General features: G+C 41.4%; 2 protein-coding genes across 4 annotated transcripts; one reads left to right on the plus strand and one right to left on the minus strand.

Annotated features, from left to right (window-relative positions):
• The first annotated feature begins 35,754 nt into the window (after window positions 1–35,754).
• LOC147415450 (kelch domain-containing protein 10-like) lies at window positions 35,755–42,582 on the plus strand. Its single transcript, XM_086466049.1, has 7 exons — window positions 35,755–35,917; window positions 36,700–36,779; window positions 37,579–37,657; window positions 39,380–39,426; window positions 40,346–40,466; window positions 41,367–41,553; window positions 41,892–42,582. Exons 1-7 carry the CDS (start codon window positions 35,755–35,757, stop codon window positions 42,580–42,582), a joined length of 1,368 nt encoding a protein of 455 aa, XP_086322175.1.
• Window positions 42,583–51,818: 9,236 nt separating this feature from the next.
• On the minus strand, window positions 51,819–114,303 carry EPB41L5 (erythrocyte membrane protein band 4.1 like 5). Of its 3 annotated transcripts, none has more exons than XM_086465220.1 (25): window positions 114,124–114,303; window positions 103,572–103,676; window positions 98,162–98,204; window positions 96,981–97,059; window positions 94,439–94,483; window positions 94,065–94,117; window positions 91,215–91,335; window positions 90,719–90,806; window positions 89,999–90,087; window positions 88,435–88,504; window positions 87,576–87,745; window positions 86,311–86,417; window positions 85,607–85,634; window positions 74,855–74,894; window positions 73,615–73,730; window positions 63,027–63,193; window positions 62,392–62,486; window positions 57,131–57,259; window positions 56,513–56,574; window positions 55,756–55,866; window positions 55,108–55,201; window positions 54,120–54,197; window positions 53,238–53,279; window positions 52,689–52,822; window positions 51,819–51,876 (listed from the first exon to the last, which is right to left on the minus strand). In XM_086465220.1, the coding sequence occupies exons 1-25, from the start codon at window positions 114,301–114,303 to the stop codon at window positions 51,819–51,821; spliced, it is 2,304 nt and encodes a 767-aa protein (XP_086321346.1). The 3 variants fall into 3 exon arrangements, with proteins under 3 accessions (XP_086321346.1, XP_086321345.1, XP_086321347.1); XM_086465219.1 differs by having other exon boundaries at window positions 74,855–74,897; XM_086465221.1 differs by lacking the exon at window positions 55,756–55,866 and having other exon boundaries at window positions 74,855–74,897.
• Window positions 114,304–121,896: the final 7,593 nt, after the last annotated feature.

Here is a 121,896-nt window from a genome sequence, read left to right on the forward strand (position 1 = left end):
GTAGCTTGTGACCCCATTTAAAAGTGTTGTGACCTCACTGATTATAATAGTGCCTGGCTTGGGAACCACTGCTTTACTGTTAAATAGCAGATGTGCATTTCTGAGTTATACTATCAGCCTATAGCACAAGGCAGCACAGAGTCAGCGTGTCCTGAGGAGCAGACTAAGGTTATTTAATGTTTGCATAGTCTAAGACAATGGGCATGACTGGCCTCCTCTCCCCTTCAGTCTTCTTTGTATCAAGAGCTATGACCATATTCCGTCACAGTGACTTCAGCACCAAATCTGGATTTACACGGAGATGACAGAGTTGAATTTGACTGCTATTCAAGGCAAAGCTAATTTGTATTGTAAAATTACTTCTTGTTTCCTTCTTGATCCTCACTAATTTGCATAAAGTTAGACATGTGTGATGCCTTAAAGGTGCATAAAGACAAACGCCCCTTCCTTGCGGAGATTACAACAATAAGAAATAAAAACACAATATGAAGAACTACTGCCAGGAGGCAATAGATTTTTTTCCATGGATGAAGCTTTTCTATGGGACGTGCATGCCCTTAATAACTCTTAATCTACAATCAGTCCAGGTTAAGTACTTTGTTTCTTTTAACGATGTAAATAGCAACGCCTAGTGGATTAGCATAGAAACACTTGATGGAAGAAATGCATCTTAGGAAGGATTTGAATGAAGATAGCATTGTGATTTCTTCCAAAAGACTTATCAGAAAAGAATTTACAGCCGAGAAGTATAGCTCCTGCCTTTTCATCACAGTTACTTTCTGAAAAACAAGTACTGAAGAGAGATAAGGAAACTTTTTTGTAGACTGTTCCTATTATCAAACAGCAACTTCACTCCACCCTTCCCTTGTATTTGGCTTCTTACAGAGCGCCTGGAGCTGCAGTTTTGTTCCAAGACTACCCTCAGAAAAATCCCCTGCCATTATCAGACATGCTAACAAAAGAAAGAAATGTATGCTTCTTCCAAAGAGGAAAAATGTAATTAACTGTCATCTATCAAAATCAGGAGAGGTACCCCTTTACCTTGACTGAAAGTTAATGTGGCTTTTCCCTATACTGGAACTGTCTGCATATACTGAAACCATGGACACATCCATTAGCACTCTTCTTCGAGCAGAAGTTTCAACTGAGATTTATATCCATATCAATTACTTAGAGAGTCTCTCTGAAGATAAAGTAATTGTTTCAATTTGTAAAGTGAGAGGTCTCAGTTTTGGTAATTTATACTTAGATTATGTTAAAATTAAGATGATACTGTAATTCTTTCCAATGGCTTTTAATCTTTGTATTAGCTCAGAATGGTGCCTGTTCCCACTAGTGAAAAAGCTTTGCTATTGACTCCAAGGACAGCAATTTCTTTCCAGTCCTCATCATCACTTACTCGAAGAAGACAGGACCCAGAACCTGCTGAATGTATTCACTTGAATAAAAAGCCTGCAAGATTAACCCATAGGTCCTGTATCCTTGTATGCATATAGAATTCACATTTATTGAAATTATTTCCATAATGAAAAGAAACTCCTAATTCCGGCAGTTGTGCAGGGAAATTGAGTCATGGATCCAAAGAAGAGAGACACACAAATACTATACAAAGAATACAAAGAAATGTATTGTCATGCATTCCTTCTAGGTGAGTTATACCTACAGCAACATGAAGTGTATTAGTAGGATAGTCAAGCCCCAGGGGCTGCATGAGTCAGATTACAGTTTAAGGACAGGCCATTGAGAAGACAATCAATAGCAGCTCAGGATTTTGTTTTCATACCTCCCACCATTCACACATTCATAGTTGGACAGTGAAGCAGGCTTGGTGGGGGGAGCCTGAGTGGAGCAATAGACTGCAGGGGAACACAACTGTCCCTGCTCCCTACTACACCACCACCAACCCCCCACCAAACAAGCAGCAAATGAGAGTGGCATCGGTGGAGGAGTGCTGCTGTTCTTACCTGCCCAACAAGGAGATAAGGCAGCTGGCTATACAGGAATGTTTTCTTTCACACATCCAAGCACTCACAAACTCATTCAGACAGAAGGACAGCAACAAGTCATCCCTATCAGGGTGCTGTTCTTGCCCGCCTCTCAGAAGCATGGGCAAGAAGCATTCTCTCCATTCCTCTCTTTGGGTTGGAATTTCCATAGAAAAGGTGGTTCAGGCCAGACAGCAGATGCTGCAGACCAGATTTGGCCAGTGGGCTTCATGTTGAACCATGCTGGTGAAGACTTTTCAAAAGTAATCAGTGTCAGCCTGACTACATCCACTGACTGTGCTGTGACTTTGGCTAATGCTAAGAGCTTTTGTAAATCACCATCTATATCTGAACATAAGGACTCTTACTCTATTCTCAGTCTTTGTGTAAAGGTTCTCTCTGCTCATAGCAGGCCTACACAACCCTATCTCTATAATCTCAGACACTGGGCAGCATTATAAAGGAAACTGTCATCACCCAAGAACTTAACGCACAGCTTATGGCTTTTGGAGTCATCAGTCCTTACTAGAAACAAACAGAGACCAGTATGAACAAGCTGAAGAATTACACTGAACTCAGAATCCTGACAACTGTAACCAGTTTTATTTTTCCTTGGTTACCTCATTTGTTGTCATGACTCTACATTGTAGAACAAAAATTCAGTGGACAAAGCGTGGGATTAGGAATTTAGTAATTTAACTGCAGCCATAACACTAGTTCCTACGTACTGTGGCAATGTAGAAATGGTTGCACAGTATTATGAAGAGCAGAGTTCTGCATCACAGTGCTGAGGTGGGAAAAGTACTGCTTCTGATTGTGAGTGATCCTGTGTTGCTGTAGTGTAGTTTTAGTAAGAAAAATGATGTAAGCTAAATGTTTCTGTTGGTTGGGAATACACCTTGTTTGACTAGAGTAGAAGGAATGTCTATCACTTAAGTTTAAAAGGAACCTTTTGAGTAAAAACAGGGTCTTGGCTGACTGAGACAACCAGGACTGAAGGAGGCTTGCATTTAGATCATAGTGGCAGCAAAACCAGATGACAAAGCAGAGCTTTAAAAAGTCTGTCCGATGGAAAGGTTTAGGCCGGAAAGGAAGTGAGAGGAATGGAGGGTGCTGCTTACTAAGGGGAGGAGATAGGAAACTATGATGCTATTGTGGCAGCAGAGCTGATGAAGGTCAGAGGAGATAAGCTCTAATTTGTATGCTCAAAAGTTGGTGATTTTTTAGTGAGATATTACGGCCAAGGGACATTGTGTCCAGGAAGTTTGCTGTATTTGTATGAATTGCAATCTAAGAGCTTAGTTTTTCAAGTGAAAAAGAACTTTATGCAAAGCATATCTGCTTTGCATTAGACTTGCCATATGTCTTCTGAAGAATCAGCTATAAACTTTAAGACCTGCACTTTACAGGAAGCTCTGGGAGGGGTCTGTCCAAGCTGAGGTATCTGGAGAAGTCACTGCTGGACATGGAACAGGCAGCAAGGCTGTCAGGTCTGACTCTATCCAAGAGATACTAAGCAGAGCATTTCCACCTTGAATACACGCTTTTGTGACCCCCAGTTGAAGAACTGTGTCCAGTCATTAACCAGACACGAGAGACAAGAGTCCCAAGGGCATGGGACCACAGCTGGGTCTTGTGAAATTAGTGGGGGGAGCCCTGCAGGAGGAACCACATCGAATTTCTTTTACAGAAGTGGCTTATACAAACCTATCTCCTAGGAAACTGTATTTGTCTACATTAACATTCTTTACCTAGTACTAGATATATGGAACCTGGGTTCACTGCTGTTTAGATTTCCCCTCCTTTAGCATTCTTACAGCTTGCCAGAATGTCTGCTTCTGCAGAAACAAACGTTAATTAAACACATCCGCCCATTAGAGCAAGGAGCGAACATTACAATCTGGCCCACAGCTACCTTCTTCAGCTGTCAGCACTGAAAGACACTTGGAACCACAAATTAGTCCTCAAGCAAAACTAGTTTCAGCAGAAACTGCTCGTATTATTGAACAGAGAAGTCCTTCCCCATATTTACAGCTGCAGCTTATACTTGCCTTGCTGTACCTAGTTCCAGCAAGAAACATTCTAATGGTATTTTGCAAGTTGCATGATCCAAGATTCTTGGATCTTTACAATGCCATGATTAACACATAAGAAGGAATGTTGGAAAAAGCGTACCTTACCTGCATTGCTAACTCCACCTTTTATAATTAATATAATTTAAGATAAGTGATATTGGATTTTTTGGTTACTTGTGGCATTCCTCAGCTTTGTACCTTTCACTGTGCTTGCATAAAGTAACTAAACTGCCCAACTCCCTCATTATGTATTTCTTGTCACTTTCTTTTCTGTTTCATTTTCTGGCTCTGATGTATCAGCACCATATTACCACAAATGCTTTCTCAATTCTGTGAATCAAATCTACATAATAATACATTCATTATATCAAATCTTCAGAGTAGCGCTATGGCTGTACCTCAGTTTCCCTTTCACTGTCATATGGGGAATGAAGGCAGACAGCATATACCTTTCACAAACATGTACTGGCACCACGCCTATAATCCCCTCTGCTTGAAGAATTGGCATTCCTAAAATGTTTTCTTTGTGCTGAATCAACAGAACAAGGCTGCAACAGACCTATTAAAAAGCATGACTAGCAATGCGACTACTAAGGTAGGCAGGACACATTGAGGTTTTTGCTGAAAGTAGGATCTTAAATACAGTGAATTATGTAAAATAGCATGATGTTCACTTAATCATAAAGGCTGGCTTGTTTTCTAGTCTCCTCAGCAATAGATGAAGCATGTATAACTCTCTACATCCAAAATTCAAGGCCCATATTTTGTCAGAGCTCTTCTCAAGCGCGATACTGTATTATGCATCCTCCATTCTCATTCAGATTACCCACAAGCAATTTCTGATTTTCTCAAACTGACTCATTCTTCATACCTATTAGCTGAATCATTGATGAAAAGGATTCTCTGCCCATGAACTGTCTGTGCATGTATTTCTTTTTTACTGTTTTGGTTAGTTTTGATCAGACATACTGACCGCAAAGTCTTCTTTCTATTCCCAATCTGGAAGAGAACACCTAGGCACATTACAACTTCAAATGCTGTTTTTCGCAAATATTATCTGAAGTTTGAATAAAATTTTCAGCTTCTCAAACATTACTACCATTACATTTGATGGGTTAACAATAGGAACTATGGAAAAAAGGAGACATGAGTGAAGAGCCACAGAAATATTTTCAATTATTTGCTTTCTTGCATTTGGTTTCAAAGTCTGTGAAAGTAATCTTTGTCCACTTTGTACTGGAAAACTCCTGCCTGGTTTTCAAAAACTCCTTTGAAAGACAGCATCTCTAGCCCTGATAGATGGGCGCAGACGGTGTTGGCTTGCAAACTGCTCATCACTTGGCATCAGGCCATTTTCTGAAGTCTGTGAGAAAAACACCTTAGTCTCTAACAGAAACTGCAAGTGAAGTTGGAGCAGTCCCCTGACCAATATTGGACAGTTGTCACTGATGACACAGCCCTAGTGGCAAAGTGTAAAATACGCTCATAGTTAACATTTTAAAGAGAAGGTAAACCCAAAAGGAAAACAACGTGGTGAATTAGAAGTATGGGCCCCAGGGAGGAAACAGAATGGCCTTCTTGGAACTTCTCTCCTTGGCTTGTTACCTGGAGCCTTCTGTCTAGCCCCCAATTCAGACTCCCTTCTTTACAAGTAAAACATATTAAATTACTTCAGAGTTGTTTCCGTAAATACATCATGCCGATGCTTACTGACTGATTTTACCACCTAGGAGCTTTATTTGCATTCAGCAATGAAGCAGTCAAATTTTTAAGGTGTTTTGTTGTTAAATTGCAATTAAGTTGGAAGGGTGCTTGCACAGCAAAGCCCTATTCATTACATATGGTAAAAGTCTTTATAGAAGTTTTGGAGCTGACCACAGCCTTGTGCTGCTTGTCCCACACACACACAAAATACTGTGTCATACAAAGCATCGTGTAAGGCTGCATAATGGGCAGCTGTGTCTATATCCAGGTTTAACAGGGAGCAAGCTGTGGTAATATTATTTCTTCATTCCCTCTCCTGAGCTTCTTTCAGACTTATGCCTAAGTGCATATTTTTCTGGGCCATTTATTCTTTCCTATACTGAAGAATGCTATCAAACAGGTAAGATAGCGAGGATTAGAAAAATCTATATATGTCCTATCAGCATAAACACATATGCGGACTATACTCAGAAAAGCTGTAAAGCTGCTGGAGCGTACTATTAGCCTGAACACAGGTACAATTCATTTAAACGTGTTTTCAAGGATCACACCTCTTTATGTACCAGTTTAGTCAGAGATGACACAGCATATAGTTCAGAACTGCACTTCTAAGCAGATATTTCTCAAGATGCAATTGCTCTTCTGTGCTCCAGGCTACATTTTCATTTAGTCATGACAGCATAACCAGCAGTCTATCTTCTGCTTTCTGTGGGGCAATAATTTTACTATGCTTCATTAATTAAAGCTATGGGTATTATTAAGTGGAACGGCTTTGAGAGTTTGAAAAAGAGCATTGCTACATTGACAGCAAAAAGATTGCCATGAGTTTTAAGTGTTTGCCTTATTTTTTTGTGGATATCTGCTCAAGTGTATTTTTGAAGTTCAGGATTACTGTAGACAAAACATATTCAGCTGATACCTGAAGAATACTGAAGATACAAGAAAGACTAAAAAAGTCCTAAGCAAGGAAAACTTTTGCAAGTATTTCAGCTGCTTAGGTGATTAAAACGTAATACTCCAACATGAAATTGAGAACAATTATTTTAATTATTTATGGAGTTCATTCAACTTTGGAGTTAAGTCTGGTTTGATGATTAAAATAGAGGGCAAGGAACCAGAAGACATAAACTCTATTTTCAGCGTTACCACTGACTCAGTGTGTGATATTAAGCAAGTCAATTTAACTGTCTCACTCTCTGTCTCACCTGTAAAATGAGAGAACCTACCTCACAAGTTCTTTGTGAGATTAATTAATTAAACATTTGCTGCACACCTAACATTTCTTGGATGTAAGGTGGTGGAAAATTTATTATTAAACATATATATAAACAGGACACAAGAGCAGAGCTGGGTGGTTTCTATAAAGGAAACTCTCATCTCTTTCATCTTTGAATTTTTCAAGCATGACAACAAAATAATTAACTACAGGACCTGTTAGTCACCAACGCAAGTGAGCTAATTGGTGACGTCAAGATTGGAGGCAGCCTGGGCTGCAGTGATCATGCACTGGTGGAGTTTGCAGTCCTGAGGGATATGGGTCAGGATAAGAATAAAGACAGGACCCTGAATTTTAGGAAAGAAATTTCCAGCTCTTCAAGGAGTTAGTCAATAGGACCCCCTGGGAACCTGTCCTCAGGGACAAGGGCATAGAACAGAGCTGGCAGATTTTTAAGGATGCTTTCCATAGAAAGCAAGAGCTCTTGATCCTCAGGTGTAAGAAATCAGGAAAGGAAGGCAAAAGACTGGCATGGATGAGTCATGCTGGTCAAACTACAAGGCAAGAAGGAAATGCACAGGCAGTAGAAGCAGAGACAGGTATCCTGGGGAGAGTCTAGGGATGCTGCCCAGTTGGGTAGGGATGGTGTCAGGAAGGCAAAGGCATGGCTAGAGCTGAACTTGGCAAGGGATGCAAACAATAATAATAAGGGTTTCTGTGGGTATGTCAACCAGAAAAGGAAGGTCAAAGAAAGTGTACCTCCCCTCCCCGATGAGCAAGACTGGCAAACTGATAACAACAGATGAGGAGAAGGCTGAGGTACTCAATGACTTTTTTGCATCATTCTTCACTGGCAGCCTTTCTTCCCACACCTCTCGAGTGGATGGACCACAAGATGGGGACTAGGGGAGCAAAGTCCCTCCCAATGTAAGAGAAGATCAGGACCATGACCACCTGGGAAACCTGATGAGACGCAACCCAAAGTCCTGAGGGAATTGGCTGATGTAGTTGCCAAGCCACTCTCCATGATACTTGAAAAGTCACAGCAGTCAGGTGAAGTCCCTGGTGAGTGGAAAAAGGGAAACATTGCAGTCACTTTTAAAAAGGGTAGAAAGGAGGACCCTGGGAACTACTGACCCGTCAGCCTCACCTCTGTGCCTGGAAAGATCATGAAACAGATCCTCCTAGAAGCTATGCTAAGGCACATGGAGGACAGAGAAGTGATTCGAGACAGCCAGCATGGCTTCACCAAGGGCAAGTCCTGCCTGAGCAACCTAGTGGCCTTCTATGATGGAGCGACTACATCAGTGGACAAGGGAAGAGCTACGGGTGTTGTCTATCTGGACTTCTTTAAGGCCTTTGACACGGTCCCCCACAACATCCTTCTCTCTAAATTGGAGAGATGTTGATTTGATGGATGGACTGTTCAGTGAGTGAGGAATTGGTGGGATGGTCGCTCCAGAGGGTAGTGGTCAACAGCTTGATGTCCAGATGGAGATTGGTGACAAGAGGCATTCCTCAGGGATCTGTACTGGGACCAGTGCTGTTTAATATCTTCAACAATGGCACAGGCAGTGGGATTGAGTGCACCCTCAGCAAGTTTACAAATGACACCAAGCTGAGTGGTGTGGCTGACACTCCTGAGGGATAGGATGACATCCAGAAAAGCATCTGGACAAGCTTGGGAAGTGGGCCCCTGTGAACCTCATGAAGTTCAACAAGGCCAAGTGCAAGGTCCTGCACCTGGGTCAGGTCAACCCTGGTATCAATACAGGCTGGGGGATGAAAGGTTTGAGAGCAGCCCTGCCCAGAAGGATTTGGGGATACTGGTGGATGAAAAACTGGACCTGAGCCAGCAATTCTGCCCCTCTACTCCACTCTGGTGAGACCCCACCTGTAGTACTGCATTTAGCTCTGGGGTCCTCAGCACAAGAAAGACACGGACCTGCTGGAGCAAGTCCAGAGGAGGGCCACAAAAATGACCAGGGGGCTGGAGCACCTCCTCTGTGAGGACAGGCTGAGAGAGTTGGGGTTGTTCAGCCTGGAGAAGAGAAGGTTCTGAGGAGACCTTACAGGGGCCTTTCAGTACTTAAAGGGGGCCTATAAAAAAAGAGTGAGACAGACGTTTTAGCAGAGCCTGTTGTGATACAACAAGGAGTAATGGTTTTATATCTAGTCTAAATCTACCCCCCTTTCATTTACGTAAGAAATCTTTTACAATGAGGGTGGTGAAACACTGGCACAGGCTGCCCTGAGAGGTGGTAGAAGCCCCATCCCTGGAAACGTTCAAGGTCAGGCTGGACGGGGCTCTGAGCAACCTGATCTAGTTGAAGATGTGCCTGCTCACTGCAGGAGAGTTGGACTAGATGACCTTTAAATGTCCCTTCCAAACCAAACTATTCTATGAATCTATGATTCTAAAACTGTGGGTGAAGCCCTTGAAATGAGTTCATAAATTGACAAAAGCATAGCCACAAACTAAACAGACGAAACTATAACTGAGAATAAAATTACATCATCATTCTTCAGTAGAGTGCACAATTAAAAGACTAAGGTGAGTTTTTCTCTCCTATGAGATATAAGCAAATTTATATCTAATGGAAGTGAAAGGCAGCAGATTTAAATCCAGAGAAAGGATTTCTTAAAAAAACCACACTTTTTACTGAACTTATTGCCACACAACATTGTTGGAATAAAGATTTCAGTGAATTCAAGAAACAAACCTTTATATGGAAATGTGAATATCCACTGTGATATTTCATTAAATGAAAGAGTTAAAAACCCCTCATGTTGCACAGTCAACTAATAGCTGATAGGCATTTTAAGAAATCTCCTATGAAGCCTGTTTGACAGCTGATCACTCTGGACTTACTTGCAACTGCATCAGAAGCACCTAGTACAGGTCACTGTCGGAGGCAGAACCCTGGAGGAGGTGGACTAATGGTTGCCTCTAGTACAGGAATCTTGATGCCACTGAGGCTAGACTGAGCACCACATAAGCACATCTTTAGCATCCTTCTACTCTTGTAACTACGTTGTAGAAAATGGCAGGTTTGTTCTGTCATAAAATTAACTACATCAGCAACAGAAGAGGGTCCAGCAACTTTTAACTGAAGAGGAGTTTTTACCTTGCAATGCAGTTTAGCAGATAACAAAAAGTAATGGTTTTCACTAACACTGTGCTCTGACCCTATGAATGAGCTGATCAAAACCACAGCGAACAAAGACAACGTCTTTGCATGTTTCTGAAGCCAGTTATTGTTGTCTTCTATATTCATAAAAATATCACTACTGCTTTCCATTCAAAGCCAAGCGAGGCCTTCATGTAAAGCATGGTCATAAGTCTTTTACGGCTTTGGAATGAAGTTGGTGTTTGGTACTCTACCAGGGCAACATGCACAGGAAAACTAAGATGTTCTATCCTTTTAAAAGCAACTTTCTCAGTTAATAAGTAACTTCTACAATATCATTTGGTAGCTATGAATGCAAGCTGATTATTTACTTTCATTGTAACATTTTTTTACGCTGTGAATTCTGGATCATACTAAGTTATTAATACACTATAAATATAGCTATAAATATATTATTGATAGAGTTAACAAGTTTCTACTAAATTAGCATTGCAGAGACATCTAGTCAAAACCTTAGGCCCTCTGCCAAGAATGGCAGAGCCTTTAGCTCTGTGTTTAAGAGCTAAAGACCAAGATGGAGAAGTGCAGGCGTTAACACCACCACGGGTTATGTAGTTATACTAAAAAGATTCAATGACTCACTCTTAATGTTTACTTGGCCTGTATGCTTTAGGGATGAGTGGAGATTAGTGCAGAAAACGAGTTCTTTTATTCTCCTTTTATTTTGCTTATTACTAGCTAGTACTACTGCATTCATTAAGTCAAGCAAGATTAAGAATAAACAAGAGGTGCTTGTCACCCAGCATTAATACAATGCCATGTGCTCATGCACAACTGCTTATGTATACATTTTAGCAGCTGTTTTTTCCTGTCTGTCCACAGCGAATGGGTATGTTCCCTCGCACAGTACGCATACCTTGTCCCTGTCCTACACCCAGCCCACACCTTTGATCCAGTCTCTGCACCCTAAGAGCCCTTCCCCCGCGTTGCTGCTATCCCTTTTCTCACCCCAGCTGGGCCAGGAATCTCCTTTCTTTTCTCACTTCAGTGATGAATGATGACAGTGAGTTCTCCTTTCACTTGTATTTGTGTCCGTCACTGCACGTACATCTAAGTGCATAGAGAAATGCTCTTTCTCCGATGCAACTTTACAAGCTAGATAGATTGTTTGCTTTCTTAGCTGATACTCACTGTGCTGAAAGGGTCGTTTGTCCTAAAGCAGCAATTTCCTCAGGAGTATGAATAAGGCAGGCAGGCAGGCGGATGGTGGCAGAAGCAGCTCCACTACAGTATTAGACAAATTCACACGATGACGGTAGCTGGACTCCTCCTAGTGCCTCAGAGAGCTGCGAAAAAAGGGAAAGGCTCAGGATATGATATCATGTGCTCATTCTGAAAACAAGGAAACTGTTGTAGATGATTGAAAAAGTAACAGCTTAAAAATTCCTGAATGGCCAATAACAGAAAATTACTTCTCGGCTTCACCTTCCCTACCTCTCCAGTGAAAAGTTTCATTAAATACAAATGACAAACTTAGAAAGCAATATTTACATCATTACTAGGACTAAGAGATTTATTATTGCAGCCGAGCCACCTCAGAGCATTTCTTCATGTTGCTGGTGTTGTCTGTGCTTAAGCTTTGAGCTTGTTACCAGGTCTGTTCAGGCAAATACACCAGTCCCCAGCACAGCTGGCTCTGCAGCCACAGTTGGGTTTGCATAAGCAACAAGAACTCATGTATATCCGCTGCTTGGCAGTACCCTGACTTGTTTATTGCCTTTTTCAGCGAAAGTAAAATCTTCTAAACCACCTAAGTGACTTAGGAATCCAATTAATATTTTCTAAAGCAATGTAAGCAAACAGGCTTGTAAATCTCATGGAAAGTCAATGTGATTTTGTGCAGATTTGCTGGGGTAAGTTTTACTCCTTAGATCCCTTTCAAATTGCAAGCCTGCTTTAGAAATAATAATCCATTTACAGGGCTGTATTATTATAAATTTATTTCCCAGGTCATCATTTACAGGCTTTAAAAAAGAAATTAATAAACTTTGAAGCAAAGCAGATGTCCTAACTCAGCACAATTGTTCTTAACCTGCATTTAGCTTTGAAGTTTGCTGTTTCTATTTCAGATCCAAAGAAGCACCTGCATGCCTGGAAGCTTGTCTGTTCTTTCCAGCTTTATCAATTTTCTAATAAGTCACTGATTTTTCTCTCAAGTTGTCAGGATATTTTTGTTTCTGTTATAATCCCATAAAACACTCTCAGAGGAAAGTTTAGTATAGCCTTCAAGCATACAACATTTTTATGTTGTGTTTTGAATTGCTAAATTCTCTGTTATGGCAGTCATTGTGCTTGCCTTTCAGATTTCTTTTTTGCGTGAAAAAACTCCTGTGATATTTTTTTTCATTTAATTCATCCTAGATTCACCATTAAGGCCATCCATGAGTGATATATTATCATTTACTGTCATTTTCATGTATTCGCTTTTGGCTTAATGCCTTGGGGTTTGCGGAACTTTATCATATTAAAGCAGTTCAGTGATAAGGCATTTTATGTTTCAGCATTTGTCAGTACTCTTCTACTGAGCTGTACAACAGGGTGTTGGTCTTGCAGCTCTATTGTTTAAAAAGAAATATTTTGCTGCCAGATTTCTTGTTTTATTTGTGCCCTTTGTTACTGGACTTTCAATTTCAGGAACTTGTTCTGTTTAAAAGGATCGTGGAAGAACAATACTTTATAATATAGTATTTATTAAACAGATGCTGGTATTATCAATGCTTGTTTATCCAGTGCTGATGTGTCTCCCAAATAAACCGGCAGTACTAGTGAAATAAACTGGAACACAGAACAGTTTTATTCATAAAGATTCTAGGGATTTTTTAACTACTTGTACTTCTGAATCAAGGATCTTTATTTGTTCTGTGTAGTAAAGTGTAGTGACATCTCAAATTGGGCAAACATAAATTGTTCGTGAGGTTGAGGAGTATAAATTAAGATCATTGATACATTCAATTCTGTAGAATTTGAGAAGTCCTCAAAAACTGGGATACAGTTAACATGTATGTTTCTGATTTTTAGTGGTACTGTAAAACCTATATAGGTGATCACCTGGATTTGAGAAGATTTCCTACAACAGTATAGATTTGTTACAGCTCCAGGTTTGATTTGGACATATCACATATTCACACGCTGCAACACAAACCATACTGTTGAAAGTTCAGAGGATGTGGGAGCTGGAACTGCCGCTTGCTATGAAGGGAGCAGGGGTACCTCTGGTCTCTTCCTACTCCTCTCTGGCCCTACAGCATTTGGCTGCAGCCCCTGGGTCATTGCTCAGCCCAAGCTCTGAGGAGGTGGCGTACAGCCTGCATCGTGCTCCTAATCTGAATCTGCAGGAAGTAAAACAGATGGTAGTTTAGAATATTCCAACTGAGGATATTCTGAAGACAACACACACATTAGTAACCAGCACTTGAGTCCAAGCAGGTGAAGCAAGCCTACACTAACCACAGACATGTTGGTGTTGATTCTCTTCTTGGTTCTCTGCTGATTTGAAGATCTATCTGACTTCATCCTGAATTACTTCAGTGCAAGGAAGATGAAAAGGAGACTAATTGTGCACAGCTCTGGTTTGTTTTGTTGTATTCCTTTTTCTTCTTGCCAGAAAACCATCTTTCTCTTAGATTCTTGTGTGTTCTTCCCCTTCCTATTTTCCTTGAAGATTTAGTTAGGATGATGAAATAGTTTTGATTTGAAGGAATCACTGGGGATCATGTCTTCCTTTAACCACTCATTACAGGGCTATCTTCAAAGTTAGGTTAGGTTCCTTAGTGCCTTGCATGGTCCAAGTGTGACTATCTCCATGGGTGAACATTCCAGTCTCACTGGGCATCCTGTTTAAGGGTTTGATCACCTTCACTGTGAAGTCCATATGAAGTGTAACTCACATTCCTCTGTGTCCATATAAGGCTGTGATATTTCCCCATATTAACATATAGCATCTGGTAGTAAACCTAGATGGGGAATTAGTCTGGAGTTTGGGAAAGAGAAGGGAGGGAACTATAATATGGAACTATAATATCCAAGAGTTTAGTTTTATAGAAGGCAGTAGGAGGGACGGTGGTGAGCAGGAAAAAAAGGGATCATGGCAGGGAGGGAGAAAAGAAAGGGCTGTTTCATAGGTCAGGCAAGGTTGTGTGTGGGAGGATAACTTGGATGATGAGAAGGCAGCAGGACCATAACTGAAGTGGTCACCACCTCCAGATTTGGGTACCTCTCACATCCTTAAATAAATCTTCAATGGTGTGCCATACCTAAAAATATCTTGCCAGCTCTGGCATGAAGTTGATTACAAGAGCTGGCAGATCATTTTGCCTTTTTAGGTTCCCTGTGCAATTTCAGTTGGACAGTACACTTCACATTTAAGACAGTGCAGATACTTTGGTCTGCTACTGTTCTGTTCCAGAGAAAGTTGGCATTTTGTAGAAACAGGTACACGTCCTGCAGTGTACAAACATAGACAACACATGATATTTATGCTGGAGTTCGTTTATAGATAACTCCAGTTTTGATTACAGTTAATTCTTTCAGAGATCTCTGGACTAAAAGATGCTTTATAAATATATGCAAAGATCGTTCTTCATGACAATACGAAGGAGTTGGAGCAGCGATGAGACATTTTACTAGTGAGCACTATGAGTATAAATACTTTTCCAACACTAATAAAAAAGAAAAACAGAAGTTGAAGAAGAATTCTTTTCCTTTGCTGATTATTTAATTGCTCAGGAAAGTTCAGTGTGACTATTAAAATTGCTTTCAGGTATCCAAGAGCAACACTGGCAGAAACTGCATTTTGCAGCAGCAGAAAACAAAGAGAAATACCAATGTGTGAAAAAAGAGAAAAGATCTTTAAGAAGGGTGAGATAAGTTTGTGTTCCTAAGAACTAAAGTCTAGGTGATTTAGAATAGGAAATCACATTTAGTGATGTAAACTTCTTAACTGATGAGTCCTCACAATACCATTGTGAAGTAGGGAAGGGTTATGCCTTGTTTGGACCGATGGAAGAACATGGACGGAAAAGGCTAAGTTCATATGAGGATCCTTGCCAGCTTCTTTCAAAGTAATTTCCAAGGAAGATCCTTCCCTGCAGAAAGCCTGAAGCTACAGACCTCTCTCCAAGTTTCCCTCTGTTACTCTGGGAGAACAGAGATCGTCATAGGTGTTGAAGCTACTGGCCTGGCCTTTTTTAGAGCTCTGACTGAATTACAATCTGAACAGAGAACAAGCAGAAACAACCTTTTCTATATGATGACTCACCTTGCCAGAGGAAGATTAGTCAATGGAAATTTGTGTCTGCCCGTACTAGTTAGTAAATATGTACCCATCCCTGCATAAGGCCGGGGCAAAGCACTAGGGCAGCGGGAGTGGAAGCCCGAGTTGAGTAGTCATAGCTTTTTTTGCTGTTGGCACTCCAACATCAACAGAAGTAAGAGCAGAGGAGTCCTAGGCTGGTTTCCAGCATTGTAACAGACCTTACGCCTGAAGGATGTCAGATGCTGAGTCTCAGCTCTCCCATTTACCCTTTGTGCTCATGATCTGTGCAAGGCATACCCCAACCTTTCCTCAACACACACTCTTTTCACCTAATCTTGGGCCAGTACAGGGCTGCTAATTTTTCCTAGATCTTTTCTAAAGGGAAGTTATTAGATTTTTTTTTGTACTGCACTATTATCAGTAAAGTGGTAATGTGGTAAACAGAACCTCGCAGTGGCAAAGGTAAGTAGAGATTTAAGAAGTCATTACCTTCTCATTCAATAAACATTGGTTAAAATGCCAGCCTGCTTCTTGTCCTTTGTTCTGGTAGTTGACTGCACTTGCATCAGGGTACTTCATGTGGTCAGGTGTATCTTGACTTTGCCGTTCTTTCCTAGAAGTCTGAAACAGAGAGACTTTTTTATTTCCCAGCTAAAACCTATTCAGTTCATTTTTCCGTAATACTGGTAAATGCAGTTTGAATGTTGTCAGCAACAGGGTTTTGGTATATCTGTGTTCACATCCTAAATATAGCCTTCACAAGAGGTCCAAATAGAAAACTCCTTTGGAAGCTCTCTTCATTGCAACTTCTCTCTTCTTATTGTTGAAACAAATCTGGAGATAGTGGGAACCTCAACAATATAACCTTGTGCCTGCTCGTGCACCTAAAACTTCAGGAGTTTAAAACCTGCAAACTCTATCGCATAAATAAAGGCTGCTAATACCTCTTCCTAAAGAAATACTTTCATTAATCTTAATAATCCAGGGGCTGTCATATACTCAATGTGTTCTCTACTCATTAATCCTAGGATGTTACTAAATTTCCTGCTTCCAGTGTACCATCATGAACCAATAACCTTGTAAATTCAACCACCCCCAATGTCAGCTTGAACCACTAGACCAAATTTCTATGTCTCAAGCTCCTAATGCAATCTGAGCAGTGTTTAAATAACCCTTCCTATATCATTTTAATGGCACATACGTAGGCTGAGAATCCCTCTCTGAACCTTAGCATAGGATATGGAGCTGGAATGGGTGTGTCAGAACGGGAGAACCCTTCGCTTGCTTATTTATGGTTTTCTTAGTTGCACCAAGGCCTATAAGCTTCTAGATTAGTCTGTTCAGAAGGGAAAAGGAAGACAAAATCCACTTGTTTAGCAAAGGATTTTCTTTACCAACACTTCTTACCCTTAAAAAAAACCTCCCAAGTTATACATCTTTGCAAAGTAACAAGTGATTCGTCTTTTCTCAGTCTGATCTCACTCCTGTGGCTTCCAGGTTTTATCAGCATCTCAGGTGAGACAGAACGCCTCCTGTTGCTGTCTCCAGATTATTTGTCTTAATATTTGGCAATGATTTGCTCTCATTTGCAGAGAAGCCTCCCTTCTTATAGGCTGCCTCCTTTAGTCATATGCTCCAGCCAAAATACTCCAGCTCCATCTGCATAAATTGAACTAGTTGTTTTGTGGGGTTAGGATAGGAATGAGAGACATTCGAGAGACGGCAGCCCTTGACTGCCTGATGTTGGTCTCTCAATTTTAGTTACTCCAGGAGAGGCCAAGCACTGCCCCTGGTCTGAGCAGCATAATAGACTAACAGTCCATCTGGACTTTCTGTACAGACTAGAAAAAGGCAGAATGGCAAACCTAATATAAATACAGGCTCACAATAGAAAAACAGCTGATAGTTCGATGCAGATATTTTTCCTTCTCCAACGTGCATCTCATCTTTTGTAATAAAAGCTATTGGGGTGCTATGCAGTTATTAGTTAGGATAAGAACAAAGAAGAGGGAGCAAAACATGACTCAGAGTGGGTTACTTGTTAAAGAAACTTGTTATTTAAGTATTAAAGTAGGAAACACATTGCAGAGAAAAGTGAGTTCTCCATTTAACTTCTCTTCACAGTTATTCTTAGTCATTGGGAGTTATCAGGTGTCACCTAGTCTAATTAATCACATGCTGAATTACCATGCATAAAATAAATGTGTTCATTTGGGGGAAGAAAAAGTGTATAGGGCTGCGTGGTGTGATTTGTTCCTGTTTCTTATCCATCCATCCCATACCCCAGCTTCTCCTAACGAAAGAGCATTTTATGGCCTCCTGAAAATAGGTAGCAAATACACTTTAACCCGTGTAAGTTTCAAAGTCAGATCACCTTTTCACAAGAAGGCAAGAAACGCAAACCCAAAATTCATTTGACTATTTATTCGACTCTTAGCTAAAGTAATTTCATATAGTCAAATTGCATTTCAACCACGGAGAAAGTCTTCAATTTAGCTTAATTTTCACTGAATTGTCTACTTTGCACAACAATGTACCTTTTTGAGTGTAACATCTTCCATCTTCATTTGCTATGTTCTGTTGAGCCACTAGATGCCCCTCGTTCCTACATAAAGCTCCAGATATGAGCAAATCCATGATTATTCAGCAGGACTAAGTTGGAACTCAAGCGGTGTAGAAGCATGTTTGTGTTTACAGCATGCAGGGGCTTTTTGTGATAAATGCTAGTCCTTTGAATCACACTACTGAGTGTGATTCTGTAAATCATGGCAATTCCAAATACTGATGTGCCAAACACACAACAAATGTAACTGTGTTTCAACAAAGTGTATATATGGCAAAACCAAAAATCAGATGAGGCTGAAGAGAGCAGATGAAGATGGCATTGAGCAAAATAGGCTACAAACCCATGGATCACAGAGTAAACTGGGTCATTCTATTCCAAACTATTCATTGACAACAGCATTTTCCATATGCATATGTTATTACTGACATTTTTGCTATTCATGAAGTAAAATGGCACAGTCTTTCTTGGCAGTCAGACTTGATCTTTTTTATCTAAAGTATACATTTGACTGTAGGCTATTTAGGGCATGGGTGGACCATACCACTACAGGGATTTAGATAATTACAGGCTACCTGGGGAATGGTCACTTCAGTATCAGACTGTGAATGTTGGGCAGTGTAAACTAGACACAATACCAATAAAGACATTCGACTTACACTGGTGATGGTGAAAGCAAAGTTAAATGCTGCTCTGAAGGAAACAAAATGTTTCATCGAGTAAATAGTGTCAGGAAGCTGCTTGCAGCTGCCTACAAGCTGTACAACTCCCTTTTCCCTTCTGCACCCTATCTGCCTCTAGCAAGTTTCCTCTATGCACACAGACCTGACCCCTGTTAGTTAATTCATACCATCAGCACATTGCAAGACCCTGCCACAGAAAGTGCTGCATCTGTAATTCTGTTTTGGAAACTCTTCCTCAGATTAGGACTCACTTCCTCAGTACTTTAAATTCATGGATTGGGAAGAGAAAGGTCACATCTAAGGAAAAAAATGGAGAAACTCTTCCTCAAGATTAGTTTCGCTTTTCAAGTCACATGAGTGGTGGCAAATTACATCTGTATAAGAAACAGGACTCCAGTGGCCTTTTGGCCTTTTTGCATCACCAAAATGTTCATGGCAGAAGGTCACAGCATTTCTTTTCCCAGTTGTTTTCAAGATTGGTCCTGAAAAACAAGGGCCACCATTTTTCAGTAAGGATACCTACAGAGGGTTCTGCCACCTCGGTGTTACTAGCCTTATAATTTTGATGCCACTGACTGAATGATACAGATTTTCATTGCTAATTAAATATCAGATCATGGTGCATGCTCTCAATGTTATTTATGCTTTTAATGCCTGATGATTTCAATGGGAGCATAAGCATCTAAATGCCTTTATGAGTTTTGGTCCTGTTCTTAAAAGATGAAGGGAAAAAATTACGCAGTTCTCAAGGATGTATTTGTTCATCCAAGGCATTGCCAAAGCACGGAGAGCTGAGAATGTAAGAACTAAAACCTACACAATATGCTTATGGTCTTCTCTCCTTGAGGCCTTTGTACTTTTCTTTCGGTTCTCCTTCTCAGCTATCCTCAGACTGACTCTGCTGGAGTGAGCCATTGTTGAAGAGATGGTGTACACAATGCATCAGCCATTCTATGATTCTATGATTTCTGGCCCTTCAATTACTGCATTATCTAGAGCTGCTCAGATGATAGCTAAGGAAAATCTTGCCACTAATATACTGTGTACTGGTGACCAGCTTCCACTAGGCCATCTAGCAGTGATACCAGAGAGTGTCAAATCCAGAGCCCAGAGCCCAGTGACCATCAATGTGAGATTTTCACTGCTTTCAGTGGGATTTGTATCAGATTGTTATTTCCACTGATGAAACATAAACCATTTGGGGGCTAATAAATCTTGCGGTTCCCTATAATCCCCAGTGTTCTTTCTAATGCTTAATAGCTCTGCTCTCACCAGTTATCTAACTTAATCTGAAGCTAAATGTTTTGGGGTTTTTCACAGGCTAACATGTACGTTGCACAGAATCTCTTTTCCCCTCCTGCTTATTCTCTTTGCTGGCCATAGGAAACTGAGAACTAAGAAATGGAGAGAACAGAATGACCTATTGAACCAATTTCACTCCACAGCATAGCTGACAGGAAAACGACTGCCTCAGCTCAGGGTTCCAGGAATGGAAAACCAGATGTTTCTTGGCTACGTTTAACAGATGTTATTCCAGTTTGAAACAACATTTTAAAATGCAGATCCCAAGAGTTTATGTATTTCCCAAGTATTTGAAGAATGGGAAAGTGGATCTTCAAGTAGTGCCAGGCATGCCTTTTTAATTTGCTCCCCCCCCCCCCCCTTCTTTATGTTTCAAATGAACTTCTCCAGTTTAGCATTCCTGTGGCTGATACATACATCAGAACATGTATTGGTGCCTACATGCCTTAGATAATCAGATCGGGTAGATTAACACTGCCACAAACTTAGCATGTGACCTTGGGCAAATCCCTCAGTTTCGCTGGATCTCGGTTCTCCGCTTGTGCTACCTAGAGCTTGTAAGCTCTCCACAACAGTATCTATCTCAACTACCAGTATCTACAACAGCTAGTGCAAAGAAACCATAAATAAGAACATAGCCCTGGGGTATTACCATAAAATGGGTTTTAAAAATTAAGTTAACTACCAGCTATTCTGTAAATGGCGACAGTATATAAAAGAAAAGGGGGGGAGACACAGGTTCTTTAAACTATCCTGTCACCTGCGGATGCTGTAAGTCCCAGTATATAGTGGAAGAATGGAGGGGCAGAAGTGTGAGAAGACGATAGTTTCCATCCTGTTCCCTGAACAGATTTGAGTTGCTGTGTTATTCAGCCATAACAGTAAATTCTTAATTTAGAGCATCTTCCCAGAGTGATCAAATTGTGCTAGGGCCATGATGACTCTCAGAATAAGCCAAAACCAGGGAGGGCAGGAAAGGTGTGCTGAAATATTCTTATCCTGAGCCTGCCAGGTTTGCCTCTGAGTACATTTAGCACACATACAGGAACTCTTCTGTCAAGTGTCACAGAATTAGTGTGATATTATTCTCATGCCACAAATAGAGAACTGAAGTGACAGCGTACAAGTGATAACCAAAAATATACATTAAAGATCCCAAGTCCATGGAACTGTGCATTTCCCAAGAATAAACTTTAGCCCATATTTACACAATTTCCTTCTTCCAGTTATGCCAAGTAAATCACAAGAGCTGGCTGTGATAAAACACTCTAAGCACTTCCTTCCCTCGCTGAAACCAGAGATATGCTACCTCCCCCAAAATAGAAAATGCCTCAGAGTAAATTGATTACTAGCTCTCTTATTGGTTTTGGTGGAAGTGAAGGTGGAGAAGACAACTTTGCTGAAAGAGTTCTTGAACTTGTCAGACATTTGTAATTTTCAGAGCACTGTACAGATTCGGGGTTGGGGGAACTCAAGCTCTTTACAGGGGAGAGAGGTGTCACCCTCTATACCAACAGAAAAGGAGCAGAAGCACAAATTTCATGAAGGTATTTCCCTGATGTTCAACTGTACTTGCAGGAATTTCCTGGTATTCTCCCATACACTGCATTGATAACGTAACACATGTCCAGTACACATTAAGACAAATGTGTTATCTTTATTAAAGAGTTATTGTGGATATGATTCTATTTCACTAGACAGCTGAGGTAATCACCACTTTTTAAAATGCAAATTTAGTCCAAAATTGATTTCTTCTCAGAAAACTAAATACTTTCTGGAAAAAAAAAAAAAAAAAGTTGAGATTTTCAGGATGATTATTCTATGTGAAAATAGTTGAGCAATTTTTCAAATATTTCAAAATAAAAGCATAATATTTGGGATTAGAAATTAGTGAAACATTCTCCAAACATGTTAAATATATAGACTGGAAACTTTAAAACAAAGACTTCAAATGTTGACTTTTGGAATGAAGATAGCTTCTTGTTTTACAGAAAGCCATAGAAGAATTTTCTTGTGTCTTTATAGAACAGTGTGCGTAATATAGCAGCCTTAATGGTAAAAACACTGGCATGTAAAAAAGCATTAAGGTTGATTATTAGAATTTAGTGTAGCCTGTAGCAACACAGAAGAACTGAAGCTGGGTGCTCGTGGTCTTTCGTGGTCACAGCCTCTATGCCTGCTCCTTGAATTTAAGTTTCATAAATTGTTCAAAACTTTATTGATAAAATTAATAGCCAAAATATCGGTTCTCAACATCTGGTTCATATTCTTCTCCCAGTTATGCTGGTGCAACTCTAAATTAAACTGAATGCCTTACCTGAAGCTACTCCAAATTTATGATGGTATAAGGAAGACGTGAACTTGGTTCTTTGTCTTTAAAAGATGGCTGCATTTGCAGCCAAATAAAATCACATACAGACACATACTCCGTGGCACAAGAGTGCCATCCAGCGGTAATTCCCAAATCCGTATTCGCCGAAGTCATCCCCTGGAGAGTTGACTAGTAGCCGGTACTGGTTATGCCTACCAACCCGAGAGATGCAAATCCAAACTCCCGAGTAGCTATTGCTAGGCTAGGGGAGGAACATTTCTGTTAAAGATTAATAACTTCTTTTTTTTTTTTTAATCCGTTTTCCATGTTGAAGTAGTTTAGACAACGCATGTAAATTGTTGCTTGCTTGACAGCAGGAACATGCTGAAGCAGGAGGCTCCTGGGCTAGGCAGACTCAGAGACAGTACGTCCCACCACTGGAACGTATGCTGCATCTTGGCTAATAAACTCTGCTACTTTTCAGCCCCCTCTGACAGCATGTCATTACTCACTTCTGATAGGAACACGTCAAGGCTAATTTGTACAGAGCTCCACCACCCAAACTAGACATGTCCTGTGCAGGGGACAGGCTTGAGAGAGAGAGTGATCAAGCTTTGGGGCTGGTTTCAGATGAACACGTGTGCAGCCAGCCATCAGTGTGACTACTGATATCCACAAAGAATAGGCCCTGGACTCAGACCTTCCTCTTCCTGAATAAATGCTTTACGTCTAGTATATCATAAAAATGTCTTTTTAGAGGGAACAGGTACAGTTGCAGTTGTGAAGACTCAGTCCCACTGGCATCCGTTGGAGGGGTTTGAAGATTACCTCTGGAACTGAGCCACTCCGGGGACCTGAATGGGGTAACCCATAGTTTTTAGTTCCTGACTGAGTTGAGATACAAGTGAGTACCAAGCTGCTTAGCCCTGTTTAACTGGTGCAGGTCTGGGCACTTACAGAGAGGCTCTATACAGCAGAATAGCTTATGTAAAAACACGTAAGGTGACGGGAATTTAGGCATGACGCAAGGTCAGACACAGCTCACTGGGGTTTTTCAGCATCTCTGTTTTAGATTTAGGAGCTCAAATTCTGCCCTAAACCCTTATTTTTTGGACTTGGACTGTAGCCAATAAAGTAAATTCTGGTTAAAACCCCATGTATTTAATTCAGATTTTACTGACCTACCTTATTCTTTGTCTCAGCCTCCCCCCATCCGTAATGTTTTCCTTTGTAGTTAACTGTATCTCTTGCAATGCAGATGTGTATGAATGATTATGAATGATACAGGGATTTGTTTGGCCTGATTGCCCACAGATTAAATCATTTTGTACAATGTTCCTGTTAGTGGTCTACATTCATCTTACTTCTAAACAGAAATTAAATTATCTGGGGTTGTGAAGTCACCATTGCAGATAATACTTGCAAGGCACATACTTGCAAGGCAGAGAGCTCATCCCAACGAGCACCCATTTCTGCAATGGTCTCTTCAGAAGATGTAGAAACAGGAGAAAGGATACTTTTATTTCTAGGTAAAATTCCATTTTGATGCACTACTGTGTGAGATGAGATACCAAAGATTCAACTTGTTCCTATGAGCAATACAACAGTGGAGTTTCTCCCTCTAACCTCTGTAAGAGACCAGTGGGCTGTGTACAAAGAAACTGATATTTTTCTATTATTTCTATGGTCATCTACTACTTCTACTTCACACTTCACTCTGTTAAAGAATCATCAGGTATGCACTAAAATAGTACAAATAAACTATTTCACCTGGAATTGGCTTAGCCTAAGTAATCATACCCAAAATTACCTGAAATATTAAGGAGCGTGGAAAAGAATTCTACACAAACATTTTCCATTGAAGAATAAATATTTGAATGCTGAAAATGAGACTCATTCTTCAGGACTAAAATAAATATGATTTGACCTATGTGTGGTACAACTGCTTTGAGACTGTGAAAATAAGAAACCAGTAAATTAGCATTTTGTGTGTTTTGTAGCAATCCTCATATTATAGATACACAGTTAAATGAAACAAAGGGTCATTTACGTTTCTTAGTTCCATAGCAGGTAAGCCAAAAAAATGTGTTCTCAGACGTTTTCGAAGAAGTTTGATTCCTTTTCTGCTAATGAAACCCATGCTGCAATCCACAACTCATTCAAAATTTAAGAAAAAGACTTTAAGTCCCCCCTTCAAAACAAGAACCCAAAAGCTTATTACCAGAAACATAGATATTATTCAGTGCCTTCAGGATTGACACTGTTTCCCTGCGTTTGTGTCGTAAAATGGGGCAGATCTTTTGCCAGTCTTTTGTCAGGTGAGCTGCCTTCTCCTAGGTAAGATTTTATTGCTGCTTCCTGTGCACAGGTAGAGCATCCTTATCTTCTTGGAGTGCGAGTGCTCTGTCATTGCAAAAGGCTGCAGTGCGCAGTCGCAGTGACAGGATTAATACTGACTTGCTGTCCAAGTAAAGCTTTGGAGCAAGGGTGGGATATAGAAAAAAATCACAATTTACATTTTCTGAAACCTTTTTTGAGGCTTGCTGCTGAGGAAATAAAAAAAAATATTGAATGGGGTGTGTCTAAATTTACTGAAACCTTGATACTTTCCATGTTTGATCGAACTAAAAATGAAAGGACGACTGGCACAATTGCATCCGTCCAGAGCGCAGACCTCAAAGGATGAGCCAAAACAAAGTGCTCCCTGCAGATACATAGGGATCTGCCATCTCGTGTTTCTAGTGTGGACAATGTAATGACGGAAATAATTAGTTAATCTTTTGTTTAAATAAAGCATTTGGGGAAAAGGCTAAAAATAAACACTGATTCATTCCTTGTCAGGGAAGTTTCTCCTGTCAATTATCACATTGTTACTGCTGTTTTTAATCTAGTCAGATGGTGAGATTGGCAATCCCTTCTGCAGGGGCTTCTGGGTGTTATTTTGTAGAGAATCTTGCTTGAAGGACTGATTACTGCTTTTATGGGAGCCAGTGGGAGTTTGGCCACAGTCCTTCACGCATGTTAATTTGAGGGACTTCCAAATGTTAGCTAATGATCTCAGAGTTCTTTTTATGAAAAGTGTGTGGGTTTGTTTCGGGTTTGGGTTTTTTTGTTTGTTTGGTTGGTTGGGTTATTTTGTTTGGTTTTGTTTTTTTTTAATTCCTAGCAGGAGGCAATTAAGAGGGTTTAGGGGAAAGTTCTGCACTGTAGTTCTGGACTGGCCTCTCAATAATGCCGAAAGTCCTAACATGAAAAATTCAGACATGTATATTGCTTCCATACTCTGCTATATTATACATATTATAATTGAAGTTATTCATATTATTCATATAGTCCAGGCCACATAGTTTGCATTGCTATGGACTGGGTGTATCTATTGGCCTCCACTTACAGCAACTTGAAAAAACAACTATACTCTTTCTGTTTTAGGAGCAATACCAAGGAAAAAGTAGTAACCTCCACCCCAAAGCAGGAAAACATGTCAACATGGAAAACAGAGGCACATGTGGGCGGGGGAGTTTCATTCCTGACTGTTTTATGAAGCCTTATGTAGCTGTAAAGGAGAAACAGAGAGAGGGGTGGAAAAAAGCAAACCCCGTGGAAGCTGAGGCAGATGAGCAGGAAGCCAAGGACACAAGTCCAAGCAAGCACTGGGGCATCTTTGGGCTAAATGCTGACTTAAAAGGGCTTGGAACTAAGCACAGAAACAAACAACTGCTCTCCATGCTCCCCTTCCCACCAACGAGGGGGAAAAAAAAAAAAAAAAAAAAGAAAAAAGAAAAGCAAAGCAAAGCAGAAAACACGAAGTTTGTCTCTGGCTGCGCTCAGGCTAGAAACAGGCTTTGACACGTTCCTCAGGAATAACCGGGCCGCGCCACCGCAGCAGGCGACCGCGGCAGGTCGCCGCCGGCGCCGCCCGCGGGGCTCGCCCCGCACGGCCTCCGCCGGCCCCGCTCCCCCGCCACCCCCAGGGCCCCGCAGGCCGCCGGAGCCGCGACGCCCGCCGGCTCCTCCCGCAGCCTGTCTGTCCTCAGCCCAGGGACGAGCAGCGGCGCGGCGGAGCGCCGGCAGCACGCCGAGCCCCTCCAACGCCCGCCGGCCCCGCCGCCCTCGGGAGGTGAGGGGGAGCCCGGGGAGAGGGAGGAGGCGGGCGGCCCGGGAGGGGGGTTCGCTCCCGGGTGCTGCTGGCCGAGCGGGACAGGCCTTCCCGCTGCGCCCGGCGGCCTGCGGGCGGAGGGGCCCCGCTGCCGGCCCAGGGCGGGCAGCCTTCGCTCCCGCCGCGGTGCGGGCCGCCCGGGGGCTGCGGGAGGGGGATCCCTCCCTCCTCCGGGGTTGGGTGTGTGCGGCCCCGTGTAGTGTCCGGGGTGGGGAGTGCGCAGGGGATGGGCGACCCCTGTGAGGCCAAATCCGAGGGGAGGCAGTGGGCGCAGCCGGGCGGGATGGATCCCGGCCAAATGCCGGCTCCCGCGGCTGTTATTTTTCCTCTTTAATTTTTTGGGCTTTTTCTGTTTGTTTCGTTCCACGCCTTGTCAGGACCAAGCCCCAGCTGAGGTGGCGAGCAGCAGCACCCGGAGAGGAGAGGAGAGGGAGGCGCGGAGGTGAGGCCTGCCCGGGGCAGGGCGCAGCAGGAGGGCGGTGGGCCCCAGGGGTACCTGCTACAGGCAGAGCCACCCCGGTGCCCACCGAGGAGAAGCCAGCACCCCCCAGGCCGGCGCCGCCGCCCGGAGAAGGGGAGCGGAGGGAAGGTGGTGAGGGCACTGACCCGCTCTAATGCAGTGACAGCGGTGCAGGGAACGCTTGGGCAGCCTTTCAGTGCTCACAGTTGTGCTGCTGTACAGCTCTGTGCAGTTGTTGTACAGCTCCGTGCAGTTGTACGCACACTTGTTTTCGCCCAAAGGTACAAAAGGAAACAAAGCCCATGAAAGGAAGGAAGCGGCGTCAGTGCTCTGCAGCCAGGAGAGCGCTGGGGAAAGGGGACTTGAGGCTTCCGCGATGCTGGGCTGTGGTGGGGCCTGCCAGAGCTCTTGTTTCCTTGCCACCCCCCTCCTTTTGCTCATTCCCTTTTCCGCAATCAAAGAGCATAAAAGCAACAAAATGCCTTCTACCGAGCAAAAGACAAAGAAATGCAACCATCCAAAACCCAAGCCAAAGTGCGTCTGGCTTGGGATGAATACTGGACCACGTTAGCTGGGAGTGAGGATTTTTCAGAAAGCCAGGCTCCAGTCGAAAATGGACTCTGTCATTCGGAGTCTGAATATGAAAACAGCTTGCAAAACATTTTTTCAGGCTTCTAACAAAAGAGTTGGTCCTTCTTTTGCTCTGGTATCTAGGCTACATTGTGCAGGCTCATGCATATCACTGGTTTTATTCACATGAGTAATTCCATTTGAATTTGGACGGGCAACGTGTATGTGCAAAATTACTCATATGCTTTCTGTCTCCTTTATATATTGAAATTACGTGGGTTTGTTTTTTTTCCGTTTGCTGGTGCAGCCCAGTAACTGTTGGCATCAAGGTTATTGTGAACCATCGTGGTTATTATTACTGTTTGCCTGCCTGACACCTTTGTCTTCCTTGCCACACTAAAACCCAGCTATTCCTCTCTATGCAATCTATTCCAGCTATGCAACTGTATCGTCTGTTTTTATGCAACCATCCCTCACCTGACTCTGTAAATTCCTCTTCCCTATAAAAGATCCTTTTTGTACTTGGTTTTTCCTCCAGTCATTACTGACAGTCTTTCCAGTTGTGCCATCTGATTCTTTCTCATGCAAGTCTCTCATGACTTCTCCCATACTGTGTACTCCTAGGTGATTCTAACATGATATCTGGGTGTTCTAATATTTGTCAGCTGGAACATTTTATTATTCTCATTGCCAAATGCCCTCTCTTTCCTCCCTCGTATTTCTTCAAGCTACAGCATCTGCTATTCTCATAACCTTGTATGCCTTCCCTATCCCATTGCTCCATGTTTGTCTAAGGGCAAAATGTCTTGCGGACAAGAAAAACACTGTCTGTCTTTCCTGAAGTGTGGCATTAAGTTGTAAGTGTGGCTGAGTGTTTTATTAGATGTTCCTTTTGCTCAGTCAGGACATATAAAGAACAAACAAGTAAAATTCAGTGCATACTTTTTTTGTTAATGGAAGAGAATATATTTTCACTGATATACTCTCAGCTGTCAAGTATATACTACAGTGCTCTAATTCGTGCCTGAGGGGAGTAGGCAGACTGGGCAGCCACTGACTCCTTTGTCAACCAGACTCTTTCTTCCTAACCTAGAAAGTTTTGTGAATTAGCACGAGTGGAGTCTCCCTTAGGAAATAAAAGTATTTTGAAGTTCCTTTAGTAGCAGGTCGTGAGCTGTCAAGAAGATGCATTCAGTCACACCTAAGTACAGATTTACTATGTTGAATCCCCAGGGCGTCTACCTACTGCATCTTGAAAGAATCTAACTAGTATGTTTTCGTGAAATCCCCAAATGATGCCTTCTAGGAACATTGAAAACTGCGATTTCTGGGGGGAAGGGGTGATGACCCATGTATTGAAATTACCTGTTTCCAGTGGTGACAGTACAGATTACTTCCAAGGAAAGGCTAAAAGGCCAAATACATCTTAGACTGCCCTGTGAACACGGTGGGAGTGTCTCATTTCTTTTATCTTAAAGTGCGAGGACCAGGAACTGTATTTCCTCCCTCTGCCATATCTAGAACATGAAAAATTACCTGTTTGTCTCAGCTCATGTCCGAAGAGCCATCTTGCTGCAGTGGCACTTCACAGTCAGGGTGTCTATCCCAGTTACATGGTAAGACCACAACAGAGACTGAGCTCTTGACACGCCTATGGATGGAGTTGCCAGCAAGACCCTAAGTAAGATTTGAAAGGCAGGTTAGATTTATGAAGTAAATACTTTATTAAGGACCCAAAATAAATAAAACCCATACACATACTGATTATCAGCATAAACTTTTGATCAGGCATGGCTGGTGCACTGGATTTATGTGTCCGTAACATGGTGCACTTGTACCACCTGCAGATGTGTATTTGGGGAAGCTCTTTCTCGGAAACTTCATTCAAAATTGGGTTGCAGTCAGATGATTAATTGCAGTGCTGGAAACCATAATTAACAGATTACCTGGGAAAATCTACTACTCAAAACTATATATTCTATTTTTTATTTATAAAAAAGTCCTGCTCTTAAAAAATAAGACCAAAAAACCCCCAAAACCCCAAACAAAACCCAACAGCTGAAATTTTAATTTACTAAGGAAACTAAGCCATGAAAGTAAGGTAGTATAGATGTGTTTGCCTGTACCATAAAACTTATTTCAGAACAGTGGCAAAGGTGATTTCCTGATTCATATACTAGAGGTGTATACAAAGATGTAACAATCCCCAAAATATTTTACGTACTGAATTTCTTTTCTCCAGATACCACCCCTCCACCATATTTGGGAAACAGATGAAATATTTACTGTATTACTCCAAACCAAGTTGTATTTGTTTATTTAAAAATGATAAATACACCTAGCACATAGAAAATACAACTGGATATATTTATACTTCTTTATTTAACAAATTCTTATATTTATTACTACTTAAGAACTCCCTTTGTAATAGAGGTGGAGTAGTGCTACACAGTAATGAATGTAAAAGATTTATTTTATGGGTGAAAGCTTCTAGAAAAAAAACGAAAGAGAATATATTAATAATGTCAATTTGCAAAACTTAATTTTGGAATTATATGCAAACATATAAATAGATTCTGAAGTTTTGAAATTAGACCTTTAATATTAATGTGCTCTGAATTAAATAAACGTGATACCTTAACCTGCAGAGCTCCAGAAACAGGCAGACAGCTGTTCACAAGGAGGGATTCGTGATGCTCTCCTCTGTTTTGCAGTAAAGGTACCAGTGCCCTCGGTGGTCTGGGACTGCACACTCCAGGAGAGTTTACAGTACATAGCAATTGTAATTGTACATGACTGTTTCGGAGGAGTTACCTCCTTTGAAATACCTGTTTGGTACAAAAAGCATTCCAAAGCACTGAAACGTAACAGTGATGATGTTTAAGAATACCACCCTGAACTTACTCAAATTCAAAGAGTTTTTCAACATAGAAGCCTTTCAGATTTTCTGTAAATTTTTAGCACGCCCGCTCTAAGCTTTATAAAGATGACAGGGGTGTTATGTTTTACTTGAAAGTACCTGTCATTTTTCTGAACCCTCAAATAAGGATGGAGCTGTGTCCCCTGCTTTGATTTGTTATTTTATAATTCTTTCTGTCCTTCAGCTTCCCTCTGTGAGAAGAAATACCATTTTCCATCTCCTTCCTTTTGTCTTGACTACTTCAGTTGTAAGCTCAGTCATGAGGTGACTGCATGTTTTACAATGTGTAGCAAAGCCAGGCCCTAATTTCAATTCAGAATTCTAATAATACAAAAATATTACAGGTACCCTGTATTCCTAGAGCCATTCTGGACTTTCAGGTTGAAATTCTGAAGCTGAGCATCTCTGAAAATTAGTTCCTGTATTTTGTAAAACAACCCACCCCAGAAACAGTTCATAGTAACTTGAATTTTGGAAATAATAAAATGGCAAACGTAAGGACTCTAAAATTTGTCACTTGCATTGCAAGTAAGTGCAATATGCTGAAAAAAAGCCCTGCCCTCTATGCTGTCCTAAACAAAGTGGTTTTGTTTTCAAAACTTTGTAACTGCCTTGCAAGTCTTCAGTCAGTTTCCTCCTTACTCATGCAGGCAGCCCCACTGGAACAAGCATGACAATAAACCCACCACTAAAGCAAAGCTTTCTAAGATAAGTAGAGTCAGGAAGATCTGTTACTATTTTTGAAGAGCAGTAAAACATCAGGTTGCCGAATAAGAAAATACAGTGTTCTGCACGGAAAGGTTCAAGGGTTGAGTTCAGAAAACTGGGTCATTAACAAAAAAGAAACAAAAAAAGAAGATTTCCTACTTTTTTCCCCCAATATGAGTGGTTTCATATCTCATTATATTTCTAAAGGCTTGATCCTTTTAAATCTGAAACTGTTCCGAGTATATCGAAAACAGATGGAAATCAATCAGGGGACCGAGGCAGAAAAAAGCTTCAATGAAGATCTATTTAAGTAATACTTAAAATAAATAAATTATTTGTCTGAGAAACTACATCTAATAAAAATATAAATAAATATATAATGAACATATAAACTACATTTCCTGAAGTAATTCCTGCCTTTCTACATTTCCTGAATTATTTGTCTTATGAAACAGTAGCGCGGCGCCATTAATTGATAAGCGCTCTGTGCTATAGTTATCACGCTAATTGCAGCTCTTCAGGTCCTCCAGCCCTTTAACAATTGGGATTGATTGCACAGGAGCTATTTTTAGAATGAAATGGCAGAAGAGTTTGGAGAGCAGCAGCCATTTTTTTGTGTGTGCTACAGCTGTTTTGGAAGAAGTTGGATAAAAATGCTCCGAGTTGTCTTTTTGGGTATTTTTTTTGAAATTCTGCTGAAGTTAGAGCTTCCTATTGGATAACTGATCTTGCTTGAACCAAGTTGAAGCTGAGGTCAGTGTTGCATGACACAGAGGATATTGCTCGGTGACATTGTCCTCAGAAGAGCAGCAGTTTTTCTTCATAAACGGGACTGTTTAGGCAGACAGCAGGTGAACTTTGGTGAGTCTGGTTGTACAGAAAGGCAATCCAGGAGGCACGTTTGTAATTTAAAATACCAGTGATGAAAGGCAAGATTCAAAATGAACTTTGAACATGTTTTTTTTTTCCCCAGCTCTGAAATGGACCAGATTGTTAACTGATCTGTTTTAAGTGACCGTAGGTCTGCTTCCATGAATGCTTTACACCGAGAGAGGAAGTGGCTGCGATTCACAAGGGTCAGTTGATGCTCAGAAGGTGTGACTGGGAGGAGACACCCATTCAGTTAATCCCAGATTGGCCTTTTGTTATCCCATCCTGCTCGCCTGCCTTACACAGAGTTCAGCTGGGGCAGATGAACAAGTGGACAGGATTTTGTTGCTAATCTACTATATGAAATGAGGGCTGCCGTCTTCTCGGTGTGCTTGTATAATAGGAGGCAAGGTTTGTAGGAAGAATAGCAAACAGAAATATGGAGGAAGAGGAATAACCAGTTTTATAGCTGGGGAAAAAGGAAACAAAAATCAAGGGGACAAGCCTGTTTTACCTTTATAAAGTATTAATAGCAGAGACCTGTCACCTTTTCACATTAAATTATATCAATAGTAGTAATACCTTGGCACTCTCACGCCTCAGCAAATTTGAAGTGTTTTACTAAGGAGGTGGTTTGTTCCCATTTAGCTGTGGAAGTAAATAAATGAATTGGCTGTGGTTACACAGAAGCTTGGCCTGGTTAGGGAGAGAATCTGTGTTTCCTGACTTCAGCTGCTTTCCCCTTTTCAATGGCATGCCATAAAGTATTATGGACTTACACACCTGTAATGTGTCACTACCTCATAGCTGCTAATTCCCCTGGAAAAGAGAAATGCACACCTTTGTAAATGCTGCCAATCTTGTATTCTTTCAGAGAAAACAGACAAAGAATATACTTCAGTTTTCTGCAGTAGTAGCTTACAATAGTGGTTTGCATTAAAAAAAAAAAAAAAAAGAAAAAAAAGAGATTAACAGGATTTGAATAGCTAGTCTTGCCGGAATATGCTGCAAGAGGTTCTGTGGCATGTTTTTGTCACTGAATATATTCCAGTCTTACAAATGGTAAATTTTAGAGATATATTGGATGATAAATTAAATTAGATACGTGCAGTACATATTAATAAGATATGTATATATAAAAATATGAAATATGACTGTATCTCTCGTAGGCTGTTTTACTGTAATCTTTGTTTATCCTTAATTTATGTGCAACTTTCCCTGGACTTCTCTGTAAGTACCTGGAGAGAAGGATGCAGTAAGGATTCATCTTGTAAACACTTCCTGGGCTCACTTCCTTTGGGAATAAATAGTGATAAGTATAAATTTCAGATCTAGTGAAAATACAGACTTACATCTTTTACAAATAGAATATTTAATGTCTGAAACATCTCACTGTAGCATGTTGTCTTATTGTGTCTATTTTGATTTCAGAAATCAAAGTAACAGTTAAGCTGTTCATATTTTATAAAGGCTGCGCCCTACACTTCCTATAACAGAGAGAGAGGTTGGTAATATCAGAGAGATACTGGGCTACAGTTCACCGGGTGTTTTTAGGACAGTACCGGTGGTGATACCCCAGAAAATGCAAGGACCTGGGATAATACACATGCTACAAAAGACACTGTATACCATGCGTGGTTCTGGCCCGAGGGCAGCTAGGCTTTCTGTCACCAACGCAGCACAAGCTCGATGGAGCCGATCTGATTTATGAAGAGGGAGTCGAGTAGATACCAGTCTTCATTTTCTTCCAGTATAGGAGGCTGCTGGTATTCTGGCCTTGAGGTAGCTTTTGAAGACATGCACACCTGAGCTAGCTCTGCAGACTCAGCTCCAGAGCATGGGCATCGCTCCAGGTTCAGATCGCTCCAGGCAGTCTGCCTGCTTCAATGGTGACCGAAGGCGCAAAGGCCGCCTTTCCTCCCAGGTTTCACCCGGGCGCTTTGCCGACAGGCACGTCCTACGGCAGGGGCCTTGCGGGAACGGCCGCTCTGCGCAGTGCAGCGGGCTGTGAACTGGAGCGACTGGCTTTTGGATGCACACCTTGCCTCTGCGCCTGGTGGAGCAGCAAACCGGAGCAGTCACGTTGCAGCAGGTCTGCCAGGGCACATCTGCTAGAGCCTTGAGGCAGGAGCTGGCGTGAAGGGACAGCGAGGAGCCTCCTTGTTCGTGGGTGGAGGGAAGGATAGCTCATGAATCTGCCTGGGACAAATCCGGGCTTTTGAACACAAGGAAATCCTTGAACACAAGAGAAAACAGTTGAAGAAGGGGGTATGCTTTTGTGCTGCTTGATACAGAGACTTCTCCAAACAAGGGATGTTGGCATAGAGGCAGAGTACCGACAATTCTGAGAGACAAAAATGTTCCTTCCAGTGCAGTAGTGAAACAGAAGACATGCAGGATTCTGAGAGAAAAATAAAAAGGATGGCTTATTACAGGAATACATAGAAAAATAAATAAAGGGTTATGTAGCTGACCACTATTACTCAGCACGTTTATGGACATATAAATGGGATTTTCAGAAATCTTTTATAGTATTTTTTTTTTATTTTGTATTTAACTTCTCATTCATCATTGAATCCAGGAGAACATCTCTTTCCTTTTCATAAGATGGCAACTGTTGATGGAGCTCTAGATACTCTGCAGTCTCTGTACATACCCCCTTATCCTGTCATCAGGTACCCACAGGGCGAACAGTGCTTATGTTGACCTTCACTGCCATATACATGGCTAAATACAGTTTGACACAATGAACTTCGAGGCACAGTTCATGTGTCTAAAGTTTGCAGGAAACAATTTACATTTCAAACCTCACCTGGAAGAGGTTTCTGATCGACAGCAGCACTGCTGCTTGTGTGCAGCATCCTTGTGAATTAACCTGGGAAACCGAAACTTTTAATCTAAGGCATCTCTTCAAAGAAGATGGCCTTTGAGTAGCACCATGGCTGCTTTGACAAATCTGGCTTTCACTGAAGTAGACTGTCTTGGAGCTGGGAGACTTTGTCACCTCATTTGGTGACATGTGTCACCTCAGACACATTACCAACACGAATCGCAGAATTTGGCCTAATGCGGACTTTTTTTTTTCCCCCTCCTACGTCAAAAGAGTGGCCATGATTTATTTTAAAGAGGACTAATAGAGGGATGTTGTCCCTGGTACTACTGTCTTCACAGAACACAGTGACATCTTGTGGCAAGTGAAAGGATAGTGTCATTTTTTCCAGATGCATCCTAATTTCAGCTGGTTTACAGATGAAAGTCTGAATAAATTCTGGACAACGGCTAACGCATTATTTTCATCTCTAATATTCACTCTTTCTGAATTTTGTTTTAAGTACAGGGGTTTTTAAACTACTTTTTAATAGAGAAAAAAAGACAGAGCCTTGCTTTCTACCATATTGCAAATGGAGTTTATCACTTCAGCTCACCGACATTCTTTGGAAAACTTTCAACTCCAGGAATGTTCCTGTCCCAGTCTTGCTGGTAGAAGACTCTGAGAGTCAGCATTTCAAATGCTTTACTTAAGTTAGTGTATTATCACAGAGGGCTGAAATTGTGAGGTTGCTTTTGGTGGGAATGAAAAGAAAAAACCGTAACTTTTTATCATAAGGCAGAGACTTTTCTTCTTTCTTCCCCCCCCCCTCCCTTTTTTTTTAACCCGAAACTATTTTTTTTTGTCTTTTTTACAGACCAAGCAGTGTTAAAGCCTTGTCCCTGATGTTTTGGGACCCTCCCCTGACATGGCTGTCCTTTGCAAGTTGATACTTGGATAAGATCCTAGTTGTCATCATGAAAGGAAAAACTGCACACTGTGATTGGAAACCTGCACCCCAGAAGCAGCCCTCTCCCTGCGATCGATACAAACACGCTTGCATTATTTGCAGGGGATTTGTTTATCTCTATGGAGGGCGGAACACCACCAGTCTTAGGGATTTCTGGCGATACAACATAGGTAAGTTTGCCCTTTCTATGTCAGGATTAAGGAGATTCTCCATCCAGTCACTGTGAAATTGGAGATACTCCGTAGTTAACAGATTATCCCCATTTATAGTCTCTCCGTCAAAATGATGGATAAACTGCATTTTGTTCATTGGGTAAATGGTGTGTGCTTGTTCCTGTTGCAGGTGTTGCAGAAAGGTTAGATTTCAGTTCAGTTCCTTTTTTTCCCCCCACGACCAGAAATACCAAGTCATTTAAAATATCCTAGTTCTCGTGAGGGATATCAAAGACACAGCTTTTGTGACTCTTTAACGTGGGAATAGTTTATGCGTGTAAAAGTGCACATAGGGAGCACGTGAATGCAATACCTTGTAGGATTGTATTAATAATGCACTATCAAACATGACCCTTTGCATTTTTTGACTTCATGCGCCATGTTCCCTATTCAGCTGTTGTCACTGGAATAAAAGGTAGAATCGTGCTGCGGTTCATGCTGTGGAATAGCTGAGTTTCGATGTAGGTAACAGTATAGCATTAAAATACAAGCAGTAACAAGATCAATTTCTATTACATTGAAGTTTGCTAAATAGATAAATGCACACAGTTAATCTTGGGAGAAGTGCCTCAGCCTTCTGAACTAGCAGAGAGGAAAGATGACAAAACACTTCAGACAAAACACTTCATTTCCCCCTGCTGACTGGCAGTGCAGCCAAATTCAAAGCCAATCTCTTCACCTTTTCCCTAATGTTTACGTGATGAGGGCACCACTGTCTTAACTTCACCTTTGGTTTATAGTGACAAATGAATGGGAAATGCTGGATTGCTCAGGAGATGGTCCAGAAGAACTGGAAGAACATTCAATGGTGGCTTATAAGGTAGTAGACCAAGATTTATATTGTCCATATCCTGACATTTTATTTCCTCTTATACAATGAAATAAAAAGCCATAGATGATTATGTACTGAAACACTATACTCAGAAAATACTCTACGTCAGTGCAATTCTGGGGCTAGCTGTACCAATGCTTTGGAATCTTTCTGAATAAAGTGACGGTGGTTTAGCTTCGCAGCAGCGTGCAGCTCCCCGATTCCCTCAGTCAAGGCTCAGCACATAATAGTAATACAAAATGAAGACCTTGGCAGCACATTCTTTGACTTAGTTGTGTAGTTGTAACAGTTGCTCTGAATTCATTTGCATGATAAGCTACAGCATAAAAACATTCACTTGCATAGAAGAGGGACGGGGGAGTGAAGGCAAATAAGAATTACAGCTTTGCCTGTGAGGGGAAGACAGAATTTAGGCTATCAGGAGCTGCAATGCAATGAAATATTTTTATAAACATGGATAATCTAGTGTTACCTGAGCAATGTCTCCGAGAGCTCCAGCTCCTCATCCGTCAAGCTGTCCCGGACTGACAAGGAGGCGAGTGGTCTGGCATGCCGTCCCCCTTCAAACAGCAGAACGTTCATCGGGGTTTCCTACTGTGAGAGGATAAAGACATGATTAAAATTTAGTGGCTTGTTGTGGTTGCCTCTTGAATTGTTAATAAATCATCATATGCATTATTGTTAATTATATTTTGGTGATGGCAGCCTTTTCGTTTAAGAACTATTTTAGAAACTCTTTTTATGCTACCTGCCTACCTGTAAGTGACAAATACTTTGCATTCCGCAGGGCACCCTGTGTATTTTTGGCGGGATGGTGGATTCTGCTTTCACGCAAGCAAAAACTCCTCTCTGGATCTATAACATTGGTATGATACACAATAGCCAGTCTTTTCCACGGGACGTTCCAAGTCCATAGGTACTAATAAATAGTAAGAACCAAACTGTTTTCTGCTGCTTGTAACAGAGCCTTCCCTAGGCTTTACAAGAAGTAATGTGTGTAAAACTGTACATATTTTCCCCCTAAAATTAGGCTGTTAAGCTATCAAAGAGTCAGCTCTTACTTTAATTAGAAAGTATTTTATGTGAAAGTTTTATGTTTTTTAAGGTCTCAGAATTTCCATTCCTCCACCCATTCCTCTGAAGTTTACTGTTTGATCATAAAACCCAGTAATTATTACATATAATATTTAAAGTTTTTCCTTATGTTACATAAATTTTTAAAACCAAGCTCTTTGTTTTATTATGGAAGAAAGTAGATCAGTAAAGCATATCTCATATTGTATTTTCACTGAAGACATACATAAGCTGGCAACAGCAATGATGGCACAGGAAAAAACAAGTATAATTAAATAAGAAGTTGGGAAATTAACATCAGCATTTCCTACACAGGCATTTTTTTCCCTAAGAATAAACATTTGGTATCTCTTAAGCGTGTATTCTAATAAAAGCAGTGCAACCTTTGAATTTAATAGCATTGGAATAGGCTGCCCAGGGAGGTGGTTGAGTCACCATCCTTTAATGTGTTTAAAGGTCATTTAGATGTGGTGCTTGGCGATACGGTTTAGGGGTGTACTTGGTAGAGTAGGGCTGATGGTTGGACTCAGCGATCTCAAAGGTCTTTTCCAACCTGAATGATTCTATGATTATATATTCTCTCTTTGGAAATACTGTGTATAGTAATGGCTGCTTATTTTTCTGTCAGATGGAGGGGAGAGAGAGAGAGAGAGAGAGAGAGAGAGAGAGAGAGAGAAAGACTGATTTCTTTCTGAGCTAGTAAATCTTGTGGCAAGACCAAGATTTCAGTTTCCTGGCTTCTTTTGCTACTTCACTACATAACCTTAAGTCAATGGGGTTTTTTTAATCCTTTGTTTTCCACCATTTGTCTGAAATACCTGCTGAAAGAACAGAGATCCTCAGATAGAATATATTTCATAGGAGAAAGCATCTCACTACTCACAGTACTTATTCAGTGAAAACTGGGAATGAGTTATTCAAAATCCGTGGTGTGTCTAGTTTTTCCACGGTCATTATTTAAAATTTTTCCTGGCAAGTATAGCTTTTATAATGCAAGCTTACACTGCTGTCTCATTCTGCCTCTGGTGCTGGGTATCTGATAGTTCCTCTCCTTCATGGTGACCACAGATCAGTGATTGCTGACTGTTATTTGAGGACTACTTTTAAGGGATCTGTGAAAAGGAACAAGGAAAAGAAGGCTGTTGTCCAAAGGTTCACGTAAGCAGAAGGAGCCATATATCCATCGGTAAATCTGGGGATTCTGTCAGTTCAGAAAATGCTGAAAATCACAGATTACATCTGCATTGTGAAATTTAGTCTTAGGACACGGGAAATGCAGTACGGTACCTCGGTGATTCCGTATCAGATAAGGATACAGGAAAACTTTAAACGCTCTCTCCTGTGAGTCTCTTGGTACTGCTGTCTTAGTGGGAAGCAGATTTCTTCATCCTTGTCAGTGGAAAACACCAGGATGATACTTGAAAATTAGATCTGTAATTTCAAAAATTAATGTTGGAGGAGTGTCCTCTTGTGGTCTGGGATATAAACTGCGCTTTATTAAAACAATCCCCTAGATTCTGCAAGATGGACAGAGTGCTGTAACGTACCAGCAGAGACTGAGGTAAGGAGCCAGGAAGTGGTGAATGTGTGAATCAAATGCCTGTTGCTTTGTTGATTAAACAGATTGCTTTGAAATATGTTCCCCCAAACAGTTCCAATCTCATCTCTTCAGAGACATGTGGCTATACTTTATTTCTTTGCACTTTCAATAACGAAGGCTTTTTCCTTCTTTAAAACAGTGCTTAAAAATACTGCTCTTAAATTTTAAGTCCTATATAAGAAGTTAAGTCCTCTCCTCTACTACTGCTTCTGTTTTTCTGAAATGCTTATCAAGAGAGCTAATTTTAAATAGAATATTGCAACCATACATGAAGTCTGTGCTTTTAAAAGTAGGGTTGTGAAAACAGATTGGCAGTCACACTAATAAATTTTGAAATGTGAAGTGCTGCAGCATTTTTCATTTCTTCAGTCTGATCACGTGGACTCACCAAGTTACTGCCGCTTCTAAATGAAACCTCAGTAGAAGCCTTTTTGTCTTGGTCTTCTGAGATTGGTTTTATATCACTACACGTGAAGAATGATTCATTTTTTGCTATTGAAACTTCCTCCTCACAATGTTACTACACTCTGAAATTGTACACAAAATTTGTTAAGATGTGACAGTACTACTACTGCGGTTACCTGTGTTGGGTGGGGGAGTCAAGAGAAAGTTCGGGACTTCAGGGTCATTTGTGGGGAAAAAAAAAGGCGTTATATGGTTGATGAAATTTTATCTACAACACATACGATGGAATTATGTATCAACTCCTCCTTACAAATAGGAGTAAATGGTTCCTTGTAATTATCCTAAACTAAATATAGGGAACATGGTTCTGCCCCCCAGAATGGGCTGTTTGAGAACAATATTCCCATGAGAGGCATTGCTACTGACACGACTTGGTCTGTTAACAGTTTTCTGTCTTATTATTAAACTGTTTTAGAGCTCGGCACCAACTAACAGAAAAGGTCACAGTGCAGTAGTGTACCGTTCCAGCATGTACATCTACGGGGGATACTTTGGCATCAGAGGCATTTCCCAGGAGTTTTGGGCTTTCCATTTTGGTAAGTTAAAAACCGTGATCAGGTTTTGATGTAAAATGATGACTGCTGCAGGAAAGCATGGCTTGCTCGGCTAAGAAGATTCTTATCAGTAGAAATGTAAGTTAGTTTTTGGCTTCTGTTTGGCAGCAGTTACTTATGAATGCTGTCAGATACGTTAATACCCAGCTGAAATGAATGAGACTGTATTGTACTGGAAGAAGTTTTGCAGTATTTGCCAGTTTTAGAGCTGAAAATCAGGGAGAGTTTTGTTCACTATTCACTAAATTCTTCAAAGATTACCAAAAACTTTCAGATGCAGCAGAGACCCTGACTTCAGTCTATTAATGCCATCTTTTGAATCTCAAATCTAGAACTGACCATGGGGAGCCCAGCCTGACAGGAGATGGTTTCATTAGCATATTCATCACTAATCTGGTGGTTGCAAACCAGATGATTCCCAGAGACTTCCTAAATGGATAACTTTTGTCATCTGGTGGCCATTCAGACACTATTTAGAAATGAATGATGGGTTTATCTCATCCTTCATTCCCTCATAGGGAGAATAAGCACAGACATTAATGAAGGAATGTTTTTGTTGACTGATTTTTCCCTCTTACAGCCAGGAAATTATCGTTCTGTGTCAGAGTTAATGAATTAACAAAGCTGTAGGAAAAACTGCTCTGTAAATAAAATCCCCATGGCATCTGTCATACAGCATCTGACATTTTCATTAAAAGTTTATTTCAAAACTGATTTTTTAAATGCACTTCTTCAGTGTCAGAGTTTAAGCTGTTAACTGTAACAAGCTTAAAGCAGAAACCCTTATTCTCCAACAGAATAGTTACTTTGTTCCTGAAATAGATCCCTTCTCAAACACTAGAGTAAATTTGTTACATTTAAAAAGTAATATTTTGCTTTCAGATACAAGAAAATGGTTGTGTGTTTCCACCCCACCTCACAATACTGGCCCAGGACCTCGGCATGGCCATTCAGCAGTGGTTTATGATACAAGCATGTACCTCTTCGGAGGACTGATGGGGCTGAGTGAACAGAAGGACTTATGGAAGTGGGACTTTGTAAGCAGCAGCTGGTCCAACATCAGAACAAGGTAAACTGTACTATTTGTTACACTAAATGAACACAGAAAGAGAGAATTAATCTTACCATTTGATCCTGCATGCAGGCAGAGAGAGAGATGTTGCCCTTTTGTCGACCGTAGGAATTGTTCAGATCAAGACCTAGTCCTGCTGCCGTCCCTGGGGCTCCAGCTGCCTTTGGTTGGAAGAGCTCCGGGCAAGGCGTTGATGCAGCTGTCCGCAGTGTCATTTTGACGTCCCAGGGCAGCAGTTAGCAGTCATTCTTCCGAGTCAAAAGAAAAACAGAGGCTAAAATCAGTGTTAGTTTCTTGTTGGTCTCCCCTTAACTGCTGGTTTCTCTTACGTTTAGCCAAGGACCTCCTCCAGTGGTAGGTCATGCTTCAATAGTCTTCAAAGACTCTATGCTGATTTTTGGTGGAGGGATTTCAAATTCCAGTCCTACTGATGACCTCTGGAAGTATCATTTCCATACACAGGCGTGGAAGAAGCTTAGTAGTACTACAAAGGCAAACTTTTCTGCAAAAATGTATCACTGCACCCTAGGAGCTGGTGTTGGTTTCCAAACTACCTCAGATTTCACTGACGCGTTCCCCAGCCACCGGAAGAGTAAGCAGAAGGACCACCACCCGCTGGTGGCCATCCCGAAGCACGCCCGCTTTTGCGACTACTTCCGCCAACAGCCCGCGTACCGAGCGCTCAGCAACGAGGCCAGCGGCGCCATCGAGATGAAAACCTTCAGCCCGCCCCTGCAGCCGGGGGGCTTGTGTGCGTTCCCGACCACGTCAGAGGCAGAACTAGACCCAAACAGAGCAACAAGCGTTTTGTCAGAGGACAAGTCTCTCCGTCTGTTTGTCTCTTCAGAAGAAGAGACTTTTGCTGCTGCTCAGATTGTGGGAGAAGAGGAGGGAACCGACTGTCAGCAGGCGACCGCAGAGGATGAAGTTAGCAGTGATACCAACGTGCTGCTGCTCATTGGGGGTAAACCTTTGTCCAGCTCCTCTGAGATCTCATTCTGGCAAATGGAGTTTGATAGCTTGTGATCGCTTTGATTGCAAAGTGAAAGAATAAATTTCCACAAACGTGCCAGTAGGTGGTAAACCAACTGCTTGCGACTGTCTTCAGCTTCCTATCAGCACACTGGGAAAAAAAATTAAACCTTCTCATACTTGCTGTGAACAGATTTTTTACAATGTGAACAAAACCCGACATATTTAAGTCACAACTTGCATGTAAGTTGCCATTTCCGAGTGGAGCTTGTCGGAACGCTGCTCTTTTTGTTACTTTTCTTCTGGTCAGTTCATATCCTTTCGAATGGCAGTGGCTGCTGCTGCCTTGAAAACCAGAACTGGAAGTAACCCCTGCTGGCTCCATAACTGCCACTTCAGGCGCAAGGGTTGCTCCTTTTGCACTGGCATGAGAATTAAATAAATACGCACCCGTAAAACTGTATTTGAACCAAGGTTGTGCACGTTGCAGTCACATTTGAGGGATTTGTTAACTCTTAATGGCAAGATTAAGATTTTTAAGACTTTGTTTTCTCGGACCAGTCCTCCTTGCACAGTGTATTTGCAATGTGAGGTGGCCTATAACAAAGAAAAAACGCAACAGACACATTAGCAGGTGAAGTCTAGAAGATATTCAAGGACTGCATCTAACCCTGAGGAAGTGAAACCACGATTCCCCCCTGAAAATCATGTGCAGCATTAGACCAGAGGAATTGCCTTACGCCTGGAAGAATGACAGTAGTTGCCCCGTGAAAGCCAGGTTTAACGACTGAGCCCAGGATCAAAGGGTTTGGCTTTCTATTGGGGGGGAAAAAGGAAGGCTTGACAGGAGTGGTACAAAACATAAGCTGTTCTCACTGATAGCTCAGATTGTAGCCACAAAGGGATTTCTGCTTTTCCAACTCCATCTCTCTCTGTTTTGTCAACATACGTAGTATTTGTTACGCATTTCCTCTTTATACTAGTAAATCCTGAGTTCATGTATGGTTTTTCTTTGTCAAAAAGCGCTTTTTTTGGAAAGATAATATTGTGCGCTGTTTCAAGCATTTATTTCCATAGAAGTTACTAAGATACTGGCCTTCATGACTGAACTTCAGCCATTTGTAAGAAGAGATGCTGATGTCTGAAATTACTGCAAAGTGTGATTTAATACTTCTGAATATTTAAAAAGATCACTTTTCAGAAGTTTCGCAGGAATGATGAATTTTAAGTGAGAGTATTTACAGATACTTTCATCATCTCTTCACAAGTACTTGTCACATGAATTCAATGGGAAAATTATAGATGAGTTCACAAAAAGCTACTTAAGAGTTATTTGGACCTTCTGTGACCTTTGTTTGGAAACAGAGAGGACTGTGTGCTGCCATACAGATAAAGCCTGCTGCATTTCACATCAGTGCGTGCGCGTTCTCTGAGCTTTCATGAATTTAAAGCATGTCTTTATATTTTCAAACCGAACAAAGAACTTACCTTCTGAACAAGGAACATGCTCCCGCAAGCCCCAGTCATCTCCTGGCTCTTCAGCCAGCCTCGAGGGCTGCCCAGGCTTTGCATTTCTCCTCCAAGAAGGGGGAACTGCCCAGTTTGAGGAGGTGTGTTTGGACAGGACTTAAATACGGCGACTGGGCTGAGCGCGTACAGAGCACCGCAATCCTACATCAGTAGCGTGTTTTCCTTTTCTTGTGCTGGCTGACGTGTCTTTTTCGGCATTATCCAGAGAGCTGCCGTAACAGAAAGACTTTTATCTAGGATTGATGAGGGAAGGAAATTTAACTGGAAAGGGCAACAATAAACCAGTGACGTTCCAAGTCACGCGAAGGCCTCCTGGCAGGTACAGGTATCCCGGGGATGTGCAAGGGCCCCAGGAAAATGCCATCCAGCCTCTGCCATTCCTTTCTTTGGCCCCCCCCCCCAACTGTCTTCCCTTTGGCAGCCCCATGAAGGGTTTAACATTTACTCGGAGCCAACGCAGGCAGGACACGAGCCAGCCCAAAGGCGATGGCTTGGCACGGGGAGGAAAAAGCAGCTTGCAGAAGGCGCCCATCTCCCCCGTTTCCTCCCCTCGCCGCCGGCGGCGTGCCAAGTCAGGTGGCTGCACCAGCGCCTTCGGCGCCCTGCCAGCTCCTTCACCCGAGAGCCTAAACCACCCAGACCGGCCCGACGCCGCAGGGCCCCGCTGTTGCCCAGGCCCTGTACAGGACACGAGGTACACAGGAGCTCAGGGGCAGACGTGGGCTCAGGGCTGGCTGGCGGGAGGCTGAGCCCCAGTCAAGCCCCGGTGATGCTGTGGATGAGAGCTCCAGCCCCAAAAGAGGGACTCTCTGCTACAGCAGACTTGCTGAAGCCACTTGAGGCTGTTTCTCCCCTCACTGGCCCACTCCCAGGTCTTTGAAAAACAAGGGTGAGCTCAAGTTGGAAGGGAGGGGGTTTGAGGTGTGATGCGCCTGCACCCCACAGCCCTCCTCTGGGCCCGCGTGACCCATATTTCAGGTTCTCTCCTAAAAACCAGTATCCAGGACCTAGGCACACAATCCTTGCTCGTACCACTGTATCGCATTTCCTGGGTCATCTTCCCTTTCAAAGCTCCGCCAGTGCTGCCAACTGCACTTAACTGCGTTCGCAGAGCACCTCAAGTGGTTTCACTCCTGGCATCTTTTTATCCAACACAGTCACCTTTTCACAGAGGAAGAGAAGAGCCTTTGTGGATGTGCTTAATGATATTTCTCCATAACTGTAGCTGTTAATGAGAATTCATCCCAGGCCCACGTGAGTAACTAAAAGCTGCTGCCATCTGAAAGCTCTGTGGTGGCCCGCATGAAATAATGAATGGAATTACTCCAGCTAATGGCAACCGTTTAGAAACAAAACAAACCACACCATTTTTGGCTGGGCACGGACTGAAGGGGCTGCCACTGAAGCGAGACATTTTAAAATGTCTCTGGAAAAAAAGGGAAGCTTGCCTGAATTTGATATGCCACAGCAGTTCAATCCATAGAACAAAAGCAAAAGGACGCAGCGTTCGTTGGTAATCTGGTCTGAGACACGGGGTGCACGGCTGTATCATAAATCACAGAGAACAAAACGATCGGCCTTTACTGTCTCAAAAAACTCATTGTCTTTAATTACCGTTTGGTTTCTGAACATTAAAATACATGTCTGGCAGAGGGATTTTCTTTTAAAATTTAGACATTTAAAGAGGATTATTTTAAATAAAAAAAATCTAAACTAAACATGTTTCATTGTTTTGAGTTATAAACGGATCTGAAGAACAATTCAGTGACTTATCAGTGGGATCACAGTTAGACCTACATGACAAATTACACCACAAGGGAAATTTCTTCCTATAAGCTTCGTGATTAGGATGGAATTATTTCTCTTCATTTTGTTACTTTCCCAAGTTTATTAATTGTTGAGAAACAAAGATGATCAAATGGTTTGGTTGCCCTTTGCGGCTTTCCTAAGCATTTCACCCAAGTCAGGGTTTGGAAATAAACAGTTTTCTTTAAACAACTGTTAGCACCACTGCACTTCAAAACATAAACCGATCCCTCAGGGGAAATAAAAGCAAGGTTGCTCAGTTAACTGGCACGCGCTTCTGTCTGCGCATTGGGGAGCGACACTGGAAGTTCAAGCTTCCTTGCTGGGCACATACCTCAGGACTTTGGTTTTCAAACCCACTGAACACCTGAGAGTCCTCCTGGACAATCTCAGCTTTTGGAAAGAAGCGGTCCATTCTTTAGCACCCATCTGCAGGTTCAGATGCCACCTGAAGTTACCCTTTAATCGGCAAGAAATTAAGTTTACAACACGGCCTGCAGTTCCAACATCCCGAATCAGTTTACAAATCTCCCTCCAACCCAGGTACCCTTCTCTTAAATTAGGAGCTGCCAAGCGACCTTAGCACACGGACAAAAACATTCGGTCCTGCAGAGAGTTAATACAGAGGCCCCTCGAACTGAGGATCAGGAGCACTCAGCGCGAAGCCTGTGTCTCCCACCCGCCCCTGGCTTTGATTTTGGGGGTGCACAGCCCCCCCCCGCCTCGCCCCACCGCTCGCCTCCCAGCCGACCCCCCTGTCCTTCACTGCCGCACCGGCGTAACACAGTGGTGCTTAAAGATGACGCTGCGAGGCATTTGTGCTGATGTGGTGTATTTAAGACAAAACTACAGTACAAACAGTTCGAGACTGGGTTGAGTGAACTACAAATCACAGTTTCTTGTTCCCACGTACAGCTTCGGTACAGATGTCAGTGCAGTGCCTAGAACAGTTCATACAGCACTGTGGTTGTGAAACAGAAGAGGATGCACTTTGTTTTATAAAAAAACCCAACAAATAAATTACACATTGAGAGCTACTGCCAAGCTTTACATAGAAAAGGTAAAAATACAGTAGTTAGTGTGGCTTTAACAAAAAAATAATCTAGCTACAAAAATATTCTTACATACTTTAAAAGTAAGTTTGTCCAGTTACAGGTGGGGGTGTGTATGAAGCAGAGTGCTCACGCCAAGCGGTGAAAAGGAGGTGAATTCTGTAGGAGCAGCTCGCTGCCGGCTGCTGCGCAGGGGCAGACCCGCTCCCCAGTCCCCGCAGGGGCACCCGGCCACGCGCGATGCCCGCCAACAGACCCCGGCTTCCGACAGGCCCCGCGACCACCCGCATCTCCCTCCTGAGCCCCGCGACAGGGCAGCGCGGCACCCGCGCAGTCACCCCGGCTCTGCCTCCCTTCGGGCACTGCGGGGAGGGCCCCGCGCTCCCCTCCGCGGTGCTGGCGCTCGGACCGACCCCCGCGGATCCCACCTGCATCACGGAAAGGCCATTAGCGTGGATGTTTGTATTTTTTTGGTGTAAGAGTTACGATTGTCCAGCTGCACTTGGTAGCTGTGACGTTACGATGTCTAACAGCTACGTACACACACGACAGCCTCCTACGCTAACACACACTCCCTGTGCCCAGACAGAGCTTTAAGCGTGAGCTGGCTGTGGGACAGAGCTGCTAACAATCTGCAGAAGATCGGGGCTGTACCACAATATGTTCACAACGTGAAGAACAGACCCAGTGCAGTCTGAGGGACATGCTGATCTCAGCAGCACCTCCTTGCTTCAGGAAACAAAAAGGAGCAGGGTGCAGACCAAGGGGCAACAGGCAAGGGCTGAAAACAGACCCGAGTGTAACTGGACTGTTCACCTGAGCTCCTCTTCTTGCCAAAGCTGTGTCCAAAAAATTGTCCAAAACAGCTTTTACAGAGCGTCTGCCTTTCACAAAGTATACGTGGAACTTAAGTTTAAAATCAAATGCATCCAAGGTAACTCCTGAAGCATGACTGATTACCAGGTAAGTAGCTATTGGATGTCGTATGGCTTACCCAACATTAAACCCCGTCACCACTGAACTAAATAAGAGATTCCCTTCATTCTCGTGGACGAGGGCCTCAACTCCCCCATTTTATTGCCCAGGGCAAAGCTGAGCCGTGCACTCAGCACGTGCAGACTCTCTGGTCTCTCCCTGTTGGACTAAGCGGGTGAGACTGAAAGGCAGTTCTAAGATCCAGCATCTCCCTAGGATCAATCAGTTTGAGATACAGGCTGGGGTTTTTTGTTGTTACAAATATTAAGATTTCTGTAACATCTTTTACTACAATCACTCTGGAGCGTGACTGGAGTAAAATCACTTTTACTTTTAGATCCAATCACGTTTTTTAGTTTAAGTTATCATTTTTTAATTACAGAGTTACAAAAAGCATCCATCTGATCAGCACTGCACGCACACACAGCCAGAGGGCACAAGGCCAGTTAAGGAGGACAGGCTGGGACGTGCGTTAGTAAGTCAACAGGGGACAAGCTTGTTAGGGAAAAAAAAAATGAACTTTTTTTTTTTAATCCGGGAGCTGTCTTGTTCCAAACGACTGCAACAGAACACACATTTATTCACTCCTGTCAACTCTTACAGCTTTACTGTGGCTGCCAGACCTGCCAACGTCCCAACACCAGATTCACACAAAAGTTTCATTTATAGATCTCTCTAAATAAATACTAAAAAACCCCCCAAACAACCACTTTCAGAGGATGATTGGACCTTACAGCCAAGCAATCAACAGTATAGCAATGGTAAGAAAATCCCTTTTTCTCAGTAGCACACAGGCATTAATTAATACTTTGTAACAGTAACCGTAGGAACTCTCATACCTGTTTGTGCTTGGTAACACGCAAGAGATGAGTAGTGCCACATTACCGGTTAGCCAGTCACGACACAACGCGACACCTGTAGTTTTACAGCAAAACGGTGATGCCGAACTACAGATGCTCGGATACCTCCCTGTGCATCTGCTCCCATCACAGAACTGAGGCACCTTAGGCTCGCCAGGCTCCCCGTATAACCAAAGATTTGGATTCGCTAAACAAGCTACGTTGAGTTAAACAGAATATTTGCTCCAAATAGCAGGTATCACCAAACAGTTGGGTTTGCAGCCCCAAATCTACTAGAAATTGTAAGTCCCAATTTAACAGTTGAAAATTTTGAATTTTTAAATAAAGTTTCAAGTATTAGTTCTCCGAAAACTGAGGAAAACCTTGCCCCTTTGAAATCTGTGTGTGTGCACAGGTATGTTCACACATTTCCCTCCGATCACCCCTACCCCAACCATCCTGAAATAACAGCTGGCTACTTGGAACCATTCAGGTTTTAGGGAGGACACGCTCACCACGCGTCGTCTACTTGTTACTCGCTGTTTGTGACTTCTCGGAGGAATCTACGGATGGTATTCAACAGGCAACGCTGCAACACTGTAAACTTCTGCTCCTCTGCTTCTGGGAGGGATTCAAGCTAACAGTTCACAGCGCTCCTGAACCCAACGGGAAGAGTCAAACACCAAACACGCCTTAAAGGAAACGCTACTGCATTCTGTCTATTTACAACACCAACACATGTAGCTGGCGAACGCCAGCTCAGCTGCTGAGCAAACACATCAACAGCAAGCGCCAAGTTTCCCCACACAGTCCTGGCTTTGTGCAGGAAGCAGGCTGTCGCAGCCATAGCTTCCCTTTTCCTGCAGGAACTTTGCTGGCAACTGTATTATTAATCCAGACTAAGACATTTGATATTTGAATCGGGAACCTTCCTCATTTTAATACGCAATAAGGCTCTGACTTGAAAGGATAAAAAAACCCCAATACTCCACGGGCAGTAACAAGGACTGAGCTGAACGGCCGGCGAGCAGCAACGCTCTGCCTGTCCAGAACCGCGGGCAGTGCGGGGAGCCAGTGGGGCAGTGCGGGGAGCCAGTGAGGCAGTGCGGGGAGCCAGTGGGGCAGTGCGGGGAGCCAGTGGGGCAGTGCTTTAGGCCCTGGCTGCGGGGGGGCCTGAAGCCCCTGCCACCTGTTTTGACTCCCAGTTCTTGAGGCAACAAATCACCATCTGCAGAGAGTCACTCTGGTGCGTCAGCCCTAAGAGCTCCCCGTGGTTCCTATGTTTCTCTACTAAGGCTCAGGGGCTTTGAGGAGTGGCCGTGGGCCACGTAAATGCCACGTGGCTTCTCCCTTAACACCCATTCAGCATCTCGCAAACAAGAGCACAAGAGCAGCAGTAAGAACGCCCTACCCTGAAAGCAGCAGCCTAGCTGGGCACCAGCTTACTTGCACAACCCACGGTGGTTTGGTCCAAATCTTTGTCTACACTGAGAGACGTGCAGGCAGCCAGTGTGCGGAGAGGAAGTCGTGCGTGCAGGTTTCGGAACCAACTTTCACATTTAAAATTGTTTCTAAGAACCACATGTATATAAATAAACAGCAGCACTATGCAGACAACATCCTCCAACCCCAGTCATATGTACAAACCTCTTCCTAAGAAAGCAAAATCCCAGTTGTTTCATCTGTGCTTCCCTGTCAGGAGATGTGAAGTCGAGATGGGGCTTCTATATTCCTCCTCCCTCTGACTCTGCACTGACCTGTTTCACAGGCTGTGTCTCCAGGGTCCATGTGCTCACCTCCACATGTCCACATGAGGATCCTGCTGCCCAGGACTCAAATGATCTCTTCAAGCTGTGCATACTGTGTCCCGTGCTTCGCCTGACCACCAAAAGGCCTTCACCAGCTCTGTGGAGTGTGCCCTTGCAAGTGCTCCTACCTTCCTTCTACAAAGAAGTGAACTGCTTAGAGGAACTTTTAATCTTTTTTTCCTGTTTTCACCTTATTGTTTCTATTCTTTGTTCCACATACAACTATTGGATGACACTGGGAACTGGATTCAAGGCGGCGTTAAGAACTGATCTAGCTGTACGCTCATGCCGCTAACACACCTGCAAGTATTCCCAAAGCACAGCATCTGGAAACAACACCCAGAAATAGTATGAATAGAAACAAGAAATTTTTTTTCCTTCCTAGTCCTATATGACAACAAAACTAACCAATAAGCCGTTCCTGAAGTGAGCTGTACTCATACCTTCACTGCTTCAGCACTTAAAACACACACACCTCTAGCCTAAAATGCATGTATGTGAGTTACACAGGAAATGAAATAATCAGTGTCAAAATGTGGGGCCTCTGCAGTCTGCTAATGCAATAAGCTGTTTGGCAGGTTAATTTTCCTTTTCCTGGTTGCAACGAGCAGCTCAAATCCAGTCAACGTAGTTGGTCACTGATGGACTAGATTTTCATTCTTTCCAGGTACTGTAACAAGACGTGCAAGGGTTATTAAGGGGGTTAAGGCCAACAAAAGAGAGCATGTGTTGGTAACACAAAGGAAAAACAGAGGGAATAGTCACAGAGAAGAAAATGTCCTTGGCCGTGTAGTCATCACTACTGTGAGCCACCGCACGTAGTACGGCCACAAGGTGGCCCTACAAGTTCGCCTAATCTTTCCAATATCACCCTACAGAGAGGCCAGGGACCGCTGCTCACACACCACACAGCAACATCGCAGCCAACGCTTTCCGTTAACACTTGAGAGGCAGCACAGGGGAAGTAAGATTAAACCTAGCGTGAGCAGAACACAACTGGAACCTGTTCCTCACGTTCAGAACTAGCTCCAGCGTGTTATTTCACTTCTCCCGAGGGAGAAGGTCAAACGTGCATGTGGTTTTATATCCCTGTTTAGACTGTAATTCCAGTTAGGTTGCAATAACGTTTAAGTCTCTTCCTGGATTCTAGCAAACCAGCTGGCTGTTTGACTCCCCTTCAGCAAGAGTTTGATCCCAAGCAAGTCTTTTGGAAGGATCCCTTGGAGATGTGTTAGAAGATTTGAGTTTTTACAAGGTGGGAAGTGCAGAAACTCCTTCTTCTAGAGTTCAGTGGTGAGTAAACATTTCGTTCTTATTGTAGCACTCTCAGTAACTGGGCTAAAAGGAAAAAAAAAAAAAAAAAAAAAGAGGCCCTGTAAAATACACTCCCCCCAAAAGATCTGCCATGATGGATGAAAAAAAGAGTAAGATGAGTATTGTTCTAAAGAGCGTTAATAGCTCTTCCCCTCGTAATTTAATGAGGCCAATGGACAACTGGAGAAGAGCAAACGGCATCATCCATTTCGGAAGGGCAGCAGTACCATCAAGGCCACGTGCACTGAAAGGCCTGACCGTCACTGCCACCATTCTGCCTCGCTGGCCCAGCAGGATGGAACAGCAAGGGGAGAGGTTCCTACAGTTTCTGTTCTCTCACTTCCTTACAGCTTGGAAATAATTGGGGGACATCCCCCCACCCCCTCGCCAATCCTCTGACAGGTACTGAAGTACTGTAAAGAGATTTCTCAGAAAATTCATCTAGGCTATAATTTTAGTCCAGTACTAAAATATGTTAGTGGATAAAGAAACTCAAGAGAAAGAATTAAAAAGCACTAATTGATTTTATAGCATTTGCAATAACAGGTTTACCTCCAACGCCAGATAAATTTGTATGTTTTGTGCCTTTACTTACTCGAATTAAAAAAAATGGTTTCTTACCCTTCAAACAGTGTTATATAAAAATATACACACATCAGCTGCTCTAGTTATGACTTCAAATGCTATAAACCGAGACAGAACTATAGTTTACGAGCACAGCAAAACAAGGCAGTGTGTCTAAATGACCGCTGTAACTATCAAGTGGAAGCAGTAAGAGCACGTACTTCCTTCACGCCCCATACAGACTTCTGAAGTGAGGGCTGAGAAGACCTTACTTTGCAAGGACTTCGGATGTCTGCTGGGATGGCGGCAATCCAGCCGACGGCAACAGGGTCTCCGTGCTGCCTTTCACTGCCTTCATAGCTAAGGCAACATCGTTTCCCAAAGGCCCATTGGAAATCAGTCCAGTCTGAATTGGGAAGAATGAAACAGGAAACTGAAATAAAACCCTGCCAGGACAAGACAAGCTAATTTTTCAATATGATTTATTTATAACAGTAAAAACTAAGATTCATCAGCTTCCAGGGTGGGCTCCACTAAATGCAAGTTCTGAAAGAAACCTTATGGAATTTACCTGCGATATAATGCAGCAAAAATGAAGTTTAAATATTAACAGGATATGTATGTTGTTTGATTTGCTCCAGCTGAATTAATTTGCTTTATTTTTGGTCTGGTACATTACTTTATGGGCTTTCAAATTGTTACAAATGACTGTATTTTACTATTTTACTTGAGCTCCTGTTTCTTAACCATGACAAAAGCTTGCTTTTTTTTTTTTTTTTCCTCCTCTTTTTTTGTTGTTAAGGAATGGTCAAATAACTCACTGGCACTATCCACCTCGGTGTTATCGTGGGCTGGGAAGACACCTACAAAAAGCAAACAAATGCTCATTAGAAAAGGTTGGAAGTACCTGAGAACATCCTCAGAACAATATTGCCTCCCAAAACAATCTCGGATATTTGCCCATCGCCAGTCTTTGAACCACGCTAGCCATTAGCTACAGATGATGTGACTTCATGCCAAAGGTAGAGGTCGCCACGCAGCGTACAGCTAATACCCACCCACACACAGAAACCCGCTGGCAGCAGTTTCAGCATAGCGCTCCCTTCCAAAAGGCAACCGAACCCACCATTTTCTTCTGCTTTGTGGACAAAGTTAACCAAGAGCACGCTTCTGTGAACAGTTTAAAGGTCCCACTCCTTCCCCTTCTCTTTGGTGCACGCAGTATGACTCCTTTTTCGCTGGCACAGATTACAAGAGATATTTTTTTATCTATATAAAGGGTTGATTTGTTCTAAAAGTTAACTTTTCAAGTATTTATTTTTTACATATATACACACAGCGAGATACATCTGTGTGTATATACACATTTACATATCATTTCTGAAGTATTAAATATATCCAAAAGCCTGAGGAGCAGGCTGGCACTTGCAGCTGTACTAAAACAGGACTGCAGGCTCTTGGGGCACGGACACAAGTTAACTCTTCAGGTTCCTTCACTTCCATTACAAAGCTGCAGGGTCCACAACCCTGTGCCAGCCACCCTTCAAGCAGGGGGGCACATATGCATGATCCAGGTCAATCACCACTTCACTCTGCTGCAGCAGGTCCAAGCCTGGTGGACAGACACTAAAGCCAGAGGAGAGTTTATGAATAAAAACCATTGTACATGTGAAGGAAGAAGTTTGGTTTTGAAATACATTTACCCGAGGTGTGGCTTCTGTAAAGTCAATTAGATTCTCTGTCAATGATGTTAAGGAAACGTCCTGGTCATCTGGAGTGCTCTATGGAATAAATCAGTTTTGAATTGAATTCCCAGTAGTAATCAGATAGGTCTGCTGAATACTCTAGTGGATTCCCAAGTTAGAGACCAGTGTCCTTAATGAACACCACTGTTTATCAGGTCTGTTTTCTCAAAATTTTCTCTATGATTTTTTTTTAATAGCCTTTTCGTTTCACTTACTCTCATCAACATACTGGAAACAATGTCATTGCCATGTAAGCTGTGAAACTGTCCCGTTCTCCTACTCGAAGATGGGGTACTGTGCCGTTCGACAAGAAGGTCAGTGAGGTCTGCGAGCTCAGTTTGTGAACTCAGAAGATGAAACTGATAATTATTCAGTGGGATCAACTACATAATACCGGTTTAGAGGGACAACAGCTAAAGGACATGGTGTTTTAGTGATCCAGAATAACCCTTCAGTCTGCTGAAGTAACAGCAGAGTCCAGTGTTGGACTCCTTTTCTTTTGGAGAGCTGACCCCTGAATTGCTTTGTGCATTTCATGGAGTGCAGTTAAAAATTACCTTAGCCTTAAGGTAACCAGAATACAACAATTAAACATTTCAATTTAAACTTTCCCTCTGTAGTTATTTTGATAGAAATTGACTGTGTTTCCTTCAATTCATTCAAGAATTTCATCTCTGCAGTCTCTCTCCTGGAGCATCAAATCATTGTGATATAAAGGGCTCCCCACCAGCGTGAGGAAAAGGACCCTCCGAAAATGGGGTGACCTTTGGAGAGATCTGTACAGTGTCCCTGTCTGCTCCAGAGAGCACTCTCTGGCATTCACCAACGACTGGTATTCACTGAGAGTTATGAGAGGCATGCGGCAAGGTCTGCTGTGCTTGCCTGGAGGCATCAGTAGCTCAGAACATGACACACAGAAACCTTCCAGGCTGGCAGGTGGTGCTACCTTTGAAACAGCAGCCTCCTCAGCTGGAGCCAGATGAGCTGGAATCAGCAGGTCCTCATGGTTGGAGGCAGCGCTGTCCTCATTTAACGCATTACTGAAAGGAGAAAACACTCATCAGCACACTGCCTGCACAGCATGACACAGTGCTGCTGCTGCTTCACTGATAGCTCAACCCAAAGCCACCGGTTCCACGGGAGGGAGACAAAAGACTGATGTTTGTGAGTCTGCTGAAGTAAATGCCTTCCAACTACCTCCACAGCTTACTGCTCTCTTTCATAGTTTCAGCTACAGCTGTGGATAGCCCCAACAGTGTATCAGTGTCTTCAATCTCAAAAGTGCTTCTTCAGCCCCTGTTTCTAATTCTCCTGAAGCCTTCCCTGCCGTCCTCTTTACAGCCAGGGGCAGCAAGATGTCAGATATTTCAGTAGCTTCAGAAGATGAGAGAGATTTGCTTAACTGCTTGCTAGGATACTCACCCCGAGGCCTGGCCTACACTGATGAACTGTTGCAGCAGTAATTAACGATGCATCAGTAAACCTGCTTAGTTAGCCGTAGCCTAAACGCTCAGCAACTGTTTTTCATCTTTTCAGACCTGTTCATGATCATCTTCACGTGGTTCCTTTACCCCAGAAACACTGAATCACTTACGGAACAAAGGTGTTCAAGGCAGGGACTGCTTTCGGCAGCTCTCTTGGGTCTTGAAATACTGGACTGGCTGCTGGGGGACTACTCTGCATTTTGCCTGACAGGAGAAAGTTCCTGGCACAAACCAACAAAAAACAAACCAAAAACCAGATACAACCTTCCACGGAAAGCTCTTCATGAATCACTTGTTACAGCGTATTTTTGAGATTGCTAGATGTACATTTTATTCAATAGCCCCATGTGGTCTTTGAGGTCTGACACATGCTCATCTTCACAAATGGCCAGGAAATTACATGCTGTAACCCTTTTTCAATGCCCGAAATCCCAGTGGAACTAGCAGTAAATCTCAGCAGAGATTCAGTAATTCTCAGGGAATCAACCGTCAGGTCCGGTTTTTGTGCACAATTTTTTTTCTCCACTATAAAACTGCTACTGTAAACAGACCCATCCCTCCCCCCACACTGAAGTTGTTAACGGGTCAGAAACAACTACAGCGACCAAGGCTGCTGCTGGAACAACGTTTAGCAAAATAAAGTATAGGAGAATAAAGAGTATCTGGATTACCTTGCAATAAAACCGAGCAACCACAGCGCTTGCTGGTTTTCATTTTAAAAACACTCCACGCTCCCCAGGTTAAGCTACGCTACGCAAGGTAAAATGCAATGATCACTGAGCCACTGAAAGCCCACACTGAACTGCAGGTTCTCGGTGCTGTACTTGGGCAACTAGATCACACGTTTCTTCTAAATCTGTTCAGTACCTGGCAGCAGCATCCTGAATATTGGAATTCTTGACGCCTGTCAGGCTGTCTTCTCTCACAACCTGAGAGGAAAAAATCAACACAGATGTAAATTTCTGATACTTGTTTCCATCTTGTGTCAGTTCTGAGATCCACAGGAGACAAGTGCCTCCCTCCCAGCACAAAAGCGTGCTGTTCATCTACCGCTGAAGGACTCAAAACATCGATTCTATGTGAAAACTTCAGTGGAGAAATACAAACAGTTCACCAACACAGCCAAATAAAATAGCAGTACTTGCAACAGAATTTACTAGAATGTGACAGAAGCATGGTCTTAGTCACAGAATCACAGAATAATTTCTTGGTTTGAAGGGAAACTTTGGAGGTTATCTGAGTCAAGGGCATGTTCAGGGCCTTGCCCAGTTACATGTTGAGTATCATCAAGGATGGAGATTCCCCCTTGGGCAACTGTTCGGTACTGGACCATAGCTGTTGCGAAGAAAGGCTGAAAGGCCCTCTTATTCTGCCTTGGACTCGGGCTCTTGGAGCACCCTTATCTTCAACGCCTCTTCTCCAACACCAGGCAATTGAAGAGAAATAAAACATTTGAGAATATCACCGTGCTTATTAGTTATTTACCTTGTGCCCTGCTTCTGCCTGGGCCTTCAGGATATTGCTTTTGATATCTGCCGGAAGCCACGTTGCTGCTGCGATTGGGCTCTCAATTGCATTGTTAAGACATTTATCTGTCAACTTTACCACTTCATCCTAAATGTGAAAAAACCTTTATCAGAAGCAGTTCTCGCATGGAAAAATCTGGGCTGAAGTTTATGAACATCTTTAAATAACAAGGCTCTGAGTAAGAGGACAGTCGGAATTAAATGAAAAAGCACTTTTTCCCTTTATTTGGAACTCAGTTGTAAAGTCACAGCAAAACATAAAGTAAAAAAGCACAATACAAAGTGCTGTGCTAAAAACACAGCGCGCAAGGACTGAAGTGGACTCTAACTTTGCAGCCTAGTCTACCGATAGGAGATCAATACAGCAGCCTCCATACTGTATCCTATCAGTACAGCCTGACTAGAACTTGATCATTTACTCTCAAATGCAAGTTGGGAAGACTTTTACCTTAAAATCCACTTATAAATTAGAACAAAAGTTTAATGTGCCATTAGCTCCCTCTCCCATCACTGATTGTATCAGAGCAAACTGGCAGCCAGATACATAATGAAGACAATTAAAATTGAGATACCTTTCACCACAGTATATTTCATTATGTGAATTGCATTTCTTAATTATAAAATGTTAATTAAGCATTCAGTCTACTAATTGCTATTTGATTAGCGACAGAAGTTAATTAACTGACTGGAAACTAAACCTCGTGACCCTTCTTCTCGGGGCATGACTCAGCAGGGGGAGACAGAGTCCAGCTTTCCTCGCCATATGCCCTCACCGTCGCTGGGCAGGGCAGGCTCTGGCCTGGAGACAAGCGTGGCGCTCCCGCAGCACGCCCCGGCGCGGGCACAACCCTGCTGCGCTCCTCCTTGCGGGAGCTGCAGCGTGCCCAGAAGGAATGAAGCCCGTCGCACAGACAGCGAGCAGGGGAGAGAAGTTAAGAAGAGGGAAATACCTGCCCCCCCCCAGCTCTCCATCCTCTTTTAGTTTTTTTTCGTTCACTGGAAACGGCAGTGAGAACTTCTAGGTAGATGGTCTTTAGAGGGGGGGGGAAAACATTTCCTTTTTTTGTCTCACTCTAAATCACCTTTCAGGGTATCCAAATAGGAACTTGTAAGACTGTCTAAAGGAGAACCTGTTTTTAAATCTTGACCACAGTCAGCAATGAACTTTGCAAAATATTCAAGGGTCAGTGTGAACATAAAAAGGCAGAAGGACCAACAACCACTGTTGCCAATGACTATTTGCTAGCAGATAGTAAGAGATGTACATTCACATAATTAACAAAGACCAACAAAACAATTAAACATTTAAGTGGTTTTATTTTAGAGAAGCTGCTGGAATTATTAAAACTGAATTATTAATATTTGTACAGTCGCGCCACCCAACTGTGATAATCCTTAAATCCTACACTGGACCTCACTGAACCAGACGCTGTATGTAACAGTCCCTGCACAGAATTTCTAATGCATTATTCCAGAACCAGTGACATAGAAAATTTGATTATTTTAACTAGGCACATCAGTACACTGCTGCTTTAAGGACCATTTTGTGGTTTAACTTCCTCTCAGCTTCCTGCATCTGAACAACCAGTTTAACTAGGTCACTCTAATCTATTAGCAATTAAGATTCCCATTCTATACCACCAAGGAAATATTTCCATCAATATTAAACACATCGTTTTCTCAATCCTTTCTATTTTGTACTTGAAAAAAGCACTGGTGTTTTACTGGGTGTTTTAGTGGAAAGAGCATGTAGCTAGAGGGGAAAGTATCTGACAGCTGCTAACGCCTCAAGGTGTCTAATTTACGAGACATTTCAGTTGTTCGCATAAAACAGTAAAGCTGCTGGGGTTTGTCAATATTCTATCTCATTATAAATTTTTATTGTTTCCATGTACTAGACAACCTGTATTTGTATTCTGTTCTTCAATCAAAATATGGAGCTAAGCAGTGAGGTAAAAAGGGAAGGAAAGATTAATGGCAGCAGCAGGGCATGCGATCCCAATCCTTTGTGCTTTCGAGCAGCGTTCCTGGTGCCACTCAAAATCATTTTGTGCAGGGCGATGGCGTCTAATACAGGGACATTTTGGAGCAACTTCCACATGTTTACAGATCACAGCGAATTCAGAAAAAGAAAACCCTCACATCCTTGTATTGCTGACTCTGGAGCAGACTTCTAACACGGGCAAACAGGGTGAACTTTTTATTGTTCATTTCACTTCAGAAGCTGATGAAAGCGGAGCATCGGTGTATTTAAGAGTTATTTGCTCTCTTTTGTCAGACCTAGTCACGGTGCTAGTGAAAGCTGGGAAAGGACAAAGTTGCATTCTTCCATCCCAACAGATTTTGGCAGGGAGCAGTGGTGAAGAATGAGGCCATTCATTCCCCCCATCTCAATTCCCACTCTAGAAAGTTTTCTTTTTTTTCTCTAAGAGAACACAGATAGCTAGATAAATATTTCCCTATCAAAGAAATCAGTCAAGATTGATTGATTGCAAGTATCGAATTATGTAAAGATGATTGTCAGGCCATCTCTGACCCCTGATGGAAAACAGTTAAAGATTTATAATTAATAAAGCTGAAGTGAGCAGTTCATTGGCATTTGACAGTGTCACTTACGAAGTTCAGGATGCAGCTCTGCCTTCATAAGCAGGAAGCTAATGCTTTCCCCGATGCGTTTTACCAAACCTTTTACGTGCTGTAACTGTTCCTAGATAGGCAGGTATCCTACACACCGGGAAAACTTAAGGGAGATGAGACATGCTGCAATTGTAATCACACACTTTCAGAGAGAACCCTGTAACACTGCGTGAAACTGAAGTAACAGCAAGCTCCAGGATCTAAGCTCATTGCAAGGTTTAGTGGATATACTGCAGTCCCATTCAGTTCAGTCAGAAGGCGACGCCATAAACACCTCTTTTACAAAGAGATTAAGCACAGAAGTGCAGAAGGAGAGCCAACAGGTACATTTTGTAACAAACATCATAAGCGGAAATATATTTTTTTTTTCTAAAGGAGCCTTCAAAAGCAGGAAACAAAGTGTTTCTCCTAGTTATTCTTAGGTCACTTTTCAGGACTCATTTCCAAGACATCAACCTTCACCTCTAATCACAACTGGGTGTGCTCCTTTGGTGCTGCTGTAACCTGCATGTCTTTGCAATTTGAAGATACAGAATTTGAAGTATACAGAGACAGTCTCTAGTCCTTGTTCACCTTTTTAAACAAATACCCTCAAGTGAACTTTTGGTAAGCTACATCATAGGCTGGAAAGCTTTATTCAATCTTTTCTACCCAAGGAAAACCACTGATAAGCTACACATGTTTTCATAATACAATTTGCACTTACTTCTTGAAAGCTGAAGTCTCTTTTACCCAAAGAAAGACTCATAGTGGCATACTGTTGATCCATGCATCACATATTTCTCAGTTATGCACATGTTCTTGTTGTCTAATCAGCTTACTGTCACCCCAGTATATGTAACCTCTGATATCCAAAGTTACTCGGCACCTCACATGACAGCAGCTGGATAACTGTGACTGTACTATACTGGCAACTGTTTGTTAGATCAGCTCATTACAGGAATCTTACCTTGCTTACTATATATCAGCCACGATTTAAAAAACACTAACACGCTTTTGCTCCGTTCTCTCCATTTAACTAATCAAATGTTTTTTCCCCTCTCTGTCTGAACTAAAACGAGCTCAACAGGCAAAAATATTCTGAAATGAACTGTGTTCATTTGCTTTAGTTTATGCGGAGGCAGTGTTTTGGCGTAACAGGACCTATGGGCTACGGACTAATCTTCTTAAGAGACTTGGTAATCTTTGTAATGCACTCACCAAGTGGAGAGGTGCACAAGGCATCCCTGACTGACAACAGCCCTTAAAGGGGACATGAGCCACACAGCCTGCAGCACCAAGCACATTAAAGCAGCAGCTTTCTCTCACATGGAGCAGGGGAACGAACGCTCAGAACAGGCTCAGCCCAAACACCAAACAACTCTCTTGGCACCTGGTTCATTTTACTGTTGAGAGAGTAAGAAAAATCATAGCTGCTTCACTGAAAGTTAGATAAATCCTTGGGCCTCCCTGCAAGAGAGGGTACTACAAACAGAAATAACACTGCCAGGTGTTTTAATGTCTCTGCTTGTTCAAAATGCAATAAAGCACCTAAAGCTTTAACACCGGGGAAGCAGAGTAAGGGTAACCTAAATTCCAAATTTTTTGAAGCTATTAAAAAAAAGAAGACTATCCTGCATGGGTGCAGTTGTCTGATAACTAGTGAATCTATGAAAGTTCACTGCTGTCATAAGGGAGGATCCTGTCCTTTCCACTCCTTCTAGCAACACTAGTTATTTTCCCTATGGCTCCGGCATTTCTTTGACCCCTTCCACGAACCTATTTAACAACTTAAAAAAACAAACCAAAACACCAAAAAACCCCAATACTCGAACAAATAAAGTTCAAAACAAAAAAGGGAGGAGATTTTTTTGTTTGCCAATTTGTAAGCTACATTGGTTCACCGAAACATGCAGTGATTCCTGGAGGAGAGAAGGAAGCTGGGGAAGGAAGAGCAAAGAGGAGTGAGGGAGAAGAGAGTCCCTCTCCCTGTTCAAGGCACTGAAGATCATACTTTGGCTCAGCTGCCCGTGGAAATGCGCCTGACTTGCTCAAAAGTATTTCTGAGAGCACTAAATCAAACCACATCACTCCTCTCTAAGTAAACACGCAGAGCACTCACACCTACTTCAGAGAGCAGGTAAAAACCAGTTACTTAGCAGGAGGGACGGATCAGCAGCAAACTTGACTCAAAACAAAATGTCAGGGAGGGTTACCAAAGGCAACTGAAAAAATCAGGAAAGCAGCTCAGCCCCTCAAAAGAGAGGGTGAACTATACAACACCATACAGTCAATAACCTACCGATAAAGAGAACTGAGGAACATTTCAAGCATTTATGCCTTTTACTGCTGTTGATTTTAGAAAATTTCAGCAGGCTGCAGTGTGCATACGTGCACATGCACATCTGCCACTCATCTTTATCCCACTGCCCCGTCACACACTGGTTTATATAAGCAAAGCATTTGTATTTCCTTTACTATCCCCCAGTATTACTCTCTCATATTCTTAAAAATCTTGCAAACGGCCCAAGATAAGTGGAAGACTTTTCAAAATGATCTGAACAAAACACAGTGACTCTGCCAGGAGGAATGAAGCCCAAGTACCTGTACGTTTATGTTTATGTTGGGACGCTCAGCTGGCACAGGGCTGCTATGCTCTGGCTCCAGCTGTTTCAGTTTCAGGAATGTGTCTTCAAATGCTGAAAAAAAGACAGAAAAGATATCATCTACCTAATGTTACTGTGGAGTTATTTGACTTGTAACTTGCGCTCTTCCTGAACACTAATTACATGGTTTCAAAGTTGTGGAAAAAAGCACAGGGATGGGGGAAGCTACTTGCTCAACCTTCAGTGCAGCTTCCAAGCCTACCTAATCACAACACTCTGCACTCCTACAAGTTCATTTACTCAGCCACCCTCACAGTGAATGAGCAAGCAGCAAGAGTTAATTGCTCAGGCGGCTGCACTTCACTGTATTTGTGGCTAAAGTCAGATCCCATGAAACTGTGACTTTTCCCTTATACCTCTGTCCTTGGAAATCAGCTGCTTCCAGCTGAAATGGGGAAAGCTGACCAACTTTGTTGTTCCAGGGGTAGGTAAAACTGTCCTTGTGCATATATCTAAGGAAGCTTTCTAAACCACTTCTGGATTTTTGTAAGGAAACAACCTCATAACAACCTAATCAGTTAACTTTGACCCCACACATCATGATAATAGGGAAAAATCTGTAAGTTTGCTTACGATCAGAGTCTGCTTTTTCAGCAGCAGTTTCCTTTGTGCCAGGATGAGGGCAACTACCAGGCTCTTCTGAATCTCCTGTTGCCAAGCCAACAACGGCATGGCCTACAGCATCATCAATGCAAGTTTCTGGCAACTCCGTGCTGTCTAGCAAATCAACAAGAGGTACACTGCAAAGGCAGAAAGGTGGGCAGAGATATGCAGAATCATGTTACCACTCTTACTGTAACAAGAAAAAGCTTTAACACATGCAATCTCTTTTTTTCAGGCTGTCTTCTGGTAACCAGACACATTCTGTAACAACTGTTCCAGGTAACTAATAAACACTGGCTTTCATTGAGTTAAAAAAAAAGCAACCCAAAACAAAACAAAAAACCCCCAAACATGCCACAACATTTCATGTCTGTAGAAGTGACTTCATAACAGAACAGGTCCACATTGCCTGCTGCTTCATCACATAGCAGTGGAAAAAGTGAAGGGAGAAGGAGGGAAGTTTTTATCCATTAAATACTTTTCAAAACAAACACCTGGAGGTTTTCTAACAAACTCAAGGTACACTTTAGGATTTTTAAGGGAGAAAAAGAACAGTTAGGGGGAGGGAAGCTGATACTGTTCACAAAAAGCTATTTATACAGCACTTCACCCAACACTTGTAAGCAGAAGAGAAGGCAGAACGCTGCACTGCACAGGTCTGCACTGACACTCTGTTATGGTTAGGCACACCTATAACTAGTTTCACTTTTATTAACTTGGGCAGAGACATCAATGAAACCTTAGCAATAACAGTATTTTAAGTGAACCCACAGCATGTACTCTGTACCCTGTTAGGATCACTTGTTTCACCTCCTTTGCTTTCCACCATCTGTATTTACAATGAAAACAGAAAAACAATTAAAAACAAAAGATGTGTTACAATGCATACGTTGTGCAAACAGTCAGGAGGAATCTCATCTGTCTCTTCAAAGTTCAGGAACAGCTACAGCTATCCTAACAGCAACTGCACCAAATACGGAAACAATAACTGCTGCAGAACATGATGGTTGCTCAGACAACCTGTGCACACAACTGCCGTTTGACTGTCGCCCATTTCAATCAACAACCACACTTACACACAGTTTGTTTGCAATACTGGTTTAAGAAGAAAAATCTATCACTTTTGAAAGTCCTGTCCCAAACATAAGAATGACAAAACCAAGCAAGTACCCGCCGCAACAGAACTCACCCTTATGCACGGGCAGAGATGCTTCCTACTTGACAGTTAGGACCAGCTCCTCCCTTACCACTACCAGGCTAATGCCCCTTGCCTCCCTCCAGCCCCTGGGATTTGGAAGCAGGCCTGCATTGTCACTAGAGGCTCCAGGAAAAAACTCCTCCCCCCAGCTCAAGCACCCCAAAGAAACCTTCCAATGTTAAACACATACCTCTGAAACAGATTACAGGATATTACTGTTTCAGTGCTAATAATGTACGAATCATCTCAAGACAATTAATTGCTATGAGGCAAACTGAGGTCACTTGCTTGATTGTCTTAAAGCAGTGGAATAAGAAGCCACCAGCAAATCAAGTAATAGGGAACTTTTCACTCTACTGTACAGCCTCTCTGTGCGCCACTACCGGGAAACGGCAAGCAGCAGGTATCTTGCAAAGGGGGAACGATGGATACAGAGAATCTCAATTATTAGCAGTAACAGGCTGGAATAGATGCTCTTCCAATTACAATTAAGGCAACGACAAAAGCGAGACTGAATCCCGTACCATTCTTCATATGAAGGCAACACTTTCCTTCCTATTTTCTGACAGTTTTCTGTAAATAGCCTCCCAAATGTTTAGTATGACAACCAGGATAGGAAGTTCAGATTTTGCCTGCAGCAGAGAGGTGCTGATGCCATGACCTGTTGAAGGAACTAGGTATAAGCTCCTATGAACTCCACATAAAAGAGGTGATGTAGAGCACCAGTAACACTTCTTTGTGCTGTTATCTTCTAATGCTTTTCTTAGCATTGCAGAATAGTGGGAAAAAAACAAACAAAAAAAAAAATCAGTGAAAAATGAAATTTATCTTCATTAGAAAATTACTAGAATAACTATATCAGTTTTTTTCCCCTCTTATCAACTGCAGTAAAATTTACTAGACAGACAGGAGAGTTGATTCAAAAACCTGCCCACTAGAGATAAGGGCAGTCTGGAAATCAGGTGGCATATTCAAATGGCACACCCAATGTCTAGTGCTGCTCCAAAAGCAGCCTACTACTTAGATTAAGGTGATGAAAGTTTGCAGAAAATCTTACTGCCATTTGTGCCACGGGAAGGAGGACCAGCTGAAGTAGCGTAGACAGCTGGGGTGAATCCCTGCAGCTTCACCCCTGCATCACAGCGCAGCCTCAGGGAAACTAAATGAATTTTAGGCAGACTCAAGAGAAGCCTCATAAGCCAAGATTCAAGTAGGAATTGATGCCATTTTGCCCTCAGACCCACTGAAACACCTACTCAGCCACCCTGAGACAGGTAATAAACAAGAGGAAAAGTCACACTGGAATTTGCAGGCACAAAAGACAGGTTCCCCAAAGGGTATTAAACTGTTTGAGGCCACCCAGATTCCTCACCCTCTTCAGAGCATTCAGCAGGAAGTCTACCATGCAGGCTTCATGAATGGCCAGACTACAGAAGTAAAATCACAAGATACTATTTTCACCACTGCACAGAATTTCTGACTTCTCTTATAAAATACTGATGAACTGTCATGCCAATCATAAGGGAAATAATAAAAGGCTTCCCAGGAAAAGTAGGACTTTAGACAGTCAGTGTGCTGTTCTCAAGAATGAAATGGGCATTAGCTTCCCACTTTCCTGTATCTACCCACACACAAAGGGATATTTGAACTTTGCACAGTTGGAAGTGCCAGGCTTTACGTCTTCAGAATCAACTTCTATCAGCATACTTTAAGAAATATCCTGAAGGAAAAAGCCGATAAATGATACCAGGAGTTCAAGTCATGTAATAAAGGAATAATCAAAGGGGTTTAGTGCACAGAAAGGTTTGTCAGTCCACTAATAAATCACACAGAAGTTGTTACACGCTCAGGGAATTCCCACAGTTAAGGGAGTTAGCTACTGCATTATTTCTTCTTTTTGATCTAAGTATGTACCATACAGCGTACAATGCGCAACTGAGAAGGCTGTCAGTTACAAAGGGTATGATTTTTTTTTCTTATTTCCTAGTTGAAAAGCAAAACAATACTTCATTCTAGTTTGTGAAATACAATCTGCAAAATGCAGTAACTATTCAAGTCTGCTGCAAAAGAGATAATTCTTTTGCAAGTAATCTAATTTGAAACAGCATGGAGCACCATGCAAGCTATTTGTTTTTTCAAACTGGTAGTGACACAGAATAGTTTCTCACACTGACTCTGCAAGGCTGCGCTGTTTGTTAGTTTCCTTCATTTTTGGGCATTCGGTGTTGTATCTGAAGGTAAGAAGAGTAGTAAAGTTAAGCCTGTCACAGTTTCAATTTTTTTTTTTTCCCTAAACATAAACACAAGATATTCAGAAAAAAAGAACTTCCTTTTCCTTTTAAAGTGAGGAAAGCAAAAGAAAAAGGCCTGGGGATGTACGATGCTATAGATAGAGACTGTTCACACACATTCAGTTTCTAATCAAGAGTCCCACATTCCAAGACTCCTGCTGTGTCCCATTTGTTTGCAGATAATTCCAAACACTGACATAGTGTAATACGTGCAAGGCAACGACCACAGGAAAGGAAAGGAAACACCCTTAGGAAAAGGTGCTGAAGGAAGAACCTTTGTGGATGCTAAGCAAAGATCTGTCACCGCCGCACTGTTTAGAAAGAGCCATGTGTTCCCCCCAATGCTATTTCTACAGCACGTGACCTGTCCCTGTGAAAACACAGCTAGGCGTTGTTGGTACTAGTGTGGTACAATTTCTCCATTTGCTATTGAGAGCTGCCACTTACCCTAGCAGAAACCAGGAAAATAATTCTACCTAAGTCAACAAAGTCACACTAAAGTAAGACCAGCACAGAGCAAAGCCGACCCTCAGGATGTATGCAAGATTCAAAGCCACATAGCAAAACCGTGCAACATATCCCACACTAAAGCAAATCAATTCTAAATGTAGATGGATTTCAGGCAACCGGGGTTGCTTCCCCTATCCTGAATCTGAACTAGTTCTGCTGTCATGCAAAAAAAAAAAATCTACTGCAAAAACTTTAGCCACAGTTTTAATTATCAAACTTGCAGTTAATCCCAGAGCAGGCTGTGACAGTCAGCACACGGCAGGCAGCTGGGACACCCAACTCTCAGCACTGGCAGGACAACCCGTGAGGCTGTGCCCAGCTCTGGGCTCCCCAGGACAAGAGAGATGTGGACACACTGGAGGGAGTGCAGCAAAGGGCCACAAAGACAGTAAGGGGTCTGGAGCATCTGACATAGGAGAGAGGGAGATCTGGGACTGTTTAGCCTGGAGAAGAGAAAGCTCAGGAGGATCTTGCACTGGTAAGATCCTGAAATACAAGAGATTCCACTTAAACACAAGAAAAGAACTTTTTTGCTGTGAGACTGGTCAAATACCAGAACAGGTCACTCAGGGTGTCAAGTCTCCATCCTTGGAGATACTCAAAACCTGGCTGGCATGGTCCTGAGCAACCTGCTCTACCTGACTCTGCTTTTAGCATGGGGGCGGACAGAGGCATCTTCCAACCTCAACTATTCTTTAATTCTATGATGGCTACACAAAACTTCTCTGATACCTGAGGAGTCAGCCACTACGCAACCACATCCAAACTTAAAACTGCAATAGAAGTGACTTGTTATTGCAACAATGTTCTTGAATTTCAAATACAAAACTACCCCAAATTCCTCCACTCAAATTAGTGGCTGCTTCTCCCTCATCTACACAGAAATTATATGATATTTTGAAGTTAAAACACCTGTTTTCATTTGCATATTCTTACACAACTTCATAAATAATAAACAAATAGGTCTGCTTCACTCCAGAAGTTTACAACATCCACCTTACAAAATCTAAAACTAAAAATAGCACAACTCTAATCACCTCTGTAGAGCCCACAGATCTTTAATATGTAGCTTGCATATCCTTTTTTTTTCCCAAGCAGAGTTGTAAAAGAGACTCATATTTATTAGCAATCTCTTTGCCCCTGTCAGATGCAAGGTGAGGAGGCCAAAATATCTCAGGCAATATTACGTTATGTCCTGTTATTTCCTTGGTTCTTTGGGTCTGGATACCTAAAACAATATTTTTGTATTTCTGGGCTCTGTGGCAATTTGAAACTCATTCAAACAATTTGAAAATAATTCAAATATCTTCTTTATCCTAAAAGCCAATTTTTAGTGAATTTTTAAGCGCTCTACCAAAACTTTTCCTTTTTTTTTTTTTTTTTAAATAGGAAAAGAATATTGCAATTTAAAAGCAGCTAACTTCAGAAAACACATGAAAACACAGCGCGTTCAAGGGTAAAGGTAGCTCTTCACATCGTTAAAGGCCCGCAAGAACACCACTGAGCCATGAAGCTGGAGTCTTAACCTTTGACTTAACAATTAATCTCGTGAATCATATGGTAACACTGGTGTTTGTCAGGAAATACTTCTGTTTCATTTCAACTGGAGCACAGCAGCAAAGAGAAGGAGAACTTTCTAGAAAGTAAAAAAAAAAAATATTACTCTATGCTTTTTCAGGAGTTCTGGTAATTTTATTCTTAAAAAAGAATTCTACTCCAATTCCAACGAATATTTTTCAGAAAAGGACTTGTTAAAAAAAAATACAACGTTAGTTTTCAGATCAACCATCTACCTTAGTTATTTTTAAATAATCATGGTTCACAAGAACGGGCAGTTACATCCTCTGTCTCGCCAAGATTTTTGAAACCACATTATAACCCACTAGTTGTATGTGTAGTTTTATTACAAATGTAACTTCCTGCATGATTCTCAAAATTAAACCCAGCTAAAAAAAAAAGTATCTGTCAATCATTAGGAAAAACCTTAACATAATTAAAAAGATATATATATATATACATATACACTGTTTTTAATGAGAGAGTGATGGGTGGTTTCTGGTCTGTATGTTATTTCTTCTTTAAAGCCTAAATACCAACAGCACAATACGCAGAGCCTTCGTAATAAAAGCTTTTTCACTCTCTCTAGTCAGATTTGCGTCCGTTGTTCTTATCGCAGAGACAGCTCAAAACGTAATTTTCCGGCCTCTGCCAGAAAGCAGTCTCAAGCTCCAGAAAGGCCCACGTCTCAGAGACTGGTCATGGTGGTTTGGACAGCATAGGTACCAGCACCACTACGCATTCCTGCATTCTTCACATTGCGCTCATGGACAAAAGCGGTGTACTGTCCGTCCGCAGCGCGGGTCCTCGGCGGGGCCCACGGGTCCCACAGGCTTCCACCACGTTGGCAGCGGTCGGCAGCGTCAAAGGGCCTGGATTGTTGGGGAGCGGGAGGGGGCACAATTAGTGAACAGGTATGGATGAGAAAGAGGGTGGAAAAGCAAAGCAAAGGTAAAGACAAGAAGGGTGATGCGAAAAGGCAAGGAAAATGGCATTGCTGCAAGGTAAATACTGCAGGAGAGGGGCATGCAAGGATACGTGTACATGACGACACTGTCAAATAAATCCATTTTCTGCTCAGTATCATGCACGTTTTTGCACAAGTCTGAAATGACAAGTTAAGCTACTTCATGTATACATTGTCTACACTTACCAAATGAAAAGCACTTTATATTTCAAAGCACTTCACAAAACTGAGCAAGAACCATGTCTGTTTTACAGATGGGAGAAAATAATCTGATGTAGGAACAGACCTCCCAAGTACACAGCACATTTTATTTGCAGGAAGCTGAAAGGGTTTAAGTGGCAGCTCTAAATGTACACCTGAAACAAGCATCTATAAGCAGCACCAGTTTTCAAAGTCAGAGGAAAATGCAGATCCTAATGCAAGTTAAAAAAAAAAAAAGGAGAAGAAAATAGAAACTCAGAAAAATGAGCATTACTGTGCAAGAACAAACACAAACCATTCACAATTTAGGTGACTAAAGGACTAAATACTACTGCAGAAGCTGACTGTAGCTATATTTGATTAACCAAAAAAACTTAGCTGGAAAAAGAACCATTTTTAAGAAGGTCACAACACTAAGACCCTGCTCTCTAATTTTGTACATGAAGGCATAACAGTTTGTAAATTTTAAATTCTAAAATCAAAACCACAGAAATGCCGTGCTCAGTTACAGCTAGTCTATACCACAGTTGGAATAAAGCTAGAAAGAGAAGCCGGGGAGAACACTCATCACTTTAAACAGTGTTTTGAAAAATATTTTTATACAGGAGCCCTTAGCTAGAAAACTGTAAGGCTTTAGGCACAAGCATCTCCAAAGCAGCAGGGATAAACAATTTACTGAAATAGCTGAATTTTAAAAGACTTCTAAAAATGGACAATGATCTGTTAACTGTTGTCTGTGTACCAGAATTATTCACTGGTATGTTTTAGGAGAGGCTGATGCTAAGTACAGCCAGGTATCAAAAAAGTGCTTGGAAAAAAAGCACACCCTCATAAACTACTCAAGCAAGGAAATTCCAAAACAAAGGTATTCCTTCGGTTTAATGTAAAATTCTCTATTTAATGACCCAAATCTAAACAAAGTGGAAACATTGTTGCTGTTCATCTAGTGGGGCCCTGGACAGCCCCCAGCTCGAATTCCACCTTCTCATGTTCCAGAAAGCCTGGTTTACTGCCCCCAGCCCTGCCCGAACAGCCAAGCAGGCAGTGTGCGAGTTGCAAGATCATACGTGTTAAGGCAGGGAAGCAAAAAAGCATGCAGGATTCTCAACAGTGGGAAATGAGTACCACTCAGGGATAGTCCTCCTTTAGAAAAGAGAGAGGATTTATATAAACGCCACCCATAGGTATATTCAGATTTTTGGCTTTTGTGAAACATGCTGAGGAAGTGACCCGTGAATACTGATGCCTTCAATCCTCAACAGTTCGTTACATTATCTTCCCATTTCTCTAATTTAAGTGGTTAAATGAAAGCTACACTCAATAGCAGGCAAAAGAAAAAAAAAAGTAATCTCCTACTTATTCCACAACAAGGAAAAATTTTTTAAACCTTTGTCTCCTGTCCTCTCTTAGCACAGGAACAGCTTCTTGAGAAAAGACTAAAGGTAGAAAGACACTGATTGTGTTTTAGGCTTCCCAGCCTTACAGCTAATATTCCAAACCGTTTTCAGACCATGCAGACCAGTACAGTTTTCCTGTACTGACAATTTTACAGAAATGGAGTGAAGAAAAAAAAAAAAAAAACACTAAAATCCTTCCTATCTGGCAAAGTATTCTACAATCTGGCACAATTGCTGTTGGCAGCTGCAGCATTAACATTTTAAATTAAAGGAAACATTGACATTAGGAAGGGATCTAAGCTGCAAGGTAGCCAATACAGGCATCTGCCAAGCAGAGTACAGAAACTCATGAGGTCAGGACCTTACTCTAAACCTCTTCAATTTAACCATCTACAAAATCCCCAGTCCAAAAGATTTTGGTGTTCTCAGCAATCCTTGGCAAACTCTCTCTAAAAGAAGACTATTTTTCCGACAGAAAGCAAAGATAATTCATGCAGAAAGAGGCCAATTAAAGACAGTAGCAGTTGAAAGAGATCTTGTTAGCAGCATCGAGACAGTAAGACTTGAAGGAGCAATAGCCAAGTCACAGCCCCCGCGATAAATATGTATGTTCTGGCAATTACATTAATCCAACCCCACTTCCCATCCAGGAAAGCAGAATGTAGCTCAGTTGCCAACTCAGCTCCAAACTGTTGTCTTCTTCCTACACCTGGATTTGCCCTTTATTACAGGCAGTACTGTTTCCAGTGAACACATTAAAACCTGTTTGCCAGAAGACAACCACCCTCAATAATAACGATATGTCTCTAAGAAACATACACATATGCAATACAAGCATTACACTCTCAATTAAAATGCATCAATTGCCAAAACGCTTGTTTTCTTTACAGCCTATTGTTTTGGGTTACATGAAGGTATAGTTTATATTTTCTCCCAGTCTTCTATAGAAAGGTTACATACTGCGACAGCTGGCATGTAAGCTTAAATTCCTTGACAATGTTCAGACAGACAGGCTCAAGTTCTTAATCCTAAAACAGGCATACCAAGACCAAAACTGAAACAGATCGGCTACAGAGTCCTCTCTGCTTCTGAACAAAAGCAGCAGCATTCCAGTAAGCAACAGAAGCCTTGCAAATACTAGCAAGAACGCTAGCACGAATCAGATACCCACGAAGAGCTGTTTGGAGCAAGAGCCGAACACTTCCACCAAAGGAAATACCAGTTTCTAGCACACATCTTGCAATTGGACCAAAAGAATAAAAAGAAAACCATATCGAAAATGCTGAAGAATAAAGAAACCACCACCTTTCACCCACCACCACGGAAGGAATCGAGCGATCAACAGGATCTCATCATAGACAAGCACAGATTTCAGATACTAGACAAATCAAGGGCAAAAGAAAGAAAAACAGCATTGATCATATGTTCTGATTGAAACTTCAATAAAATGCAACACAAAGCAGAAATACCGTCCCCCAAAATCCACAGTATTAAAAGTCTTTAATCAATAATATTCATGAAATTAAATTACATTTGTCATCACACCGTTAGAAACAGGTATCATCTACTTTTAAGAGATACTGAAGCGAAGTACGTTCATATACCAGACAATGGGAGAACGATCTTTTCTCTTGAGGGCTGAAACTGCTTAGGATAAGAGCTTTTGTGTCACTCCATTCCATTGCTGCTGCTCCTGGAGAGTCTCAAATAAACCAGAATTACCCTTCTGGGATAAGCCATACTGCCTCTGAACGCACAAGCAGATGAAAAAGTTAAGACAATGTGTGCACAAGTACTGGCTTGATATATATGTCAGTTTTGGTTTTGAAATAGCTTTGCAATATAGAATTACTTCAAGAAAAGATAAATGGTATGTACATTTATCTTGAAACAAATCATCCTCATTTTGAGATGCACCTAATCCACAAAACAAATACTCTGATTACATGAAATCAAAGCTCTTATCTTCAGCTTGTGCCATTTTCCTCAAGCTCCCATTCTACCCAGGACAATTAAAAAAAAAAAAAATCAGCTTGCCCATTTGAGAAGATTCAAAAGACGATTGACAAGGATATTGGTTTATAAGGTTCTGCATTTTGTTAAGGATCAAAGTAAGTTCTTGGGCCCCATGATACCAACCAAAGGGTTATGGCAAATGAGAAGGATCCAGCTACCAAGACTTGAAAATTCTGTTCCCGATTTAATAATTTCTTCAGCCCCTGAAGAAATTTTCTTTTGGTTGGCAGTGACTAAGCCTGTTGTCCTCATCTCCCCATACCACACTCACAGCAACAAATCAGCTGCATCATTACTAACTTGACTGTCAATTTATGTTAAAGATACAAGGATGACAGCTTATTTAAGTACAGATAAAGAAACAGCCACTTGAATCATGCATAAGCAAGCAAAATACATTTCCCAGCAAAGCAGAACATACCACTTCTTGTCTTGCTGGCTGGCTCCTGGGCTCCTTGGGAGGTTTTCTATTTCCACTAAGACTGGGGCAGAAGGAACCGTTGTTAGGACAGGTAGGTTTGGTTTTGCATTCCAGCTCTTTGGAGACAGAATATAAACAAGTAAGTTACTATACACACATTTATGAAGCAATGACACACATAGCAAAACATATCACCACTTCTCGTTAAGGGCAGAGCTAGAGCAAAGTTGTTGCCTTCCACTGCTTCCACAGCGCTCGATACCTATGCCCAGTCTTTTCCAGTACTGCACACAGTACTGGGATTGTAATGAATCCATGGCTACTCAAGGATTCCATTAAAAAGCTATGGCCTGCCGTGTCCTTTTCAAATCCATGCAGTAACGCTTTCCTTCTGTAGGTAACTTTGCAATAATGATTGGCACCTTTGGCACTTTGGGTTGCAGGCCTCTGGACTTCCATTTGAAACACAACTGCTCCTGAAAACATAACTCCTTTTGCACAGAAAGCTTAAGGCTGGGCAGAGCAGCAACCTATCTATCAGCGGAGACAGAGTATCTTAATGTTAAAACCAACCATAACCCCATTTCCACCAATACATGACTCTTTCTGTTGCATTCTGCATCTGAAATGCTCCAAAAAGTGAGACAGGGTCTTTCCAAACTCCAAGTCTTGTTTTTCGCTCTCTCAGAAGGAGAGTTACTTTACACTAATGCCCCTTTTCAGTGAAACAAGGCATTCTTTGTACATGTAGTGAGGGGACAGGTGTCTCTGACTTCCTTCCCAAACTCAGAAAACACTGCATTTTTGCTAACAATGTGTTCTTTAATTTGCAGGTGCATGCCTCTCTCAGAGAAAAAAATACTGTAACCAGGAATCAACATAGGTGCTGATGAATTGTGCCCCCCCCCTTTTTTTTTTACTGTTAGCATATAGAATTAATGTGCTTTGGGTAAGAACAACTCTCACACCAAGGTACTTTGTGTACCTATGAAAATCCGCATCTAGAAATAGCACAGTTTCTATAGTACATGCGCATGGGGTATCCTCCTTACTCCAGCTAAATTAACCCTTTAACTTGCTTGTAAATTAGCAGTCATTTCTTGGCATGCAATTCAGTAGTTAACCATTCGTAACTTTCAACTGGTCAACCACTGGATTTTAAGAATGAGTAACAAAATCCTCAAATCGGTTGAAATACACGAAAATTGCCTTTAAAAAGAATGAAAGAGAGAGTCCTTACTTGTGATCCATTAGTTTGGTTGATAACAGGATTGTTTGCACTACTGAAAAAGAATTTAAATCGGAATCAGATCAAACTATTTTTGCAGGCTGGCAGAACTGTAAGGATTTTCAGAAAGAAACACAAAGTCTAACACAGATCTTTCCAAAGTACTTAACTGTTCTCAAAAGAAAAATGTAAAAACTTATGTTTTAGGTCAGTTGCCTCATTCTAGGTAACTAAGGGTATCACATTATTTTTTATTTGTTCAAGCTATAGTTTATCTGTAATTCATCTGTTTTTTCCCCCTCCTTTCCCAAACCAGTTAGGTTTAGAAAGTCTTCCTGATTCAGCAGTAAGGTGGGGAACTTTACAAGCAAAACCGATATAGTTTTAGTTAAACACTGAGCAAAACGTGACATTGTCGAAACCTCACCTACATGCTGTAGCTACTATGTTTGTTCCATAACTAGGACTCTTCTGATTTGAAGCTTCACATCACAAAGATGAGAAAAATTCATGAGTTTCTTCTGCGTACAACCTCTAACAGACTGAATTACTGCTTCAGAGTCTTAAAAGCAGCCATGCAAAATTATGTGCACAGCAGCTCAGCACAGCATTAATAATAATTTTATATTATTAAATATTTAATATATTTCATAAATTAAATAAGACCCATATCCCTATTCCTGATGATTTCTGAATTCACAAGAGACACTTCACATTTTTGAGAGACTTAAACACATTAACACCCTGCTCAATAACGATGCATTATCAATCTCATAGAAAGCAAACTTTATTCCCAGACTTCCAACCTTTTAAAAAACAGTGCCAGGCTCCTACAAGCCATTCACCTTTTGATTTACAGTCTGGACAACAGCTATCCAACCTGGCAAGCTGACAATTCAAATAGATTTCTGTATCTACTTCAGCGATTCCTTAGCATTATTTTACTTAAACACCATAATGTCAAGAATAAACAAGCTCTTCCTTGCCTGTTTCCCAACTTCACACTTTCTCTGTTGAGAGAATGTGGAGGTTACCACAGAAAAGTGCCCATTTAACAGAAATACTAAGGAATACCTTCTGAGTAGCACACTCCCCTGTGCTGAGTTAACACAAAAGAATGGAACAACATACATCTTTCATGATGCATATCAATTAGCAACGCTCTAGCATAGAGTTTCAGAAATGGCATAGATTGCTCTGGAGACTAACATAACAGTGCCACACCTAGGTGCAGATCAGAAGACTGCTGTCTTATCAGAAGGAGAAACTGCATGTGAAGTTTCTCTTCCCACTCTCAGAATGACCTAAGCAGCTTGAAACTCGGAGAATGGCATGACAACACAGCATGACAAGAGCTTGAATTAATCAGACAGCCACTTTTTGAATGCAGAGGATCTTTCAGCACTTTAATGACACCTAGTTTTGAAGAGTACTTTCCCATTTTATAAAAAGAAAAGACAATACATAAGGTCACAAAGACAGACCTCCATTAAAGTAACTGCAATGTTAAGGAATAGAAAGATCCCCTTTAAAGATTACCTATAGATAAATGATGTTATTGAAATAAGATTCAATCGTTATCGTGATTTTGTGTAGAACAGAAGAACTGAAATAACAAGGTATTAGACTATTGAACCTCTGTGAGAATGCAGGTGTTCAAATAATCCTGTGTGGTATTGCTCATTTATCCCGTGCATAGCCCTTACCATGGCTGGCTAAGACCCTGGCCCAGTTAATTAGTAGATAAAGATAGATGAAGATAGATTAGATGGCACTTTTAACTTAAAGTATAAATTTTAAGCTTTAAAGATCGTAAGGCTGACTTAGAATTCAGAAATTGTTAAATGGAACATCTGGAAAGGGTCTGCTGGGAGTGACTGAGATGGAGGCTGTTTAAAGATGGATGACACGATGACCTCAAAACGGCCCAACAGACAACGTGATCAAGAGCAGAACCAGGACAAGAGCGATAAGGACTAGCTGACTGGGGGGAAAACTTATGGACACTTTGCTCACCAGAAGAATAGAGAACTGAACAACCTCATGGGAAACTAAAGGTGGACTTTACATGACGTAATGTTTCAGAATACCTATACAAGGAGGGCTGGGGGCTGAAGCAAGTTGCCATTCACTGAGGTGGTGGCCCAACTCAGAGTTGTTAATAAAGGCAAACCTAGAGTAAGACCCATTTTGTCAGAAATGTAATTTTTTGTCTTTAACAGGTGGCACCCCAGATGAGACTCTAGGACACAAGAGGGAGGATCAGGAAAATTGCCTATACCCTGGACAAACCCGTTACCAACACCCATTGCCAGCACATAGGTGACTTCACCTGCGAGGCCTGGGCACGGGTTATTCCAGACAAAGGCTGAAAAATCCTCTTGTGTTTGAACTTGCCTGAGAGGTAAACAGCTGCAGAATGGGATCTGGATTCAGCATAGAAAAGGGGACGCCCCTGGCTGAGGTCTTGGAGAACTGGAAAAAGATCCCCTTGGCACAGACTTCACAAAAAAGAAAGTTAATTACTTTATGCCAAGAAGAATGGCCATTTTAAGTCGAAATAGAGGAGGAGGACCAATTGATGTGTGGCCTCCCAAAGGTACCCTTAAACCACATAAACAAAAATTTCTGCAAACTATTTTAGAAGACTATGGAAGTCAGGACATAGATTATTGGTATATTTGGTATAATTTGGTATAGCAAAGAAAGAAACCACAAATTAAAAAAGAAATTAATAATGATTATGGGAGTCATTCACTTCCTTCTGCTCCTGAGCTGAAGGAATCTGAATCACCTCCTAAAACTGCGGGCAAGTATCCAACCAAGTTGGATTACATCCCTAACCCAAGGGCAGGACCTGGAGCTCTGCCAGAAGTTCCCACTGTCACTGCTGTAGTGAGACATGAACCTTGGAAACAAGGAGATTTAATCACCTGGCAAGCTAAAATGCCTCAGTTGAGAGATGACGCTGAAAAATGTGCCAAATTACTTTCTGGCATTGTGACTGATTACTTCCCCAATTGGAATGATATAAGAACTCTACTTCAGGAACTGTTTCAGCCCGAAGAATAAGAAAAGTTTTTCCAAAAAAGACAGAGAAATTGCCCAGAGAGGACAAGGATTAAATCCTGGGCCCGAACAAAACCCAGAATGGAATGTCACCACACTGAGGGAAGGTAAGCTCATCAGATTGCAGTTCAGCAATTGATTGCGGCAGTCTGACAAGCTGGAAAAACAGTAACTAATTGGAATAAGGTTATGGAACACAGACAAAAGTCTGACGAACACCCTAGTTTTAGGCACAACTAAAAGCTACCTTATTGAAATATGGTGGGATGACACGTGAAAATTTCCAGGAACCATTGGCAATTAGTGTCTTTGTGGAACAATCTGCCCCAGATATAAACAAGTATTTCAGGAAGCATATGCCTGGATGGCAAGGTGAAACATTAATAACAAAAATTCTTAGCATAGCTGCCTTTGTATACGATGGTCGTAATGAAGAGAAGCAGAAGCAGGAGAAGGAGAGACTCAAGGCAGAAAGAAAAAAGTAGCTTAAAGATAAAGAGAGGGAAATTAGTCTGTTAGCTGCAGCACTTACTCAAGAGTTTTCACCAAAAAAGGAAGAGGTAGGGGAATTCCTCAAAGAGGATGAGAGGAAGAGGCCCTCCTATCCCTATTTCTTCTTATTCTAATATCCTTGAGTGTTTTTATTGTGGCAATCTAGGACACATGCAGCGTGAATGCCCGCTTAGACCAGTGAATCAAGCTGGCAACGGGGGAATTCCTGTGGAAAGACCGACTAGACCTCACTCACAGTAAAAAGCTTTGAGAAAGATGGGATCCAGGTGCATGGAGCTGGCTAAAATCCAGGTAGATCCAAATGGTCAAACCACCACAAAGGTAAACGGAATTTATGTTGATTTTTTAGTAGATACAGGGGCTACCCTGTCTTTATTAAATTTTGAAGTAGCATAAAGATCTGATGAAACCGTAATAATAAATGGGGTAATAGGTAAGCGAGAACTCTCTCTCACTACCATTACCTGTTGTTTTAAATGAATGATTGGTGGGGGGAAGATTTGTCATATCACCTAACTCACCAGTATCATCACTGGGATGAGATTTATTGCAAGAATTTGGCACCTGTATTTCGTTAACTCCATGGGGAATGCAATTGATTAAAATTGGGTCACAGTTAAAGATTAAAGAAAGAAATAAGGGAAATACCTAGAGAACTGAATGATATACCAACTGAACTATGGAGTGTTTCTGGAGATGAAGGAGGATTGTTAAAATCTGCAGAACCTGTGGTGATCCAAACAAAAGGAAGGTCACCCCCTTCAATTCAGCAATATCCTATAGTAGTTGAGGCAATCCCTAGCATAGAGAAACAAATTAAGAAATCTCTGGAAAAAAGGGATTTTAAGAGAATGTAGGAGTCCTTATAACACACCTATTTTACCAGTGAGTAAACACCGATTACTGTTGGAGATCCCGAATATAGATTTGTTCAAGATTTGAGAGCCGTAAATAAACATGTGATATCACCTCACCCGGTGGTCCCTGATCCAAGTTTGATTCTAACCCGAATACCATCTTGGGGAAATTATTATACAGTTCTGGATTCGACAGGAGCTTTCTTCAGCATACCTGTTGCTGAAGACAGTCAAAGATTTTTTGCCTTTACCTGGCAGAGAAAGCAATTAACTTGGACCAGATTACCCCAAGGGTTTACAAGTTCACTCACTATATTTTCACAAATTTTAAGGAATGATTTGAGAGATCTATCATTTCCTTGTGCTTCAGTGTTGGTACAATATGTGGATGATTTATTGATTGTAAGTAGGACATGGGAGGATTGTACCTGCGATATTAAATATTTATGTGAACAATTAGTAAAGAAAGGTCACCGAGTGTCTCTGTCTAAGCTGCAATTTTGTCAGCAAAAGGTTAAATATTTAGGGTTTTTTATTAAGCCTAGGAAAAAGGGAAATTGACCGTGAAAGAGTGCAAGAACTGCCTAGACCTACTACAAAAAAAACAGCTTAGGGGGTTTTTGGGACAAGTAGGATTTTGTAGACCATGGATTCCAGGGTTTAGTGAAATTACAAAACCGCTACATGAGACCACCCGAAATGAGGAAACAGAACCCATTGCTTGGGGTCCTGAAAGGGAAAAGGCTTTTCGAACTCTGAAAACAGCATTGTTAAATGCCCTGGATTTGGGACTCCCAGATTATTCTAAACCCTTCAAATTGTCCTGTGATGAAACTAGGAGGAACCGCTAGAAGAGTTTTAGTACAGACTCTGGGACCCCACAAAAGGCCTGTGGCTTATTTTTCTTCTTCTTTGGACTCAGTTGTCAAAGGTACTCTTTTTTGTATTAGAGCAATAGCAGCAGCTGCAGAAATGGTAGAGAAATCCAGGTCAATAGTTTTAGGTCATGGACTAACTGTATGCGTACCCCACGAGGTGGAAAACTTACTGAAAGAATATGCTGAAAAATTACTTTCACCTCAAAGGGCACATCGCTATGAATTAGTACTGTTATGAGCAGACAATTTGAAATTGGAAAGGTGTAACACTTCGAACCCTGCTACCTTAATGCCTTTGCCAATTCATGGAGAAAGAGATACCCATGACTGTGCGCAAGTTTTACAGTTCACCAGCAAACCACGGGATGATTCGAGAGATCAACCTTTAGATACCCGTGAAGTGAACCTTTTTACTGATGGATCTTTGTATTATGAGAATGGAAGGTGATTTACTGGTTTGCAGTCACCACAGAAACAACTGTATTATTGGCTGAACCACTGCCTGTTGCTATGGGGGTGCAAGGAGCGGAAATCGTCGCCTTAGCAAAGGCTGCCGAATACGCAAAAGGAAAGAAGGTAAATGTTTATACTGACTCTAAATGTGCATTTGGAGTGTGTCATGCAACGAGCACCCTATGGAAAGAGAGGGAATTTCTCACTTCTACAGGAAAAACTGTCCCTCATAGAGCACAAATTAAAGATCTTCTCGAAGCAATTCAGTCGCCCCGACAAACAGCCATTATCTATATAATTATATAAAGCACATACTAACAAACAAGATGCCATCTCCAGAGGAAACCAGTTGGCTGATCAAGCAGCTAAAGCTGCTGTAAAGCAAGGTAATTTAATTACGACTTTGACACAAGAAAGAGATAAATGGACCGGGCTACCCAATATAGAACAACTTTATGAATCTTTAACTGAAGAGGAGAAAACAACTTGGGAATGCTTAGACGCCCAGCTACAGGGAGAACAATGGACTTCAAACAACAAATCTCTCTTACCAAAAAGGTATTTACTACCCTTAACCCACTGGTTTCATGAGAAAACTCATGGAGGTCCTGAGAGCATAGCTCTGAGGATTCAAAGACTTCAGGCTGCACCTGGAATTTCTGCAGCAGCACGGAGGGTTTGTGGAACTTGTGACCTATGTAAGCGATATGCAAATGTGCAAATCTCTCCGTCACAAGGTAAAAGACCACCTTCTACTTTTCCTTTTCAAAAACTCCAAACGGATTATGCAGAAATTCCAAAATCTATGGAGTATGGATATTTGTTGTTGATTCTAGATCAATTATCTGGATGAGTGGAAGCATTCCCTGCTAGAAAAAAATGATTCAAAGACTGTAGTTAAGAATTTGTTGAAAGAATTAATTTCTAGATATGGATTTCCAGAGGTTATTGATTCTGATCGTGGTACTCATTTTACTGCTGCAATTTTAATTCAAGTTTATAATGCCCTAGGCATTCTCTCTCAATTTCATACTCCTTATCACCCTGAATCTTCAGGACAAGTAGAAAGGATGAATCGGACAATTAAAGAGAAATTAGTTGAAGCGTGTAAAGACACAGGGTTGAAACGGCCTGAGACTTTAAATTTAGTTTTGTCGGATATTAGAAATTCTAGACAACCAGTTGGGGTGTCCCTGGCACAGATCCTGTTTGGGAAGGTCCTTGCAGTTCCTGGAACCTGCACACCAGCAAAAACTAGTCTCTTAGACGGAGAAAAACAGGTGACGCAATATTTATTGTATTTACAGAATTCATTTTTTCAATTAAGAAATCATGCTTATTGGTATCAGGGAGTATCTCCTGAAATTTAAGTCCATGACATCCAACCTGAAGACAAAGTTTATGTAAAAGATTTCAAGAGGGAAAATATATTTGAGCCTAAATGGGAAGGACCTTTTATTGTGTTACTGATTTTTTTTTTATGCTGTTAAGGTTGCTGGGAAAGAGAATTGGATCCATCGTTTTCACGTCCGGAAAGATTGTGAAGAATAACGGACCATGTTAAATTGATTGTATCATACTCAATTTCCTATGCCGTTAGTGGCACCTTGTGGGTAAGACTTGTGTTGCGGTATCAAGATGTCAGTTCCAATGATACCAACACTGTCTATAGTCACTATGCTGTGCAACTCAAGGGCTACGTTATAGGGAATCAAGCAAGACCTGGAAAATTCCTTCTTACGTCTAGTTATCCGAAGACTGAGAAGGGAAACAATCCATTTGGAAATACTTTGCAATTCTGTGTCAATGTACAGTTTGACCTTGAAAATAAATGGGACACTTGGACCAAGTGTTATGGTGGGTCCAAGCGATGGGATCTCTATTGGGACGAAAGCCTTGGCCTCCCAATGTATTTTCCTGCATTCCACATTCACATATAGAATCCAAAGAAGAGAAGGGAAACATGGTGTTATGATCATCAGATGTGGGGAGTGTACGGTAATGGAGATTGGTGTTGACAGATATTATATATCACGCACTCATTTTATTTATCAATTTAGGATCGCAGTATATACATGGCATTGGCCTCAACCCAGTCCAATTCAACCAACTGTCTCCTGCACAAATAGACCCTTGCTGTATCACAGTTTGCCAACTTTATTCCCACCTGGAAAAAAAGAGGAAACAATGAAATATAATTGGAAATAGAATATTGGAAACAAATGATTGGCAAGACAATATTAATGGTTTTTTTGTTAAAATCCTTTACAAAGAATTTAAATCTAAGGGAATGTTGGATTTGTGTAGCTCTCCCAAAGACAGTGACTCAGGGATTTTTTTTGATTGGCATGCCACTCCCAAGATCTGTGAACTGGAAAAAGATACTGGTATAATACTACCTTTTCAGAAATACATGAGGAACAACTTTAGGATATCAATTTGCCAAGACAGGGAGATTTTTCACAGGTGCATTGCGTGCAGCAATGTTATCCTCCCAGTCACGATAATCAAAATCTATGCAAAAATCATACCTTTGTGGGAAATTGGGCAGGGTGCCAAAATACGACAACAATTACATCAGGATTACGATTGAGCTGGTGAGCACCTGAAGACTTAGGAGTTTTTCGGTTGTGTGGACAGAAAGCATACAAGGCTTTGTCTCTTGATTGGGAAGGTATTTGCACTTCAGGAGTGCTGTCCTCTGATTTCGAAATATATTCAAAGACTGTGTCTAGGCAAACATGGCATAGGACCTATTTAGGGAGAGTTAAAAGGATTCTGAATCCATCAGTGGAAAGATCTACAGGATTTCACTCCTTTGTAAAGTGGTTAATTCCATCTTTAGGAGTAAGTGAATTAGAAAAAGCTATCCTAAACATATCAGGAGAAATTGAAAAATTGGCAAATGTTACCGCTCATGGATTACTTACCCTGCAAAAAGAGGTAACTGAATTGTCAAGAACGAGAATCCAAAATCAAATGGCTCTAGATATGATCTTAGCATCACAAGGAGGAGTCTGTACAGTACTGAACGTCAGTTGTTGTATGTACATGGATCAGACAGGAGAACTGGTAACTGATGTGCGTAAAATTCGGGAGATTAGTTCAACAATGCAGCAGGTTCAAAAAGATGATACATCTTGGGGATTTTCTGAAACCTTTTCCTGGCTTACCTCTTGGTTTCCAAATTTGGCTTTATGGGTGAAGAAACTTACTGTCATTATAATACCTGTGACTGTAGTTTTTGTTTGTATTTTGGTAGTGATTCAATGTATAGTGGGATGCATTACTAGTATGACGAAAAATTGTCAAAGGGAAATCTAGAAGTATAAGTAAGAATAGCAGGAATGCTAAGAAAACAAAAGAAGGGAGTGTTAAGGAATAGAAAGATCCCCTTTAAAGATTACCTATAGACAAATGATGTTACTGAAATAAGGTTCAATCGTTATCATGATTTTGTGTAGAACAGAAGAACTGAAGTAACAAGGTATTAGACTATTGAACCTCTGTGAGAACGCAGGTGTTCAAATAATCCTGTGTGGTATTGCTCATTTATCCCGTGCATAGCCCTTACCATGGCTGGCTAAGACCCTGGCCCAGTTAATTAGTAGATAAAGACAGATGAAGATAGATTAGATGGCACTTTTAAGTTAAGTTTTAAGCTTTAAAGATTATAAGGCTGACTTCTTAGAATTTAGAAATTGTTAAATGGAACATCTGGAAAGGGTCTGCTGGGAGTGACTGAGATGGAGGCTGTTTAAAGATGGATGACATGATGACCTCAAAACGGTCCAACAGACAACGTGATCAAGAGCAGAACTAGGACAGAGCGGTAAGGACTAGCTGACTGGGGGGAAAACTTATGGACACTTTGTTCACCAGAAGAATAGAGAACTGAACAACCTCATGGGAAACTAAAGGTGGACTTTACATGACGTAATGTTTCAGAATACCTATACAAGGAGGGCTGGGGGCTGAAGCAAGTTGCCATTCACTGAGGTGGTGGCCCAACTCCGAGTTGTTAATAAAGGCAAACCTGGAGAAAGACCCATTTTGTCGGAAATGTAATTTTTTGTCTTTAACATGCAGTCTTGTCCCTACACTTCCTAGACTTCTCCCCCTCTCGTGCAGGAAACGACCCTGCTGTTACAAACAGAAAACGTGGGGCTGTATTAAGCCTTTTGTTTTGAAGCGTTATTCCAACATTCCTTACCCAGCTCCTGATTCTCATAATGCTTAACATCTACAAGTATCTACTCTTTAAAAATAAATTGGTTGCAACTGATCATTGCAATGTTCACAGGTTTTTAAGGCAAAGGACAGAAACCAGAACTGAGCGACTTGGTTCCTTTTCTACCAGGTAATTCTTTTTAGCCTGGGTTCCTCTCTTCCCTTAAGGAAGGGTATGAAACCTGTATGATTCAGATTCATAGCAGTGTTTACCTTGCAAGAACAAGTATGAACCTACACATGCAGAAAGAATCCAGGTATGAAATAAAGAACCAAGAGGCCTTCCTCTCCATGTCAATCATGAACAATTTAGTATAAATATATAAAGTATATAAAAATAAATGCAAGTACGGTACAGAATACAGAATCACCCACAAATTTCAAATATTTATTTTACTGTATTTTCCCTGAGTCTGATCTTCACTTGATCATAGCCAGAGTAGGCAGGTATCAGAAAGACATCCTCATGTACTTGTACCTGATCTCCTTACATGGCAATACACAGAACTACATCTCCAGCAAGAATCACAGCTAGTCATCAACAAACCTCTTTGCCTGCTAGTAAGCAATCTAGCAAAATCTTCTATGTGACAGCAACACAGGAGCTTTTCTATGAACAGCAAACAAACATAAAACCCACAGCAACCCACAGTTAAGAGGTTATCACTCTCTACATTAACTAATCTTATAACCTCCTGCACACACGTGCTGAAGTGCAGGTGGCAAACATAAAAGAAAAATTTAAATATTGGAATGCATCTTACCTCGTTTCTTCAAGTTTAGCAGCATGTGCTGCAAAAATATAAAGTGTTAATTAAAATTTAATTTGTAATCAGGTTACCAGCTAAATATGAAGTATATTATTAATAAAAATAGGCCAGCACTGTCTAAAAGTAGGCAACTAAAAGAGCAAAAGTTGCATGTATCCATGTATAATGTGTGAAAAATAAAATTCTAAACTGGAAAAAATAAAATAAAAAAATCCAAAGAGCAAACCACAGTTGGGTTTAAGCAAGTATCTGAAAGCATGCACAGGGGTCAGGCTTGACCTATGCAAGAGAGGGAATAAGAGACAAGGTATTGCATGCTGTCAGGTTGTGACAACAGAGTGCAACTCCTAAGAACTATGAAAAAAATTCTCAATCACAAAAATTTCAAACTTGATTCATAAATTTAAAATATTATCATTAATACATCACTGTTTCCTGGACCCAACTTTTCCATCTTCAGATACCGCTTGTGCAATATTGATGGGTGTTTTACCTGCTAGGCAAGCTAGAATGACATGCTTTGGACACAAGCTTTTTCTGATACGCGTCGTCTCCCAAATAAGTCAAAGAAAATTTAATATTGAAAGTTCAAGACAAGGGCGAACAGCTACAGAAGAATTCCTACACAGAACCTTTAAAGGATACGGTTACTTGATTCTCACAGTGGATTATACTCCTCAGAATGGAAGATCTTTTACCTTTCATTTGCAGTGTTCGTCTTGAATATCTCTTGCTGGGCCTTCTTTCAAAGGATGCTGATCTCCTGGCTTTGTTGGTCTTGGTGGTTTGATATTCTGTTTTCCCACTAACAATGCAATGTAAAAGTACAAAATCATAAAATAAATCACTTATTTTTAATGACAGAACATGGACACTGCTCATCAAAACATCACATTTTTATTTTAAATTCATAGCTTAATAATCTGATCTCAAGTCTATTAATAAAGTCCCAAACTTAACAGCTCAGAAGGCCTTCCACAAAAAAAGGGACGGAGTTTTACAAACATCATAATCTCCACCCCATTTTCCCAAGACAAAAGGCTGAAGCAATGACTCCTTAAACATTAAGTTGCTGAAAAAGCACATTTGCCTTTGCATATTTCTGTGGTCACAGCACGTGTGGTTTGGGAGAGACTGAAAATTCTAGGAGAGAGTAAAGCTTAAGGTATTTTGCTAAAGCTCATAAAGAAAGATGATAATAGGACTAACAACCAGCATCTAGATGCACTTGTTCCCAGGCAAGTCTTTTTTTCCCCCTCAAATTTGGCCAGACTCTGCCACCAAGGCAACATCAGCCTCCTGTCTGCTGACTCCTTGGTACCACTGATCTTTTCTGAAGCAAGACTAGACGCTATTGCTACAGTTGCTGGAAATGGAAGCAAAATAGATGCATACTGCCTGGGGTCATGCCCCACCCCCTTCCATATGACCTCACCAACTCTGGTGGGGCAACTGACAGCATCCTGCAGCCTAGCCTGGGACCACATGCCATCTGGAAGTCTGTTACGTGCACCGGTAGCGCTTAACATGGAAAGGGCGTTGTCTCAGGCTTCTGAAGCTCTGCCATCACCCAGTCAGGAACTCAGGAGTCAAAAGACTTGCAATGTCCCCAACTGTGCAAGTCAATCACCCATCCTCTAAGGTTCATTTAAAAAAGGGTGAGCTTTCAAGATGAAATGATCTATAAAACACAAAGTACTATATATGCTATGTAAGGCACATAAACCCTGAGAAACCTTTGGCTTCCTAGTGCACAGACTAGAATCACCTAAAGATAAATCAGAAAAATACAGGGAGGAAATCCATATGATTTAACAAAACCAATAATGCAACTCAGCTTGCAAGTTCCACTGCTCTATATGCCCTAGGTGAATGAATACCAGGTTCTCTCCTGTTTCCATGCATAATCCAAGAAAAGCAAGAAATGACAGAAGATGTGTCCTAAATTACAGATGATACTGACCTGTATCGGAACCGGGATCCTAACCGAATGAATCCGGATCGACTTGAGCTTTTTTGGACAGGACCTCGGAGCCGGAAGAAGGCATGATGTTCCACTGCACATTTCCACAAGTGTTTGCAGGCTTTAGGATGATCCAGTCTAAAGACAAAAGTGTGCTCCTGCTCCTTTCCCTTAAAGCACACAAAGCACACTGATGATTTACAAGGGGCTTGAATAAGTCAAAGCTACAACACAATGCAAGCCAAACAAAATTTGGTTTTTATGAATACCGAAATGTAGATTTTAAAAAAATGTTTTAGGCAGGAAAATCAACCTTTTCAGAAGCTTTAACGAACAACTGCTCCACTGTCTGAAGTTGGAAAGGGCTAGAGCCCATATATTTAACAAGTCAAACCTCTGAATAACTACAAATTAAAAGACATCATTATAATAGGAAGGTACTTCTCAATGAGGCGAACATGGTCTCACTTCCAAATCTGATCCCCTCAAATTACCAGCGCTCACATTTTTATTATCTCATCTCTGAACAACTTCTTCTCATGGGAACAATTCCGGCACCTCCTAAGCAATTCATTCCACTAAATGTGCTACATGGCCTTTTCTTAAACATTCTTGCACAATGCACACTGTTTTCAAATTATCTGGCCTACACTAGTTTCACAAGGTATTCCCCTTTTAAAAACAGAGTGAGAAAATAGGTAATTGAGCCTATTTGTTTTATACTTAAGTCCCTTCATTCCCCTCCTCCCCACAAGTCACAACCAAAAATCTTGCAAGGCATCCAAGAAAGAGATCAGGAACATGTAAACTAGTACTGTATAATGAAGCCTGAGATGTAACTGAACAGATAGTTATCTACCTGTTCATCATCTTCAACAACAACCAGAGTGAGTTTGTTCTTCTTGAAGTCAAGCCTTGTTATCTTTGGCCTGCAGGATGAACAGAAAAAGCAGGTTACATCTAACTCTCCTCATAACTCACTGAGAGGTATGCGCAATGCGCTGGTGCAAGCCTCTCTACCAATTTTATTTTTTCTGTTTTTGCGGGTTCTCTAAGTTCATGCAGTAGGGCTTGATTGTACTGTGGGTACTAATGTATTTCAAAATTTAACATGTAATTAGAAACCTTAAAGATAAGAAGTCAGCAACTTCTAAAGAGATAATTCTATCAGAACTTAAAATAATTACTTGAACTGAAATCAAACTCCACCCAAATACTCCTGCTTGCCTAGTCTCCCACAAGCCCACAAAACCGAACTCAGAAAGACACAGACAGGACAAAATAATTCTGCTTTATTAAAGAAATGTGAATCACTGTATAGTGTATCCAGATCAATTCCTATGATGACTCTGTTTCAGAAAACCCCAGCCAAAGAGAACACATGAACATGACATGACACAAAGTTCCCCACTTCCCCCACTGCTCGCCAAAAAAATACCCAGAATATCAATTCTGTGGCAGGGACCAGATCCATGGATAACATTTCAGCCACAAAGTGAGCATTTTTCTAAGAAGTTTATAAAAGTGCACTGGGCTAACCCAAACTAACTATTCATATGATCAATTTTCACCTCATCATCTGCCTACTCTTTCTATGTATAGTTTTGAAAGACTGGATGGGAACTACAAAATAAAGGACTTAAAAATCCATAAATTCCTGTGTACCCGGACCCAAGTATGCTAGCTAGAAGATTCTCCACCTTGTGTTTTATAACATAAAGCCCTGCAAAATTTCATCAGAATGCTTCTAAGAAACCATGGGGTGTTACTCATATGTTTGACAAAGAAGGACATGTTCAGAAAAACTAAATGAAGCTCTGTATCTCCTGAATATATGTAGATCTGGTTTGGGGGTTGGAGGTGTGTGTATGTTTGGGGGTTTTGGTTTGTTTGTTTTTAATTAGTCCTAACTGATGGGCAGAAAGGGACATTTCTGCCCTTTATTGGGCACAAAGAGACATTTTCTTAACAAAAAGCCTGCCCGGATGACATTATATGTAAAACCTGCACTAGTACTACTGTTTCTGCCTTTTTTTCAACAGTAAGGTGTAACACTTGGCTAAAATGCCTGAAGAAGCTTCATTTCACTGGCTGGGTGCATACTCTATTTTCAAAGCAATCTAGTGCAAAATATAACAACAAACACATAATAAAAAAAAAAAAACATCAAACCATCTCAAAGTTATTCCTCTATGCCTCTAGCATGTTACACATACACAGCCTTTCAACATAGCAACCAACAATGTTAAAAGAAGAATATTTTTGGACAACATGAAAACATATACCAGCTACAGGATATTTCTGCAGGTACCTAGTATTCACGGTGCTCTCATATCGCCCCAAAATATGTTTTTTGGCTAGTGCAAAAGAAACAAATGAATAAAAACCTAAAACATATTTTAATGTACAATCAGAGCGCTTACCAGAAAAACAAACCAATCTTTGTGTCTCCTTCAAAGACAAGAACTCCTGTAGGTGTTAGTCCCAGGCTGTAATCATTGCCGTCTCTTGCCTAATTGCCACAAAATAAAGATTATGTTCATTTTGGTGTTCGACCCTTTATCCAAATGACTGCAGTGATTAACGTAGTTTATTTGCCCAGTGTTACAATTAAACACATACGTACTTATTTTATACAACAAAACTCTTGTGTTTCAATGATCTCATGCAATGGATTTTTCTGGTTGGCACCCCTTCGACAAAGCTGACTAAATTGGAAAATTAAAATTTCTTGATTTGTCTGCATAATAAGGACCTCCTTGGGCAGTTCTCTGCACTTCCTTCTCCACAGGAGATCTACTTTTACTCATAGTTTTTCAGTTGGTAGCCGACTGGACCCCAGCCAATTTTAATTTAATTACTATAATCTTCACATAGCTCTTAGTCTAAATACAAACTGCAGTACATATTGCCACACTAATCACATATTTAACACAGAGCAGATATGTTTGGACTAAAGTTGTACCTTCTAGAAACGTATACTATAAAGTCAAATGCTGATGCAAAGCCAGATCACTTGTTACACAGTTTAGATGAGCACAGTATGCCTTTTTGCCCCCCACTCAAAGCAAAACCAGTGTTGAAATGCAGGACAAAGCTAACATTATCATTTCCAAAGGTCATCATGCTGTGGTTAAACATACCTTGACTATGTGCATGTCTACACCATACATTTCCAGCCACTTAGCTTTGTTTAAGTAGTTAGTTTCAGCCTGTGCTGGTGTTTGCCCCCTGAAAGAAATTTTTTGCTGTTAGGTAGATGCCTGAAGAAGCATAGAAAGGAAAAACTGGTATATGAGGAAAGAGGAAAAGAAATTCCTGAAAGCTTGTAAAAAATGTAAACACTGCTGACACTTGTTCGCTTTCATGAATACCTAGGTCACTTTTCTAAGTTTTAATCTGAAGCTGCTGCTGCAAAAATTATTGCATTTTGAGATTCTGTACCTCATCATTTTACTCAGACCTTTGAAAAGCTTCCTTTTTCACGTTATATCCTCTTACAAATATGACAGAATCATATTAGAACTATGTTTCTGAACAAGACCACAGAAGAAGCGTTAGCAGCATCTTTTTAATACACTCTCTTCACAGACAAATCAGTGCTAGCAGCTGGTTAGCAAGTGCTGGAAGATCTAGTACCTGCATTCCTTCCACTTCTCAAAAATGGCTAGCTCCATCTCTTCAGTCTGAGTGGGAACAAACCTGAACTCAGACACCAGTTCAGGGACATGTTCAGCAGGATCATAGTCTCCAAGTTCAGCTACAAAAGAACAGCATTGTCAAGCAACATTCCTAATAAACACAGTGGATATTAACAGGAACTTCTACGTATTTTTCTAGTTTATCTACAATACTAAATTTCTTTTTGTGTTGCTCCTTCTCCTCCAGTCCTCCCAGTATTTGAAGTGTCACCATTTTTGACAGGGAAATTATGGACGCTGAACAAATGGTCACGTCTGCACAAAAGCTTTGCATTAATTTTTACGGAGTGCTATCGATATATTCCCTAACAATCTTCATATAAATGAACGTTATCAACATCCTTGAAACACACCTTTTTTCTTTTCTGCAGAAAGTTTTCAATATTTTTATCACTGAAGTCTCTACTGAGATGACAGCTGACTAAAGTTACAAAGGAATTTTGCCTTAAGTTCTTAAACCAAAATCTCTTGAGATTTGTAAAAAGCAAAAACAGTTCTGACACTTTTCATAGATCTAGTTGTCCATTCTAAAAATCAGTTTCTGGGGTTATGACTATAAACCCCCCTGTCCTGCTAAAATTACTCTGTGTCACGGCACAATCATGCAGTTGTTATTTGTCTCTCCCCTCTCCATCTAAGAACATAATAAATGCCCTATGGGGTCAGTCAAATGGCTCATCTAGTCCACTGCTGCCTGCTCAAGAGGGACAATAAGAGATGCTATTTAGAGAGCATACTGGAACATACTAGTCAATGGGTGTGCCACATGAAAAGCACAACTTCCTACTTCCACAGATGCTAACAAGTCCAGCTCTTAAAGACTGATGTATGCCTAAAATGCTGAAATCCACAGCTAGAAACCTTTATAAAAATGCCCTGATTTTCAGAGTCACTAAGCATTTGCTCCTCTTACTGATTTCAAGCAGCTTCCTCATGTTCAGTTCATATCAAAAAAATTAGGAATAATTCTTTAACTTGCACCTTGGGTGTCTGATGCATGCCAATAATTGTTCAGTCTGAAAAAAAGAAACTACAGGAAAAAAATAGTGACGTCTTTGGGAAGACCTGGAAAAGTCAAATAAATGCACACAGTATTCCACAGGTACAAAACCCACATATGATCTAAAAACCTGTTTCTTGGATTTCTGAACACTGCAAACATAATAATACAGTCTTTTCACCTCCTCCTTTTTCTTCTTCTTTTTTTTTTTTTTTTTTTTTTTTTTTTAATGCTGACTGAGGAAGCCTGTAGTTCTACAATAATTTACTCCCACTAAAACGCCTGCCTCTGTTGAAAGGAATGCTGTCAAAGCCAGCTTAGGTTCCAGCTGATTTAAATAAAAGTACACAGCTGTCAGACAGTAAGATTAAAGCCCTGCTACGGGCCTCATTGTGGAGAAAGGAAAGAAAAGACCAGCACAAAAAGCAACGATATATGGCCTAATTAGATCACTTTGGTTTTCCAAAAACTTACTCACTGAACCTGTATCTTAAGGCTCTAACAATGTTAATATTTTTAACTATGGAATGTATTCTAACTGTTTTCCTTTCACACAAAAGAGCAGGTTAAAAAGGCAGGTGTCTCTACAGTTTAATCTCAATTCTCTACATATATACATGATCAGAGACATTAGTAGTTCCTGCCTGAAGAACAGAATGTGTTTTGGAAAATATCAGTAAGAGAAAGAATCTCAGTGACTTAGCCCTATTACCTAACTCCTGGAATGCAAGTACAACAATGCATTGGTTTATAAGATTAATGTTGTGCAGCACAAATGCATGGCACACCTCCAAATTCCCTCTTCATCGAAGAGGGCTTTACAGCAGAGGTTCTGGGATTTTTTGTAGACTCATAAACTGGGTTGAACAAGACCATACAGCTGTGTCCTCCAATAAGGCCCCAAAAGCCTACTCTAGCAGACATTTCTAAAACATCAAGCCTCCCCTCTTTTCTTTTGCGGGTTCCCCTGCTTGAAGGCACAGTAAACTTCATGTTCGTTAAGGTCATAGCCTTATCCAAACAACAGAAGACATTGGCCATGAAGATTAGTGATGTACAACCCATATAAGCAACTGAAGGTCAGACCACAGCTCTCAGAGAAGCCATGGATGCTGCAGTCTCAGCTGGAACCAAAAAGTAAAGACAACTCATTAATAAGAATCTCAGCTGACTCAAACACAGTGCTGTATAGCTGAGAAAAAAAAATATAGCATGTCACCTCTTCTGGCTGAAGAAAGATCTGAAACACCAACAAATATAGTTCAACAACAAACGCTCAAGTACAAGCATGAGACATGGAGCACTAACATGTTTCTACAAATAACCTGAAGTCAAAAGCTGGTGGTTTTTACGTACAGAACTTCTCAATTGAGTGCAGAACCAAAATAATTTTGTACCCGATCTGTACAACACAGAAAACACACGGCAGAAACTACACAATGAAAATAAAGTGAACTGTGTTACTACATCAAAGCAATTCAGGAAAACTGCAGACCTTATAGCTCATGTGAAAACTGGACAGGTTTGCACACAAGCACCCAAGAAAACAAGCTTAGGGGAAAGTGTTTATATTCAGAATCTCCTTGTTCTGTTTCCTGAGGAATCGAGTAATTTTTTATATATGCTCTCAGCAAAACTGCAGTGAAAGGTAGACTGTGTTTCACACTGGATCGCTAACATTTGGACAGAACCTGTTTTCTGGATATAACAAGGACAGACTGAACGAGGTAATAAGAGTACACAAAGCTGTTCATGCAACTCCATCCTTCCCTGCTTGTACCTACTCACCTTGCATGTTATAAGCTGCCAACTGGACGGCTGTGTCAAAAGGACATTCCAGCCTGCCACAAGAGAAATGCCTTGTTAAAACCTTAGCTGACACTGTTTAGCAGGCAACTCATACACCTGACAATGAGAAACTGCAAATGTTGGGGATAAGGAAGTGAAAAAGGATTAGCAGATTTTCAACAAGTTAACATGAGATAAGCAAGTTATTTAAGCATTCCTCTGCTACTATTCATGCATAGAAAAGTAATACTTTAGAGAAAAAAAAAACATTACATTACTTAGCAAGACTTACTAATTATCCAAATATAAGTTTAATAAATCCTGTGCTAAATACACGGTAATTGTTTAAAAGGCTGTTTATTTGGAGTACTTACTTTCCACTAAGAATATCCAGTTTCAGCTGCAGAACAAATAAATACCTGTAGGATTAAATAAGAAGTAAAAGTCATTGATTAATACTTCCAATGTAGTTCACTCAGCCAACAGAAGGAAGTCAGAGCCTGCAAAAAAAAAAGTTTTCTACTCTTTACATGGGTTTTCAAAACCGAAGAAACTGCATTGTGATCCTTCAAGGCTTTATCAGTTGCGTTTACATGCTTTGCACACATTTCAAATGAAGTAAACCCAAAGCTAGTTGTCGCAAGCTGAACTACAGTGTTGCATGGAAAAAGAAATAAGATATCTAAGTAAGTATAATTTTTTTTTCCTCTTCTGACCTTACTTGGGCAAAGAACAACCTGTATTTTCCACATTTTCTTCATTATTCATATACATATTGATCCCATAAGAGAATGAATATATAAGAGTCTTTCAGAAAGAAATATTCCTAATATGGATTGCTTAGTTAAAATCTAACGCAGAAAGCTGACTGCAAAGTGGCAAAAAAATAAACAGGAGGCTGCAGCCTTTTCAACCTGTTTACTCTTCAGAGCCAGCTTTCCTCCACTGCCTTGCTTAGAAATTGGGCAAATATTGAATAGAAAGCTCCTATCCCTTTGGTGTGCAATACCAATCCTTCCGGTCCAATACCCACAAAGGGTAGCCCTCTTGCTCCATTACGGCACACAGCTTTCCTTTAACAAGAGAAGAAGTAGCCTCATCAACTAAAACATGGCATCTGCAACAGCACCCAGTTTGAATTCTACTACAGATGAACAGAAGCTTAAGCACACAGCCAAAGACAATGCTTCTCTTTCAACATGTGCCCATGTCTCCTCGTACTCACGTACACAGACACGAAACAGGTGGAGGCAGGTCCTTTGGGAATCCACAAATACTTTGTCAAACCATTTATTATCCAAAGCCTTTTGAACGCTTGCCCCTATACGGGGAATAAATTTGTTTGGTACTGACCCTAGATACCAAAAGAATGAGCACAGGCCTCCAGTGAATAGTAGGTGTGACCAGTCTGTGCTTATCAGCCACATAACACTTGCAAACAATTCAAGCATACTTCCCATGCTTAGGCTGTGTTACACGACCTCTGGTGGCATCTGATGGGAAACTGGCAGAAAACATGAGCAAGCTGCACCTGCTGAAGCTGAAAAGTGGCTCCAGCTGGGTCTCCTGCTGCAGAAAGTAAAGGTGGAACCCTTGGAAAGCCCCTGCTAGCGACACCTATAACCCATAGCAGAACTCCCCTTCCAACTGCTTCTTTAAGATATAAAATTGTCTTGAGACAGAAGAGAGACATGCTGCTTTCCTTTTCTGGGGGATTAGCTAAGCAGACAGACAGGGTTTAAAAGCCCTCAGGTTTCAGGTCTGCCCTGCTAAAACCTGTATAGCAAGGTCCGACTGGCAGAACTCAGTCAGGATGGCTGAAAATTTTTCATAGCGGTAGATACAGATGTGGGTCCGAATTCTGTCTATCATTACTATTTTTAAAGACAGTTAAATGTTTATTCAGAAACATGAACTGGGAGGTAAAACATTCTTCCCAGACTAGCAGGAAAACATTAGAGACAAGCAGTTATAACATTATGTTACCACATGTAAGTATGAAGCTGCACAGGGTACATATGGCTGTAAGGGGTAATGCTACTATAATCTTCCTGGTAGCACTCCTAGGGATTTGGCTAAAGTACAGATCGAAGATCTGCACAGACATAAACCTAAACAACAAACAAATGCACTTCATGCTCTTAGAAATGGCGGAGTGTATGAAGCATCTACAGCTATCAAGAAAACATAACAACTTCATTTTCTCTCTGAAATGGACCATCGGCAGTGGTGACAACCCAAAGAAACATTGCCTTTTACAACAGGTTTATACTACTGACAGATGGTAGGTTGTGTTCTCTTTCAAAGCACCCCAAGTATGTCTTAACATGAAATGCAGCATTTTGAGCAGATCTGTAAATGCTTCAATCAAGAGAAACTGCTGCTCACCTGATACTACAATCTTACACATACTGTACTGTCAACTCCCATCTCAACATGGTAGTAAAATACTATTTTCCCTTTCCATAAGCATCACAAAGACCACAGAAGTAATGAAATGTTAACTTATTTTTGCCAAAGAGGAGCTCTAACTTGCTATTCAACAGTTTTCTGCCTAAAGAGACAGGATGAATACACACAGTTAAAACTAAATGCAGCTTAAGAATAAAGAAAGAGGAATGATGCCTGTTCTCTTCAGTAAAAACCTCTGTCCATTGTGTATAAGCTACTCAGATCAGCTGCCAGAATTGCCTAATGAAAAACGGTGCATCAAGTAATATAGTAAATACATAGATCTCTTTATATTAGAGCTCATCTGTTTCATGAGAGCTACACTAGGAACCTTTACAAAAAGCCAAGTAAGCAAGCAGCTCTAAGGAATTCTCCAAAACATCATACAACTGTTTAGATGAATACCACAAAAACATTTTCCTGGCCTTATTTGGGTACCTCTCCCTCACACAAAATCCCTCTTACCTTGTTAACTCTTCACGTAGATTGTTGGGCTCCGATGAGTAAAACTTTACACGAAAATGCAGACAGTATGGTGGGCCAACTGCGAAGTAGAATTCATTCAAGACAGCAGTTAACAGTTACTGGATGAGACATCTTATTTTTTCATTACACAGAATCACATCACAAAATTTGACTGAAATTGGCTCTGTCCTATCACAAGATCTTAAAGTAGAAATTGCTTTGTGACGAGGAAACGCATGAAAAACATTAGGGTGAAAGGACACTTAAATATACACGCAAAATGGTTTTATACATTACAAGTGGATCCAACAGTCATATCACATTGAGTTGATTGCCCCACCAAGAGCACATGAATCTAGGTTAATCCCTACATTTAAGGACTCTATCTATCACAAGCTATGTATCTTGGCTCTGTAGTTGACCAAACCCCCAGGCACTCTGCTGGTCTCTCTAATGCCTCCTCAGTGCTCTGGAAATACCCACTGCTGACAACTCAGACCTCTCTACTGCACAGAAGTTTAACCATATCTTAGGGGGACTTAACAGATGCTCCTGTGGAAGAAACATCTTTTCTGGAAACCAAAGAGTTAATTCAGCAAAAGGATGGATTAACAGTTCTTTAAAATGTGCAGTGCTCTGCTGATTCTTGCATCTGCCAGGAGGAATTTTCTCTCTCTCAGTGCTTCCAAAACCTCTGTTGTATTAACACAGTACCACAAATCCCTGAAGACTTCCCACAGCGGAGAGCAAGGAAGCTACTAAACAAAAATCAGCTGATGTCATAGCTTACCCAAGCATGCACCACTGAAACAATCAGGCCATACTAAACCCTTGTGCAGCAGGTAAGGACTTGGTAGACCTAACACAAGGGATAGAGGCTCCAAGACAAGTTTTTCCTATAGTCAGGATAATGATCTATAACACTAAAGCATCTTCAGCTGCCTCGACTCCATTTAAACTATAATTAACGAGCCTCTAACATGTTTAATTAAGGACATTAGACTAAAGTAATATGAACTACAGAGGGAATAGGTCATTAAACAATCAGCAGCACCATGCTGGGTTTTTGTCACCAGGTCTTGTCACCCCTCACAGGACATTGCCCCCCACCACCCATTTCAACCCTGTGCCTCCTGTATGTTCAATATGAGATCCCAATAGAAAACAGAAAGGCCACTTACTTTTAACTTGCTTTTTAATGCTTTTTGTGTTGTCCAACCAATGCTGAAAAATAAATTACTTTCATTGAATTATCAATTAAAAAAAGTCTCACAGGAAGAACAAAAAAAAGGAAAAAACCCTATTCATTAGCGAAGATTATCTTGGAATAACAAGCAGTCTGTTAAACCATCTGATCCAAACCTTTCACAATTCATAGCCTCTGAGTGCTCATTGAAGATCCTTTCACTCAAAGTTTGTAATGCAAAATGTCAGTTTTGAACAACAGCAACATCCTGTCGTACCTCATTTAAAGCCAATCTTCAAGAAATCATTATCTACTTTAAAAAGTACTGACAAACCACTTTTACTAAAATTTTCATCCTGTCCAAACAAACAAACAATTCATACATTAGTAGGTCAGTCACTGACAATCTGCCAGAGAGGCATAAATCATAGCTGGAGACTCTGGCACTCAGCTGCTTGTGATGTCCACTTGGCCTGGCAGGGGAGAGACAAAATAAATTTTGTTGTCTTTCAGCATTTTCTTTAGATGACTCAAGAGTAGCAAGAGCAAAACTATCTATGTCCAAACATAAGGGTCAGCTCTACTTAATTCTCCAAAACCTATTCACATCTGACATTTTAGCAATTGTCACATGGGAGGACAGAAGTTACTGCCTCACCTACTAATGCTAATTATAAGCTATACTAGCTGAGAAGCAAAAATAAAAGCTTCACTTACACTGCATACGACAGCACATGAAATTGAAGCTATAGATGGCAGGTTGAGAGAAACATCTACACGGATATGCCATGCTCCCCAAAACAACTGCATATACTCCCATTGCTGAAGAGTTCATACCAGAAACTGAAGATAAACTGGAAAGCTAACATACAGCTAGCGGTAGAGACCTACTTCCAAGTGTTGTGTACAGTGAACAGCTCCCTCCTCCAAAGGAGGTGACTCAGTTAAACAGTAAACAGAGCACCCTATTCAACATAATTGCATTGACTCAACAGCCAGAGCAAACTACCTAGCACTCCATGTCCTGCACAGTTCACAATGCCCAGGTAACACCACCTCATTGGATCAATCCCAAATGTCACCTTGCAACTAATAAGATGAATTACACACTTAGCAACACTCCTTTCTCTAAACTATGTGCCATAGAGTTCACAGTGGGCCCCATGGAGGACAGAAAAGCAACAGGGGTATGAGAAAGAACCGGTATTTTCAGGTTGCAATGCCAAGCACAAACACATTCCTGTCTTCAGAGCAGCCCTGCCTTCTGCAGTGTGTAAATTCAGCCTGTAATACAGCCAGCATACGCAGTGGTTGATGTATTAGCTGCACATCAGAACAACTGAACCATATGCTGCTGCTGTGCACAGCTGAAAATGCTCTCATTACCTATTAAAACAAAGTAGCTACAGAAAGCAATCTGAAATGTATCTAATATATTTTTAAAACAAAGCAGGAAGCTTAAGGAAGAATGAAGAAAATAGTTATGTCAACTTTGCTTACACTGGAGTTGAGCAATTTTTTTTTTGTTTCTTTAAGAAAATGATATAATCTTTCTTCCTGTTCCATAAACTCACTTGCTGTAAAAGCCAATCTACTTACTCCTTCCTCCACCATAAAAATATTCCAACTACCCACTCGGAGGCTGGCAGGTGATTTAGACACAGGAATGGCAGAGCGCGCCACTTCTAGGCTCCAGGACTGGCTGTGCATGCCTGTTTCACCTCCCTCCTGTTTTCTCTCATCTCCTCCACATTCCACGGGAAGGCAACTGAGAGGCCCACGACAAGCACTGATAGCGTGTTACTCTGCTCAGCTCTTGCCTACAGCAGCTCCGTCTAAGTGGTAAGGGGGTGTGTGGAAGAAGGGAAACAGAACTGCTTCTAAAAGGAGGGGAAGGAAGAAAAAAATCAACAACAAAAAAACCCCAAACAAACACATGCACGGACCCACACAGACATCAGGAAACTTAAGATTTATTCCAAGTGATTAAAATGGAATTCAAGGGGACCTGGCAAAAAGTTTACATTTTGATGAGAGTTTGCTCAGCACAGCCTGCTGCTAAAATCCAGAGATAAAGTTTGCTAAACAAAAAGCAATAGGAACAACAGACTGTATAGAGTACTGGAAGTCCTGACTAAAACAGTTTACTTCTTCAGGAATTAAAAAAACAAAACAAAACAAAAACCCACAACAAAACAACACACAAAAACCCCCCAACAACTCAGTAACATTTCAAGGAGGCAGGGTAAAGGAGGAGTTTTTTTGGTGAGATAGTAAGGCTAAAACTGGTCTTGCACTTCATGGAATTAATGGGTGCATACTCAGTGCAATGCTATACAAACAACTCTCAGCATTAAGCACTACATTAGATAAAACTGACAGAATAACAAACCAATGTGTTGTACAATCCCATTAGGAAGAGCATGTATTTGATGCTTGCAGCCTGTATGTTAGAACTGGAAGTTTGCCACATGTGAAGTGTTCAATGCCTCCCTACTAGAAACATCTCCCCAGCATTTCTAGAGGAAAAGCCAAACAGCCCAACAAGTTAACAGCAATCTTCATCTTCTGTGTCACTGGACATGCTGTGCTGTTCATCGTCAGCCTGAACTGAAGTTACTCGAATTAACAACAGCCTTTTCCCTTGGCTACCAGTCCAACTGTGATACACGGTGGACAAGCTGGCAAATAACTCCTTTTGATATCTCCTGCCTCTTACTGGGGGGCAGGGGGGTGGGGGAGGAATCTATTCCTAACTGTCAGACTAGCAATGAACATAGAAATCATATGAAAGTGACAATTCTTTCACTTCATTAATTGTTTTAATAACTGCTTTAAAGCAGCTAGTATTTGAATCCTAAAATCAAAAATGTCAGCAAGCATTTGTATTACCTGGGTTCCCCCCTCTCCCCAGTACATCATAAACTCAAACACCTAACTACTAATCGCTTCAGCAGCTCAAAGGAATTAAAAAAAAAAAGCAGCTATCCTTCAGTTGTTCAAAATACAACTAATGAAAACGCACTTGTAGTTAAAACAAGCAGGGAATTTCTCAATTTATTTAACTACATGTTGCTAGTTTGCCAGTGTTTTTATGTCATCAGGTGCACCTAGCTAGTAAGGCAATATACTCAGATTTGAACTGGGTAGCAAAAAGATTATCTCCTTCAGAGCCAGCAGACAATTCTGTCCACAGTAAGGGACTGGATTCTTACCCTGTTTATTTAACAGGTCTCCTGAATAATCTTTGACAAGTCACTTGATTAGTCTCAGTCTCAGTCTCCGTTTCCAGCCGCAGATTTGGTTTCTGACAGAATGTACCAGCTCCTCTTTGCAAGAACCACTGCCATCACAACAGCTCTTAATTTCTTAAGGCAATTATCTCTGGCTGTTGTGTTCAGCTCTTCTGGCAAAACGCAGTCTTTTCTGCCTTGTTATACAGGGTGTATCATTAAAGTCCAGTTTAAAGAGATTGTTATCTCTGCTCTGCCTCTTTTCAGTCACACATAGTTAAGAAAAGGAAGCAAACTAAGTTCAAAATCGCTTGTACCTGGTAGATTGTGCAGTATCAAATACTCAATCAGATGCTGTCTAGACTGGAAGTAACAGTTTGCTGGACAAAAGCAAGGCATAACCCACTGCTGAGGCAGAAAAGATTAACTCTTATTTCCCCATTTCAAGATGAAATGACATTATTTGCTAACAGAAGAGTAGAAGAAAAAAAGTTTACCATAGAGATAGTTTCACCAGTTATAACTAAGCCACTGTGAACTCTGAGATTCTAGAGGCACATGGAAATATTTCAGAAGCCACATGGCAGAAATTGAGTTAGGATATATAAAACATATAGATCATTTTTTTCCTGAAGCAAAAAGATAAACGAAACGGAGTCATTCACTGTCGATACTCAGCATCCTAGACTGCACATGCTTAACACAGCTGACGTGATTTTTATCAACATAAAACAGTATGCAATGGGCTGTTTTCTAACTTCTGTTGGTAGGAGGTATGCATAGCTCTGAACGACATCCCCCCGTTAGTGTACAGGTCTTTTTCTCCTTAGTGTTAAATGTTCTGCTCTGCAAGAGGTTTGAGAACGCTTTCACTACTGGGAACTGCAGTGCAGCAACAGCTAATCCCACTAGTCATGAAGTTTGCTTCAGATGCTGAACACAATTACAAGCTAAGCATAAAATTCGATCGCAACTGTTCTGAAAAGAAGACATCAGGTTTTAAGTATGCTTTGGGGTAGGCAACACTGTGTCCAAACCTGTCAGCATCTTTCAAAGATTCAAGCTTGGGGAGTTTTTTCTGCCATTGTACAAAGCTGTAACAATTAAGATTGTCACTTTCAAATTGTTCTGGAGATACACCCTCACAGAAGTAAAGGAATATATGTCACTGCCTCCATTTTGTATGTTGATCTCAAACAATTCAGGTACTTAGCTCAGCAGCAACTGTCTGTGCTTCCACTCTGACATCCTAATCATGAAACAATTCTGAAGTGGACTTGAAACAGAAAAAAAAAAATCAGGTCACACATCTAACAAGTAAGATTGACATACACAGTATGAAAACTCAGATCTCATTCTACCTGGGGGTGCTGGGATAAATGAATCCAGGTTTAAGTTACAGGGATGCAGGACAGAGACAAAAATCCATTCCTTGTCTAATGCCTCACTTAACTTGCAGCTGTCCTGGTGGGCAGGATTAAGTACTCAGCCATAAGAAGTATCTATATAAAACTACCCAGCCCACAAGTGGAAGAACTGTGGCTGCTTCTGACAAACAATGCTCTGCTTCTGTTCTCAAAACCAGTCACATTTTTACAAACACAAAATAAACTTCACAAAAACTCAGGCTTGCAGGAACCCTCTACTCAAACTTTCTGGTAATCACAAACACACCTATATCGTCCCAAAAATTTCTAGTTCAGGTCTGAGTCACAACTGATTTGAGCAAATCAAAGGTATTATCACCCCTCTTGCCAAGATTACTTCCCAAGCAGACATTAACAAGATGACTTTTGCTAACGAGAAAGTTGATGGCATTGGCAAAAGAAAACTTTCTCCACTCCATAGAGCAACGAAGGGCCAAGCAGGCACTCTATTCTCCCCTTCCTCTCTGCACCAGCAGCATCCAGAATTTCTACGTGACGCGCCAGGCTCTGGGGTCCTACTGGACCAGCCTGCCTAATGACGACAGAAGGTGTGATAGGAACGAGTGAAAGGCAAGAAAGGAAGAGACCACAGCATTGTGATATGTTAGAGTGCTCAAGGTCACACCACAGAGCTTCTCCACAAAACTTAAGTCAGAAAAGCAGCTTTCTCATAGCATTTTTGTCAATATTAAGATTTAAATAATTCAATGTTGCTTAAAAAAAAAAGAAAAGCACTGCTACTCACCGCCACTTGTGCGGAATCCATGAATCTTAATCCAAAGTAGTCGCTTTCTATAAGGTCCAGATGATACATAATCTGTTCAAACAGGAGCTGGCCTTTGGCTTTTTTCTGAAAATATAAAAGGATTTTGTACTTAGCAGATAGATTTACTGTAGCATCTACCTTCTTCTAGGCAAACTTTATATTGTAATTCTAAAAATAAGAGAATCCCAAAATTAGGCTTCTGAAAATATAATGTGGAATTTTTTTTTTTTTTTTATGTCACACTTTTTAATGGTTGTTTTTCTTAAAGGCACCCCACAAGAAGCACACATAATACCCTTAAAGGTCTTGCATAATCTCCTTTTTTGGAAAACGTGCAAGTCAACATTGACAACAGAGAGTGCTAAAATGTCATTGTATCATTGTCCATTGTCCCTTTTAGGCTTTCCTTACTCGCTGAAGTTCAATAGAACTGGAAATATAGCCAGCACAATTGCAATAACCAATGCACTGCAAAATTTTCAGAGCAAAGTACAGCAAATTGCTTATGAATTTACTACTGTTTGATATCCAGGCAACTCACCTGTTTTGAAGCAGGTAGCAAAGCATATTGGATTAAGATATACCATTCCGTTAGCAAGCGCTTTTAACAGCGGCCAGGAAACAGTCTGGGGCAAGCAACTTTAACAAACAGGTAACACATTTGCAAAAGTAAGTTCATAAAACTCACTTGTAGGTGCAAAAAGTCACCGCACACGCTCATACATAATTTATGAAAAAACAGCTCTAGCCCCAAGTAAACATCATTTTTACAGTGATGACCTGAAAACCGGAACAGTTGTTTTTAGAGAGAAGGCATGTAAATAGCACTGGGCAGTTTCTAGACAACACACATTTTTCACGCTATTAACTCCTTTATAGTAATACACTGAAAGAAAAGCTTAACTGTAATACCCAAGATGCTTAAATGTAATAAAAATACATTAATGAATTACCAGGCCAGAGTACAAATCACGGTGTTGAAAAGAATTATTTTTAAATACAAAGAAATACAGAAAGGATTCATGCTCGCTCAGCAAGCAGTTTAAGGATCTCTCAATTTCCATAATGCTATCATCTTTCAATCTTTTATCTTAATATTCATATATGCACAACCTAAGCAATGGGCTAACTTTCCAAGCATATTTGTAGTAAGCTACTAATTAGGAGATTTAGTCCACCTCTCAAAACTCCAGGCCAGCCAGAATTCTTATTCTCAGAAATAATCTGGTTTAATCATCAAGTAATATCAATGTAAGCAAAGCAGCATGCATAATTTTTGCCACCTTCCTCTACCTGGATGTTCAAATACTTTATATTCCAACTTTGCAATCATAATCATTGGCTTACTCGTGTGTTAGTTAAATCCAGCACGACATTTCACAGCTCAAAGCCAAATCTCAGAGAAGTCCATAAACTGAACCTGCCCAAGCAAGTTCTCCCACCGTTATTTATTTCCAAGTACTGGGGGAGATAGGGGGAACGGAAGGCAATTAGACCAGCAGGCAACTTCACATACACACAGCATCTACAAAACATATAATGAAAATGCTGAGATGTAGACCTCAAACTTGTTCAGGGCAAGTTTCTTCTGGTGACTTCAACAAAAAGTTCTTCTCTGGCAGTAGCAGATTTATTAAACACCAGCGAGACTCTCCTAACAGAAGCCTTAAGGCAAATCGCCTACATACAAACCCACATATTTCTTCCACTATTTGAGTCTGTAGCCTGTTCCTTCAAAGAGCAAGGCACTGAACTCTTGATATTTTCTCTCAGCACAGGGTATCTTCTGCTTAAACAGTAAGATATACTAACACAAGTGAAATCAATTCAGCATTTGCAACGGCAATACTAGGAACATGTTGTTGTATTTTGCATGAAGCTTTCTGCAACTCACCTAAAACTAGAGGAAAATCTCCCCTTCTTGAGGAGAACATTTTAGATCCTTCTCGATTCCTCATTAAGTCATCTTTTAAAACTGTCATTAACCAGTTATCTCAGCCAAATTCCCTCCCGGGGACAGGCAATGGAACACTAACTTGAGCCTGGAATTACTACACATACTATCTCAGACTACCAACAACCAAAACTTCTTATTGTTCAAAACTCTGCAGTGTCAAATTGGGTTCAGAGCATGCTCACCATTTCGGTAATCTCAGCAAAAGGCTCAAAGATTAAGTGGGCCCAGAGTGACTAATGTGGAGGAAAGTCCCTGAAGAACAGCACTAGAGTGGCTGTGGAAAGATGTGCAGGGCTACTGGTTGTTTTCTGACTTAAATCACCACGGCTGTCAATATGGAATTAATTATGCAGGACTTTGCATATGACTTAAACTACTGGTGGCTGTATTTGGTGCGAGTCAGCAAGTTCCACTCGTGCTTTAATGTTAAATTCAAATTCTTTCTTAAAGCCTTACTCAAGTCCCTCCTCCTTAAATTTAAACAAATAGCCACCAAAAAGATTATTGCCTTGTAACCGGACAATGTTTATGAACCAAAATTAATTTCTTTGTATTCAATAAAACTGCAATCTCAAGTGTTTTCAAAAGACATAGCAAAGATACACTTTTATTACATTTTCTGGTGAAAAATTACCTTAAATTTCTAATGGCAACATTCAATTTCAATGACATTTTTATCCTCCTGCTACTCCAGGCTTCCCCCTCCCTCCTCCCTTTCTCTTCCTTGCAGCAAAGGTCAGGTTATTCTCAAAGGACAAATATTTTCAAGTTGCTTAATGGTTACCGATGAACTATTAACGACTCCACTCACAAGCAGTCCAGCCAGTGGCTGCTCCTCCCTTCAGGGCACAAATTAAACTCCTCATGGATTTGTGATTCTGTAAAACCTGACTATTTGATTTACAGTTTGCTACACTCTATAGGAAGCAACAGCAAACAACTCACATCAGGAGCATCAACAATCGATGGGAAAACTTAAATAAAATATATCATTTATACATGGCAGGTCATCTAGTGATTTGCCACACTTGGAACGAGATAAAAGAATCTTTTGATCACTTTGGTATGAATCGTGCCCCCCTGCCTGAGTGGAAGGGATGCTCCCAACTATGTCCTAATGACATCTCATGCTGCTCTTAATAACTGCAATTTCTGGCTGAGTAGGTGTTACACAGGCTGGACTGAACCCCGGTAGCTCAGCAGCCAGGCTGGGTAAAGCCAGCTCCAGTGTTCACTTCGGCAGGCTGGCTTGTCCCTTCATTGCCGGGTACGGTGATACAGAGACATTCACCTTGGCTCAGGCATCTTGGCCACCACCTAAAACTAGAGAGACTGCGTTTATACCCTCTTCTCATGGCCTCGGGGGCAAAGGCTTTTTCATGGCCATGCATTCAAGAGCATAAGCTGGCAACTCAGTGCTCCACAGCCTGCCTGTCTGATGTGAAAGCCATTTTCAGGACCAGCAGCAGCCTGTACAGACCAGCACATGTGAAGCAGCACAGGCTTACAACAGCTGGGAAACAGCCTTGTGCTGGGCAGGCACCAGCCGAACGGATCACCTTTGAAGGTTTGTATCAGGTTTTTAATGACAACAGAGTACTTGAAACTCCCAAAACTTGATACAAATACAACCAAAACCAGAAAGCCCACCTAATGAATTTACTAAAATGCCTACTAGAAATGGATTTTTTTCCTCTTTTATTTCTTTTCTTTGTGAAGAAATGGAGGTCCCTATATAAAATGAACTGAAAAAAAGAGACGAATAGGCTTTACCTTCATGGCACTTATTATCCCTTATGTCTTTGCAGCTGTACTTTTCTGTCAGATTTGTTCAAATGATTATGTTAATATAGGTTATTAACAGTAACTAACAGTAGCAATTGCCTTCAGTAGGTACCAAAGGGCAAAAACCTCCCTTCCTGGTTTTTGTCAACCAATTAGGAAGGGTCACCATTCATATTCATACCAGTTTCCTCAGAAAGACCCCATGTAACCCCCAGAGAAGACAGGGGCCCCTATTCAGGATTTACAGCTACTCAGTTGCTAGGATGACACCTATGTGCTGCTGCAGACCGTGGCAGTGCGGAAGCAGCAGACGAGTCTGTCCATTTTTTATGAAGTTAATCCCACTTCTCCCAAACGACACGTTTCAAAAAAAGAAGCCATGAGAAAACTCCAACAGCAAGCTTTAAAGGAAAAAGATTTCATCCCAGTATCATGAAAACAGTATCCACAGTTAACACCATTAAGGTTTGCTGGAGAACTGGAGGGTTAAAACCCCTTATCTTTACAAAGACAGTGTCAGAAGTACACATTATTTGTGTATCACCCTAATCTTCTTATGGCTTTAAGTACTGACCTACAAATGGAGTGCCTTCTTGCCTCAAACTCCAAGCATCAATCTTTCAAATAATTTTTCTGAACTCCACAGTCAATTTTCTCCTTCATGGAGAAAAAAAACCCTGCCACTGGCAGCAAAACACCAGTTCTGCTTCTCCCTCTGGTTTATCCCCAGCATTTGACAACATGCACCATATATTCTTGTGTTGAGTAAAAAGCCTTGCAGGCTGAAAGGCTGCAGAGAGCAATTCCTACCTCAAGAGCCAGATCTTACCCATTCTTCTATTTACTCAATCTCTCCCAAATATAGGAAGATAAGCATTTGGGATTAAACATTTCATTCCATTATTCTCTGGAGAAAGAAAAAGGCATCTCCCAAAAATCTTTATAAAGAATCAATTTCAATACCCACCATAACTGTATGCTTGTTTGAATACTATATAGGATTTTTATGTACTGTGCTTAGGCTTATTAACCCTACACATAAAAAGACAAAGATTCAAAACACTCACACTTCTCTGTTTTGACAGAAGTCTCTTGTTTTTCCTCTCCCAGAAAGGTTCATCTTCTGGTTACACCTTTGATTTAATTAATTTCTGAATCTATTTCCTAATGTTCTTTCTGATACAGAATATATCCAAACTGCTTGTCCAGGAGATTAAATACCCCCCGCCAGTATATTCTCAAACATTTCAGTTTTATTTGGTGTCCCACCTGCAGGTTTCTCAGAAGCAGTCTGGCTAAGAGCATATGAGAGTCTCCGTCTTCGAGCTCTTTACAGGGGCAGTTCAGTGGGAAAGCAGGGCTTCAGACAAAATTTGCTGTTATGCTGGAGTTAGGAACGCTAAACCTTCAGGGGCAACTGAACCAGCCTGTAGCACCAACACTGGGGGCCAAACCAATTATCTGATAGAGCCGAAGCTCGCTTCCAGCTGCTCCCTGCCTCCCCTTCCAGCCACGCCAGGGCACCCTGCATGTCAGCCAGCCTGAAGAGCTCCCCGGCCATCACCCCAAAGCGACTGGGCTCCCAGCACCACTGAGCGCAGGCGGGCTGCGATTCTGCTACTGCTCAGAAGTGCTGAAACAACTCAGCATGTACTAGGTATGTCTTACATTCAATCTCAATATGCATTTAAATCTGGCACCCCAAGAACCACTGGATCAACCTGCACTACAGCTGGGCCCCCCTTACACCACACAAACAGCACCTCCCCTTTGTAACACTCCGCTCAGGATTGATTATTCCAGTTTCAGTCCTCTAAAAGTCTTTCAGTAGTTTAAGCAAACAGTAGAAAGCATTTCAATAGTTTAAAACAAAGATCACATGGGAAAAAAGGTTTTAATCCAAAACTTTACAATCTTCATACACACACACAAGCAAATGTTTATTTACTCAGTACTTTTGTCAGCTGACACTTATTTTGAAAATTTAAAAGCAAGCCTCAAACACTAAGATTACCCATTTTAGACAAAGACTAATTTTCTTTTTAATCAGCATCTGTGCCACAGACACCATTCTGTATTTCAAGTTAACAGCTATAAATATTCAGAAAGTAGCCACAAATATTCTACAAGCTTTAAAAAAAAAAAAACCCACAAGTGGATTACTGAGTAAAAACAACTATCACAATATATCTCTGATCTTGTAGTCGGATCAACACAGATCATCTCCCTCCACACAGAGTCATCAGCACTCGTTAACAGTTTCCTGGCAATGTTTTTGGCATTCCAGACAGATTTCTTTATTTTATTTAAAATAATCCCGACAAATACAGTCCTTTTTAGCTTATTTTTTAAGTGTTACTCCAAAATTGTAAACAGCTTAGCTAACTCCTGCTATTCCACAGAGCTCTTGGACTAGTTTATGTAAGACCTTGTTTTAATGACACTTCATTATAATGAGGATAAAAACATCTCATTTTGCAATCTCCGTATTAAATTTCATGCATGCATAAGTAAGGAATATTCCAAGATTAAAAACTACTCAGAGAGCATCCATTCTTGTAATTTGTGTTTTTCACCTTCTACCACCAGGAAGCTTTTGCCTAAAACTTAGGTTGCGCTTTCAGAAAATGGAATACAATTAACACTCTATTATCCATGAGAAGATTATGTAAATTGTGGGTTAAGCAGGGTCAGGTTTTTTACCAAAACATCCTGGCTTCCACAGAGTACAGTGCTGCTTCTGTAAGACCCCATACTACTATCTGTTGATATTGTAAGGCTGACTTTGACCCTCATAGAAAGCTATCCACAAATTTTAAAAAAGGTGCATATTCCAAGTCTATCCCTGTAATTTAATTTACATTATTTATCTTGCCATTTTTCCCCTTTATCTAGGTTACCTTTTCCCTCTCCCAGTTATTACTATGAATAGTGTAGCATTGACTATCTCTACAGCAAATACTCAAATTTTAGATCTTTAGATTCAAAAATCCTCTGGAACACTCCAGTACTCAAAAAGGCACTTTATTTGAATTCTTGACAAATGTTTTTGTTCACAAGTATTTCAGAAGCTGTGGGTGACTCCAGTTAAAAACTGCTTTCAAGGAAAAGTACTGCTGTGGTGCCCGTTCTCTCCCCAACCTGTCTTTCCCCACAAACCGTGACCACCCCAAGAGCCAGTATGTCCAGCTGTCAAGGGGTTCCCTGGGAGCCCAGATTGGTATGACTGGGCTGACGGAGCCTCCAGGTACTAAACCAGGACTGTTCACAGCTTTTGAGCTTTTGGCCATTCTGGAGGTGCAGTTTAGTTTCACATGGGAACAGGACTGGAAGAAAGATAGGGGATGTCAGCAGAACAGAGTTCTTGTCCTCTTACTGCTTACACCACTAAGCAAACATTCCACCCACAGATTTTAAACAATTAGAAGAAAAAGCACAACCCAACTTTTGTCCAAGTTGAACTCGAGGTAAGCTAACAGTAAAACAGCATGTACAATCAACATCAACAGCAGCACAGCTAACAGACACCATGTATTTTATAAAAAATTTTCATAGATAAAAAAATAAGTTGCTTAGTGTTTCACTAAGCACATGGTTAAGTGTGTCAAAATCACTGAATGCATTTGGACAAACAAAAAGCTTCAAAAAAGTGGTAATAGACATGGAAAACTACCATGTTGAAACACAATTTTAGAATCTGAGACGAAGCTGGGGAAAAAATCCCACACCTTTCGATCTGCCCCAAAAGAACAATGGTAACTCGCATTAAGTTCATGCCTCCCATTTTGAACACACCAAAGTGACAGTGAATAGTATCCATAACACTGATACTCCTCAGTCATTGACATGGCCACAATCTAAGTAGATTCTTAAAAAGAATCCAGTCTATATACTGTGTAGGACTGTAGCTTTGATGAACAGTTCAAGCCACGGAATTTTGTAATTAAAAACAACAGAAGAAATAGAAAAACAGATAGGTTAAGTGGCTTGACAGACACCATAGATAAGATCAGCGGACAAAAAGCAGAGTTACTGCTCAAATCCTGGCTCTGTGTTTAATATATTAAATCTCGACTGCATCATTTACAACATGTCCCTTCTGTTTCATTGTCAATGTTCGTAAAAACATCAGTCTTTGCTGCTTAAAAAGACTCTGAAACATGTTTGGCTTATACGATAGTGTTCCCTGTGGCCGGGTTTGGGCTTTTCTCTGCTCTTTTTTTAATTCAAACAGAAATTCAGTAATCCCAGATTCAATTATAGTAGAAACGTAGCTCCAGAATACTCTTCTGTCAGTAGCAAATTCACTGTAAGGGTATAGCTCAACAAGCATAAGCCTGATACTGCCTCTAGATGCTTCTTCACCACATTTGGGGAGGCACATGGGGAACCAGATTGGAGAACTGCTCCAGCTGGAAACTAACATAACAAAATTATACCAATTATTTTCAGCCACAGCATTTTCTTGACTTAGCTTACTGCCTGGCTGCCAAAAACCCGTTGCTTCTGCCAAGGGGTATGCGAAAACAAGGACAAACCCAATAATGAAAGCAACATCTTTTCTTCCTGTGGCAGCAACAACTTATGCCACTGTAAAGGATTTATGTAGCCATGGATTAAAAAAGGTACAGCATTCATTCCTGCTAGACAACTCTTCCTCTGGCTGTGATCTAACCTGTTTGCTAAGTGACTCAGTCTTAAGAAACACTTTCTGGTTTGGTTTTTTTTTTTTTAATAAAACAATTTCACAGAACTTAGGTAGACAATAGGACTGTGCACAACTGACCTGGCAGACCCGAGGGCACCTCTTTGAGATAACAATGAGTTCATTTTAAACCAAATCTACTACCAAGGTAAAAGTAACAGAACCAGTCTTGGAAAAGGCCTTAGCTCAAAGAGGACAATAACTCTCAAAGGAAGTTTTACTAAAAGAAAAAAAAAAAACAAACAACCAAAATCTCTCTCCTCTCCTCTCTCTCTATATATACACATATGTATTTTTATTAATTTAGCTTTAGATTCTAGAAAAGCAATGCTGTTTTTGCCAGGATTTTGTACCCTCCACTTCAACCCCTGTCTCCCCCCTCCCCTTTTTTTTTCCCCTCTTTCAGTGTTAACCCCAAAATATAAACGATGGAAGTGGAGACATAAGAACAAACACACTAAGGAGTCTGAAATGAAACATTTACTCTACTTCTAATTTATTGTGCTTTAATCACCAAAGAAACTGGTACATGTCAGCCGCTGATGATGTAATAAGTCTACAGACTTAGCATATTTGTTCACTGTTTCTCAAAACTTAGATGTCCACAGACAAGGCTTTATACTGGCTTATAAAGAAAAAAAGCAATAGTGAAAAAAGTTTCCTGTAGAAACAAATAGTTATTACTACACCCTGATTTAAGTTTTATAGTCCAGATGGCAGGTCGTGACACCTCTTCAGGTTCACTTTGTGCTCCTCAAAGCCTTGGAAATGTTGTTAGAGGCGCCAGGAATTTGCCTACAGAGCCAACGCCAGCTCCAAAGATTACTGCTCTGGTTATGTGGAGACACCAATTTAAGCTTGAGTACTTTTTAAGTGTGACTCTTGCTATAAAGTGTTTGTGGGCATTCCTGGCCTCATATCAAACATCCTAGGCACTAAGCAGCACTGGATGTGCTCATTACATTGCTTCAGAGATGTACAAATTTTTTTTACTGCCCTCTATAAACACCTGTCTGTATAACTGTTTAGCAAATAAAGATGCCAAACTCTTCCTTTAATTCTAGATTACTTGGGGTTCTGGCTATCACAGGTGTTATTCCTGCTCACTGTGTCAACAATGGTGCTCGATAAACAAGTTGAGCCTTTCTCAGACTTAACATTATAACACACTCTAGAATTGTGCTTAAAATAAGAAAGGGTGGAAATAAAATCCACTTCAAGAACGGCTGCTCTGTATGCTCTTTCTAGCCAGCAGCTCCAAAGTCAGTGCAACTGTTATTGCAGCCAAAATCTTTCAGAACTAGCCAGGTGGTCTTGCAGACCCACAGCTTCCTAACTGCCACGTGAGCTCAAAACAAGTCACTAACAACTATAAGACACAGTCATGGAAAAACAGAGCACATCACTTCTGTTGCTACTGTTCATCCTGTTGGCCAAAAACAAGCATATAATTAAGCACGGCAGAACAGACACGTGTGTATTAAGGGAGCTTTAGAAATGCAAAACAGTGGCTAACACCTCACTCCCAATGAAGCACTATGCTATGGGACAATCCCTGCTACATAATCTGCCCTGAGGAGGGGACGGAAGTAGAATTCTTCTCTTCCCCTCCCAAGGTAGCGTTAAAAACTGCATCCATCCCTGACACAAAAGCAAATCAAACAAAACACACACAGAAATTACTGCTAGTACTTCTGCTCATCCCTCCTCTTCTACAGAGTTACACCAAGAGATTTACCTTCCTTCTCAAGATGTATCCACAGCTCACTGAAAAGAAAACCTAGTTCATCCGAAACGTTATCCTCTCTTAAATTAAGCCTTGGCACAAAAATTACGTTAACACGCTAAAAAGTGCTCGATGTACAAGGCACAATGACATCTGACAAAACTCTCTAGTTTCAGTGAATAACAGAGTTAACTATTCTTTCGGTATCCTTTAATGACCAGTAACATAGTGGAAATCAGGTCACAGGGTCAGTTGCTGCGAAAACAGATGCGCCTCTACTCACTTGTAAACAGCAAAGAGCGCAATCAGATTGACACAACCCGTTTGTATTTAAAAAACAAACTTGCACCACTCGTACCGGTAAGTCCACACTGACATCCGTTCCATCCAGCAGCGCTACTCGGCACGTAATGATGGATTTTGCGTCCCCAGCTGCAGGGATGTGGGTTGCAGCTCTTTGGGCCTCTCTCAGCCGCTCCTTCTCTGCATGCTTACGCATAGACCGCCGCCCGAGGGTTCGACGGAAAAAGCTCAGCATCTTTGCTGCAAAATACAGGACAGAAAAAGAACATGTTAACGTTGGTTTCTCACAGAAAAAAAAAAAAAAAAAGAAAAAAAAGAAAAAGAATAGCCCGAATTTAAAGTTCTTAGAAAATGCCAGAGAGTCAAATAAACATTTCAATTCTTTGGATTTACATACCCACAGTTTTTGGCTACTTTAAAAAACACTCCATCATCTCAAACCTTTGATGGTAGTTGGGGTGATTTTTGGGACAATCTGACAGTACGTTAGGGAAAAACCAGCGATCTCGTACAATTAATTACAATCTTTCACTAACACAGCTACTACTACGCTCTTCAACGAGACAGTGATGTTCTCCCAAAGCTGGAAAGTCACTACGAACTACACACCACCCGCTACTTCCTTGGCTGTCATACTCCATCTTTCTCATTGAAAAAAAAAGTTACAAACGGCCCTTCCCGCCCCAGAACTGCGGTTACAGAGCAGGGACGCTAGTGCCGAGCCCCTCAAGGAAAGGCTTTGCACAGACAGGCGAGCGCCTTTCGGGCACGGCCGTTCCCGCCTCGCTGCGACCCGCCGGCGCGGGGACGGCGACCGCCAGCGGCTCACCGGCACCGGGGCGGCGCCTCCCGCCGCCCGGGTCCCCGGAGCTCTGCGACGAGCCGGCCCCGAGCCCCAACAACCTGCCGGTCTCCCCGGATCCCTACCCAGCCCGCCACCGCGGAGCGCCGAGACGCGCCACCGCCTCACCGGGGAGCCCCGGCGAGGGACGGCCCCCGCCCCGCTCAGATCACCCCCCTGCCCCGGCCACGCCGGCCAGGGGCCCCCGCCCTTACATAACGACCGGCGGCCGCCTCAGCCCCGGGCGGCCCCGCTCCTGCCCCGCCTCCCCGGCGGCCTCGCCTCAGGGGTCGCGCCGCGCCCTCCCCCGCCGCGGTCGCGGCCGCTCGGGCACCAGCGCGCCCGCCCCCGCCCCTCCGCTCGCAGCGGGCTCCCCGCGCCGCTCACCTGGCGGGCGGCCCCGCGGCCCGGGCGGCGGGAGCGGCGGAGCCGGGGGCGGTGGGAGCGCAGCCCCGCGGTGGCTCCTCAAGGCCCTGGGGGCGGGCGGGGGGGCGGTGAGGGAGCCCGCGGGAGGGGGCGGGCCTCGGAACATGGCGGAGCGATGTGGGAGGCCCTTAAAAGGGCAACGACCCGCCGTCCACGTCCTCCTGCCCACGCTTACTCACCTGGCGGCTTCCGCTGCTGCGCTCTGCCGCGGGCCGTGGGAGCAGAGATGGAGGAGCAGGGCGGCAGGGAAGGAGAGCGGCGGGCGGGCGGTATGGAGGGCGCTCCCTTCCGCGCCGCGCAGCGGGGCCAACACCCCTTTAAAGGGGCGGACCGCAGTGGAGAAGGGGCGCCCCCGCCCCGAGCCAGGTGGTTTCGCCCAGCGGAGGGCCACCGCGGGACGCGGCGCAGCCCACGTGCTGCCCGGGGAGGGGGGCGGGAGGCAGCGCGCGCCGCCCGGCCCGCGGATCACCCCGCCGGCAAAGGCGGCGAGGGACCGGCCTGAGGGGAGAGGAGGGCGGCCGGGCCCGGCCGGGCAGGGGCCCCTCCACCTCGGTGGCTTTCACGGTATTTCGTAAAATTTCTGGAAGTTTCCCTCAGCGGTTCAAGCCACGAGGAGCCTGGGGCAAACGCGCTCTTAAAGCCTGAAGTTTAGAACAAAATCGTCTGTGTAAACACTGCCGAAAGGTTAACCGTAGCCACGTATTGAATACAGCAGACCCATCTACAAGCTAGCACCGTATTTATACAGTGAAGTAAGATCATGACAACAAGCAGTTTGTGTTCTCGTGTCCTTTGACAGCACCAACCCAGTTTGTCCCAGTGATCGGTACTTTTATCATCTTTCTTACTTGTCACTCCAGGCGAAGGGGAAAAGCCCTGCACACTGGCGTCAGCCGCAGCCGCTCCAAAGGGCTGCACTTCACTGTGGGTTTTTTTGAGTACATCTTTGTATACGTACACAAATATTGAACATATATTTATGATCAAGCCCCTGTTTGAGATCTCCAAATAGAAAGCCTCGGGAAGCGCAATACAAAGAGAAGGCAATACCAACTCTGCTTGCCAAGTGTAGTGCCAGCTAACAGCGACACTGCTCTGGGTTAACGAGCTCCAGACTCCAAAATCCCAGGATAACTGGGAATCCAGCCTATCCAACAGTCTGGGAAAGCAGAGACTTCGGCTCATTACAGGGACCGCTTTTGCTAATGATCACACACTTCCTACACTCAGGTATGAAACCCAGGCTGAGATAACCAGTCACTCACCTGCCACGCAGAGGAACTGGCATAATGAAACACACATCAGCACATTGCCATGGCAAATCAGCTCCAGTGCCCGAATGCACGAGTTATCTTGCTGTCATTTGCTGAAATGGCAAAAAAAAATAAGCTGACAGGTAATTGCCCAGTATTTGCTGATGCAGCAACAGGCTGATTTTAACGTTAAATGTCAGTTATTTTAGCACCCCTGTGTTAACAGCAGAGCAATCCTCCTGCTACAGGCAGGAGCAAAGGGAAAGGTGAGATTCCAGTCTGTGCCTGGTTATTTATTCAGGAACATAAATCACAAAACAGGGGAATTTAGATACTTTTTATGAGAGAAGCAGGGACTATGCTTGCTCCCACTGCTCTGTCATGAAATACATGCGGCAGCTTGCAATAAAGTTTCCAAAGGAAACATTAAAACCATCTTATTATATTTAAAAGGGAAAAAATCATTTATCTTTGAAGTTTTCAGATATCTGATGAGTTCTCAGTGCAGATCAACTGAAGAATCATCTGCAGAACAAGGATTCTTCGTTTTTAGTGGAGATCTCAGTCACATAAATGGTAGTCTCCTTGCCATTAACCAATTCACATTTTCCCATTAGACAAAGCTTTCTGGAGAATCTGGTTCTTAGAGGTTGTCCCTAAACTTTCTGCACATCTTCAACTATTTCCTCAAATCGAGCTTCCTTCCACTCTGTCACTCACCAGCTCCCTTGTCACCACCAAAAACTCCATTATGCCCAGCTTCTCTTCTGTAGCTTCAGTGGCACAAACATTTTTGCTCATTTCTGCTCTTCCTACTTCACACCGGCCTCTTGCTACTCTTCATGCAATTACACGCTACTCCTTCCTTGCTATATATATATATGGCTATACAGTCCAAGTATATGCACATGCACCTGTGGTATATCTGCGACTTGTCTTCTACCCAGTGTTCCTACTCCAGCTTAAACAAATCACTTCCTACTTAATACCCCTTCTTACTTCTGTTTCTCTCCTTGAATGCTTTCACAGTAGTTTATCGTTTTGGTCTCTCTTCTTAGACTCTTACCCCTCTTGAGACTTTTGTCTTGTCTCTGAAGTCCTTTCATCATCATTTCCTACTTTTGCTTTGAACATCCCCTCACTTTTTGGCAGCAACTATTTCATCACAAGATTCCATCTGGAATTTCTGTTCTTCACATCAGTATTCCTCACGCCCTCAGTTTTGTGATCAGACTATAACCTCTATTGAACACTGTCTCCAAAACACTTGCTGTACAAAAGATAAATAAAGAGTTAGTCTTCCATTAAAGCAAAAACTGCACTATGTGTTTTCAAGTTAAAAACTGTGGCTGCTATTGTCATGCTGCTTCTGTAGCCAAGCAATTTCATTCCTGCTAATTTATCGTCCTCTTCTAGTGACCAATCCATAGGGCTGTATTCATGGCATACAACGTCAAAATGTGAACCACAAGATGCACATTATCTGGCACCAGAAGTGTATAAAAGTAGCATAGCAGAACCGTGGGTACAGTAGCAAGAAAATCGCAAAAAAAATAAACTTTAAATTACTAAAGCACATCTTTATTTTGCAATTAAACAATTAAGATCCACAAGTAAACTATATATATTTTCAAGTCTGTACCTAGACAACTATTTGTCAACTGAAATTAAATATATCCACAAAATATGCATAACAGTATTTTTTCACATAATAGAATGAAATTTTACTTTAGACTAAAACAAGACTTGTTAAATGTTAATTAGCATATTTATCCTGGGAACTGCTGGTTTTCAGTAGAAGTTAGTGTATCATTTTAATGGCAAGAAATTTCATTTTATCAAAATGAGGACAAATACATAAGGCCCTTTAAAGCATACAGTAGCTGCAGTGACAAAAGCTGAATTTATTTTCACATTGTCCAGTGTTGACCAATTTCAAGTTTCCACTTTTTTCAATCAAGTGCCCTGGCTGTTTAGCCAAGATGTTGCATTTAGGTGTCATTCACTGTTGGTTGTTTTTTTTTTTTCTTTTTTCCGTTTTTTTTTTTTTTTTATTTTTCCTCCCCCTCATGTGCTTTTAAACAAATTCATATGCAAAAGTCTACTTATGGGAAGAACCTTCCCATCCCCCCAACATTAATAAAGATACACAAGAGTTAGTCTAAACAACAAAAGAGCTATTCAACTCCGAGATGATTTACTTCACACTTGCAGTCCATCATTCGACAGCATGAAACTGAGATTAAATTTGACAGCTGAAAGCCACAGCTGGAAATGCAAATTAATTACCAGAGATAACTAGCAAAAAATATTGCCACCATCTGATCGTTAGTAATGGTCTAAATAATATTCTTCCCTTTGTATTTACACATAGTATAGCACCTGTTACAGAAAAAAACCCCAAACCTTGCACAAACAGCCCTGCCAAATGGACTGGTTAAAATGGGATCACTGGAAACAAACCAAACCGAATGGAAAACAAATCTGGATGCACTGGATAAAACAAAACCTTCGTTCTCTTACCTTAGTTTTCCTGTAAGATTATGATGGGTTGTTACTGCGGTGCCCCAATGTACTGAGATAATTGCACTGGGACGGTTATAGTCTAACCTTTGTGGATATATTCTAGTTAAAGAAAACAACAGCTTAATGTAAACTGTTTAACCCTTTCACTCACGTCTTAGGCCCCTGGCCTAGGAGTAACAGGGTGACAACTTCCTTAAACTTTGTTGTGCATTATCTTTAGTTATAAAAATTCAAATAAGTTAAGTAAAAAAAAAAAACAAAAACTGATTTCCAGGTAATTGATCTAATGTTAAAAATAATGCTTAGCAGAAACATTTACAGTAAACATAGCTAATTTGCAGCTAGCTGAGAGAGATCACAGAGATAAATTTACAAGTACCCTGTAGTTTCTATTTGCACCTTTTTTTTTTTTTCCTTTTTTCCCCCCAATGCAAGCTTTATATTCTTTTTAAGACAGAAAAATTCAGGCAATATAATTATTAATATCTTGTTAACATCTATTTTCTGAAAATCCCTTAGAAACACATGAAAAATAAACCAGAAATGGCTGGGACAACAGAAAGCATTCGTACCAGGGTGTAATCTGAATCATCTCTGTACAGAAACCCATTAGGCATCTCTCTCCAAACCCAATTTATTTTGTCCAACAGTTCAGTCAGTAGTAAGCATGAGATAAAGTGCTACTATTCAAACATCAAAACACTTTGAAAAAAAATTACCCTTTAAAATGTGTAAGCTTGCTAAATACGAAATAACACAACCAACAAACTGTCAGCCAGTCCGTGAAACCACAGTTCATGCTACAGCAGACTATAGACAGATAGACATTTTAGTGGGTTTGTTTTTATTTTTTTAAACGAGGCTACTGGTTCAAAGTAATCAAATCAAAAAGCCCAAATTTCTTGAATTTAAAATTTCAGCATTTTTTAAAAAAGTGATTTAAAATATTTACCATTGAGGTCTCAGCAAGTAAAACATGCCAAAGCCGATAGCCAGAGCTTGCAGCTTATGCACCAGTTAAAAACCTGTAGCTAGCAAAGCCCTATGAACTGAAAAGATGCACAGTCGTGGTAGCAACCAGCACAGAGATAAAATCCAGTGATAACAAACTGGCCTCCTTTGCAGACTGCTAAACAAACAAACAAACTAATCACTTTCAATTTATAACTGCAGTGGGATAAGAGAGACCAGACAGAAGAGTTATACTGAAACAAACAAACCATTTTCCCCTCATAAGAGCTTCCCAATCACCACTAATTATAATCTCTGCAATTTCATTCAAGATCCTTGTCCAATCCATGAATGTGTTTTTATCAGATTTTGATACTGGATCCTGGCACTGAAAGTAGCGATGAAAAAGGGCTTTTCCCGTCTCAAGACAAAAGGTGGGTACTTAAATTAGCAAATACAGCCAGCAAACTGAGGACCCAAGATGTTAGCTACAAAAAGACAAGTGACATTACAGGGCACCATTCCTGCACATTGTGGAAGTCCAAATACGCAAAATTTTAATTTGGACCCTCACCCAATCCCTCCCTCAGGGATGAGGGTTTTGAAGATTACTTACACAGCAGCTCTACCATCAAAACTACGGCATATATATTGGACAATCTGCTTTTGCTTGGAAATTGCTGGATCTGTAAAGTTTTTCATGCTCATGCCAATTCCCTGAGCCATCAAACACCACCCACACACCTGCACGCACACTGCAGAAGCATAAAAATATCATGTAATTCAGCTCCACAGCATTCCTGGAGCTCCAGCATCCCTATGCCAGACCTTCCCTACTTCCCATCTCCCTGGGCAGTGCAACTGCAGCAGATCTGCTGCGTTCTGGCCCTTCCATGGGTACCATGAAGCTTCTTGGAAGGTCTCCATGGAAAGCTGCCGGCTACACCGGTTCCATAACAAACTCCTCATGTTCCTTTAATCTCCCAACTGCTTTCTCACCCTTTCTCTAATAGATGGTGTGCCAGACTGTAATCAGATATTCTAGAACTGTTACTGCTTTATCTATATGGGACGTAAGCTTTCAAGATTTAACAGAGAAATGTGGAAGAAATGTCATCTAACACTACACGTAGTGAGAAAAAAAAAAATCAGGCTTTCTCTTTTTCAGAGCTGGAAGAGAATATATAAAAATAAAATGCATAAAAGCAGTATTTTACTGCTTAAGACTTGCAAGCTATTTAAAACACCAAATGCTTCCAAATTCAGGATAAATGAATTCTTCAGCGCTCAGTTATCTGGTATATCTAAAGCAGTATTTCTCAAAGTGGATTGGCTGACAAACTGTGGGTGGTTTAGGAAACAATACCTGCATCTTACTTCATATTTAGCAAAAATAAAAATTTTCCCCCAAAACACTCAAAGCCCTCGCTAGAGCCCCACGTCTTTCTACTAAAACCTCCCTTCAAATCCACTTTAAACAAGAGATGATAGTTGTAGTTTTCAATCCAAACCTAAAAGGAAAACAAAAGTCTTAACATTATACATTGGCACAAAATTGTCCTCATATTGCTCTTATTTACAATGAAATTTTTTTTTTTTTTCCAAAATGGATTTGTATCATGGAAGTGTTACAAACATACTTTCCCACACCCACCCAACATTTTTCCTAATCAAATGGTATGAAAATAATTATTCATAAAATCCAACAGTCATAACACCAATCATGTATAGGTCTATAGGTCATTATGTCTGAAAGATACATTCATGTTTTGTACAGCATGAAACATACAAAAACTTCTTTTAAAAACTCTTAAGGATGATACAGATCTTC

This window comes from Leptosomus discolor, chromosome 5 (assembly GCF_034619465.1).
Source record: "Leptosomus discolor isolate bLepDis1 chromosome 5, bLepDis1.hap2, whole genome shotgun sequence".
NCBI lineage: Eukaryota > Metazoa > Chordata > Aves > Leptosomiformes > Leptosomidae > Leptosomus > Leptosomus discolor.

What these genes read in the sequence shown, in the direction of transcription:
- LOC147415450 (XM_086466049.1), top strand. Translation starts at nt 35,755, where the DNA reads ATGAAAGGAAAAACTGCACACTGTGATTGGAAACCTGCACCCCAGAAG. An exon ending in ATTCAATGGTGGCTTATAAG is followed by an intron (nt 36,780 to 37,578) that starts GTAGTAGACCAA and finishes TGCATTCCGCAG; the next exon opens with GGCACCCTGTGTATTTTTGG. An exon ending in ACGTACCAGCAGAGACTGAG is followed by an intron (nt 39,427 to 40,345) that starts GTAAGGAGCCAG and finishes AAACTGTTTTAG; the next exon opens with AGCTCGGCACCAACTAACAG.
- EPB41L5 (XM_086465219.1), bottom strand. Translation starts at nt 114,303, where the DNA reads ATGCTGAGCTTTTTCCGTCGAACCCTCGGGCGGCGGTCTATGCGTAAG. An exon ending in TAGACATGCACATAGTCAAG is followed by an intron (nt 90,088 to 90,718) that starts GTATGTTTAACC and finishes TGTGGCAATTAG; the next exon opens with GCAAGAGACGGCAATGATTA. An exon ending in ACCAAACTAATGGATCACAA is followed by an intron (nt 73,731 to 74,854) that starts GTAAGGACTCTC and finishes CTGTCTCCAAAG; the next exon opens with AGCTGGAATGCAAAACCAAA.